The following is a 112273-nucleotide window of genomic DNA, read 5'->3' as shown; positions in this document are numbered from 1 at the left end:
ATCCCATGGGTCTGTCTAGCAGAGAGGCAGTAAGATGAAGGCCCTGAGGGCTGAGGGCTGGCAGGCAGTTATGTAGCTCATCTCAACCTCATCTTGCCCTCCAGCTTCCTAACCCCAAAGTCCCAGTCCCAGTCTTCAATTCTGGACTTTAACCAGGTGACACACGCAGTACCTCAGCGTCAGTAGGTGTCAACCTGAAACTGGACCTGTGCCTGATTCATCCAGGAAGCTGAACCCAAGCAGCAGAACAAACACTCCTAAGGCAGCTCCTGCCAGGCCTGGAGTGAGAGGTTGTCTGGCGGAACAGACAGCGACTTTGTTTGTTTTCTACTCCTTGCTCCCATCCCCACTTGCCAGACTCCCTCATTCCTTTCTCTCTGCCCAGCTGTGGGTCAGGAGCTCTGTGGGTTTTTTCCAGATGATGCAAGAAAGTTTCTTAACTTATTTATTTTTGGATGAAGGTGATTTCTGAGAAAGAGACGGGAGTTGAAAGGGGTCCAGCAGGAGCTGATAAAGGGGTCCAGCAGGAGCTTCTGTGGGAACTGGTTTGGGTGGGGATTAGATAGAACAGAGGGGGTCAGAAATTTCTGGGACCGCCCCTTCCCCAAGGGGTGTCACCTGTCTACAATTTAGGCAAGTCCTGTTCTTCTCCTGGGACAACTCCAGCTCGACCTCACTATCCACATTCTTAGCTAGCTTTTTTCTTTTTTTAACATCTTTATTGGGGTATAATTGCTTTACAATGGTGTGTTAGTTTCTGCTTTATAACAAAGTGAATCAGTTATACATATACATATGTTCCCATATCTCTTCCCTCTTGCGCCTGCTAGTTTGTTTTTGACACTAACTGGTGGCCACACAAGACCATTAAATTTTGCTTCATTCCCCCTCCTACTCCCAACCCCAATACAAATGCAAAACAACGTGGGAATCCCCTTTCAGAGAAAGCAAAGGTGCAGCTTTAAGAGAAAGGGAAAGAGCTTTAAGAGAAAGAGAAAGAGGGCTGACTCAGAACCTCCTGCCATTGGCTGCTGGAGGGGATCCCACATCAGGGATTGGCTGTGGCAGAGTCCGCCCCCTCTTGTGATTGGCTCAGCCAGGGTGATATAAGGAGGCTGTGCCGGCCTCTTTTTCAGTTGGAGAGACACAGGGAATCGGGCTGGGTCGTGTGCTGAGACGCATCTGGCGCAACGTTATCCTCTCTGAATCCGAGTCCAGGTCCCGCGGAGGCTGCAGCCATGAAGGAGAGACGGGCCCCCCAGCCAATCGTGGCCAGATGTAAGCTCGTTCTGGTGGGGGATGTGCAGTGTGGGAAGACAGCTATGTTACAGGTGTTGGCGAAAGACTGCTATCCCGAGGTGAGCTGCTCGCCCGACGGCTGGCCAGCTTTCCTCCTTGCCCGCATGCCTGCTGGGGGTAGATTCCCACCCGCCCAGGGGAGCTGTCTCATCCCGCCCCACCCCTCCCCATCCTCAGCCGCTTTCTGGCTGGAGGACCGCCCTGCCTTAGCTTCCCCTGAGACCTGTTCCACTTCTGCCGCCCCGAAGGCTCCTCCTCACCTCTTCACCCATAGGTCCCCCCATCATATCCCCTCCTACCTCCCTTCATCCTGGAGTCTGCTCTTGGGAGAGGGAACTGGAAGCATTTGAGAGTCTGGGGTTTTTTCTTGACGTAATACCTGTCCGTCCCTTCACCCATCCTCAAAGGTTCTATGTGCTTGTCCCCAGGCAGGCTTCTGCTGCTCCTTTCTGCTGCCCTGCTGGTCCAAGGGGCTTGTAGGGAAAAGATAAAGCGCTAGAATTGGCTTGTGGCTGTGACATTGGAAGACAGACAAATCTGGGGACAAGAGGAATCTTTGTGTGTGTCTCCCTGACCATCTAGGATATGGGGGGCTTGTCCCTGGCAGGCAGTCATTCACATTTCTTACTCTGATGGAGCAAACTGTCTGTGCCTCTACACTCCCCTCCCTCTGTCCCATGTGGTCCCTCCTGCCCCAGGTATCCCCTCTTCTCCTTATCTCCTGACACTTTCGTGTCTCACTAAGATGAGCGGCTTCTTGTGTAGCCAGCACTAACTGGAGGGTTACAAGTGTAGAGACGCCCAGGGTGTGAATAGTTCCTCTCTTTTCACAGACGTATGTGCCCACTGTGTTTGAGAATTACACAGCCTGCTTGGAGACAGAGGAACAGAGAGTGGAGCTCAGTCTCTGGGACACCTCAGGTAAGACTGCTGGCCCCAAGTCCCTGCCTTCCCACCCCTACTGGTCTGCTGCAGCTGCTGTCTTTTAGAAATTGTTGCCCTCTTTGACGGGGAGAAGGAGTTTGGTGCTTGCTGGAAACTGAAAGAAGGGGACCTGAAGATTCTTTGGTTGGGGTTGTGGGGAGAGTTTGGCCAACTCAGTTGGCTGGTCCAGGGGTTCAGAGTGGATAAACCCCAGAAGCTACTCACTTCTCTGGGTCTGGCTCTATCCTTCAGAGGGCTGAGATGGTGAGGTGGATGGACCCCGGAAGACTACTGGAGGAGGCAGTTAGGGCTTCTCCATTTCCACTCCCTGCCACCCAGCACACGCACACACAGGCTTTACTGCCCCAGAGCAAAGCCAAAGAAGAGGCAGGAGGCAGTGCTGCTGGAGGCCGTTGTGGGTGAGGCAAGGAGACAAGCCTGCTTTGGGGGAAATATTGCTCCTGACTCAGTTTTCTCTCCTGCATTCCATCTCAGGCCACTGCTGCCTGCTTGCCTGCCGCAGCTCAGCCCCACTGTCATACCTCTGCGGCTGAGGGATGAAGCGATGCATCGTCAGTGTTTTGGAGGGTGGGGGCTTAATATGGGGCATGGGCACGTTGTACATAGTTGGGGGGGCTGTTGGCTCTGACTGGGCTGAGGTAGAAGATGCTCTGTCTTTCTGGATTGTAGAAAGCAATATGTTTCAAGCCTCTCATCCCTAAACCTTCAGTGCTAGTCTATCCTTTGCTTTGATTCTGACCCCTTCATTATCTCTTTAGCCCAGCCCTTTTTTTAATAGACTGAGCTCAGAGTCACAATTAAGGACTAAAAGCCAGGAATAGGAGAAAGAAAATAAAATCCACTTCTCTCCAAAAAATGCATATTCAGGCTGAGTTTAAGAGGAACTATAAATCACCAGGGGTTTCCTGTTACATATAAATATGCCATCCTACTCCTCCAAAGAGCTGTTATTCCCAGCATCCAATTTTGAGGTCTCGAAAGATTGGAGGTAGGGGATGGGTAAACGGAAAATGAGACTTCCTTTTGCTCCCCACTCCCCGAAACAAAACAGATTCCTCAACCTCAACGGAGGCATGCTTTCCTCCGTTGCAGTTCCAGGGGCTGGGAGGCAGGATTCTGGTTATCCTGGACTGTGCTGTGCTGGCTGGACTGGACTGGAATGCAGCGTGGCTGCATGATGTATGGTTTTTCGTCTGCTGTACTCTGCCCACCTGTCAATCTTCCCAGAATCTTACTGCAGCTCATCTCTTTTCACTACCACCACCCCAAAGAGCCCCTCCTTCTCCTCCCACAGTCAGAATGCAGCCCTTGAATCCCAGTCCAGATAACGGAAAGTCAGCAAGGTGGTCTCTGTTCCCCGTGTCGCATCCCCCCAGCCCGTCCCCCACCCCCCGAGTTCTGAAAGGATGCAGGCTATCGGTCATCCTCAAACTCCCTCTTGCAAATGAAGTGCCCACAAGGGAGAAGGAGAAGCAGGGGTGTGTGGGATGGGGCTTCCCAGCCCTGGGGCCAGGGTTGAACCTGTTCCCATTATTCACTTGCTGGTCTTAGGGGAGGGGGATCGCTTGGAGCCAGAATGGAGGCCTCCTCCCCTCCCCCTTCCCCAGTGCTGCAGTGCTCCCTTTGCTCAGTGATGCTGTGATAAGACCCCACCTCAGAGAGGGATGGGGACCAATTGCTGAAGGAGCAAGCAGCTATCCCAGCTCCCCTTTACTCCTTTTTTTTTTTAACAACTAACCCCCCCCACCGCCTCAGCTTGGATTCCCCCCAGTTTCCATGGCAATTGCGGTTCAGGGAGAGGGGCTGCTTGCTATTCTGAGCACGGATTGTCTGGGTTCCAAATCTGCTACTCTTCCTTCCCCAGGGTGGAGGGGGGCAGGTTCAACCCCTAGCATTCTCCCGTATTGGACCACCTGAGTCTGCATTGCCTACTCCCCTCCCAGTGAAGGACCCTTATTCGAGCCTCTAAATCCCAGCTATTGGTGCTGCTGTCTCTGAGAATGCCTCCCTGAGATCTTGGGATAGGGGCTACAGCTTTCCTTGTGCCCTTTACAGCCTAAGCTGATTTGGGTGGGAGGAGTGGGACACTGAATTCTTGATGCTCTCCCTCCCCTGCCAGCCTCCTAGAGTTCTGACCCCACGGCAAAGAAGCGGGGCAGCCACTTATGTAACAGGCAGATTTGTTCCTTCACTGGGGAGACCCTAGAGCAGAGGTTGGGCAGCAGGCAGACTCTAGAAAAGACACCTTAAACGAGGCCTGGTCTCTCTGTAGGGGTAGGAGCAGCTGCCCCTGGGACTCAGAAAACTGGCGGACCTGCAACTAAGCCCACTGTAGGAGATCCAGACAGGGCCAAATTATACTCCACCTCCCTTTTATTTTGCCCCCTTTCCCTTTTTCAGGACTAAGGAAGATGATATTCTTGTACCGCAGAAGGCGGTCAGGTCCCAAGCTCCGCACTGGAGCACATTCCCCTGGGGCATGGGTGGGGCCATCTCACCTAAGGGACCAAGCATGGTATTCCCAGGGCTCTTTTGGTTTAGGCCTGTAGGGAGGGAGAATGCCATGGCTCACCATCAGCTCTCTCTCGTCTCTACCAGGATCTCCCTACTATGACAATGTCCGTCCACTCTGCTATAGCGACTCAGATGCAGTATTACTATGCTTTGATATCAGCCGTCCAGAGACAGTGGACAGTGCGCTCAAGAAGGTAAGGCTGGATAAACTCTGCTATCTCTAGCTCAGCCTGAGAACAAAAAGGAATCTTGGGGACCTTGTCATCTAATCCCCTCTTGTGTAACAGGAAGAAACTGAGGCCAGGGAAGGCAGAGATTTGCCTGAGGCCACATTAGCTACAGCTCCAGGACTAGAACCCAGATCTCCAGTCCCCTCTGCATCCTGCCTCTGCCCCTCTCCTGCACTGCTCTGTCAGAGGCCCAGCAAGGGAGGGAAGTGTTGAGACTCAGGAAGTGAGGGATTGAGAGGAGAGAACCGTCTGGTGATATGGTTTGAGGGTCGGGGAAGGGGCCTTTTGGTGGCAGCTTTCATTGACCTTGATCCCAGGCCTTCTGGACTGGGCAAGCCAGGCAGGCCTGAGCTGAACTGCTGGTGGGAAATGCCTTGGTCCGAGTAGCAAGGTCTGCCCATACTGAGGAGTCCCAGGAAAGCTTGTGGAACTAGCCTAGTTTCCCAGAAGACTCTGGGGTTATTTCCTTCCCTTGGAAAGAGACCGGTTGGCTTCTCCTTGGCTTTCTGGACTTGTGAAGCCCTCTGGGTTGAGGGGGCAGACCCATGCCCCGTATGCTTGGCAGAGACTGGGAGATTTGCCTCTGTGCTCTCTCTGGTGACTGGGCTGTTGAATTTGGGGACAGACTCTTGGAACAGCATTCCTGTGGCCCCAAAGCCCTCATGGGCAGGAAGATGATGTAATTAGTGCAGTGGTGGTGCTGTGACTCAGAGGGAGGGCTGAGCTGGTGGTGTACTGGATGGTGTGTGTGATGTTGCCAACTGGGTTTCTCCGGGTGTCCGTCAGCCACTGACTCTCCTTCCTTCCTCCTTCCCATCTTCTTGCACGGCTCTTCAGTGGAGGACGGAAATCCTCGATTATTGTCCCAGCACCCGCGTCTTGCTTATTGGCTGTAAGACAGACCTGCGAACAGACCTGAGCACTCTGATGGAGCTGTCCCACCAGAAGCAGGCACCCATCTCTTACGAGCAGGTGTGTGTGTGTGGTGTGTGTGTGGGCCCTCGTGTGTGTTGGGGGCTGAGCTGGGGAAGGCTACAGGAGAGGGCTTGAAATATGGCCCCTGCTCACACTCACTCACTACGGCAAGAGAGAATTGGTGTTCTGTGGGGCCATCTGTAATCAGGAAACTAGTTACCTGGATAGAGGTGCTGGGTACCAGTTTACCCAGATTCATGCTATAGTTTGGCAGGTGAGCCGTTCCTGTGTGTGCCACCTGCATTAGAATCACTAGAGGTGCTTTTTAGAATTCCTGACTCCTTATCTATAGAGTCACTCTGGGAGAAAAGTATGGGGATTGCATTTTTAATTAAGTCCCTGGATAACTTCTTATGCACATGGGAGTGTAAGGATCGTTTCTTTTAAACCAGTGTTTCACATTACAATCATCTGGGGAGCTCTTGAAAATCCTAACGCCTCGGCATACCCCCAGAAATTTTGATTTACTTGTTCTGGCATCAGTATGGTTTAAAAAGTGTGCCAGGTGACTTGAGGTGCAGTCAGGCTTCACCTTCAGAAGATAATCAGCAGAGGGTGGTGGTGGGAGACTGGCAGCTGGGTCCATCGGAGCAGCCCTGGGGAGGACCACTGACCTTAGAAGGCAGTGTTTCAGAGCCATTTTGGGGCACTGCACTGATGACCTCACTCCTCCCGCAGGGCTGTGCAATAGCCAAGCAGCTGGGTGCAGAAATCTACCTGGAAGGCTCGGCTTTCACCTCAGAAAAGAGTATCCACAGCATCTTCCGGACGGCGTCCACGGTGTGTCTGAACAAGCCCAGCCCAGTGCCCCCGAAGAGCCCTGTCCGAAGCCTCTCCAAGCGACTGCTCCACCTCCCCAGTCGTTCCGAACTCATCTCTTCCACCTTCAAGAAGGAAAAGGCCAAGAGCTGTTCCATTATGTGAAGCTGGGGTTGGAGAAGGGAGACAACCTCCCACTTCCCCCCTTGGGTTGCAGAGGCATGGGGAGAGGGAGGAGGAGACAATTTAGGACACTGGACGTGAGGTTTTCAGACAGCCACGGTGAGGGCTCGGAAGGAGACAGGAATGGGACAAGGAAAGAGCCAGGCCCAGCTTGAGGACCTGACACTGCGAAAGAACCATCACACCCCAAGCCAGGCACTAGGTGGTGGAGGGGCCAGCTGCCCCAGTGCCCTCCGCTCCAGGAAAGGTGTGGGGCTTTGGGGGGGCATGCTGGCCTCATGGCTTTGGTTGGGGGCCTACAGGAGCCTCACCTTCAGCATCATGCCTCTTCCACACAGCGTTTCCATGCAGGCCAGGGGATGGGAGGGGTCCCTGAGCCCTTCCCTTCCCCTCCGAGGAGGCCACAGAGGAATGGAGAGTGGGGAAGCCAAGAGGCAGCTCCTCTGGGAGCTGAGCCCAGGTGCTTCGTAACTGGTAACTGAAATCAGAAGAGCAGGAGCTGGTCAGAGCCAATGAGAAGGAAACCTCATCTTTGCATAGCCCATGCCTCATGGAGAGGTGACATCATACATTCACATGCTTCTCACCTAAGTCCCCAGGGTCCAAGGGAGAAGCCCCAGACCCCCTTCTCTTGCAGCATGGGGGTGGTGGTGCTGCAGGACGCAGGGCTGGGTGGGGGTCACCAGACTTTTTCTGCCCTTAGGGCAGTATAGCTGGCATTTGTTTTATAGACTCTTGTCTTTGGAACCGGGGGGAGGGGGGAGTGTTTCAGTCTGTTATATGTTCTGTGTTTAAAGAAGAAAACCTATTTATTACTGAACAATATAGTACATATAAAGAAGTTGGCTCCGTATTCTTAGTTCCTGTCTCTGTTCCCTTTGGTCTTCGATAATGAGGAAAAGCTGTCTTGAGGTCCTTTCTGTGGGTTGCAGAGTGGCTGCCTCCACTGTTCCCTGGCACTTGCAACAAGGATCTCCTCCCTCTGCCACACCCCCTGCCTCATCCCCTTCCCCACCCAAGTCCTGCTAAGCCAATGAAGATCTCCTTAGCCCTAGAGCAGGGTTTCTTAACCTCAGAACAAATGACATTTTGGACTAGATAATGCTTTGTTGTGGAGGCTGTCTTGTGCACTGGAGGATGTTTAACAGCATCCCCGGCCTCTACCAGCTAGGTGTCAGTAACACCCCTAAGTTGTCACAACCAAAAATGTCTCCAGATATTGCTAAATGTCCCTCAGTGCAAAATCACTCGTGGTTGAGAACCATTGCCCTATGGAGAGTCTAGAGGAGAGAGACAAGGTTCAGCGGAATCATCAGAAGGAGATCCAAGCTGCTGAGATCCCAACCCCTGCAGAAGATAGACAGACTGAAGCCAAGGCTGGGAGGTTCCAAGGGTTCTGGTCTCCTCTGAGTTCAAGGCGAGGTGATGCCTTCTGCTTTCTGCAACTTCCAAGTCCATGGCCTGTTGATGGCAGCTCAGGGGCCTTAACATCCCTTCTCTTCAGCTGCTTACAGCTCTTTTTTCCAACTTTCGCAGTGTACTGGAAATAGTTACTGTGTATTGAGTACTTACTATGTGCTCACTATTGTGCTGAGTGCTTTACCTACAATTTCACATTTTTTTCAATTTAGTATTTTTAAAAAATTTTATTGAAATATAGTTGATTTACGATGTGTTAATTTCTACTGTACAGCAAAGTAATTTCGTTATACCTATACATATATATATATATATATATTCTTTTTCATATTCTCGTCCTAAACTGCCAATCCCAAACTCCCGATCCTCTCTACATTATCACATTTAACCTCATAAATGAAAATAGCTAACATTTGTTAAATGTTTACTATGGGTCAGGGCTGCTTATAAGTTCTTTATATGTTACTTATTCCTCTGATAACGCTCTGGGGTACTACTGACGTCATTCTACAGACAGGGAAACTGAGGTTCAGAGAGATTCATGTGCCTCAGGTCACACAGCTAGAAAGTGATAGAACGTGGATACAAATCCAGGCAACCTGGCTCCAGAACATGTGCTTTTTTTTTTAAGTTTAACCATTTAATTTTTTTTTTCACTTTTTAAAAATTGAATGAGTCTTCAAATTCTATAGTGCTTTACAATTTTCAAAAGTTTCACACACATGATTTCATATAATCCCATAATAACTCTCTTTTCCCCCTACCCCTATATTGCCCCTTCCCTCTCCCCTCTGGTAACCACTAGTTTGTTCTCTACAGAACATGCACTTTTTACTGCTCTGCTATCCTAGCCTGGGTGGCAAATGGTATTATTATCCCTCTTTTATAAAAGAAGAAATAGAAAAGCCAGAGATTCCACATAACTTGTACAAGATCATACTCTGGTTAAGTAGTAGAGTCAGGATTCAAACCCAGTCTCAATGTTAACTGTAATTCCATGGGCCCCTTACTGCTAGCCATGCGGTACCTAACTAGGAGACTCTCTCCCTATGGTCCTTACTAGAATGTAGTCCCTCTGTCTCCATCTCCAAAGATGCATATTTGTGAAAGAACTAGCAGGGTAGGAAAAACCATGCAAGTATCCTTTAAGCTCAATGTCTTACATGTGCCGTGAGAGAGGTGTGCACCAGTACTGGGGGAACTCTGCCACTCTGAACTTGGACAAGCTTCATCAACTTTCTGGGTCTCAATTTACTGATCTTTAAAGATGATTGAGAATGGTAGCCTGGAAATGGGGAAAGAGTATCTACTCTGAAATTAAATGAACTTGGAGTTGAATACTGGCTCCATTCTTTTGACTATGTGGACTTAGAATATTTCTGGGCCACAATCTCCTTATCAGTAAAATGGAGATAATGCCCATCTTATACTATTAGAAGAACAAGTAAAGTTAGGGCTTCCCAGGTGAGGCAGTGGTTGAGAATCCGCCTGCCAATGCAGGGGCAGAGGTTCAAGCCCTGGGCCAGGAAGATTCCACATGCCGTGGAGCAAATAAGCCCATGCGCCACAACTACTGAAGCCCATGCGCCTAGAGCCCGTGAGCCACAACTACTGAAGCCCGTGTGCCTAGAGCCCGGGCTCTACAACAAGAGAAGCCACCGCAGTAAGAAGCCCGCGCACCGCAATGAAGAGTAACCCCCACTCGCCACAACTAGGGAGAAGCCCGCGTGCAGCAAGGAAGACCCAACGCAGCCAAAAATAGAAATAAATAAATTTATTTTTTTTAAAAAAAGTAATGTAAGTTAAGTGTCCAGCACAGAGTTGGGTACTAGGAGGTATCAATACTTAGTAAATAGCAACCGCAGCTCTACACCTTTGGTCTGATTGTTAGCTCCATTCTGTGAGTGGATAGCCCTCCGGTGTTCACTGGGTGAATTACACCCAACAGACCTGAGACAACTTTTCCATTCTCTCTGTGAGGTCCAAGTGGGCAGCTCAAAGACTGCAGAGTTCTAAGAGCAGAAATGTGCCTATCCCACAGTTAATTTGGGCCTTTATGCTTGAGGCTCAGAGCTTTAGGATTATTTGGGCCTATCCTAGGCTCTGCTTCAGTAGAACTGAACACATTCAGAGAGAAAAACCAGAACTAAAGCTATGTGGGATTGAAACCAAAAAGCTGGTGATGGGAAAAAGGGAAGGAAAGAGGCATTAGTTACTTCCTGGTATCTATCTAAACCGTCCTAGAAGTTGCCAGAGTTTTTGTTTTTGTTTGGGAGGAAGGGGGTTAGAATTATGAACCATATGACCAAAGAGAAACAAAGTGAAAGTACAATTTTGGGGGAAAAAAATCTCATTGGAGGACTGAAAAGAGGGAACTAGGAGAAAGAAAGAACAAAACAGTATTAAGATAACCCAAACAACTGGCCAGATTCCAAACAGCAAAAGAGTGAAGAAGGCAAGTCCTATCTGGAATGTTGAGAAAACCAGGTGCCACAGCCCAGGAGATACCATCCTTCCAGGAGGCCTTTGGAATCCATTGTGTGGGCTCATTTTGAGTTGTCACACTAACCAGGGTGTTGCCGCCTGGCCAGGGTTGCTAAAATGTCCTCCTAAACCTGGGATAGTCTCACACCGTGAATTGTCCCACCCTCATTGGGAAATACTAGGCTACTCCTGTAACTTAACTTTTAGTTTGTCCACCCGTAAAATAGGGCTAATAATCTATCTCAAAGATTTTTTGTAAAAACGCTTTTCCATAAACGGTATTTATAGTTGTCACTGTAGTTGCCAATTATAATTACGTGCTATCTAAGGAAGGCCTTAAATTTCTCCGTTGTAAGCCACAGGCCATGATGTCATTAACTACAGTTTCTAGGAAAACCAGCATATTCCAGGAGGACTGCGCCCGCGGAAAGAAAAACCTTTTGAGAAAAGCCGGCCCACGAAAAACTCTTCCTCCCGCAGACTCAAATGTTTGGCGAACCACATTGCCCAGCGGCCCCCGCGGCCAGGGGCCGACGCTCTCACCGTGTATTCTGGGATTGGTAGTTTTCAGCCCCTCGCTCTCGGCCTGCGCTGCTCAGCACCAGGAACTCGCCTTCCCAGCTTGCCGCGCGGCCTGGGGAGCAGCCCGGCGACCAGGAAATGGGGAAGATGGCGACTGCTCGGCGACGTTGAGGCCGCGTTGGGCGGTTCGGACTTAAGAGTGGTGAGTCTCGGGCGATGGAAGCGTTTTCCAGGAGCTTGCAGAGAAGGCGAGAGTGAGGGCACAGCGGTGGCTCCTGTCTCCGGGATAAGACGGGAAGAACGCCTCAGGGAAGGGGCACGAGCTTGGAAAGCTCTGGCGGGCAGGAGCGAAAGGGCGCGGGCCCCAGCGGGAGTGTTGGCTCCTGGGGGCACAGGGCAGGTCCCTGGACGATGTTCCAGGTCAGACCTTTTCCCACGCGCACAGCACCTGTGATACCCTCAGTCCGACTTTATTCCTTCATGTTTCGAGTAGCCCTTGCTCCAGCCGAACTGAAACTCTGGTTGTTCTCCTAGAACCAGTCATGCTTTCCCGCCTCTGCGCCTCCTGTATTATTTCTTTTTCCGGGAATGACTTCTTCCTGGCACCTTCAGTTATACATCTTCAGATTCTACCTATATTTCAGTGCTCAAGAGCTACTTTCTCTACAGTCTTTCCAAATTCCCTTTTACAAGTGAAAGTAAACTTCTTCTTTGAACTCCTGCAATAATTCATTTGAGCCTGCATCTTGCTATGTGTCTCATAACCCTCTATTGTTTTGTAAGCTTCCTGTGGACAGGATCTTCCTGATTTCCTTTTGTAACTCACACAGCGTCTAGCATGGTGCCTTGCATATAGTGGATGCTTGATTAGTACATAGTTCATTGAATGAAAAAAAGACTCTGCCCCTGCCCTACAAGAACTGAGGAACTCAAAGATGTGGAGGTTTGTGATAAGTGGAACCTATAATAAAAGTTTCCTACGTTTACTTTCTTCTTATTTGCACTTCTCATTCTCTTCTAAGCTCACTCCACTCAGCCTTCTACTCCCTCCATGCCACTGAAACAGCTCTTGTCAAAGGTCGCCAAGCCATCTCTTTTTCCAAATGCAAGGGTCACTCCTTTATCTTCTAGTCTTTCTCCACTTGACACAGGTAACCCCTCCCTCCTTGAAACACATTTTTGACTTCTGTGATGCCGTACTTTACTATTTTTTCTTATTTCTCACTGGCTGTTGTTTCTTTCCAGTTTTTCCCTCTGGCTCCTCCTGTGCCTGACTTCTAAATGTTACAGTGTTCCGGAGGTCAATCCTGGGTCCTCCTCTAATTTCTTCTTTAACTAGAATGCCTACTTAGGTAATATCACTTAGCGTCCCATGGCTTTAAAAGCAATCTGTATATTGATAACTCAAGTTACTGTCTCCAGACTCTCTCTTGAGTTGCAGAATTACATTTTCAACTGCCTTTCTGGAATCTCCACTTGGTTTTCTTATTGACATCTTACACTCAACATGGTCAAAATGAAACGTTTGATTTCTTCTAAGTCTTTTCCTTCCCCAGTCTCCTCTGGTCACTAATGGCACCGTGAACCATTTAACCAGTTGGTCAGACCGTAAATTTAGGAGTTACATTTGTCTCTCCTCTTTGTTTCCTCCCTTCATCAGTAAGTCCTGTCAGCTCTGCCTTCAAAATGTACCCTGAAGCCCTCTACTTCTTTTCATCTCCATTGCCACTTTCCTAGAACAAGCCACTGTCATCTCTTGTGTAGACTACTGTAATAGCATTCTCAGTGGTTCTGTGTCCACTGTTGCCTCCCTACTGTATGTTTTCTTGCAAGTCACCAAAGTAATTCTTTGAAAATGTAAAATAAGACCACATCACTTCCTGTTTATCACCTTTCTAAGGTTCCCACTGCAGTTAGATTAAAATCCAAGTTCCTTTACCCTGGCCTGAAACACATTTCCATGATCTAACCCCTGCCTACCTCCCTGAACTCATCGCGAATCAGTCTTCCCCCTTGGTCACTGCCACTGAGCCACATGAGTCTATTTGTTTGGGCCCTGCCGTGCAGCCTGCGGGATCTTAGTTCCCTGACCAGGGATCAGACCATGCCCCAGCGGTGAAAGCGTTGAATCCTAACCGCTGGACCGCCAAGGAATTCCTCACACGAGTCTATTTTATTTTTTTTACTTATTTTTTATTTTTATTTTTGGCTGCGGTGGGTCTTCGTTGCGGCATGCAGGATCTTCGTTGCGGCACGTGGGCTTCTCTCTAGTTGTGGTGCACGGGCTCCAGAGCGCGTGGGCTCTGTAGTTTGCGGCACACGCGCTCTCTAGTTGAGGCGTGCGGGCTCAGTAGTTGTGGCGCATGGGCTTAGTTGCCCCGCAGCACGTGGGATCTTACTTCCCCGATCAGGGATCGAACCCTCGTCCCCTGTATTGCAGGGCAGATTCTTTACCACTGGACCACCAGGGAAGTCCCACACAAGTCTATTTTTAATTGGCAAACATGCTAAGCTAGTTCTTGCCCCAGTGCCTTACTGTCCCTTCTGCCCAATAAATTCTTCCTCTGATTTTTGCAGACTCTATTTCCCATCATTCAAGTCTCAGCTTACATGTCATCTAAAAAATTCTTTCCAGAGCCTTCTATCTCTTGTTCATACTGCTCCCCATCACGTCACCCTGTTTTACTCTCTTCATTAGCACTCATTACTGTTGGAAATTCTCTTATCTTTCTGCCTAACTGTTGTCTGCTTCACTGGAATTTAAGCATTATGAGATCAGAGACTTCGTTTTGTTTACTGCTGTATCTCCAGTACGCAGAATAGTTTCTGGCACCTACCAGGTACTCAGTGAATATTTGTCGAAAGAATGCTGATGTCCAGGATGCTTTATAGAGAAGATGGCCTTTCCTCTGGATTGTTTTCTTTTTTTCTTTAATAGAAGAGGGCTATTTTATTTTATTTACTTATTTTTATTTTTGGCTGCGTTGGGTCTTCGTTGTGGTGCGCGGGCTTCTCGTTGAGGTGAAGCATGGGCTAGAGCACGGGCTCTAGGCTCATGGACTTCAGTAGCTGTGGCTTGCGGTCTCTAGAGCACAGGCTCAGTAGTTGTGGCCCATGGGCTTAGTTGCTCTGCGGCACGTGGGATCTTCCCAGACCAGGGATTGAACCCGTATCCCCTGCGTTGGCAGGCGGATTCTTAACCGCTGTGCCACCAGGGAAGTCCCTGGATTGTTTTCTTAGGGCTATAAGTGGACGAGACATAAGTATAATTTCCATGTGATATGCATGACGTACTGGCAATTTTGAGGTAAAATGGGTTGTCTCCGCCTTTTGAAAGTGCTACTTGTTCATTTTTTTCTCTCCTTTATATACTCTCCCTTCTTAAAAATATGGCAGGAATTACATGGGAAAGGGGGATCATAAGCTAAAGCTTAGGGAACTGTTATTTCCTTGGAACCATTTGGGGTTAAAGTAAGTTCTGAAAAATATATCCTGAGGCTTAGGGATGGTGGTGGTGATGGTGGAATAGAGGCAGATTCAGACTTGCTGTCTGAAGTTAGCACCTGGCTGAAGTAAATTTTGTAGTCTGAAGGACAGTTGACAGTGTGGCATGGTGTTCAATGTCCCCTAGGCAGTATGGGGACAGAACAAATTCCTGCTCAAACTTTTCATGGGACTGGATCATAATCAAGGCTGTGAAAATCTGAGTAGGGAACATGAGTCAGAACGTCTGTGATCTCTAGTTTCTGGTACACTTCTTCCTCCCTCTTCCCCTCCTTCCCTCTCTCCATTCCTCCCTCCCTTATTTTAAATTCTAAAATAATTGTAGGAAGGAAGGAAGTCGTAAAACCAAAGTGTATGGAGTCCTATGTACCCTTCACAAAGTGTTTGCCATTGTATAACTAGAAATACATTTCTTTTAATCTGAGTAAAAGTGAGTTTCTCTATTTGAATTTAGGTTTCCTTGAGGTGCTGATCATAATCCCAAATCTCTAAGTTAAACTCCTTTTTTCTCTTTTGAGCTTTCTTTGTGAGCTCAAGAGAACTTATCTCCCTTAGATGTATATACGTTGACTGATCCTGGTGGGCTGGCAGACAGAATAGACTCCTAACATAAGCAAAACAAGATGTTTCTAGAGATAGCTAGTATACTATTCATTAACTAACATTTCTTTTAATATTCTTGCAGTCTAATTATAAAAATAAGGTATATTCATTGTATACTTTTGGAAATGAATATATACAAAAAGGAATCCCAGAGAAATAACATAGCATTAATGAATAAGAATGGGCCTCTGGAGCCAGACTGCCTAAAACTCTGACACTTAACACCCGTGTGTCCTTAGGCAAGTTACTTTATACATCTGAGCTTCAGCTTCTTCATCCATAAAGCATGCATACCAATATATCTACCTCAGAGGGTTGTTTTGAGATTAAGTAAATTATTTGTAAAAAGTTTAAAGCAGTACCTAGTACATAATAAATACGCCTCTTACCCATGACAGATGGCAGGAGAGCTGGCTGATAAGAAGGACCGTGAGGCATCACCTTCCAAGGAGGAAAGGAAGCGATCTCGGACTCCTGACAGAGAACGGGATAGAGACCGAGACCGGAAGTCTTCCCCATCTAAAGATAGGAAACGGCATCGTTCAAGGGAAAGGCGTCGAGGAGGCAGCCGTTCTCGTTCCCGTTCCCGTTCCAAGTCCACAGAAAGGTAAAGTAATTTTCTGTTTGTTACGTGAAAAGGGAGTGTACATTTCAAACTCCTTTATTCTTGGTTCCTCTGATGCCTCCATATTAGGGCATTAGTCTTTCATACATTTCTCTTAGTTCTTAAAGGTTAATAGGGAACTTGTAAGATGAAGGTCCAGATGATCAAGGAAGATAGTTCATCTGTTCACATAATCCATGGCCTATCATTGCCACTGATACTTAGCAGTACAGCTCTGAGCTCTTAGACCTTCTTAGAATTCCCTCATAACTTCTTGGGAAACACATTTTCCAATTTGTAAAATATTACTTTGGGGAGAAAAGAGCATGGGAACCTTCTTAGGGCTGCAGTGAAGCAGGATACTCAGGACTCAGGAAGTGTCATGTAATTTCCTAAATGTGCTGTCTTCAGAGAACGCCGGCACAAAGAACGAGAGCGAGATAAGGAGCGTGATCGGAATAAGAAGGACCGAGATCGGGATAAGGATGGGCACAGACGGGACCGCAAGCGATCCAGGTACCTGAGGGAGTGGGAGTGGGCTTTAGGGCAACACTCTGGTCGCTTCCTCTCTGCATCTTAGCTGGCTCAGCTTCGGGGGAAAGTAAATTTTCCATAGCGAATCCTATTGGCAGTTATAGTAGAACTGTCTTTTTTAGAAGGCACACACCTTCTTTAGAAAGGATAACCAGTAAGTGAAGTCACCACTTCTTGAGGGTCAGCTTGTTCTTAGAATTTAGTTTGAAAAGGTTACCAGCCAACAAAACAGCTCCATCGGACCATTCAGTTTTCTAACCAGAATGTACAACGTATATTTGTTGGGATAGCTTAATGCACCAGTATCTTGATCTCTTTGTTCTGGAAACTATTTTTTTTTTTTAATTTGTTTCTTATTTATATTTTGGCTGCGTTGGGTCTTCGTTGCTGTGCGTGGGCTTTCTCTAGTTGCGGCGAGTAGGGGCTACTCTTTGTTGTGGTGCGCCGGCTTCTCATTGCGGTGGCGTCTCTTGTTGCAGAGCACGGGCTCTAGATGTGTGGGCTTCAGTAGTTGTGGCACGCGGGCTCAGTAGCTGTGGCTCACAGGCTCTAGAGCGCAGGCTCAGTAGTTGTGGCGCATGAGCTTAGTTGCTCCATGGCATGTGAGATCTTCCCAGACCAGGGCTCGAACCCATGTCCCCTGCATTGACAAGGAGATTTTTTTTTTTTTTTTTGGTGGTACGTGGGCCTCTCACTGTTGTGGCCTCTCCCGTTGCGGAGCACAGGCTCCGGACGTTCAGGCTCCGGATGCTCAGGCTCAGTGGCCATGGCTCACAGGCCCAGCCGCTCTGCGGCATGTGGGATCTTCCCGGACCGGGGCATGAACCCATGTCCCCTGCATCGGCAGGCAGACTCTCAACCACTGCGCCACCAGGGAAGCCCCTGGCAGGCGGATTTTTAACCACTGCACCACCAGGGAAGCCCTGGAAACTTTCTATACAAAGTTTTTATTAGGCCCTGAATCTGTAGATTAGAATTCAGGGCAAAGAATAGAATTCTTGCAACAAACGCAGTGGGGTTGAGATCTCTTGCATATTAAGCTTATAGCAGGTGTGGGGAAAGATTGCTGGGGCTGGTAGGAAGGAGAGATGAGGAAAGGACATATATAGCAGTATCTGGGAAGGGTGTATGTGGGTGGCCATGTCGGCTAAATTTATTGTGTATTCTCAAGTAATGCAGGATTTTTTTTTTTTCTACTGACATGCATATGCTGTTTGGAGGAAATATTTTTTTAATCAAAATATAGTTGATTTACAATATGGGGTTAGTTTCAGGTGTATAGCAAAGTGATCCAGTTTCGCGCATATATATACACACACACACACACACACACACACACACACACACACACACACACGTGTATATTTTCTGGTTTTTTTCTATTATAGGATATTACAAGATATTGAATATAGTTCTCAGTGCTATACAGTAAATTCTTTTTTTTAAGAAATTTTTTAATTGTATGTTTTTTATTTTTAAAAAAGTTGATTTATTTTTGGCTGCGTTGGGTCTTCGTTGCTGTGCACGGGCTTTCTCTAATTGCGGCGAGCGGGGTCTACTCTTTTTTGTGGTACGTAGGCTTCTCATTGCCGTGGCTTCTCGTTGTGGAGCACGGGCTCTAGACACACGGGCTTCAGTAATTGTGGCACGCAGGCTCAGTAGTTGTGGTTCGCGGGTTCTAGAGCACAGGCTCAGTAGTTGTGGCTCGTGGGCTCTAGAGCACAGGCTCAGTAGTTGTAGTGCACGGGCTTAGTTGCTCCGCGGCATGTGACATCTTCCCGGATCAGAGCTCGAACCCATGTCCCCTGCATTGGCAGGCAGATTCTTTTTTTTTTTTTTTTTTTTTTGGCAGGCAGATTCTTAACCACTGTGCCACCAGGGAATTCCCTACAGTAAATTCTTGTTGTTTATTTTATATATAGTCATGTGTATTTGTTAATTCCATACTCCTAATTTAGCCTTCCACGCCCCCCTTCCCCTTTGGTAACCATAAGTTTGTTTTCTGTGTCTGTGAGTTTGTTTCTGTTTTGTAAATAATTCATTTGTATTATTTTTTAGATTCCACGTATAAGTGATACCATATATTTGTCTTTCTCTGTCTGGCTTCACTCAGTGTGATAATCTCTAGGTCCATCCATGTTGCTGCAAATGGTAATATTTCCTTCTTTTTTATGGCTGAGTAATATTTGGAGGAAATAATTTTTGATATCAGTAGTGAAGATCCACTTCCCAGAAGAGAATAGTCTCAGAAAAGGAGATTCAGGTAGAATGGGGCCAAGATAGGGCCATTGTTAGGTTTCAGAGCAGGCAGAGTGACCAGGTCTGCAAAAGGAGCTTCACGACATGTTGGATGACCGTGGGCCAGCCTTGCTGAGTCATGGGAAAACTTCCATCCTCTTTTGGCGAGCTCAGTCTGAGCCTCATCCAGGGGCTAGGCTAAGAGTGATATGGACTTTTCCTGTTCCTTTGCCTTTAAGTTTATCTCCTGGCCGAGGAAAAGATTTTAAATCTCGGAAAGACAGAGACTCTAGGAAGGATGAAGAGGATGAACATGGTGATAAGAAGCCTAAGGTAAAAAGGGAAGGATTTTTTTCCTCATCTTCCTCTTCAGTTCAAGCCCAACTTTGTTCTTCACAGGGAGAGAGCCTCTATGGACTGAAGTCCTGTGTTTTATCTTCAGGCCCAGCCATTATCCCTGGAGGAACTTCTGGCCAAGAAAAAGGCTGAGGAAGAAGCTGAGGCTAAGGTAAGAGCTTGAAGGTCTGTATTAGTTGGCTTGGCTGCCATGACAGAACACACGGACTGAGTGACTTAAACAACAAATTTATTTTCTCACAGTTCTGGAGGTTAGAAGTCTGAGATCAGATGGGGTTGTTTCTTCTGAGGCTTCTCTCCTTGGCTTGTAGATGGATGTCTTTTCCACATTCACATGCTCTTCCCTCTGTGTGTGTATGCTCCTGGTATCTCTGTGTGTCCAAATTTTCTCTTTTTATAAGGACACAGCCAGATTGGTTTAGGGCCCAACCTTGGAGCCTCAGGTTACCTTAATCACCTCTTTAAAGGCTCTGTCTCCAAATACAGTCACATTCTGAGGTACTGGAAGGTAGGGCTTCAACATGTGAATTTTGAGGGAGACACAGTTTAGCCCGTAACAGGGTCCTGGGCCTATTTATGTTTTCCTTAACATGTTTAATGCCTGAGCAAATATTTTTGGGCTCCCTGCCATCTTGCCATCAGTGGTGTGATTATACCCTGTTCCTAGATCATTGTTTACAGTTGTAATCTGTTTTGTAGCCCAAGTTCCTCTCCAAAGCAGAACGAGAGGCTGAAGCCCTAAAGCGACGGCAGCAGGAGGTGGAGGAGCGGCAGAGGATGCTTGAGGAAGAGAGGAAGAAAAGGAAACAGTTCCAAGACTTGGGCAGGAAAATGTTGGGTTCGTTTTCTTACCCTGTAGCCCCTAGACAGGGTAGGGAAGGGTGGGAATGGGATTGTGGTGTAACTTAAGAGAGCTAGAAAGCTATTTGCTCTGAGTTTGGAAGAAGGAAGGATGGGGCAAGTTTCTGAGAAAAATATCTTTCTGTTAGGTCTCCATTTCCCTTGTATCATAAATCTCCCCCCTCATTTTTTTACTCATTTGGTGTCTGTTGTCTGGATCTCCTCCATGCCCTCTTTTTTCTTCCACTGAGTTCTTCTGCAGCTTTGCTTTCTTTGGTCTACAGAAGACCCTCAGGAACGGGAACGTCGGGAACGCAGGGAGAGGATGGAGCGGGAGACCAATGGAAATGAGGATGAGGAAGGGCGGCAGAAAATCCGGGAGGAGAAGGATAAGAGCAAGGAACTGCATGCCATTAAGGTGCAGGCCTCAGCTCTGTCTTCGTGGCCCCACGCTCCTCACACACTAAGGAGGCTTGCTTGTTGGGCCAGTCTGATCTCTGTATATGAGATTTGGGCCTCCCGTTTGATGGGCTTTGTGTTCTGTGCCCGGGCAGGAGCGTTACCTGGGTGGCATCAAGAAGCGGCGCCGGACGAGGCATCTCAATGACCGCAAGTTTGTCTTTGAGTGGGATGCATCTGAGGACACTTCCATTGACTACAACCCCCTGTGAGTGTCTTCAGGCCTCAGTGCTAGGTCTTTTAAACTAGGCAGTTGCTAGAGAGAACCAGTGACTACAGAGATAGAAGTAAGATAGGCTGGGATGAGGAGATGGGTAAAATAGTAGTTAGCCAGCCCTCTGGGCGATGAAGGACCCTGGCTGGAAGGGGAACTGGTAATGTTGGTAGTCTGCACCTCCATCCTTGTGCTTAGCAGCTCCTTCTCTTTTCCTCTTCCTCTGTCTCAATCCCAGGTACAAAGAACGGCACCAGGTGCAGTTGTTGGGGCGAGGCTTCATTGCAGGCATTGACCTAAAGCAGCAGAAACGAGAGCAGTCACGTTTCTATGGAGACCTAATGGAGAAGAGGCGGACGCTGGAAGAAAAGGAGCAGGAGGAGTGAGTGGGCAGGGCTGCAGGTGGTTGGGCAGAGCCGAGTCTACAGGAAGGAGATGGAGGATACGAACCCCTTCATTCCCCATGTCCTGCTCCAGGGCAAGACTCCGCAAACTTCGTAAGAAGGAAGCCAAGCAACGCTGGGATGATAGGCATTGGTCCCAGAAGAAGTTGGATGAGATGACAGACAGGGACTGGCGGATCTTCCGTGAGGACTACAGCATCACCACCAAAGGTGGCAAGATCCCCAATCCCATCCGATCCTGGAAAGACTCTTCTCTGCCTCCACACATCTTGGAGGTCATCGATAAGTGTGGCTACAAGGTATGAAGGAGCAGATTGGCCCAGAGGGCCTTACGTGTTCCCAGATTCTAGGGGGTACGGATTTAATTTGAGACAAGAGAACTTTGTTCCTAGACTGTTCGGTGCCTTCTCTGCCAGTGGGCACCAAGGTGACGTCTCTCAGTTTCTGGTGGAAGTATTGTTTGTTGATTGTGTTTCTTCTCGGGTCCCATTCCTGTTCACTGTGCTTGGTGTCCTCCCATTGTGCTAGCATATGTGCCCACTCTGTCAGCAGCAGCCCAGGTAGTATAATTTTGCCTGTACACGTTACTGTCTCTGGGTCACTACAGGAGCCAACACCTATCCAGCGTCAGGCAATTCCCATTGGGCTACAGAATCGTGACATCATTGGAGTGGCTGAGACTGGCAGCGGCAAGACAGCAGCCTTCCTCATCCCGTTGCTGGTCTGGATTACCACTCTCCCCAAAATTGACAGGTGACATCAGCTGACACCAGTTGGTGAAAATGGCAAATGAGCATTTGGTTTTCTTTTTAAGTCTATAATCAGAAGCCTTTAGTCTGGGTCAGATATTAGGGAATAATTGGATCATGATATCAAAGAAGTGTATGATTTTATTGCTGGCAAGGACCACTCCCTGGAGAGCTTGGCTATCCCGGAGTCTGATTTTTAAGAGCAATTGTTACATTCTTTTCCCACCACCCTCCTCATTCCCTTTAGTTGCTCTTAAGAGTGACTTTGTCTTGCTCCTGTTTGTGGTTGGATGAGAACCAAAGCTCATGAAACTGTGGAATGCCCCATTTACCACAGGATCGAAGAGTCAGACCAGGGCCCTTATGCCATCATCCTGGCCCCCACTCGTGAGCTGGCTCAGCAGATTGAGGAAGAGACCATCAAGTTTGGGAAGCCGCTAGGCATCCGCACTGTGGCTGTCATTGGCGGCATCTCCAGAGAAGACCAGGGCTTCAGGCTGCGCATGGGTTGTGAGGTTTGTTCACCTGGCCAGCAGCCAGCCCGCCATTTGGGAGGGCTCTCTGTCTGGGGGCTCTGTTTCTAGTTTCTGCCATAGATGTACAGTAAATGAAGAAAGGGGCTGGTATGTATATATGTGCTGTTATTTATGGGGGACTTATGCACCAGGGATTTTACTCTGTATATCATTAATTCTCACAACCACCTTAAAGAGAATAGGTAACGGTATTTCCATTTTACAGGTGAAGCTGAGAATCAGGTTAATAACTTGCCCAAAGTCACAGCTGGTGATGGGCAGAGCTGAGATTCATATGTGAAGGCTGTGCTCTTAATCGCTCTGAAAGACCATGTCGTTGATTTTGTGTTGCCTTCTTCTTAGGGTAGGGGAGGAGAGCTTTTTACGAGAAGTCTGCTGTAGGAATCAAGTCTTCTGCAGGCTTCTTAGTGTAATCCCTTTATCCAACCCCCTCCATAGTATTGCTTAGTCTCTCTTCCGTCGAAGAAAGTTCTGTTGATGTTGCCTCTTCTGTCTAATCCCTGGACCTTACTCAGAGACCCCATTCATTCCTGAAAAAAATCCAAGGTAGCAACAAGTGATTTCATGCCACTTGTCAGGAACTTTCACTACCAAACATAACTGGAGGTTGGGGTCAAAGTTCCTTAGCATTGGGGATCTATTGGGTGGATAGTTCACAGAAGAGAGAAGAAAGGGGTACCTGCTGGGGCCACACATGATTCCACTGTACCCCCCAGATAGTGATTGCTACTCCAGGACGTCTGATTGATGTGCTGGAGAACCGCTACCTGGTGCTGAGCCGCTGTACCTATGTGGTTCTGGATGAGGCAGACAGGATGATTGATATGGGCTTCGAGCCAGACGTCCAGAAGATCCTGGAGCACATGCCTGTCAGCAACCAGAAGCCGGACACGGATGAGGCCGAGGACCCTGAGAAGATGTTGGCCAACTTCGAGTCAGGAAAACATAAGTACCGCCAAGTAAGGCTGCTTCACTAGGCTGGGAAAAGTTGGGCAAGTTGCCAGACCTGCTCCAGGGCCCTTCTTGCCCTAGGCAAGTGCATGTTTCCAGAATGGTGAGGCATGGCTCCCCATGTACAGTCCTCTCACAGTCCTAGCAGTGTAGCCTCTTAGCCCTGGAAAAATGATTCCAAACAGTCATGCTACTGCCCGCCACAGGTGCTGGCAAATGCTCTCAGCCCTTCCTGTTAGCATAAGATGTAAAGTACTCTGCTGAACAGGCGCTGAGGAAAAGAAGTGGGAAGGCAAAGGACAGTTCTCTCTCTGTCAGGCACTACTTCTGGCAAAACTCACACCATGGCTCATTTTCTGTTCTGCAGCTTGGGCTGCGCTGCCTGTGCTGATGGTGGGATGTGGGATGTGTCTGCCTGGGCCCAGGGCTGAACCTCTTGTTTTCATAGACAGTCATGTTCACGGCCACCATGCCCCCAGCAGTGGAGCGTCTGGCCCGGAGCTATCTTCGGCGACCTGCTGTGGTGTACATTGGCTCTGCCGGCAAGCCCCACGAACGTGTGGAACAGAAGGTCTTCCTCATGTCAGAGTCTGAAAAGAGGTATGGGGGCAGCTGAGCCAGGGGAAACAGAATGGAGAAGAGGCTTTTTTTAGTGCGAGTGGTGGCTGGAGGGCGACTGTTCTGCCGTGTTGAAGAGCTGGGCATTGGCGATCCTGGAATTGGTGTTTGTAGATCAGTGTTGGGCATTTCACTTGGAGTGGAGGGTAGTATGCATCTCATTTTTCTCTTCCTCTTCTCTCCAGGAAAAAGCTGCTGGCAATCTTGGAGCAAGGCTTTGATCCCCCCATTATCATTTTTGTCAACCAGAAGAAGGGCTGTGATGTTTTGGCCAAATCCCTGGAGAAGATGGGGGTGTGTCTGGGAGGGGAGAGCAATGCCTGGTCTCTTCGGTGCTGCTTTCTGAAACTAGACGGGCCCCCTAGGCTTCTGCTTTCAGTGCTTACCTACTCTTGAACCTCTCCAACATTTAACAAGCCAGGGTCAGAGGGAAAAGGGTGGTTGATGGGGATAAAGAGGACTTGGTCGATTGCTGTGACTCCCTGTCCATTCCAGCAGTGCCAGCCACAGCTGCCTTGGGTCTTCCTCCAAGTGTGCTGGGGCCAGGGAGAGGTTATGAGACACATCCTGGCAGGATCTGAGGATAAGGAGTAGAGTGGGTCAAAGTGTTTCGTGTTTATTTATGTTTGGGAGAGAGGATGGTGTTGTCAGGAGGGAGATGTTAGTGATGAGTGTCCTTTACTCCTGATACTGGTGTTGGAGGGGAAGGGTGTGTCCTTTCCACTCAGGCTTAAACTTCCTTAAATTTCTTGGTCCCTGCTTTCCACCCTCATCTCTTATCCTCATTCTCTCTTTCACTACTTCTCATCTGTCTGGCTCCACATCTCACCCCTGATTGCTTTACCTTTGACCTTGCCCTGTCTGTGTCTCCCCTCACCACCACCCCCAATCTCTCCTATCCCTTTCTTCAGCTCATTTGTTCTCTCCTTACTTCAGTTGCCCTTGTTCTCTTCTGCCTCCTTCCCCTTTCCATCTCCCCTGCTGCTCTCTGCAACCCTCCCTCCTCCCGGTCCACTCCCTCCTAACTTCTGTCTTTCCATGATCCCATTGCTCTTTCTTCACCTCACCATTCTTCCAACAGTACAACGCTTGTACGCTGCATGGTGGAAAAGGCCAGGAGCAGCGAGAGTTTGCACTATCCAACCTCAAGGCTGGGGCCAAGGATATTTTGGTGGCTACAGATGTGGCGGGTCGTGGTATCGACATCCAAGATGTGTCTATGGTTGTCAACTATGATATGGCCAAAAACATTGAAGGTAAGTGCAGTGGAAAGCAGCTTCAATCCAGGTAAAGGGAGATTCCTTGCCCGTTTCTCCTCGAATAGCTCCACTGAGGAGGCTACTGCTGTCAAGTCTCACAGCTCTGAGCCTAGGGCTGCTTGTCCCAGTGAGAAGAGCTCCTGCCCTGTATCTCTCTTGGGTGTGTTGTCCCAGCTCCTGGGATTGCACTCTGTCTTCTGGGTATGGAGAAGAACGGAGCTGGGCCACTCCGTCTTAATGTGGTAGGATGGCCACCATCAGCAGTGCTAGCGGGCAGAGCACAGTGGGCACTGTAGATTCAGGCAGTGCGAGCTGTGTTTACTGCCCTCAGAGGTGTGGTGGCAAGGATGAAGCCTTTAGAAGTGGAGGCTTCACGCACTGCTCACGAGGGCATCTGGCCTGGCGCCCTGAGTGACGTTCCTCCCCCTCCCCAGATTATATCCACCGCATTGGCCGCACGGGACGAGCAGGCAAGAGTGGTGTGGCCATCACCTTCCTCACCAAAGAGGACTCTGCTGTGTTCTATGAGCTGAAGCAAGCCATCCTGGAGAGCCCGGTGTCCTCCTGCCCCCCAGAGCTGGCCAACCACCCCGATGCCCAGCACAAGCCGGGCACCATCCTCACCAAGAAGCGCCGGGAAGAGACCATCTTTGCCTGACACAGCACTCTCCCTGCGGTTCAAGGCTGCGCCCTGGAGCCTGTTCTTCAGGACCCTCACGTCTCTTCCCAGGTCCGCACTCTTATGGGGGCTTAGGAAACAATCAGACTCCCTGGCCCAGACCCTCAGTTCTGAAGGCCTGAGTGTGGGGCTGTGAGAGGAGAGGAAGCTAGGGGGCAAGGAGAACAAATTACCCTAGGTTTTGGCCCAGCCCTGCCCCTCCGGCGGGCTTTGGGATTGCATTGGGCCATCAGCTCTTGCCAGGTATGGGGGCAGCCAATTGGCACTGCCTCCTAGACTGAACAGACCTGGCTGCCGGGCTGGGACTTCTTCGGCACAGACGTGACTGCGTAAGCTGCAGCACCATCGTTGCCCTAGGTGACCCAGGGGATCTGGCACTGAGGAGTATGGATCTTGGACTCTTATTGTCATTTTGACAGCTGTTTGCCCTTTCGGATTATAGAACACGTGGAGAGCCTTGCTTAGAGTTGTGCATGGCCCCTGTGCCGAGGGGTACTGTGCACTCTAGGCATCCCTCACCACCCGGGGAATTTTTTAGCAGGTGTGGGGATGGGGAGCTGGCTGAGTCCTTGAAGTCAGAGTGAACTTTCTGTTTTCTATTCTCTGAGAAGAGTTTGTATGTTCTGAGAATAAATACACGAATATTAAGGCTGTGTCTTAGTTCTAGCTAAACTCATCTCCCAGGTCCTCCCTGGTACCACAGAAGACCAGGAGGATAGCATTGGACACAGTGGATTCACTTGGGAGATGAAAGAAAATCAACATTCAAAGAAGAGCCTAGGGTCTGAGCTGATAGTTTAAGTCTATAGGAGGTGCCTGAGGGGAGATGGAAAAGGCACCGACAGCAGGACCGCGATGCATCTTCCCTCCCCTGCTCTGGCTTCACAGAACTTGAAGCTCTGGCCTGGACACCCTCCAGGGAGCTTTGCACAAGGGTGAGAAAGGAAAGCAGTTGTGAAACTTTGGCAGGTGAAGCAGTCAGAACCACTCTCCCGCCCTGGTGCAGTGTGCTTGACACCAAGTCTTCAGGACCTTTGCTTGTGGCTCCCTAACTGCCGAGCCCACTGCTCATGGGAGGTTGTGGAGACAGGCACCAGAGGCACCACGGAAAGGTGAGCTGGGCCCGGCTGAGTTCAGGTTGTGGGGAGAGGGCTAGAGGGCTGCACGGCCTGGGTCCTCCCCCAATACTCTTATCACATGCTCTTCCTTACCCATCAAAGAGCTGGGCATGTACCTGGAGTTCAAGTTGCAACTACTTCAGGACCTTTTTGGCCTGAGGTAGGGACCGTGTAAGGTGACTAAGCCTCTTCTCCACCTCCCCAAACAAGTCCCTTCTGTGCTGCTGAAAGTTTCCCTCCAGGCCCTGGGCATGGAGGGGTACCTGGGAGTATAGTGCCTCCCCCAGCTCTGTCCTTTTCCCTTCCCATTTAATGGGTTCTTTGTGAGAGAGAGGCGGCCAGGATACTTCTTTACCTCCTCCAGACTTGGCCCTGCAGTGAGGAACTTGGCTACTTGAGCCAGCAGACACACACCAGGAGCCCGAGGGATGGTGCGTGGTGTTTATTAGTGATGACGGTGAGGTGGGGCAGGGCCTGTGGAGCATGCTCTGTAGGTCACACACAGGGCCTCTGGGGGCTGTCCACTGGGTCCTATCTCTCCCGCTCTAACCCTAACTTAAGCAGCTGCTATGAATCAGGGAATAAAGTCTGAGGCCCGTATCCCCCAGGAGGCATGAAGGCCAAGAACAGAGATGACAAGATGCAAGAGCAAAAGAATGAGTGGGGCAAGGAGGCCCCTGACGCTGTCCATATGTTCTCCGCTACACACGCCCTCCCTTCCCAAAGCCCCAATCCAGGTTGGCTCCCGTCTGCCATTTGGCCTGACCATGTCCTGGTCCTTCAGATGTTAGGAAGCTTCCTGGCAGGTGAGGAGAGCCCTTCCCTTCAAGGGCTTCAACTGTGAGGCCTTTGGCCCTAGCCCAGCCTGCCTGTGCTCCAGCCTCGTGTGTGGATGCCCCGCCCCAGCTGATGGATGGGAGTGCCACCCTGTTGGGCTTTGATTGTCTCATTTCTAATGTGTGGCAGTGAGGCGAGTGGAGGCTCTCAGACCCCGAAGCACAACCCCTGAGTCCCTTGGGTTAGGATAGTAGCTGCTCAGGGACCTTGTTTCTTCCTCATGTCATGCTGCCCACACCCCACCTTCTTGTCACTTTGAGGGGGCATCCCTTCCCTGAGTCTGGTGGGAAGGCCCCTGCTAAGGGGATCCTGGCCTGAGGGCACTGCCCAGTGGGGCAGCTTCTTGTGCAGGAGGAGAGGAAGGTGCCAGGGGTGCAGCACACACAGCTAGTACCTGGAATGGGAGCCTAGGGGGGTCACTGTGCCCAGGAGGTGAGGGGGCCCCGTGCTTCTCCCAGAACCTTGGGACTGCAGGCAGCCCTGGAGCTGGGGCTGGGCAGGGGGTTTTGGGGGCTGAGCCTAGTGCCAGCCTAATGCCAGTCTAACTCCAACCTGCCTGGAGCGGGTGCCCCAGATAGTTGTGCCTGTGCCTGCCAGGGTCGGGCAGCAGGAGGCTGTCAGTAGCTATCCTTGGGCCAGGGCCGGTTGCGCTGCCAGTTCCGGTCATTGTGGTTGTGCTCCGAGTCCTGCGCCAGGAGCCGGTCTTGGGGGTCATGCCCGTTAGCACTAGGCAGCCCCGAGGTGTGTTGGCGGTGAGGCTGGTACAGGTCCTGATAGGCATCTGCATAGTCCTCCTCCAGGTGGCGGGAGCTGCGCTGTGAAGATCCTGTCCAGGCTTGGCGGGAGCTCTCGCTGGCCTCATCGGAGGGCATCAAGCTGTCCCGCTCGAGGGGTGAGTGCTCCTCGCCACGCTCCCCTAGCAGCTGCTGGTTCTGGGGCAAGACAGAAGCTCTAAGTGAGGCCATGCGGACCTCGCCTTGGCCTCCCTGCCACCTCTAGCAGGGTGGGGATTTCTTCCCCCTCAACTCTCAGGCCCTGCGGACACGAAATAGTGCAAGGAAGGAGAAGCATACTGGAGCATTCTCCCACTTCAGACACGGAAAACGAGCTTCTGACTCCCACAAAATTCAGGCTCTGCCTTCAAGACAGACTAAGGAGAAGGGTTTGGAAAGTGTGTTTCTTTGGAGTCCTAAAGAAATAGCCTTTGATCACGCATCTCATTGCTTTATTCCCTCTCATCAGGAAGTGCCTTCGCCCATATGCCCTAGCTCTGCTCTCTGACCCTTTGGCCTTCAAACTGGAGGCCAAGGGGGATCCTCCGGGCAGGGAGGGGGCATTGTTTTGGCTGGCTTAGCCTGAGCATCTCTGCCCTTGGAAATGGCTACCTGAAGTCCAGGTATGGTACTGGGAGGGCCGAGAAGTCCAGGGCCGGGGGCTGGGTGGTGGGTGGCCCTCCAGTAGACCTCCAGATACTCAGCCAGGTGCTCACAGGCATCCTCCAGCTGGTTCTCATCCAGAATCACATCGAATGACTCCTGGAGGGAAGGAAAAGGGGGAATATTGGCTTCTTCTCAGCAGGAGCCCTCCACCCATCTCCATCACTCCACCAGCCCTGGAAAAGCAAGAGCGGGCACAGGAGTACCACTCACTGGTGGGCACTGAACCAGCTTATCATATGCCATCATCTGTACAGTCAGGTGCTTCATCTGTGACTTCCCCCGGGAGCGGATGAGACGCTGGAGTACCTGAGGGAAAAGGGCAGAGCTGGGCCTACAAAGAACTGGGCATGTCCCCGACCTGCGATACTGCATGAGGAGCAGGCGAGGATGACTTAGAATTGTGTTAAGGGGCAGCAGGAAAAGGGGATTCAGGAGCCCTTGGGCAGGGACCAAGCAGAGTTGTACCACATTCTAGGAGGGCAGCCCTGTGGGCCTTCTCCATCACCACCACTGACTTACCTTCGGTGAGGATACTTTGACAAAGACGATGATGGGGGCCAGTGAGGTCTTGGCCAGCTGTGCTGGGTGGTTGATGGTGTCAGCATCCAACACTACTAGCTGCAGGGACTTGGCCAGCTCGAATATGCGCTCGATCTCACTCTGCACTTCAGCTATGGAGGGTGGGAGGGAGGGAGCGAGCCGCAATGCTCACCAGTGGCTCCACCCCATCTGACTCCAACAGGGCTTTGGGGGCTCCCAAATTGCGGATGGGAAGGGACTGGAGGGAGAGGTTGTTCATCAAAGCCTGGGCAGGCAGAGGAACAGAGAATTGAGACTGGGTTCGGTTCTTGCCAATCCTGGGGCAGGTGGAGAAGAGGTTGGGCAGGAATGCAGTTGTCGGGGAAGAGAAAGGTAGGAGAAAGGTTCTCACTAACGCTTGAGTGGGCAGAGAAGCAGGAATGGGGACTTCTCACCAATGCTGGAGCGGGCAGAGGAACGCTCAATGATGGTCCTTTTGCCAGGATTGTTGAGCACAGATCGCTTTGCCAGTGAGAGGTCCGCTGTGACTCGGGTGATGGAGATCCTGGGGTGGGCAAGGAGAAGCACAACCCACCTTTAAATTTCAAGCCTAGGCCCCTCCCTACCCAGGTCCTACCAATTTTCACTTTAGAGAAGCCCTTGCTACAGGCATCTGGAAGGAGACAATGATTTCTCCCTGGTTCTCATGCCTCCGCAGGCCAGGGCAGCTTACCTGCCATCAAACCTATGTTTGAGGAAGTCGAAGAGAGCCTTCTGCATCATGTCTGTGACCTGGGTGGGAGGGGTAAGGGGAAAGGCATGCAACTGACTGGGGGCCGTCTTGGAGGGGGGCAGCATCCTCAGGTGCGGCCATGGAGCCCAGCCCCTCCACACCCAGACCTTGGGGGATGGGGAGGGGGGAAACATCCCCTCCCACTGTCCCTGGGCCCTTCCTGTGGCAGGTTTGGTAGAGGCAACTCTGGGGTCAGGGACCTCTTCTCACCTCATAACCTTTCAGAGAGGGTCCCACCAGCACCACAGGCCGCATGGAGGGCACCACATCATAGGGGGGAATATGTTCCGCCTGCAGAATTGACCTGAGTTCAGGCAAAGTCATGGCTGTGTGGCCTGCCCTTCACCTGACTGGGGTGGGGCAGATTCAGAAGTTCTGGGCTCCCTCCCCTCTGTGTTTTCTTGCCCCTCCAACAATGACTGCCCAGAAACCTGTCCCCACAGCCAGAAGCCATGAGCCCCCCAAGCCCCAGTCCCTTCCTTGACTCACCTGCTTTTGCTTCTGCTTGGCTTTTTGGAAAAGGAAATAAAAGATTAAAGTTGGTGAAGCGGGGAAAGGCCCTGGGGGCACGGTATTCCCGTCCCCAGGGGAGACCCTGGGCTTCTCCCAGCTCCAACCCCTTCCCACACTGTTCACCTGGGAGACTCTCCCTTCCCCCTGTGTCTGAGTTACCCACCTACCCAAGACAGGTGGGTTGAGGGGAGGCTACCTAGAGATGGAGGAGGGGAGCGTCGGTTGCCAATGTCACTCAGGCTGGATGGGTTCCCAGATCTCCTAAGAGCAGAAAGGGAGGTCAATAAGCGTCTTTGTGTGTCTGTTCTAGACAGTATTTAATAGTTGTATACGTCTCCTCACATTTTAGCTAGTGAGGGAAGTGCATGTGACGGGAGCATTTGTGTGTGTGAGCTTTGATGTGTGTGCATTTGTGAATGCATACGCTAGGTGTGAGTGTGCATATTTGTGGGGGGGGGATGTGTGTGCATGTGTGGTGATGTGGACTGTGGGTAAAGTGCACACGTCCGGGGTGTATGTTTATTGAGTCACAGCCCTGCTCTCACCTGGCCTTCTGCTCCTGCTTGAGCCGGATGCTCTCGAGGCGCTGGGGGCTGGGGATGAAGGCGATGTCCCCACCCTCTTTCACTAGCCGCCCGATCCACCAGTCATTGCTGTACTTCTAGGGGTGGGGTGGAGCGGAAGGGGCAGTGAGAGGAGGGGACCCAGGCCTCAGTCCTGGCACTTCAACGTGAAGGAGCCAGGGAGGCATTGGGAGAGCGGGTCTGAGGAAGGCAGCGCGAGGGGAGGGGGGCAGGAGAAGGTACCAGAGGGAAGGGCAGCCAGGTTTGAGACCCCCAAGACTTCAGCGTGAGGCATCACAGCGGCCACAGGGAACCTAAGATGCAACTAATCTAATGGCTTACTTTTACAGATATGGAGACTGAGGCCCAAGCCAGGCCTTAGGAGGATGGAGACCCTGAAGATTAGGTCTTGGATATGAGGGTTTTATGGGGGTGTGTTAAGCATAAGAGTTGAGGAGCTTGGGGAACTTGTTTATAAATGAGGACCGAAGCAAGAGGAATGGGAACTGGGGCAAAAGCAGAGAGATTAAGTGGCTTCTATTTGGAGGGGGGTGGTCACCTCTTTAATGTGCAGGAAATCTTTGGCCTCAAAGTTGACTCCAGAGCCCTGGACGGGGCATTCCTCATCCAGCACACCACAGTAGCTGACATTGGTCCTCACAGCAAACGCCACAGGTTTGTGCTGGAGAATTTGACCATTGGTGCAAATGAGGGGAGCCTCAGAGCACCCCTTCCAGTTTCAGTGCCCCATCAGCAGAGGGCGGAGGCCCCATCAGTCTGCCCATCCACACACACACCCTTTCACACTCACACACATCCTGCCCATTGACCCCTCGAGACTTAGGACCTAGCACAAGTTTCCACCCAGTCTGGCCTGTCCTGCCCTCGGCCGGCAAGATGATACCTTGGCCCTTTCAAGCTGCTGCTGAGCCTGGCTCTCCACTTCACGCCGGGCACTCTCCCGGTCCTCCTCCAGGGATACGTCTGAGTCCAGAGATGGGCGACTGGTATAGGAGCCAGCTGAACCCTGGCATGGGGGAGAGGCTGTGACCCATGGGCTCAGGTGTGAAGGGCACTAGAGAGGCACCTCCGAACCCTACAGTGGTGCCTCCGCTAACCTCAGCCTCTCCAGCTCCACGGGGGTGGCTGGGCCTGCCAGTCCCCCCTGTCTCCCCAAGAAGGGCCCCAGTGCCTCTGGGGCTGCAGAAAAGCCGGCCCAACCCATATGTGCTATGATCTGGGCCCCTCCCCCCAAGCCTATTAATACTGCAGCCTCGAATAGAGCTTTCCCTTCCCTCCTTCCTCCCTTTTCTCCCCTTGACCATGTCCTGTTAGGCAGAGGGAAGTGAGATGTACTGAAGATGATATATTGGAGATGATTTGGAATCTTCGGAATCCAAAGACCCAGCCCTCTTGTTCACATCAGCCTGCAAAGCAGCTTGGAAATTATTTCCTTAAAATGCCTGGGAGGAGTACAGCCAGCCAGGAACAGTCAGGAGACACTGGCTGGCAAGGCACTGGTCCTGAGTGTCAGGATATAGCCGCCCACCCCCTTAGATCCCATCTCCTCCAGTCCCTACTCTTCCAGGGTGAAGAGGAGGCCACAGGGCTCCCAACTCCAGAAAGTTACTCCCTCTCTACTCTCCCCACCCCCACTTTCTTTCCTCTCATACCTGCTGGGACAACTGGCCAGGTGTGGGCAGCAAACAAGACAGACTGACCAAGTGACACAAAGCTATCTCCCTAAGCCTGGGTGAGGCGGGCCACACCTACCACCTGGCCTACATCTCCCCAGCCCTTGCCCAAGGGGATATCACCCCTGGAGGAAGGCTGAGGTGGTGCCAGGCAACCCAGCCAGGAGCAACCCTGGGGATGCAGGGAAAGGGTCTTTGGTAACCTGAGCCAGGAGAGTGTCAGAGTCCTGCCCATTGGAAGGGCCTTTGGGCAATGAAGGTGCATTTGGAGGGTTGCGGAGCTCACCTTCAAGGCCATGAGGGAGATGCACAACTGAACAAAGGAAGCTGGACCTTAGGGCAGGAGGACAGAAGTCAGGCTGGCTGGGTTTCCCCCTCAGTCTAGGGAAAAGGGAGTCTTTTGTTTCCTGCTTCAGTTTCCCCTCTTTATGGGCAGAAGTCTGAAAGTGACACTTCCATCAATTCTGAGGGGCAGGTGGCAGAGATAAGGCAGAAGCCTAAAGGGTCCGTGTGGGAATGTGTATGTGTATGTGTGTTTAGTAGAATGTTCTTAGGCTGAGGAACATTCCTTCAAGCCTACTGTGCATAAAGGCAGCGGAGGCCAGATTCTTGGTGGGGAAGACGAACTCACACACCTGCCCCAGCCCCGCCATGGGCAAGAGGACTGGTCAGACTGATGTCAGCCCAGGTCCTAGAGCGTAAGCGAAAGACAATGTCTGTGGTAGACCCAAGGCATGAAGATAGCACAAGGAGGGAAAGTCCTGCATATTACAATGTTCCCCATCTCTCCTGAGAACCAAATAAGGCTGGCTTGGCAGCAGGATAAAGAGCAGCTGAGCCCCAGGAAGAACCTTTGCACTGTCAGTCGAGTGGGGGTCCTCCTTCCAGGGGCCTGGGGCACAGGAGACACCTCTGTGGGAAATGGCTATCTGAAGTAAATAGGGGCCAGCAGGCTAGGAGGCAGGAGGCAAGGCAGGATGACCACTCGCTTTGATAAGTGTACATCAGATGCCTCCTAGTTGCCCAGACCTGTGCTGGGAGAGGAGTCTGAACTTTACCCTCTGTTCTCCAGGATCTCAGCCTAATTTAGTCATCTTTGTGTCCCTGCCTGGGGCACCTGGGTTACCTGGCCTCTCACCCTAAGACGGGAATGACAGGATCTCTCCCTAAATGTTTAGTGAGTCGTGCTCAGACTGAAATCCCCTCTCCGTTATTCCCAAGTCCTCAGAGCTCACCCATCACTCCGGGAACAGGGCTGCCCGGCCACGCATACTCTGGGGTCTTGCCTCCCCCAGCCCTGTTATGCCCAAACAGCCAGAGCCTCAGTACTTGGGAGCTGCCAGGAGTTGGCACAGTGCCCTGGTGGTGCCCCCCTTGCCTGGTGAGTGTGTGGGCAGGCTGCAGCTCCACTCTTGCCTGGCACGGGGGAAGGAGAGGAGGGGGATGAGCCGTTGGATTTATTTAGAGCCTGATTTCCCTCCTACTGCTTCAGAGGGGGCCCTGGGGAGAGCAAGGAGCCAGGCAAGAGAAAGGGGCGTGGGGGAGGGGAATCCAGGAACCAGAGAAGGGTGAGGAGCGAGCGATGGGTTAGCAGGCTGCCCCGAACACCATCCACACGTCAGGCGCCACCTTGCAACAGTCCTAGCCTTCTCAACCAGGGACAGGAAGAACCTTCTACGGCCCTCCAGCCCCACAGAGAGGTTCATTCTCAAGCTCACCTTGGCACCCTGGGCCGTGCCAGCTGTCCCTTCAACTGTCAGAAAGAGGTGTTACCACAGCCTTGAAAATCATCTGCTCTAGCCGCAATGTAATTAGCCCCAGAGGCCCAATCAACGGGGAACTGGGCCCCAGCAGGAGCCCAGTCCCAGGAAAGGACTGACAGCTGCCTATTCTGAGCCCTAGGACTCATCTATCTTGGACTTCGCAGCAAGAGATGGGAGAAGACTCCAACACTCCCCTTTCGACTCTGGAGTGCTCTACCCTCCATACCTGTCAGGGACTCCTTCTAAGCCATCTAGTTGCTCTCCTAAGGAGGTCTTCTTGTAGGATATTTGAGAGAAGGGACTGAGCTGCTGCTGCCCATCCTTGGCCCCATCTTTCCAGGCACTCTCCCTGCGCTCTGAGCTCCGGGAATCACTGCCTAATGAGCTGATTTGTCTCAGTGGGTCAGGAGATAAAAGCAAAGAGGAGAATTAAATATTTATCAGCTGCCTGGTTCTCTGAGCGAAGAGCTTCCTCTCCATCCCCAGGCCCTCCATGCTGAGCAGGAGCTCAGGATGCCCGCTGCTCTGAGGATGCCTCAGCAGGAGGAGTGGAATGGATGGGGCTCAGTCAGCTGGCTCATCCATGTGCTGGGTGCCCAGTTTTCAGCCTGGGAGAGAAGCTGGGCTGGAGGCAGGGTGAGGAGATAAGGCAATGCTCAGGGATGGACAGCAGAAGGGGATAATGGAGGTCCTCAAGTTTTATGATCCGTCTGTCTGAAGAGGCTGGTATCGGATTCTCTGCTGTTCTCCAGGCTCCCTAATTTGTCCTTTACTTGAGGCACAGGAGGTCTGGATTGTCCCCCTCTGCAAGGGCCCCGGCTTCTCCTGTAGCTGTTGTGTTCAGACCCCATAAATCCTCCCTTGGGAACTCCAGACGTTGCATGAGGCCTCTCTAAAGCCTCTGTGCCCTCAGCCTCCAGCCCCTCCTCCCTCCACCCTTCTGTCCTGGGCTGTGGAGCCACCTGCTCTGAGCCTTTCCCCCATGCTGGCCCCTCTTGGCACACACCCGATACCCCTTGCTCTAGGATGGGGGCACTGGGGAGCCTCTGGCATGAAAACCCATCTCCCCACTTTCCTGGAGCGCCCTCCTACACGCCCTGCCCCGCCGCAGAGGCGTTTTTCAAAGTCCTGAACTGGGGTAAGGGTCCAAGGGAGATGAGGTGTCACCCCAACTTCCCCACCCCCACCCTCCCCGTGGGCACTCACCGCCTCCGAGTCCTCAAACCCGGGCACGTAGGAGTCGTCATACATGGGGGAGTCCGGGTGGGGGGAAGCGAGCGGCGCCAGGGGCGGGGGCGGCCCCGAGGCAGGGGCGAGGACAGCGGGCCGCGCCCGGGAGATGCCACCGAGCCCCGCAGCCCTGCGGGCGGCGGCGGAGAGCGAGAGCGCGAAGGAGGGAGCGAGTCGCGAAGACCAGCTGCTCCGAGCTCAAATCACCGCTCCCCCCACCTTACCCCCCCCAACCCTGCCGGTCCCACCCCGAGCGCGGCTGAGGAATCTGGCGCCGGCTCCGACAACAATAGTGCCCGCCCACCTGCCCCCCCTCCCCGGGGGCGGGCGCGGGGGGCGGCGGGGGGCGCCGGCCACCCGCGGAGCCCGAGACCCGGCCGGGAGAGGTGGCCGACGGGAGCCGGGTAGAAGGTGGGTCCCCAAGCACCTATGGGGCAGAGGGGCGGCGGAGAGGAAGGGGAGGAGAGACTGCGGGCAGGGCGGATCCTGGCTTGGAGGAGGCGGGGCGAGGAGAGATGCAGAGACAGAGACGTACGGCAACCCAGGAAATACTCCGCCGGGAAACAAAGGGCTGGAGCGGGGGAGGGGACGCGGAGACTGCTTGGGAGATGAGACCCCACCGAGAAAGAAGAGGGCGCAGGTTAAGGAGAGACAGGAGAGAGAGAGAGAGAGAGAGAGAAAGGAGGTACAGAGGCAGAGGGAGGAAGACGGGAGGCAGGGAAGTGGGAGACTGGGGGAGACAGAAGAGGCGGGGCGGGGGGGCAGACGGGGGAGGGGCGGCAGGTGAGAGGGCGGGGTGTCTGGGCCCTGGCGGCACGCGAGACTCCAAACGCAAACCCCGCAATGGTACTGGGGAGGAATGGATTTAGCAACCCCAGGCCAATGCCGAGAAAGTAGCCCCTGCCCTCCCTCCGTCCCCCGCCCCCAGGCGCTTGGTCCCCTCAGTGCTGGGACTCTTGCAGCAAAGGACCTTGTTGCGCAACCCGTGCGAAGGGGGAGGATTGGGGCCCGGACACCCTACACCTGTTGCGCGGGCAGATTTCATCCTAGTCTGGCCAGGATGGGGGTTCCCTTCCTCACTTCCTTGCCAAGGACTGTGCCAGGCATTGCCAAGGCATCGTGGGAACTGGCGTAGGGAGGGGCTGTTTTAGGCGAGCCTAAAGGGAAGAGGAAAGAAACCAGAGAGCCGAGGTCGGGGGATGGTCGTGGCTTGGACAGAAGGTGAGAGAGCCTGGCCACGCGGGGGTTGGGAGGGGGAAGGGCAAGTGCCCCCAGAGTCACTAGTGTAAGGCCAGATCCCCTCCTTAGCAAAAGGATGAGGCTGGGCTGGGGTGCCTAGTATCTGGGTTGGAGCCACATGTACTGCTCTACCAGTCAGTCTCCTTCAAAAGGGGCACCCAGATTTGACGTTGGAGACTGAACAGCAGCCCTTATCTTGAGGAAACTTCCTCAAAGATCCACCCATTTGAGCTCCAGAGCAAAATTATTCCTTTGAATTTTGATGGCCTACCTACCCCTTCATCCCCTCCTTCCCCGTCCCCTGGGGGTGGGGGTGGATGTGAGGTAGACAGAGGGTTACACTTGGAGAGCTTCACAGCTCAGTCCTTCTCCACTCCCAGTGTCTCACACCCACGAGGGTGAATCCGCAATTTGCTCATCCCTTTTCTTCCTGGGCTACAGGGGAATTAGTAAACCAAAACTCTGACAGGGTTGGGTGAGATCTATGGTAGGAAGCACTGTACGTGGGAGAGAGAGGAAGACCACCCGAACCAATTGGCTTCCCACTTATGTCACTGGTTCATGCTCCCTTAGCAAGAAAAAGAGAAGGGGCCTCATCTTAAGACTATCTTTAGTTTGTCACCATCCTGTGAGTGGTGCATTCCAGCCCTGCCCAGCATCTTCCTCCTGCTGAATTTGGTGAACAACTTTGTTGGAGCCCCTATGGCTCACTATTGGGGGAAGCAGTCTGCTTTCACGGTTCCCTCTCCTGAGGCCAGCACCATTTGGGGTTTGGTTATATGTTGGATTCTTCTGTATTGGAAGTTCCCAGACACTCTTCTCACTTTGTGCCCTCTCCCAGTTCCTCAGTATTCCTTATATCCTCTTTTATTCTCTGTCTCTTCAATTCCTTCTGTCCTTCCAGAGGGGCAGAAAGGAGGCATGAAATGTGAAACGATAAGACCCTCAAGGTGCTCTCTCCTGGGAGATGATTCTAATGAAGAATACAGCTACTGGGGCTTCTGATTCTCCCCATCCCTGTATTTACTCTCCTGGCCTCTCCTTTAGGGACTCTCCCCACCACCAGGGTGTCCATGGGATTGTAGGTAACAGTGGATCTGCCATCAACCTCACTCCTTCCTTACACACCTTGTTGTCTTCATCCCCATCTGGGACAGTGGTGTCTAAGTCTGCTCACAAAGCATGAATTACCATGCTAACCACCCCCACCCCCGGAGATGTGTTCAGGTTCCTCATACCTGGCCCATCCCCTGGGTCCTGCAGGAGCTTCGGAGCCTCTCCCTGGTTCCCTTCTCTCTGAGTTGCTACTCACTGCCGCCTTCCATTTCTCACCTTACCCACACCTGCCTGCTCTAGTTCTCATGTAACAAGACATGTGCCTGTCAGTATCCATGTGGTCCCTAACCCCTTTTCTTTTCCCTGGCTGAGCATAAGAAGAGAAAGCTGAGGGGCGGGGAGGGGAGAAAGGATTCAAGGAGAGGATTCCTCCTGCCTTCCTCTTTCTTAGGAGAGAGTCATTAGAGTGGTAGCTGGCAGGTACTCAAGGCATGCAAGCAGGACATGGGGGTCTTGGTGGTGGTGGGGAGCCTGAATAACCGGGTTTGGGAGTTGGAATTCTTGGGAGCCTCCAGAATGCATTCTGGCTTCTCCTGTAAGTGCACCAGGAAGCGGGACAGATCCCAATCCCTGAATGTTGAATGGGGAAGCTGAGGCAGGAGCTAGGACCTCTAGGAAGTCCTTCTCCCCCGCAGTATTTAAGATCTGGACAAAGCCAAAGCCCCTAGCATTTAGCTGCTGGGCTGCCCCCAGGGAACCCAGGGAGGGCGCGCGGGGGGGGGGGTGCTTGGCAGAGTCCTCCTTAGTCCTCACACCTAGCCCCTTTCCTGGCTCCCCAGACAGTCCTCCCTCCCCCCGCCCCCACCCCATCCCAGTCCCAGTGCTTAGAAGCTGCCAGCACTGGCCGCTCCCTCCTTTTCTACCTGCCACCTCTACCCTTAGCCTCACCTACTCGGCCTCCCTCCCTCCCCATCGCTGCAGTGTCCCCCAAATGCGGGCCCTCTTCCTAGCTCGCAGTGGGGCTCTCCTCCCACCCACTGGGGAGGGGACCCTCGCGTTTACCTCATTCAGCAGGAAGGTTGCACTGGAGTCAGAAAAAGACATAGACCGGGCTGGCGGCCTCTCCCCCTCCCCCGGGCCAGGGGCTCCGAGGCAGGAGCAGGACCGGGCCGCTGCTCTGCACACTGGCTCCCGCCTGCACGCCTGGCCTCGCCCCACGACCGCCAGGCTCCGACGGCTGCTCCCTTCCCTCTCTCCGGGTTCCCTCCCCCTTTCCTCCTCCCTCCTTCCCTCCCTCCCTTCTCTCTTCCTTTCTCTCCGCCTCTGTCACTCTCTCCCTCCCCTGTCGCCTTTCAGTCCTGCTCTCTCCATTTCCGTCTCTTCCTCCTCTCTACGGTCCATGTTCTCTTCATCTGGGTGCCTGCTACTGTCCTCCCATCCCTATATCTCGCCTCCCTTCTCCGACCCCCCCTCCCCCATCTTCTTCCTTAAACCCCTCCCTAGAAAACATAGGGTCTCCGGAGTTCCCACCGCCACAGGCAGAAGGGCGGCAGTAGCTGGGGGGCTGCCTGGACTCCGGGGCTTTAGGCCCCTGCTCTGTGCGCCCGGCGCCCATCCTCCAGCGCCCGAGAAAGAAAGGCGCCGCGGTCCCAGCGACGGCTTCGACCTGTCCTCAGCAGAGGAAAGGATCGAAAAGGAAGAATGCTTGTGTACGGCTCGCTAGCTCCAGCGTCAAGCGCCCCCTCTGGGTTCCGGGGAAGCTGTCCTGTCACTGCTCTCTCCCGGGTTCCGGGGCCGCGGGACTCAGCCCGCAAAGGCGAAGAGCGAGGCGAAGCGGCTCCTCTCCGACCGGCTGCAGCGGCCCCTGGGCTCGTTCACCCGAGGTCCCACACGCCCTCCAGGTGGTGGCACCCTTCCGGGGTCCCGTCTGTCGGCCGGCAGGGGTCCGGCCCTGCCAGCAGGGGGCGCTGCCCTGGGCAGAGCAGAGGCGGCGCAACTCGGAGCCAGACCCCCTGCGAAGCCTGGGACGATCCCCTCACCCGTTCTTCTTTCCAGGAACTGCGGTCCCACCTCCAGACCCCTAGTATGGGACTCCAGGCTGCACCCTATCCCCACCCCCGTGGGGCTCCTTTGAGATCTTTGGATCTTCTGGGGCCCTGGCTGCTCCTACCTCCATCCTGGTCTCCAGGGGCGCCTCCTCTAAGCCCGGCAGCGTCCGGGCCGGGCCTGGGTAGCAGGGAGTACGGAGTCGCGGGACCGGTACCCCCTCCCGCCCCGTTCGGCGGGCACATCAAATAGGACAAGCCCAAGTTCTGCCGGGGGAAAGGGGGAGCAGGGGTGTAGCCCCAGCCAGCTCTCTCCCTGCACCCTTGTGAGCGGATCAGCTTCTCATTGGTCCCTCCAAACCCCCAATACCCCCAGGCTGGACACTCCTCCATAACCAAAAACGGCGGCTGGAGGGAGGCGGCGGCCGACTCCGCTGCGGAGACAGATTCATCCTGAAGCGGAGTGACCCGGGGTCCTCAACGTCTCTCTCGGCATCAATTAGAGCTCTTCCCTTTCAGATCGAGGGCGTTCCACTCTCCTCCTTGGCTCTTCTTTTAAGTCCTTTCCCCTGGGGGTTTCCGACCCTCCCCCCCCCATCCTTCCACCCTCTGGGGATCTTTGGAAGACTTTCCTCCCTCTCTGTTCAGCTGACCCTGCCCTTGCCCCTATTCCAGAGGGAGGTACATTGGGGGAGAATCAATTCTCCTCTTTCCACCCCCAGCTCCTCCTCAGGGTTAACCTGAAAAGTTCTTTGGGAGGGCATCTCCTCCTCTCCCTCTCTGGTCTAGTCCATGGATCCCCTACCGCCCACCTACCCCCAAGTTACTCAGCTTCATCTATTCAGAGGAGATAAAGAGGTTGTGTGTGTGTTTTTAAAATGTGCGTGGAGGGTTTTTGTTTTGTTTTGTTTTGGCTCTAATAGAGGGAGCAGAAGCTTTGCCTGTCATTTGGCAATAAGACCCCGAGGGAGAGAGGCCCCTCCCTACACCCCCGCTGACCACAGCTAATGGACTAACTCCTCTGGGCCTTGGGGCAGCTTAAGTTTCCATAGGAGAAGTGGGGGAGGGAGGTGCTGGCCAAGGCAAGCAATTGTCCCTGGCTTCCCCCTCCCTCCCTCCTCTGCAAGAACTTACAGCCTAGAACACCATCGCCCTCCACCGCTTACTTTAAAATAGAAATATCAGTGACTTCTCTCTGATCCTATCAGAGGGAATCTAAGTGCATAGGGGCAGCTCTGCACCCTTCACTTTTTCTCATTTCCGTTTCAGCTGCTGGAGCACACAGCCCTCTCTCTTCTGCCACTGAGAGAAGGTAGGAACCTCAGAGCTAGAGCCGGGAGCCCAGCCCCCGTGTCCCCAGAACAGTCCTCTCCCAGCCCCTTCCATGTGAGATGACTGGCAGGAGTATCCCTCTCTGGGCCCTGTCCAGGACCCACACAGTCTTCCTCCCCACTTTACCTCCCTCAGTACCCCCATTTCTGGCCCTGACCTCACAGTACCTGGCACTCTGTTCAGAGGGGCCTCTAGCCTGGAGGCACTCCTGTGAGCCATACCTTAGCTTGGCCCCTTCAGCTGCAGGCCCCCAGGGCTTCCCAGGCAGCCTTCATCCCTTCTCCATAGGGTCAGCTCCCCCTCTTCTCTAACCTCCTAAGTTGTCAGGACCTCAGGATATTTGACAGGGCCTCTGCTAGCCCTTTTGACTAGGCTTTGTGCAGATGCAACTCTGCATAGGTGGTTGCCCTACTGATCTGCAGTTGGATTTCAATCCCCACTTGCCTTGTCAGCAAGGCATAACTCGCACAGCTGTACTCAGTGGCCCCAGCATTTGAAAACCTGTGTACCACAAAGGACAGAGAACAAAGATCACCATGTCCATCCCTTTGTACCTACTCTACCGTGAGCTTCTGAGGAAGCTCTGTGGAAGTAGTTTCCACATGGAATCCCCATTGCCAACTCCAGATATTACTCTGGGGAAGTTCCTCTAACATCAAACCTCAATCCCTCCTGCTGCAATCTCTGTCTTCTTTTCTGGGCTCTGCCTCTGGGCCCATGGTGATATTTGATGCTTCTAGGCACTTTCAGTCTCCATCCCCTGATGCAGCATTTGCTATAAATAAGTCTGAAGAGTTTATTGCTGACAGTGCCCAGCAAGACTGCAGCTTCCTTCCCACACCAGGCCTCTCTAGAGGGACTGGGCTCTCGGCTGTGGCTCCAAGGCCCAAGTCCTGCCTGCTCCGGGGCAAGTGGTGTGACTGCTCTGTGGATTTGGGGGTTCCTTTTCATACCTGGGAAGGAGGGAAGGCGAGAGGGCTGAGATGCTTAGTTCTCATTCTCTTTCTGCCCAGAGTCCGGTTCAGCCTGGCACATAGTAGGTGCTTGACATATGTTTATTTTAGTCTTAGATCTCAGTTTCCATTGCATGTGATTGGTGATTCCAATTCCACAAAATGCACTGGACAGAGGAACCAGGCTGGGACAGGAGCAGTACTCTAGGGCTGCCCCAGGTGGAGGAAGGGGTATGAGAGGCAGGATCCCCAGGGTGGCCTTGGGAAGGGGGGCTGGCCTCGACTTTGCCTCCTTCTCTCCTTTGCTCTTGCCAAACTCTTAACACTTTAGGACCCTGAATCACAGCACGGCCCAAGGGGCCAGTTCAAGTCCTTCCTCCACTCCCACATATTTACAGGCTTTGTAAACATCAGAGGCAGGGAAGTTGGGGTTGAAAAGAGATGGGATGGGGGTGGGGAATCCCTGGGAGGGGTGCTGAGAGTTGGATTACTGAGGCCTAAGTGGGGGCAGAGTTCCCCAAGTGGGAGCAGTGGAAGCATCCCAGGGCTTCCAAAAGCTGGGACAGAGGAGACTTGTGCCTCCTTTAGGAAGGTGGCGCTGCTGACAAGAGGCTGAGTGTGGCTTCAAGAAGGCTCAGAGCAATGGGGATAAGGCTGACCCTGATGTATAGCTGGAGTGAGTGGGATGAGGCCCTGAGTTTGTGTCCTTCCTCTCTGCCCCTCTGGCTCGCTGCAGTTTCTAGGCTCCTTTATCTATCACGGGATCCCTGACCTCTGTTTGGATCTGGCCCCTCCCTAACAAGAAGTAGGGGGAGAGGTGCCTGTGGTGGGGCTGGAGACTGGGTACCCTTCTACTTGCTTGCCCTGGCCTTCCAGCCCTCCTGATTCCCACCACTGTCATTTTAAGGATCTGAGCTGTGGTAGCCATCTCCAGCTCAGAATGAGGGCATGGTGCCCGCAGCCTCCCCGGGAATGAATTATTGAAGGGAACGTTGTGCTAGCTGCTTGGGGCAGCTGCCCCTTGGGCTCACCATTGCCTCTTATTCTGCTTCTCACTGCTCCTTCACCAGCTGTGCGGGGGATGAGGTCTGGGCACCTGGGAAGGGAGAGGCCTTAGGAACTGGAGGTATTAAGCAGAGGCTGGAACTGGATAGGGATGGGGAAGCGCTGACTCAGGCCTTGGGGACAAGCCTCCTAGGGAAGAGGGAAGAGGACTGGTGAAGAGTTGTGGCCCCTCATCATGGATCAGGAGGGCAGAGGGGGCTGGCGGCCACCCTGGAGCCAGGCTGGGAAATGAGCCTGGAAGACCCTTGACTGGAGGAGCTGCCCAGCGTTGCAGGTGTGAACTCCTACATGCCTCTGGAGTAACACAGAGCCGGAAGGAGTCTGGGTCCTTCTTTGAGTCAGCACTAGGTCATTCAGGGGAGCTCTGTGTAGAGCCCTCTGTCCCTCCCTGGGAAATAAGGCCCTGCCAAGAATGCACGAGAACCACAGAGCTGCTGGAAGCGGGTGTCAGCAGATGGGAAGGGTGAGGGGTGGTTATAGTTAAGTGTCAGGGTCCTAGGTAAGCCATTGGTGGAAAGAATGCAGGATTCGGAGTCCAAAAACCGTCAGGCAAGTCCTAATTCTATCACTCACTAGTTCAGGCAAGTCACTTAAAAACAGTTTTCTTACCTTTAAAAAGGGGAAAGGGGCTTCCCTGGTGGTGCAGGGGTTGAGAGTCCGCCTGCCGATGCAGGGAACGCGAGTTCGTGCCCCGGTACGGGAGGATCCTACATGCCGCGGAGCGGCTGGGCCCGTGAGCCATGGCCGCTGAGCCTGCGCGTCCGGAGCCTGTGCTCCGCAACGGGAGACGCCACGGCAGTGAGAGGCCCGCGTACTGCAAAAAAAAAAAAAAAAGGGGGGGAAAGAACAGTGCTTGCTCAAGAGGTTCTGTGAGAATTCAACAGGAATATTTGTGTTTCATAAAACGTAAATTCCTCTGTAAAAGTTAGTTGTTATTATAAACAGGGAAGCAGCACACAGTGGAGAGAACCTGTCGGGAGTCTGTGCCCTGTGGCTAACCCATAGTCCTTCCACTTCTGCAGTTAAATGACTTTTCAAAGGCCACAATCAGTGGCTGCATCTGGTTTCAGACCCAGATCTTCAGATTCTCTCTCCTGGGTTCTTTCCATTCTACCGTGTGGGCCGGATACTCTGGTCCACCCTGACCTTTCACCCCATGCTCAGCACAGGGGACTTCCCCTGAAAAGTCCTCCACACCCGGATGCCACAGCGATTAGTACTTCATTCCTCTGTCTTATGCTTGGCCACACCCCTGTCTCCTTCAGGAATAACACAGCAAGTACATTTCTTGACTTTCCCCTGAAGCAGCATAAATGATATTGAGTATTTGGAATGTAGTTTAAAAATAACTTTTTATTATTACAGAAGCAGTGGTCATGTATTGGAGAAAATTAGAAAATATAGACAAGCAACAAGACAAAACAAATCAAAACATATTAGTATTCTCACCACCCAGACATTACTGCCATTACCGCTTTTGGTGTAATTCTTCTGGATATCTTTTTTCTTAAAAAAATTTTTTAAAAAATTGAGATATAACTCCATTGTATAAAGTGCACATATGTTAAATGTACAGTTCCGTAATTTGGGGGCACATATACCTATATGTCGATATCTGTGTAATCACTTCCAAATTAAGGTCTATGACAACCCTCACTCAGAAGTTTTCCTTATGCCCCTTCACGGTCAGTGTCCAGCCTCTTGTAGTGATGGCTGTTGAGGCTCTTATCACCGTAGATTACATTTGCCTGTTTTTGAACCTCATATAAAAAGGATCGTACAGTGTGTACTCTCTTGTATCTGGCAGCTTTCCCACAATATTACATTTTTAAGATTCATCTTTGTGGCATTTATCAGCATTTTGCTCTTTTATTTAAAAAAAAATTGCTGTGTGGTATTCCATTGTTAGAGTATACCATAATTTATTTATCCATTCTCCTGTTGATGAACACTTAGGATGTTTCCAATTTTGTCTATAATGAATAAAATTACTATGAACATTCTTGAACATGTGTCTTTTGGTAGACATATGAACACATTTCTCTTGGATATATATACCAAGAGATGGAATTGCTGAGTTATTGGGTAGTCTGTATCATTTTTTTTAATGCACACCCACACATACACACAAATGAATGCTCCTTTTTTTTTTTTTTTTTGCGGTACGTGGGCCTCTCACTGTTGTGGCCTCTCCCGTTGCGGAGCACAGGCTCCGGACGCGCAGGCTCAGCGGCCATGGCTCACGGGCCCAGCAGCTCCGCGGCATGTGGGATCCTCCAGGACTGGGGCACGAACCCACGTCCCCTGCATTGGCAGGCAGACTCTCAACCACTGCGCCACCAGGGAAGCCCAATGCTCTTTTTAAAAAATATTAATTAATTTTTGGCTGCATTGGGTCTTCGTTGCTGCACGTGGGCTTTCTCTAGTTGCGGTGAGGGGGGGCTGCTCTTCGTTGCAGTGCGCGGGCTTCTCATTGCGGTGGCTTCTCTTGTTGTGGAGCACGGGCTCTAGGCGCGCGGGCTTCAGTAGTTGTGGCTCGTGGGCTCTAGAGCACAGGCTCAGTAGTTGTGGCGCATGGGCTTAGTTGCTCTGCGGCATGTGGGATCTTCCCAGACCAGGAGCTACGAACCCGTGTCCCCTGCATTGGCAGGCGGATTCTTAACCATGCTCCACCAGGGACGCCCCCTCATCAATTTTCTTTTTTTCTCATCCCAGTCAATGTTCAAATCTCCCCAGCTGGACCCAAAATGTCTTCTACAGCTGATGTGCTCTAATCAGTATCCAATCAAGGATCACACATTGCATCTGGTATTGCATCCTGTAAGACCTCACCTTAGGTTCTTGCTGGCTGGTGGCTGGATACATCAGTTCGTTGTCACGTGGACCTCTACATAGGGCTACACACAACATGGCAGCGTCTGAGAGAGAGAGAGAGAGAGAGAGAGAGAGAGAGAGAGAGAGAGAGAGAGAGAGAGAATAGAAGCCGCATTTTCTTTTGTAACCTAATTTTGGGAGTGACTTTTCATCATTCTTGCTGCATTTTATTCCTTAAAAGCAAGTCACTAGATCCAGCTCACACTCAGAGGGTGGGGATTACACAAGGACTTGAATACCAGAAAGTAGGGATCATTGGGAGCCGTTTCAGTGCTGCCTACCAATATGTTATAGATGGGAAGATATATAGTAATTTAAAGGACACTTTCACATATATATACGAAGGCAAATACTTCTGCCTCCATTTTGTGGATGAGAAAACAGCCTCAGAGAGAGCTTCCTTTTTCATCCTATCTAAAGTACGTCCCTCCAGTTACCTTTGATTACATGTTAATTTCCTACAACACACTTAAAAAAACAGACTATTTTTAGAGCAGTTTTAAGTTCACAGCAAAACTGAGTGGAAGTTAGATTTCCCATATACATGCTGGCTCTACGCATGCACAGCCTCCCCCAGTAACATCCCCCACCAGAGTAGTACATTTGTTACAATCAATAGAGTCTGATTTTGACACATCATAGTTCCTGGAAGTCCATAGCTTACATTAGGGTTCACTCTGAGTGTTGTACATTCTATGTATAACAGTTGAACTCATTCTATGTACAACAATTCTATGGGTTTTGACAAATGTATAATGGCATATGCCCACCATTACAGCATCCTGCTAGAATAGTTTCACTGCCCTTAAAACCCTCTGTGCTCTGCCTATTCATTCTTCTCTCCCCTGCAGCCCTTGGCAACCACTGATCTTTTTACTGTCTCCATAGTTTTTTTTCCCAGAATGTCTTATGGTATATTCATACAATATGTAGCTAGATTCTGCAGTATACTTTTCATGATATATAATTTTCTTATTCATTTGCCTGTTTGTTTATTATCTGTCTCCCTGGACTCGAATGCAAGTTGCATGAGGGCAGGAACCTTGTCTGTCTTTTTTACTTACCATTGTATCCCAGTACCTAGAATTGTGCCTGCTACCTAGTAGGCATTAATGAATACTTGCTGAATATATTTTGAGGTTTGTCCATGTCACATTCTGATTGGAATCCAGGCCCCCCTGACTTCACAGCTGGATCTGTTCATTACACCGTACTGGGAAGGAAAAAAGATGATGGGACAGGGAAGGGGAAGGGCAGGAGGAGTGAAGGCAAGAAAGGAAGAGGGTAGGGGGCAAATAGCTTTTCTTCAAACACACTTAGTTAAGGGGGCAGCTCTGGAAGGCTATCCTTTCCCCTGAGAGCCCTGCCCCAGCAAAAATCCTTGTTCCGGTTCTTCTCGACATTGGTTGACAGAGGCTCACGTTTGTTTTTTGTTTTTTGCTTGGATGTTTGTATTTTACTTTTATTTACATTTCTAGAACTGTTTAAAATACAGAAAAACACAAAGGATAAAACAATAAATACCTATATCCCTATCATCCAGAATTAAAACTTTTTTTTGAATTTTATTTTATTTATTTTTTATACAGCAGGTTATTAGTTATCTATTTTATACATATTAGTGTATACATGTCAATGCCAATCACCCAGTTCATCCCACCACCACCCCTCCCCCCCCACCACTTTCTCCCCTTGGTGTCCATATGTTTGTTCTCTACATCGGTGTCTCTATTTCTGCCCAGCAAACCTGTTCATCTATACCATTTTTCTAGGTTCCACATATATGCATTAATATACTATATTTGTTTTTCTCTTTCTGACTTACTTCACTCTGTATGACAGTCTCTAGATCCATCCACGTCTCTACAAATGACCCAATTTTGTTCCTTTTTATGGCTGAGTAATAGTCCATTGTATAAATGTACCACATCTTCCTTATCCATTCATCTGTCGATGGGCATTTAAGTTGCTTCCATGACCTGGCTATTGTAAATAGTGCTGCAGTGAACATTGGGGTGCATGTGTCTTTTTGAATTATGGTTTTCTCTGGGTATATGCCCAGTAAGTGGGATTGCTGGGTCATATGGTAATTCCAGTTTTAGTTTTTTAAGGAACCTCCATACTGTTCTCCATAGTGGCTGTATCAATGTACATTCCCACCAACAGTGCAAGAGGGTTCCCTTTTCTCCACACCCTCTCCAGCACTTGTTGTTTGTAGATTTCCTGATGATGCCCATTCTAACTGGTGTGAGGTGATACCTCATTGTAGTTTTGATTTGCATTTCTCTAATAATTAGTGATGTCGAACAGCTTTTCATGTGTCACATTTGTTTTAAGCAAACAAAAAACTTTACCTAATATTAGGGAAGAACAAAAAGAAAACAAACATTGAAAATGCACGAACTGTGAAACACTCCAGGAGAGACTGAAGTAGAAAGTTCCCATTCTCACTACTGCTGGCTTGTTCTTTGGACTCTCAGGCTTGGACCCTTTGTGGATCTTGCTCCCCAGATAACTGCTACCCAATTTCAGAGGGTTTGTTTTTTTTTTTTTAATGATTTTGCAATCCCCTCTTATGCCTTCCGGGTTTTCCTGCCTCCCAGCGCCCAGCCTGTTTGCATTGGTGGGAGTGAGGACACAGTAGGATGCCCTAAGCATGAAAAAGATTATGATGATCCCTGTGCAGTGAAAAACAATTCAATCCAGAAACAATTCGACTGCAAAAAAATTTAAGAAGTTTAACAAAACTCTGAACATTTCCATGACAAATTTGATGTTTAGGGGAAAAATGTCAAATGTCAAATAAATAAATATTTTTCAGCGCCCTGTTTTGCTGGCACTCAGCATGCCTGTTGAGTAAACAGTCACTGTTAACCCCCGGGGGGAAATGTGAAACTTAGGGGAATCATGGTATATTGCCACTTTCCTCATTTGGAGTATTTTCCTGAATTGGCATTTCCCTAAATGTTTATCTTGAACAATTTTAAACCTTTTTGTAGGTTTAAAATAGCAAGAATAGAGCTTCCCTGGTGGTACAGTGGTTGAGGGTCTGCCTGCCAATGCAGGGGACACGGGTTCAAGCCCTGGTCTGGGAAGATCCCACATGCCATGGAGCAACTAGGCCCGTGAGCCACAACTGCTGAGCCTGCGCGTCTGGAGCCTGTGCTCCACAACAAGAGAGGCCGCGACAGTGAGAGGCCTGCGCACCGCGATGAAGAGTGGCCCCCGCTCACCGCAACTAGAGAAAGCCCACGCACAGAAACGAAGACCCAACACAGCCAAAAATAAATAAATAAATTAAAACAAAAACAGTTAAAAAAATTGCAAGAATAATACGACTGTATATACCTTTCACCTAGATTCAGTGGTTGTTACAGTTTCCCCACATTTGTTATGTAGCATGTGTTTTTGCTGAACCATTTGAGTTAGTTGCAGACAGCAACTTCATTCCTAAATAATTCATCACGTATTTACCAAGAACAGAGACATTTCTACATAACCGCAAAACGTTGTCACACTCAGGAAATTTAACATTGTTACAATATTATCTAATATATAGTCTGTTGAAAATTTCCCTAATTGTCCCAACAATGTCCTCATGACTAAAACAAACAAACAAACAGACTTCCCTGGTGGCGCAGTGGTTAAGAATCCGCCTGCCACTGCAGGGAACACAGGTTTGATCCCTGATCCAGGAAGATCCCACATGCTGCGGAGCAACTAAGCCCGTGCGCCACGACTACTGAGCCTGTGCTCTAGAGCCGGCGAGCCACAACTACTGAGCCCACGTGCCACAACTACTGAAGCCAGCATGCCTAGAGCCTCTACTCCGCAACAAGAGAAGCCACCGCGATGGGAAGCCTGTGCACCGCAACGAACAGTGGCCCCCTCTCGATGCAACTAGAGAAAGCCCGCTTGCAGCAACAAAGACCCAACACAACCAAAAATAAAATAAAGAAAGAAAAATTTAAAAACAAACAAGCAAACAAAAAAACCCCAAACCCCTGGGATCCAATCAAGCATCATGCATTACATTTAGTTATGTCTCTCTAGTTTCCTTAAAACTGTAACATTTTCTCAGCTGCACTTTTTATTTCCTGGCATAACATTGATATTTTTGAACAGTACAGGCCAATTGTTTTAGAAATATACCTCAATTTGTCTCCTTGGGATCAGATTCAGTTTAAACATTTTTGGTAGGAATACGACAGGTGACATAGTGTCCTTAGTGCATCCCGTGGGGGACGAGTGATGTCAGTTTGTCCCATTTTTGGTGGTCACCTGGTTAAGGTGGCGTTCATGGCATTTTTCTTAATCAAGGAGGATGTTACCTTAGAGAGGAGAGGAATGAGGAGAGCTGGAGGGAAGAGTGAGGAGACCAAAGAGAAGAGGCCCAGAAAGGAAGGGCCATGATTGGTCATCATTTTTCCTGGGGCCAAGACTGGGCAGAGACTCGGTGCTTCCTGCTCTCTGCTGCGGAGCCTTGGAGCCAGCCGGAGCCAAGCCAGCAGTGACTGAAGTGACTTTCTCCCGTCCCTTCCCTTAAGCCCAAGTCCGGAACTAAGGGCTGAGATTCACCTGGGTCAAAACCAAGTTAAAAGAGAATCCCTGTCTTGAGTATCTGCCCCCCACGTGTGTATGACGGTGCTGGCAATGAGCAGAGCAATAACTGATTCCTGGGAGTTGGTTCTCCGTCCTGGGCTTTCTCTGGGATCGTTTTTTTTGAGCTTGATCTGATCTGAAGGATCAAGCACAATACAGAAGGGGAAATGCCGTATGATAAACACCACCTTTTTTTTAATTTATTGATGACAATATCTGTAAGTCAATGACAACCACCTCTACCCCACATCCTTCTGCTCAGGGTTGATAGAAGAATTTGAATGAATTTGTATATATCTATGTACATATATTTACAGCCCGAAAATGGGAGCCCCCGGAGGCTTATGAGATGAGGAAGTTTGATATTTATTAAGCATTGTTCCTTTTAGTCCGTCTTACCTCTTATACACATGTATTGGCCAAAAAGTTCATTCGGAGTTTTCCATATGATGTTACGGAAAAACCCGAATGAGATTTTTGACCAACCTAATATAAAGCTGACTTCCTGGACCGTTTCTGGCAAGAGCAAAGGCAACTTTTTCCACAGTAACTACTTAGCCAGGGATTTTGGGGAAAAATGGGAGAATGGCCTATGACTCTCTCCTTACTACTCTAGATTATTTTAAAGAAAAGTGTGGGCATAATGATATTCTACCACTAAAAATTTCAGTAGTATTTGTCACAAAGAACATTTTCTTATTTTATAACACCAAAATAACATTATCATCCCAAACAACATCCCAAATAAAACTATTCCATGTAATACGCAGTATGTCAAGCTTCCTCATTTGTAAGAAAGGTTGATTTTGAAGAGCTCGGGTTGAGGAGGGACTTGAAAAGCCCTCAAGAAGGAAGTGGGATTCTGGGACTTCCCTGGCGGTCCAGTGGTTAGGACTCTGCACTTTCACTGCCGTGGGCCTGGGTTCAATACCTGGTCGGGGAACTAAGATCCCACAAGTCGTGTAGTGCGACCCACTGCCCCCCCACCCCCCGAAAAAATAATAAGGAAGTGGGATTCTGAAAAAGGACTGGAATTATACCTAACAGCTATCTCATTATGGCAGGCCAACTCCAAGCTGACCCCAAATGATCTCCGTCTTCTGGTATTCATGCCCTTGGGTAATCCACTCCTCCGGCATATGGGCTGACCTAATGACTTGCTTCTAGTTCATAGAACACAGTAAAAGTAATGAGATGGCCCTTCTGTGATTAGGCTACTGGAGCCTGTGACTTGCATCTTGCTAGCAGACTCTCTTCCTCAGGCTTTGATGAAGTAAGCTGCCATGTTGGAGAGATCCATGTGGTAAGGAGCTGAGACCTTCAGTCCAACAACCTGCAGGAACTGAGTTCTGTCAATAACCACCTGAACTTGGAATTAGAGTCTTCTTCATTCAAGCCTCAGATGAGACACAGCTAAGCCACGCCCAGAGTTCTGATCTACAGAAACTATGAAATAGTAAACATGTGCTGTTTAAGATGTTAAATGTGTAGTAGTTTGTTTTGCAGCAATAGATAACTAAATAAACTTATTTAGTAAAACAGCCTTGCTTATGAAATTCATTATCATCCCTTTTTACCAAGGAGGAAACTAAGTCTGAGAGAGGCTTGATCAATTGTCCAGTGTACCTGTCATCTTCTTGGTTGCAAAAGCAGAAACAGACTCCAACTACTGTGGACAGAAGAGACATTTATTGGGAGGGTAGGGAATTACTTGCTCATAGAATTGATGGAAAGGCCAGAGTACCAGGCTTAAAAAACAGGCAGGAACAAAGGGAAATTAGGCAGTAGGAGCCATGGAAGAGTCTGGTTCGGGGGGTCCTGCCACTGTCACTGGCTGCACTGCCACTGACAGAAGAATGAATTCTCGAGTGCTCTCGCTTCTTCACATCACCAGCTCCAGACTCACAGCCCTTGGTGGGAGTGCCTGATCATCTGAGCTTCGGTCAGCTCTGCACATCTTGGTGGCTGGATAAGCACACAGTAGATGTTCAAAACTAGTGTGTTCAACTCATAAACAAAAGATGAATCTGGCAATAGATGGAGGGCTCCTCATGTCTCTGAGTCTCAGAAACTGACGTGGCCCTTTGCCTTAATGCAATGACATTCCCAGCCCTTCCCAGAGTTTTTAAATTTCCCATACTGGCCCCTGCCCCGCCCCCAGCTTGGGTTGTAGATTGTAAAGTGACAAGCTGGGGAGATTAACTATGGGCTGCAGTATCAGGAACATGACACCAGAGGGCACAAGAGACTCAGAAATCTAAGGGAGACTGAGGGTATTGGGGCAGCAGAACCGGGTGGTAGGAAGACTGAGAAGTCTGGCTTGATGGGGGCTCTGCTAGGTTGGGCTCTGGGAACTCTGAGAATGATGAGCAGTGGTGTGGGCACCAACAGGTTTCTCTTGTCTTCATGGCCCTGGCTGCATCCTGTCCCCACTGTTGGAGCTTTGGGCTCTCCTAGTCTTTGCTCTGAGATCTTGGGAGGACTTTGGACTCTTTTTTTATGGCATCAATTGTCCAACTGTAAACACTTCCCCCCCCCCCCCCATCAACTCCAGCTTAGCATTGGAGTAGAGTGCAGGGGTGGGGTGAGGGATGTGCCTATGGCCCTGAAAATGGGGCAGGGTTAGGGATGGGCAGTAGCTTCCCTAACCCAGAGCTGGCTATGGCAGTAGGACAGGAGAAGGTGGGTTTGTCTTCTCTGGATGGTAACTTCCAGGCACAGTGCCTGGCATGTAGTAGCTGCTCAATACATATTTGTCAGTTTGGGATTATTATTTGTTACAGATAAACCATGGAGAAGGAACCAAGGCAGGTCATTAGGGTACTCCAACTCCAAAACATTTTCTGAGTCCTTCCACTTCTCAGTAGCCCACTATCACCATCCTTGTCTAAGGCACGGATCTTTTCCACCTGAACCACTATAATAGCGTCCTAAGTGGTTTCCCTTGCATCTCTTGATCCCTTGATTTATTCTCCATCCAGCAGCCAACGTGATCTCTTAAAAGCATAAATCAGATCATGCCGCTTCCAAGCATTACATCTTCCAAAGGTGCTCATTACACTTTGAATGAAATCCAAACTCCTCACCCTGGCTTACGAGCTTCTGCACCAGCTAGGGCATAGCTCCCTCCCTGACGTCATCTTTAGGCTCTTCCTCCAACACACTGGGCTTCAGCCTCCCTGACTTGCTTGCTGTTTCTTGAACACAGTGAGCTTGCTTTTGCCTTAGGACTTTTGCATTAGTTGTCCCCTCTGCCTGGATGCTCTTTACTCATATATTTTGCATGGCTGATTCCTTGTCATTCAGGTCTCTATGTAAACATCACTTCCTCAGAGAGGAAGTTGCTTCCTATCTGTCCCCTTTTCTAATTGTCATCATCGCACCTATCACCATCAACTATCTTCTCATGTATTCATTTGTTTTTTGTCTCCTCCCACTAGAAGGAAAGCTCCATGAGAATAGGGATCCAGTCTGCTGCGACTGTATCCCCAGCGCCTACGAAGAGAACAGTACCTGGCCTTAGTAGGCACTTGCTAAATATTTGTGGAAAGAAAGAATGAATGAATGAATGATGGGGAGCTAAGGGGCTTCCCTGGTGGCGCAGTAGTTAAGAATCCACCTCCCAGTGCAGGGGACACGGGTTCGAGCCCTGGTCCGGGAAGATCCCACATGCTGCGGAGCAACTAAACCCCTGTGCCACAACTACTGAGCCTGCTCTCTAGAGCCCTTGAGCCACAACTACTGAGCCCACATGCCACAACTACTGAATCCTGCGCGCCTAGAGCCCGTGCACTGCAACGAAGAGTAGCCCCCGCTCGCTGAAACTAGAGAAAGCCTGTGTGCAGCAACGAAGACCCAGTGCAACCAAAAATAAAATAAAATAAAATAAATTTAAAAAAATAAAATGGTTAATTAAAAAGAAAAAGATGGGGAGCTAAGGAATGAGGAAGTTTGTATCCATCTGGAGTTTAGAGTCAATCATTTCATTCCCATGGGTGGTAGTGGTTCTGGGACTCGTGGTGGCCAAGGCCTCCTCCAATCTGGGACCTAGAGGATGCCAAGAGTCTCTGGGGTAGTGGCGGTGTCAGCAGCCATGTTAGGAGTGGTGAAGTGGACAGGGGATATACAAATGTGGGTTGTCTTTACACATTTTTCTTACTTTCCAAAAATGAAATGCACAGAAATCTGATCTTTAAGACAGAAAAGTCAGGGAATGATTATTTGCACTGTAAAAGGAATCTTTACTTTGTAAAAGGGAGTAAGCAAAGGGTTGCTTAACTGTTTCCCGAACGACCCAGGGAAGGCTCAGGGGACTCAAGCCCATCCATTAGTTATGTTCCAGGATGTTTCAAGCATTGTCCAGATACACTTATGGGTATATAGAAGTTGCACTTACATATAATGCATTCTTCTCCTAGGAATTTCCTCTTTCTGAAAAATGAGAGGTTGATAATACCTGTGACCGTGACTGTGGTCTGTATGAGAAAAACCACAGTCATTGAGATCAAGCTAGACTTGGAGCAATAGAAACAGCTCATGCCAGCTGCCTCCCTCTCTCTCTTTTTTTCTTCTCTTTGTCAGGGTTAAAACCTTCCAGCTGATCCCTGACTTGCTGTTTATGGTCCAGCCCGGGATAGGAGGTCCTTTCTGAATACTTCACTTATTGTAGTGGTTCTCAAACCAGGTTCAGCAGGGCTGGTGTTCCCCCAGCTGGATCAAGATGTTCTGCCATGAAAATTGAGTAAAGCCATCTTATTGTGGTTCAAAGAAAAATAAAATAAAATAAAATTTTCTCAATTTTAAAGTTTTCCCAATTTTTTTTTCTAAAACGTTGGTGCCTGTGATTCTAGAGTCTGTTAGATCTGGTATAGTACAACACTATGGGGTTTTTTTTTTTTTTTGTGGTACGCGGGTCTCTCACTGCTGTGGCCTCTCCCCTTGTGGAGCACAGGCTCCCGACGCGCAGGCTCAGCGGCCATGGCTCACGGGCCCAGCCGCTCCGCGGCATGTGGGATCTTCCCGGACCGGGGCACGAACCCGCGTCCCCTGCATCGGCAGGCGGACTCAACCACTGCGCCACCAGGGAAGCCCCCAACACTATGTATTTTAATATATTAATATTTCACCATTAATATATTAATATTTCACCACGTTCTGCTAAGAGTACCATTTCTTCTAGGGGCTCAGGGTAAGTGTGAGAACCACCGTCTCCGAGATTCCATGTTTCCTACCAAGCTGCTCACCCACAAGCTCTTTTAAACAACCTTGGTGCATTTCAGAGGGACGTGATCTGACTGAAAAATGTACCGCACGTGCAATCTTCTCTCACGAAGGTGCTGGTGGAAGGCCCATACTCTAACGCATGGTCTAACCTGGAGTCCCTGGCCCTCTACAGTTGGTCACTAGAGGCAGGTCTCACTCTTTTGGGGTCAGAAGCTACAGATCAAGGGCCCACTGTCCCCATCCTTTAATGCATTCCCCACAGCCAAAAGGGAGAAGAATGTTGCCACCCGTCAGCAGAAGAATGTCTGCTTCTGAGGGAACATCAGGGAAGGACAGGCACAACTCACATCTGTGATACATACAGACAGAACCATAGTGAAGCTGAGTGGAAAGAGAAACAAATTGGGTTTCTGATCCACCTTCCATCACCAATCTGCCGCGTGATCGTGGCCAAGTCAATTCCCATCTCAGGGGCTTGGTTTTCCATAGTCAGTAGAGCACAGTGGTGACACACACAGACTCTGAAGCCAGAGAGCATGTGTTCAGAATCTGGACCTACCACTTTCTGACGTTGGAATGATTGACCCTCTCTGTGTCTCATTTTTCATGGGAAAAGTGAGGTACATCTTCACTCCAAGGTGAGGACGATAATAATAGCACCATGAAGTTATGAGGATTAAATGAATTATTTTATGTCAAGGGCTTAGATGACTACTCAGCACCGAGTAAATGATATATAAGTGCTTGCTTTTTAAAAATTAATTAATTAATTTCTGGCTGCGTTGTCTTTGTTGCTGTGCATGGGCTTTCTCTAGTTGCGGCGAGTGAGGGCTACTCTTCGTTGAGGTGTGCGGGCTTCTCATTGCGGTGGCTTCTCTTTTTGCAGAGCACGAGCTCTAGGTGCGTGGGCTTCAGTAATTGTGGCCCTCGGGCTCAGTAGTTGTGGAACACGGGCTCTAGAGCGCAGGCTCAGTTGTTGTGGCATACTGCGCGGCATGTGGGATCTTCCCGGACCAGGGCTCGAACCCGTGTGCCCTGCATTGGCAGGCAGATTCTTAACCACTGCGCCACCAGGGAAGTCCCAGTGCTTGCTATTTTGATTACTAAAAGTATAGCAGCTGAATTAGATAATCTTTATGACTTCTTCATACTCTAACATCCTATAGATTAAAATTTTAATAATTGAATATTCCCCATGTGCCTAGCAGTAGGTCATGTTTCCTATCTGTAAAATAAAGGGCTGGAATCATTTTTAAGGCCCCAATAGTGCTAGAAACAGACCCTCAGTGTAAGGTGCTGATGGTGGGGATCAAAGAAAGGTGATGATGGCAGCCCTGCCCTCCAGGAACCAGAAATGGAATTCAGGAGGCCAGACTAACACACCAGCCATACACTAGGGTAGAGGCCAGTGTGACTTAAAGCACCCAGAGATGGATCCCTAGCGTATTTCTTCGGCTTACTTGGTTGGTGTCCAAATTTTTTTTTTTATTCCAAAATAAAATGAAGGACAAAGCCTTCCATTCCAGAATATAAAATTTCATAACACACCCATTTCTTTTCCTCAATTATCTTTTGTATTTTCCCCTTACAGCCCATAAACATATTATTCTAAGAGATAAATGGTACATAATGGTTTCAGACTGGAAAGGAAATTTTGCCTGGCTACCTGAAGGGAGAAGTCAGGCAAAAAGGCCCCAAAGTTCAAATTACAGGCCACGCCTGCACAACTGAGACTCATACATGGCAGAATAAACTATCCATTTTTCATTTTCATTTCCCATTTTCAAACATTTTAACCAACATTTTTCTAGCTCATCCTGAAAATCCTGTAAGAAAGACAAGACAGATAGTTTTATCCCTATTTTATAGATGAGGCTCCAAGAGAGTGAGGGATGATTTAGCCAAGGTGGATAGTTTGCAATCATATATGCCTGATAAGGGACTGAAATGGATTTTCTTAATTCTTCCCCTCACTTCCCTGCCTCAAGCTCTGGCCTGGGCTTAGGAATCCCAGTAGGGGCTTGGCGTGGACCAGGGCTGGGCCTTGAAGGACTAGAATACCGGCAAGGCTGGGTTTGAGGAAGCAGCCTCAGCTATCTAGGCTGTGGGACCTTGGGTGGGGAAGGGGCTGCCAAAGGAAGGAGGAGCTACAGGTCTGGATGAGGCAACAGGGAGCGCGCCTCCAAGGGAAGCCAGATAAGCTGCCCTCTTCCCAGCTCTGAAGGACTGGCATCCCCTCTAAAGTCAGAATCACTTGCATCCTGGGTGAGTTTATTAACCTTCTTCTCCTTTCTGGCTACACCATCTTTCTAACCCTCAAAGGGTTAAAGCAGCTTCCACGAGATTTTCCCATCACCCAGGTAACTGGGGCCGCAGCTCCGTGCTTGAAAACGTGGGAAGTAAAAGCCCCAAACAATTTCTCAGTACCCTAGCAATGCCCCCTCTCTCCACCCTCCACACTCCGCAGGGAAGCACAACCCTTTGGGTAAAAGGTGCGGGGGGGGGGGGGGCGGGGGGGAGGAGACAGGGAGGGACTCTACACGTGGGCAGGTGCTGGAGAAGCTCCCCAGAGAGAGAGGGGCCGGTGGGCAGCGTGGAGAGTGCCCCTTCCCTCAGGCCCCCTTCTGGGCTCAGGGTGTAGGAGGTTTGCTTGGGGCCAGCGCCCCGGAGGGTTGGGGGAGGAGGGAAAAAGCGGTGTGTGGGGAAGCAGGCCGCACACACCTGGCGCCTTGTGGAATGAAATCTTAATTAATTATTAAACTGAGTTCCCTCGTGGGTGGGGGGGAGGAGCAGGGCCGTGGCAGGCGGGGCGGGAATGGCAGGGTGGGGGCTGGGGGAGGGAGGAGGGGAGATGGGGGTGAGGAGTGGGTGCTGGGCACCGGTTCAGCTTAGGGGACCCCGCCAGGAAGGAAGCCGACCCTCGGTGTGCTGGGCGGGAGGGGGGTGGTAATCGCTGCTAGAGGGTGGGTTTGCCCGGCGCCTTTGGGGACCCCTGGGGTGAGGGTGGGAAGAGAATGCTGGAGAACGCAGCCCGGGGGTGGAGAGAAGGGGGAGCGGGCTGGACGGCCCGCTCCTTCCCGGGGTCTTGATCCCAGAACAGTAGCCGCTTGTTTTCCCAAGACTGGGGGAGGGAGCGGCCGGAGGAGAGGAGGGGGCGCGCGGAGGGAGGGGTTCCATTCTTCGGTCTCCCCCACCCCTACCCCGTTCCTTCGAAGGGGAGCCGGCCACCCTGCCCGGCGTCCGGGGAGGGGGAGGGGGTGTCCAGACAAAAGGAGCTTGTGCCTTTAAGGCGGGGAGTCCGGGAGCCGGCGGGGAGGGGACTTCTGGATCCGGGGTAGAGGGCGGCTGCGCTGGACAACAAGGGAGGGGGCGAGGGCCGGGCGGACTGCGGACGGCGGGAGGGGCGGCCGGGACGCGCGGGCACGGAGCAGGACCGCGGGACGGCCGGCCGGCCGGCCGGAGCCCGCGGCTGCGGCGGGGCGGAGGCCCCGGGGAGGCGCCGACCCCAGCCGGCAGGTGAGACAGCGCGGAGGAGCGTCTGGGGAGGCGGCGGCGCCCGGCGCTCGGCGCTCGGGTCTCCGTGCGGCTGGCAGACTCCCGCGCGGCTCCCGAGAGTTTTGTGGTCCTGGCGGGGAAGCCGGCGCGGGGGGAGCCCGAGGCCGTCGAGGCTGGCGGGGGGAAGTCCGGGAGGAGATGGGGGATCGAGGAGTCCTGGGTCCGGGGCTCAAGGATCCCACCCTCACTCCCTGCCCTGTGCTTCCCTTCCTCCACCCGGGGCGAGTTCCCGGCTTGCTGGGAAGAGGGGGAGAGGCATGTACTGGGGGAGGGGCTGTCCTGAGGTTTTTGCAGCGGGGCTGTGGGTGAGCCTCCGAGTTTGAGGTACAGTGTGATAGTGTTTCGGGGAAGGGGAGGCAGCCTGGGCGGAGGGAGGGATGCCCTCTGTCTGCAGGAGTCCCCCTCCCCTCACCCCAGACCTTGGGAATGAAAGGGCTGGTGTCCAGGCCCGCTGCAGGGTGGGCAGGGTGGGCAGACTTTATTCAGAACAGGCTCTGGGGCCTGACTGAAAAGCTAGAGGTGGAATCAGGCTGTGGACTCTTTTCCTATACCCTCTGCTTACCGGAGTACCCCTGTGACTGGAGGGCCCTGGTGGGGTTTGTATGGTTGGGGTGGAGGTGGGACCTCAGTGCAGTCTTTAGGGAGACCAAGGGCTGGGGAAGGGAGGAGAAGGGTTGATGGACCTCCAGATACAGGCCCTGGGGAGGTTTCTCTACATCTGGACAGGCCTGGAATTGAGGCCCACGTCCCAGCCTGGTGGGCGGTGCTGGCACTGAAGTGCCCTGCCTGGGCAGTGCCTTCTTCCATGAACTTTCTGAAGTCCTTTTAAATCCCCTGGAGCCTCCTTTTGCCACCTTTTGGGAACAGGAGGTGACTAGGAAGAGGGTTTGGGCAAAGCAGCGCGCAGAGCCATCCTTGCGGCTGGGCCCTGGCCTGCTTCAGACTCTGGGTCTCAGGCTGGAGGATCCAGGTTCAGGCGGGACCTGGGGTCTGAGAGACACTGGGCCTCGGTCTGCCAGGCTGAATGGACATGGCTCCATCCTTGGGAGCCGGTGGTGCCTGGAGTAGCAGATCTGTGAGAGAGAGCAAAGAAACCAGGACCCAGGGAAGGAGGGGCTCGGAGGCACAAGCTCAGGAGCCTATCTCTGGGGAGGAAGGAGGTGGTCTGTGGTTCATAGTGATGGGTTCCTGGACAGGGAGGGTTGGGGCCCCATATAGGGAAGTTTTGTGGCTTTGAACAGTGCCCTGCCCTGTTCCCTGCTGTACCAGCCTGGCGTGGGGTGCCAGGAGTAAGTTCTCCAAGATGGGCAGTGCCTGGAATGGAGCCCAGGGTGGGATGGTTGCAGTTGGTTGGACAATTACAGATCTCTGAAGCTATCCACTTGTGGGGTCAGAGTGTTCTTGGGAGGGTCATGCATTCCCCTGGACAGTGTACGCGCCTTCCTCTGCGGGTACGAGCCACGTGCTAGGCTGTGCTTCCAGGGGGCTGGGAGCATGGCCAGAAACAGGTCCTTTGGGAACAGAGGTCTGGCCAGTGGGGTGGGGGCGTGGTGAGGACAGGTCAGGGGACTGGCGAGGGGGAGGAGGCTGAAGCAAAATGTCATGGGGGGCCGTGAAGAAACCTGCTTACTCTGGGCTCTGTCTCACGCAGCTCTCGGGACTGACAGCCGAGGACACAGGGACTGATAGGGCCAGGCGTCTGACTGGCTGGGGAGGTGTGGGTTTTTGCTCACAATTTTCCTGTCTTTCCATCTCTTGGACGCTGGCAGGGTTTTGGGTTCAAAGTGGTGTAGAGTGAGGAGAAGAGCTAGTGTTTATTGAGTGCGTACTACACGCCTGACGGGGGCTGTTACCTTCTTTCCTCGCAACTCTTATTGTTCCCATTTTACAGGTGAAGAAAGTGACATAGAGAGGTGAAGTAACTTGTCCAAGGCTGCGAGGCTAGCAAAGAATCACAGTAAGGTTTGAAACGTGGTCTCGCTCCAAAGATCTTGTTTCTAATGAAGTGTTTTGAAGAGCCAGACTTTCTCTGGTGACTTTTGCCAAATGTCAGCCTGACCAAAAGTCTTGGATTTTTGATCTGGCCCTCCAGATGGTGCCGTTGGTGATGTTAAGGGGTTGAAGGGCCTGCTGCTCCGTGGGATATAGGAGAAGGGATGCCAAGAGAACTTAGTGGAGGGTGTACCAGAGATGGGGGTTTCCCATGTGCAGAGAGGTCCCCAGTCCGCCTTCTGCTTGGTGGGCCCCTGGGTGTCTGCTTGGAGCACTGCCTCTGTGGCTTGAGCGTCTGGTCCTGTGGCCACCCGGGGCAAGCTCTGGATACTCTCCCCCTTGTCCCCTAGTGAGTACAAATGTCAGTGCTGCTAGCTCTGCAGGTTTAAGTACGAGGAGCCCCTCAGGGTGCCCCGTGGGCATGGAGGAGGGCGGCCCTGGTGGGGATGCAGGCATCCATGGGTGGCAGTGCTCTCACCCTCACCTCCTCCTGAGCTGGGCTCAGCTGGGAGACACATTGAGGGTGTTGTCATGGAGTCCTCCCCTTCCCCCAGGTCAAGACACTTCCCTCCTGGAGACGTGAGATTACGGGGCTGACTTGATTACTTGTGTTCTCTAGAACTTGGGCCAGCTGTATAAGATTACTGTGGACCTCAGTTCTTCTTCTTTTTTTTTTTTTTTTTGCTGTCAAATCTGTCCTGTGCCCCAGATGGCCACAGGACGAGCCTCACAGGGTTCTGGTGAAGATCAGATGGACTTAGGTGTGTGAAAGGACCTGGAAAAGTTTCAAGCAGCGGGAAAGTGCATGGGAGTGTTATCCATCCATCCACCCACCTACCTGCCTATCTACTCAACGAACATTTATTTAGGCCCCACCAGTTGTTGCAGAGGTAGCAGTGAGCAAAGCGGGCCAAAACCCTTGCCCTCCTGAAGCTGACATTCCAGTTGGGAGAGACAGACAATGAACAAATAAGAAAACTATATAGAATGGCAGCTGCTGATAAGCGCTGTGGAGAAAAATGAAGCATAAAGCTCGGAAGAGAGATAGGGAGCTCCAGGAAAGGGGGTTGCTATTTTAATAGAGTGGTCAGGGAAAGCGCACTGATAAGGGGACATAAGAGCTGTGACCTGGAGGAGCTCTTATTCTAGGCGGAGGGAACAGCAAGCCCCGAGGTCCCAGGCTGTCCCGTGCACGGTGTGTTGGGGAACAGCAAAGAGGTTAAGAGGACTGGAGTGCAGTGAGAAAGATGAAGAGTCATATCATTATTATTATTTCACGTTAACTTCTTTATACCAGTGCTCTTGAGCTTGGTTTCTTTCTCTCTTTTCAACTCATAAATTGGTTGAGTTCCTACTGTGAGCCAGGCTCAGTATAGGGGGTACCTGGGGTGGGGATAAAGGGCTGAGCAAAATAGATACCATCCCTTCCCTCCTAACATTTATAGTCAGAGGGGCAGAGTCACACATTAAACAAGGGATGATTTAATGGTAATGGTGGTCAGTCCATGGAGGAAATGTATGGAGAGTGAACAGGGGACCAAACTTAGTCTGGGTGGGGGAGCTGGGACACCTTCCTGAGGAAGTTTTGTTGAAGCTGTAACCGGAGGGAGGAGTTGAATATAACTCTGTGAAGCGTGCACAGTGTGTGAGTGTGATGGGGACGGATGTGGAAAGAGATTCCCTGTGGTACAGAGGTCACCGATTGGCAGCTCACAGGCTGAATTCATTCCGTAGATGTGATTTATTTGGCCCGCAGTGTTGAAAAATGTGAATTACTTGCCAACGTTTAAAAGTCAGGAGATGTCATGTTAAAGCCTCCATTTTTTAGAATTCAGCTTCTGTTGAAAACTCAGAGGATCAGGTTCCACTGGGACACCAGTGGCAACAGTCTGCTGGTGCGGGGTGGTGCTCGCCCCTGCCTGGGCTGTGCTCTCTCTCTCCTGAGCTGGGAGGCTTTTCTCATTGACAGGCACTCGAGTGGGTCTGTAACCACCAGGAAATCAGTGCCTGTTAGGGAAGAGGTGAATGTTTAACTGAATCGCTTTGGAGTCAGACCCATCTGGGTTAGAATTTTGGTTCTCACACTTGTATGGCTGCTTGATCTCGGGCAAGTGACTTCACCTCCCTCTGCCTCAGTTTCCTCGCCTGGTGGCTGGGGATACCCTGGTCTTTCTCAGAGTCATTTCAGGAGGAGGATGTGTCTGAGGTGCTCAGCTTGGTAGCGGGAAGCGCTCGGTTAATGAAAGCTGCTGGTGGCGGCAGTAACGGTGGTATTGACACCACCCCATTCCTTTCCTCCCAGCAGGATGTCATGGTTTAGTGGCCTCCTGGTCCCCAAAGTGGATGAACGGAAAACAGCCTGGGGCGAGCGCAATGGGCAGAAGCGTCCACGCCACGGGACTCACTCCAGCGGCTTCTGCACACCCCGTTATATGAGCTGCTTTCAGGGTGCACAGCCACCCAGCCCGACCCCCGCAGCCGCGCCTCGGTGCCCCTGGCAGGATGAGGCCTTCATCCGGAGGGGTGGCCCAGGCAAGGGCCTGGAGCTGGGGCTGCGGGCCGTGGCCCTGGGCTTCGAGGACCCTGAGGCGACCGTGGCAGTCGGGGCCGCCGAGGGGGCCCCCGATGCAGCCGCCAGGAGCAGGCGAGCGTGCTGGCGCCGGCTGGTGCAGGTGTTCCAGTCGAAGCAGTTCCGCTCGGCCAAGCTGGAGCGCTTGTACCAGAGGTACTTTTTCCAGATGAACCAGAGCAGCCTGACGCTGCTGATGGCGGTGCTCGTGCTGCTCACGGCCGTGCTGCTGGCCTTCCACGCCGCGCCTGCCCACCCTCAGCCTGCCTACGTGGCCCTGCTGGCCTGCGCCGCCGTCCTCTTTGTGGCGCTCATGGTGGTGTGCAATCGACACAGCTTCCGCCAGGACTCCATGTGGCTGGTGAGCTACGTGGTGCTGGGCATCCTGGCAGCCGTGCAGGTCGGCGGCGCCCTGACAGCCAGCCCCCGCAGCCCTTCCGTAGGCCTCTGGTGCCCCGTGTTCTTCGTCTACATCACCTACACGCTTCTCCCCATCCGCATGCGGGCCGCTGTCTTCAGTGGCCTGGGCCTCTCCACCCTGCACTTGATCTTGGCCTGGCAACTCAACCGTGGTGACGCCTTCCTCTGGAAGCAGGTGGGTGGTCGGGGAGGTAGGCGTGGGGGCACCAGTGCGGGAATGAGAAGGGGTCTGCTGATCGAGGGTGGGAGAGTCACGGGTGGACACGGGAGAGGGACGTCTGGCTGTATCTGGGAGGAGGGGTGGGTCTCCATTTGGGATCTGAGGCAGAAGGCACTGCTAAGGGAAGGGAAGGCGCCAGAACCTAAAGCCTGTGCTCTGTCCCCGTGGGCCACAGTCTACAGCTCTTTAGCCTGAGGCCCTTGAAATAGCATAATCTGTAGAGACCCAGTGTGAGGCTGGAGGTGGGCAGGTGACGTTCAGCCCCAGGGTTGGGGCAGGGCTGAGGGCGCTGGGTAGGCTACATCCAGACTTGGGCATCGCCTTCCCTGCAGGGCAGCTCTAGGTGGCGATCTGGAGGGACCGAGTAGGTTTTGGATGCAGTTAGCAAGGGAGGAGTTGCCTCTCTCCTGGACTGAGGCCAGCTCCGGGAGGACAGGGAAGGTGATGAGTGGGTCAGTTCTGTCCTGGGCCGGGAGTAGTTTGGGGCTGGACTGTTGACGAGAGGGGCTTTAGGCTCCGACCGCATCCCACCCTCTTCCCACTGGGCACCAGGGCTCTGGCAGCCTGCCTTGAGGCTCTCTGCCCCTGTGGGCTTCCACCTCTGGCTTCAGAGTGGTGTGTGAGGTGAGGCTGTCGCAGAGGCTTGGCTGCAGGCAGCCCTGGTTGTCCAGTGGGCTGCATTCTTCTCTGTGAGATCCTAGACAGCTAACCGTGCCTCTCCCAGCCTTCGTTTTCCAGTCTGTAAAACTGGGATAAAAATAGTAGCTACCTCATGATGTTGCTCTCAGGGCCCCACCCTCTCTGAGTGGAGTAAAACCCGACAGGGTACCGCTCTCACCTGGAGGCAGGGAGCTGCGGGGATGCTGTGGGGATGGTTCTCAGTGAAGGGACTTCCGGATGTCCCTTGCAGAGAGATGTGAGCTGGTGGTGTTGGCTGTCTTGTGTCATCCCCCTGACCAGGGACAGGGGCTCTTGCCCAGCTGATCCTTTAGGGGCGGCTGTAGGCACAGCCCCCCGGCCAGCACACCTCGAGATCCCTCCATTGGCACCCTGGTTGAGATGGTGCTGTCCTCTGTCTCGCTCAAGGTTTGAGGGAGCCAGCCTCTGCCTTGCCCAGGGCTTATGGCCTGTAGCCCACCCCAGCCCCACCTACAAAGAGGAAGTTGCCTGGGGCTCCCAGGGTTCGAAGCTGGGTGCTCTGGCATGATGCCCTTCCCTGCCCAGCCTGTGGAACAGAATGTACCTTTTTAAGAGTAACCTTATAGCCAGTTTGTTTGTGGAGCACATACCCGCAGGGCACTGTCAGATCTCTTAAAGGGCCAGGGTCCTTCTGCCACTGCTAGCCCCCAATTTCTCTCCAGGGTAGCTGTCACACTGGGCTTTGGAGCTGGACTGCCCTCTTGGGGAAGGAGGAGCTTGGAGGTGGTACCTCCCTTCCCCTGTCCTCTCTGGCTGGCTGGGGTAGGTGGGTGTCTCTTCCCTGCTCTCAGCTGGCATGGTGCCCAGAGCCAAGCCCAGGGCCTGACTGGGGACGCGCAGTCCCATGGAGGCCAGGACGATACCAGTCTCCCGCCTCTGCGGGGCACCCTGCTGCAGCCTCGCTCAGTGGGCGAGTGGAGAACGCTGCCCCTGCCCTGTGCCAGTCCTTGGGGCCGGGGCGGCCCCTACCACTTCTCTGAGCTGAGAACATGCCTAGATTCTACATCCAGTTGGCGTACAGGCTCTCTGCACCCAGCTGGCTTACAGGTTTCTGGGTAGGGTGGGGCTGTGGCCTCCTTTCTAGGCTCCTTGGTCAGCCCCTTCCCGGATCCAGCCCCTTCATCCTCCTATGACCTGCTCACTCAGACACACTGAGCCGTTTCACCCAGTGCCCCAGCCCAGCCTGGAGTCTCCTACAGTGCCCTGACATCCATTTTTTCTCACAGTCGGATAGGGGTCTGTGTACAGATCTATTTCGGTCTCTTGTCCCCCTTCCCCTTCCCTCCACCATGACTCACATTTTCCTCTTGGGCTCCTGGGGCCAGGAAGGGAAGTTGCCTGGTTTGCCCCCCTTTCCTTCTCCCCCACTGGGGGCTATTCTTAGAAACCCCCGGGGGAGATAGTGTGCCCCCCTCTTCACCCCTGCTGCTGGGAGGGGGGCCCCTTGTGAGCTGGACTGAGAAGGGAAGCTGGGAGGCCAATCCTAGAGGACGGGAGCTGGAGTTGGCTGGGGGTTCGCCGGACCCCTCCATCTTTCCACCCAAGGAAAATGAAACCAAGGTCCCAGAGATTGAGTGACATGCCCAAGTTTGCAGGACTAGTTCTGGTTCCGGGAAGAGCCCAGAACTCCTGGCTTCCAGTTGGTGCTCTTGCCCTCCCTTCTCCCCAAACCAGAGCCCTGCCCCAGCCAACTCTGGGGTGGAGCCACAAGTTCCAGGTTAACCCCTGAATTTCCAGAAACACTGAGGTTGGCTTCCCTTAGACTTGCTCTCCAGCCAGTGCTGCTGCTGACGACTGAGGGCGGAACATCCTAGGATCGGGGTCCTAGGGCTTGGGGCCTGGCTGGGCTGAGTGTCGGGGCTGGCCAGGCACGGTGGCACCCCATCCCAGTTCCGAAGGGTTCTTTGTGTCAGTAGAATTGATGATTCCCGAGCCTGGGTTCTGAGGCTGGGCCTCAAGAGCTTAGGTGAGTGGAGTGAGTAGGAATCCTGGGAACCTGGAATGTAGTTTACAGTAGGGTTAGGACACAGCTTTGGAGTCCGACTCTCCTGGACTCAAGCCCCACACTGGCTACTACCAGCTGTGTGATCTTGGGCAAGTTACATAGCTTCTCTGTGCCTGAGTCCCTCACCTTTCAAATGAGATAATGCTACTGATTTCATAGAGCTGTAAGAAGTACATTCGTTAACATACGGAGGACACCTATAGCATCTAGGCACGTCTGTAGGCAGCCAACAAATTAGCTCCAGTAATGATAATATTAAAATTATTATTATATTAATCTATGTGAGGGCAGGGAGGGACCTTGGAGATCTTATTCTCCCTCTCCAGGTTCTAGATGAGCAAACAGGCCCCTAGAGACGAGGTGACGTGTCCTGGGCACTCACAGGAAGATGTAGAGCTCAGATCTCCTGGGTGTCGTCCTGTAAGGAGAACCACGTATGCAGAAGGAGCATCATTTGTCTTTTTTTTTTTTCCTCATCATTTGTCTTTTGTTTGGGGTGTTTGTGGGGCAGGGAATCCTAGTGTGCTGGGCCCAGGCCCTGTGACCTACCTGGCCCTGGTGGGTGCTTCTGCTCCCAGGAGCTGTGAGAAGATCACATTTCTAGCCATGGAGTGATCCAGGCAGGGAGCTGGAGTCCTGTGGGGATGGGGAGGTATTGCAGGGGTGGGGACAGCTTGGGAAAGACAGGGCACAGGATCCTGGCTTCCTCCCCAAAGCAGTGCATCTGCAGAGAGCCTAGCTAGTTGCACCTGTGTGTGTTGGGGGTGGTCACCGTTTGCCTCTGCCACCCCTCTGCAGCTCGGTGCCAACATGCTGCTGTTCCTCTGCACCAATGTCATTGGCATCTGCACACACTACCCGGCTGAGGTGTCTCAGCGCCAGGCCTTTCAGGAGACCCGTGGTTACATCCAGGCCCGGCTGCACCTGCAGCATGAGAATCGGCAGCAGGTGGGGCTTCCCCCCCTGATCACGGCCTTCCCCCATCTCACCTGCGCATAGCTTGCAGATTGGGTCTACCCCCTCATGCAACTCCATGGAATAGTGTGAATGGTTCCCCCTGATTGTGTATCACAGAGGCCCTTTGACACTGGGGTTCCTGTCCTGTCTGAGGGTGGGAGGGAGTAGATGGAGTGCATCTGAGGGGTTGAGTGGGGTGTAGTCAGAGAAGGCTGAGGACTCTAATGGGGGAGAGTCAGGCCACGGTCCAGAAGGGAAGCTCAGGTCTCCAGAGAGGTCTGGGAGGGTTTGGGGGATGTGGAGGGACCAGGAAGGATTAAAATGTGAGGCCAAGAAGATAGGGGTCCTCTGTTGAAACCACTGGTCTAGGAGCGGCTGCTGCTGTCCGTGTTGCCCCAGCATGTTGCCATGGAGATGAAAGAAGACATCAACGCAAAGAAAGAAGACATGATGTTTCACAGGATCTACATCCAGAAGCATGACAATGTCAGGTAGGGTGGGGGTGGGGAGGATGCCGGGAGAGGTGTGGGATCTGGGAGTCTTTGAGGGCCACATCGCCCTTCCATCTTCTGCCATCGTCCTCAGCATCCTGTTTGCGGACATTGAAGGCTTCACCAGCCTGGCATCCCAGTGCACGGCGCAGGAGCTGGTCATGACCCTGAATGAGCTCTTTGCCCGGTTTGACAAGCTGGCTGCGGTGAGGGTGCTAGGGCTTGGGGGTGGGGCCGACGGGGTGAGGGCAAGCTTCATTGGCAGCGGCCTTGGGGGATGGGGGCCGATGGAATCTGCAGTGAGGGTAGTGGGCCAGGCAGGCTGGGCCGGAGTAAAGGTGGCTCTCCCCCCCACTCTTTCTCCTTTAGGAAAATCACTGCCTGAGGATCAAGATCTTAGGGGACTGTTACTATTGTGTGTCAGGGCTGCCGGAGGCCCGGGCAGACCATGCCCACTGCTGCGTGGAGATGGGGGTGGACATGATCGAGGCCATCTCGTGAGCACCGTCCCCTCCCAGGCTTCCTGGAACTGAGGGTGCCCCAACCTGCTCCTGCCCTTTGATGTGTCCTCGGGACTTTTTCTCAGTCTTGGCTGTCTCCCTGTCTTGGAGATCCACCACTGGGGAGGGGAAAGGGTCTTTCTTCAGCCTGTGTGAAGACCCATGTGCACCTTAGACTCCAGCCAGCTGGGATGGGGTAGGGGGAGCCAGGATGAGGGGGATTTGGGCTGGAGAAGATGCCAGCCGAGTAGGCCCAAAGGGAGGGTAGTGATTCCTCCTCTCCTAGCTCAGTCCCATAACATGCTGCTGGGCCCCTGCTGGTGAACAGGGCTCCCAGACATTCGTCCTTGGGCCCCATGCAGCCTCTTGCCCGTGTCCTGCTGAGGGGGTGCCGTGTGCCCTGCGACTGGGTCTGTCCTTGCCCACTTGGCTCCAAGGCGAGCACAGGGCCTGGGCTCTGGGCTGGGAGCGGGGAGGACTGTGCCGGGAGCTAAGCCAGGCCGCCTCCTCCCAGGCTGGTGCGCGAGGTGACAGGTGTGAACGTGAACATGCGCGTGGGCATCCACAGCGGGCGCGTGCACTGCGGCGTCCTTGGCCTGCGGAAATGGCAGTTCGACGTGTGGTCCAATGACGTGACTCTGGCCAATCACATGGAGGCCGGGGGCCGGGCCGGGTGAGCGTGCGTCCAGGGGGCGAGGGACGGGAGCCCGCCCGGCAGAGCAGGGGTCTCACGCTCCTGTCCCGCGCAGCCGCATCCACATCACTCGGGCCACGCTGCAGTACCTGAACGGGGACTATGAGGTGGAGCCGGGCCGTGGCGGGGAGCGCAACGCCTACCTCAAGGAGCAGCACATTGAGACCTTCCTCATCCTGGGAGCCAGCCAGAAGCGGGTCAGGGCCGGGGCGGGGCGGGGTGGGCAGACGGGGAGAGGGGCAGATGGGGGAGCTGGCAGAGGCCTTCTCCGGGCCACTCTTCCCAGCCTGTGCCCATGCTGCCCACACAGAAAGAGGAGAAGGCCATGCTGGCCAAGCTGCAGCGGGCGCGGGCCAACTCCGTGGAGGGGCTGATGCCACGCTGGGTGCCCGACCGCACCTTCTCCCGGACCAAGGACTCCAAGGCTTTCCGGCAGATGGTGAGGGGCCCACGGCGCTGGGACCTGGGGCCTCGCTTTCCTGTCTCCCTCAGCACTCTGTGTCCTCCTTGCCTCTTCTGCCTCCCTCGTCGTGGCTGCCGTCTCCGTAGTTTCTGGAATTGGGGATAGAGGGATGATTTCACCCCAGGGGTCCCAATCCCCCCAGAGTCTGTGGGGAGAGCCGTCAGCGCAGTGCTGGGTGGGGAAGGGATTGTAGAGGTGAAGGTCGCCTGCCCTTCACCTCACTCGCACACTCTGTCCCTTTCTCCAGGGCATTGATGATTCCAGCAAAGACAAGTAAGTCAGGTTGTTGAGTAGGGAAGAAGGGCTGGGCGAAGGCATATGCACCCTGGGGCGGGTTGCGGGGAGCCAAGATCCCCCTCTTCCCTGGACCTTAGATGTGTCTTACGGGAGCGGGTGCCACCCACCCCGCTCACGCTCCTTCTTTGAGTGCTTCCTGTGCCCCTCCCTTCTCATCGCCTGTCACATGGCAGTGCTCAGGCACCTGGTGAAGCCATGTCCCCTGCCCTCAGCCGGGGTGCCCAGGACGCCCTGAACCCTGAGGATGAGGTAGACGAGTTCCTGGGCCGTGCCATCGATGCCCGCAGCATCGATCAGCTGCGCAAGGACCACGTGCGCCGGTTCCTGCTCACCTTCCAGAGAGAGGATCTTGAAAAGAAGGTTTGGGGGATGCAAGGGCAGAAGGAGGAGGGCTGGGGGAGGAGGGGAGGCCCTGGCAGGGAAGTCTGAGCACAGGTGAGGTTTCTGGGGAGTGGGGAGGTGACCACAGGGCACAGCGGGGATTCATATCAACTGGGCCAACTGGTAGTGCCCTGCCTTCCCCAGGGCGGAGCCAGCGCCCAGCTCAGTCTCCTCTCCCCCAGTACTCGCGAAAGGTGGACCCCCGCTTCGGAGCCTACGTGGCCTGTGCCCTGTTGGTCTTCTGCTTCATCTGCTTCATCCAGCTCCTCGTCTTCCCACCGTGAGAGCCCTGTCCCTCCTTGCTTGGCTTCTCTTCCCGCTACCACTTCCCACAACCTTCCTAAACGTCCTCGCAAGCACACAGTCCCTGGGGCCCACGTCCTGCCTGCCCAGGGGATGGGACGAGGATGTCCAGATCTCCCGGAGTAACATTTTCCCTGGCCCTCTTCCGCCCCAGCTCAGCCCTGATGCTTGGGATCTATGCCAGTATCTTCCTGCTGTTGCTGGTCACCGTGCTGACCTGCGCCGTGTACTCCTGTGGCTCTGTACGTGGGGGGCCTTCCAGGGCTGGTGGGGGAGGCCAGGCCAAGGGCGGGGAGGGAGGAGAAGGCCGAACCTCTGCCATTGGGCCCCATCCCTGGGGGACCTTACCCGTTGGCTGACGTGGCCTCCGTCTCTCTGTCTCCCGCCTCCCGGCAGCTGTTCCCTCAGGCCCTGCGACGTCTGTCTCGCAGCATCGTCCGCTCGCGGGCACATAGCACTGCGGTTGGCATCTTTTCCGTCCTGCTTGTGTTCGTCTCTGCCATCGCCAACATGGTAAAGTTCCAGTGGGAATTCTTCTGCCCCTCCTCTGTTCCAAGCACTCTGGGTGCTGGGGGTACAGAGAGGAATGAGACGCATTTCCTGCCCAAAGCAAGGGTGAGGTTAACCCCTGTCCTCTCTCCTTGCCCCCCGCTACCTCTTGTCATCCCTCAGTGAGAAGTTGGGCCCCTGGGGTATAGGGCCCCTGGGTTATAAGGCATGGCCCTTGTAACCCCTCCGCTCCCCGGTTACCCTGATATACCTCCCCCGACTTTTGCAGTTCACCTGTAACCACACCCCCATACGGACTTGCGCAGCCCGGATGCTGAATTTAACGCCTGCTGACATCACCGCCTGCCACCTGCAGCAGCTCAACTACTCACTGGGCCTGGATGCTCCCCTGTGTGAGGGCACCGCACCCACTTGCAGCTTCCCTGAGGTGTCCAAGTGGTGCTCGGAAGGGGTGGGGGGGGTCCTGATCAGTTCCGGTTATCGACTCTTCTGTGCCAGGCCTGGTGATGGGCACTGGGGACCCAGGATCTCACCAGAGTCTCCAACTCCAGGAGCAGCCCGGGGCCCTGGTGTGCTTTAGGGGTGTGTGGAGGGTGAAGGAGGTTTGGGTTTGAGGTTGTGGAGGTGAGCTTGGGTCAGGCGGGGGCATGCAGTGTTCTGCCTGCACGGGAGCGCCACGGCCTCTGCCTTCACCCAACACTGCCTCTGCCGTTGCTCCCCAGTACTTCGTCGGGAGCGTGTTGCTGAGTCTCTTGGCCAGCTCTGTCTTCCTGCACATCAGCAGCATCGGGAAGTTGGCCATGATCTTTGTCCTGGGGCTCATCTATTTGGTGCTGCTTCTGCTGGGTCCCCCGGCCACCATCTTTGACAACTATGACCTACTGCTTGGCGTCCATGGCTTGTGAGTTTATCCGCAGCCCCTTTAGTCCCCCAGGAGCCTCTTGACCCTGCTGGGTCACCGTGAGCCCCCTGTGCCCTTGGAATGCTACCACTCACCCATCACATGTGGGGGGAAAGGAGGCAGCACATGACCCCCAACAGTCACCTCAGGGAAACCCCAGTCCTGGGAAGTCCCTTGGTCTTTAGGCTAGACATTAAAAAAAAATTCCCTCTTGCATTTGCATGTTGCTTTCATATCCACTCTTAACTACCTGTAGGTCACACAGCTGCTTGGTGGTAGAGCCCTGGCTAGGAAAGGAACCAAAACTCTGACTCTCGCTTGAGGGCTTTGCCTGGGACAACACACTGGCTTTTCCTCTGCAAAACCTCACCCCTCGGGGTATGTGGTAGAAATATATGGTGCGGTAGAAAAAGCCTCTGGAGTCTGCCGTTTGAATTCCTACTCTGCCACTTATTAGCTGTGTGTCTTTGGATCGTTGAATTAACTTCTCTGAGCCTCAGTTTCCTCATCTGTAAAACGGCAGCGCTATCTATATCACAAGGTAGTTGTAAAGATTATCATAAGTAACGTTTATCGAAGGCTTGCTGATGCCAAGCGCTCTGCTAAGCCTTTTGCATGCATTATTTAGATCTGGTCACTCATCAATTGATGAGGAAGCCGAGGCTTAGAGAGTTAAGCAACTTGTTCCAGGTCACATAGCTGGTGAGTAGAGGAGCCAGGAGTGGAACCTCTGCTCTTAATGAGTTAGTAGAAGCAAAAGCCTTGGCCTAATGCCTGATTTATGGTGCTCAGTAAATGCAGTTTCTGTCTCCCCTTCCATGCCCCGACCCGGCAACCCAGGAAGAACCGATGACTCTGTCTCTTGTGTCTTCCTGCCAGGGCTTCTTCCAACGAGACCCTCAGCGCGCTGGACTGGTGAGTGAGGGCTCTAGGGCAGCAAAGGGTGGGGCTGCCAGATGCCTCCTTCAGACACTGAGCTTGCCTCTGCTTCCCTCAGCTCAGCCGCAGGGAGGGTGGCACTCAAATATATGACCCCTGTGATTCTGCTGGTGTTCGCACTGGCGCTCTATCTGCATGCCCAGCAGGTGGAATCGACTGCCCGCCTGGACTTCCTCTGGAAACTGCAGGTGACTGGGTGGGCCTCGGGGGTGGGGGAAGATCCTAGGGGCAGAGCCTGGGCCACGCCAGGCATCTCTTAGGCTGGCCAGGGCTCAGGCTGCCCCGAGCCCACCCTGGCTCCATGCCTTCTCTGCGCCCGTCCCCTATCCCCCGCCTCATCCTGTCCCTGCCCCCTCTACTTCTTTGCCTGTTCTTTAGGCCTGTCCATGCCTTTCTTCTTCCACGTGGTTCCCTCTGATGCCCATCTCCAGGTGTTGGCCGCTGCACCCACGCCTTGTGAATGTTGGGCAGTGGGTGATGGGTGTGGTGTCCACAGGCAACAGGGGAGAAGGAGGAGATGGAGGAGCTCCAGGCATACAACCGGCGGCTGCTACATAACATTCTGCCCAAGGACGTGGCCGCCCACTTCCTTGCCCGGGAGCGCCGGAATGATGAGCTCTACTATCAGTCCTGTGAGTGCGTGGCCGTCATGTTTGCCTCCATCGCCAACTTCTCTGAGTTCTACGTGGAGCTGGAGGCCAACAACGAGGGTGTCGAGTGCCTGCGGCTGCTCAACGAGATCATCGCCGACTTCGATGAGGTACTGGTCCAGCCAGCTGGTTGGTGCTGGCAGAGGGTGGGGAGACTTGGGGACCAGAGGAGTGGGGAGAACTATGGATAAGAAGGCCAGGCTTGGAGGGGATGGTTGGTACTGGGAGGAGGAAGGCAGATCTGATGGGACCCAGAGATGTCAGGGGTAGGAGTAAAGGTAGGTACAGTGGCGTCAGGGACAGGTGCTCACGAAGGTGTCACAGGCAGCAGGCTGAGCCCCAGTGGGGCAGGGTCATCATTGTTGGGGAGCAGAGGAGGACGTGAGGATCTGTGGAGGGGCCAGGATAGGTAGCAGGTGGGGGTCATTGAAGAAGCCGGTAATCTGTAGACTGTGGCCCCATGAGGCCAAGTAAGCAAGATGATCCCCTGAGTAGAGAAAATGGAAGCAAAATATGAAGAAGTGACCTGAACATCCAGGTCAGGAATGGGTTGTTCCCTATTCTGGAGGGAAGGCACTTGGGACTCAGTTTCCCCAAAGGTGAGGGTTGGAATCACTGATGCCTGATAGCCCTCCTGTGGTTCTGGGTTCTGCAGCAAGCTGTCGAAGTTGACCTGGAGCTGTGCGCTCCAGTCCTGGCTTGGGTTTTGACGGCTGCCCGGTGAGGGAGGCCGTTTTCCCGGCTCCTTAGTCCTGCACTGAGAGCAGCGGCTGGAAGCGGGGCTCACTTACCCAAAGGAGGGGAGTGTTGAGCCAGGGAAGTGGAGAAGGGGGCCAGGGCATGGCAAGGATTGAGGCTTGAGGCAGGGCTGGGTTTGGCCTGTCTGCCTTGACAGCCAGGTCCCCCTGTGCTGTCCAGATCATCAGCGAGGAGCGGTTCCGGCAGCTGGAGAAGATCAAGACGATTGGTAGCACCTACATGGCTGCCTCTGGGCTGAATGCCAGCACCTATGATCAGGTGGGCCGCTCCCACATCACTGCCCTTGCCGACTACGCCATGCGGCTCATGGAGCAGATGAAGCACATCAATGAGCACTCCTTCAACAATTTCCAGATGAAGATCGGTGAGAGGGCCCGGGTGATGGCAGGTTCTCCCAGGGCCGTTTCTGGGTGAAGCTGAGGCAGCAGGCTGGGGATGGCGTCTCCTGTTCCCCGTCGGGAGTCCTGTGGGGCTTTCCTTTTCTCCCACCTCCTATATTGTCCGGTAGTAAGAACAGAGATCATTTATTGAAGGCTTGCTCTGTGCTAAGCACTGTCTCAGGCTTTTTTTTTTTTAAACACATATAAATCCTCACGTTATTATCCCCTTTTACAGATAAAGAGATGGACCCTCAGAGAGAGTAAATAACTCAGCCAAGGTCACACAACTAGTAAATGGCTGAACTGGGATTCAAGACCAGGTTTAGCTCCACTCCAGTACCCGTGTCCTTTTCTGTGGCCAGTCTGATAAGAGGCACTTCCTCTCAGATGAACTGGTGGATGGGAATGGTTAATAGCATGGGTTCTGTCTGCTTTGAATTCTGGCTGTTCCACTTAACTGGCTTATTTAGCAAGTTGTCTAACTTCTCTAAACTTCAGGTATCTTTTCTGTAAAGTGGGAATGATGGTACCTACCTTTTGGGGCCGTGGAGAGGATGAGATAGTGTAAAACGCTTACAGAGTGGTTGGCACAGAGCGCGCACTGGTAGATTAGCTGCTGTGCTAGCATAGCCGTCTTGACTCAGGGGAGCTCCTCAGCTGATATGCCCGCATCTTCCATTCTTTGTGACTAGGAGGCTTGTCCCTTTTCCAGTTTCTTCCCTGGGTCCTTCTGAAGGTGCCAGGAGGGGGGTGCCTCCCTGGGCCGACTGCGGAGTAGCCACTGCTCTCGGTTTCTTACTGCTGTCCCCACCTACCCCAGGGCTGAACATGGGCCCAGTTGTGGCAGGCGTCATTGGGGCTCGGAAGCCGCAGTATGACATCTGGGGGAACACAGTGAATGTCTCTAGCCGCATGGACAGCACGGGGGTCCCCGACCGAATCCAGGTGAGGGGGATGTGAGCAGAGGCTGGGAGGGGTATGGTCCAGAGGGCTTCCGCAGGGCCCTCTCTGCAGTCAGCTAGGACAGGGGAAGGGTGGCGCTGTTCTCTGCTTGGTGGAGTCGGGGTTGGGGGAGGGGAGCTGGCATGAGCAGAGAACCCCTGGACTCCTGCAAATGCAGCAGGAAGGATCCTGGGCTAAGCAGGTTCCCCTCCCCCCCCCCACCCCCCCAGGTGACCACGGACCTGTACCAGGTTCTAGCGGCCAAGGGCTACCAGCTGGAGTGTCGAGGGGTGGTCAAGGTGAAGGGCAAGGGGGAGATGACCACCTACTTCCTCAATGGGGGCCCCAGCAGTTAGCAGGGCCCAGCTACAAATTCGGCTGAAAGGACCAAGGTGGGCATTTGAGTGGACTCTGTGCTCGCTGGGGGAGGCTGAGCCTCCAGACCCTGCTGGCCGCAAGAGGGAACACCCCAGCAGGCTGTACTTGGACCGTGCTCGTCTGCCCTCAGGCTGGTGAATGAGGGGATACCAAGAGGATTGTGCAAGTGGCTTTCTTTCTTAACTGGGGTAGGGCTGTTTTCTCTCCTTTTCCCAGCTTTTGGGAGCAGGGGAGGGGGCAGCAGCAGAGGCAGGGGGACGTCTCCTGCCTCAGAGATTGAAATGGAAGCTTGCCACGCCCGCCCTTTCCCTGTCTGTCTGGGCACTTGGCTCAGGGCTGGGCCCTCCCTTTCCCTCTTTTTCCTGGGAACATCTTTATAAAGACTGGGGCAGGCTTGAAGAGTGCCTATTCCATCCTTGCCTTCCTTTGCTATGCCTGCATCCCCAGCATGGGTCCTGGGCACTCCCTACCCCAGCCAGGTCTCCCTCACAGACACAGGGCACGGGAGGGAGATGTTCTGGGGACCCAGCTCTGTCCATATTTCAGGGGAATGTTTCCATTTGCCAAATCCTAGTCCCATGATCTGTCCCCAAAGGGGAACAAAGGGACTTCTGCCAGCTCAGATTAGCCCCGTTTCCTGCACAGCTCCAGGGAAAGGGGCATCTGGTCTCACTGGTACTGTGAAAATGCCCAGCCGGACAGCAAGCGTGTGCGTGGGGATGTGAGAAGATCAGGAGCTGGATGTTCGCCTGCAGGTGCCAGAGAGCGCAGGCCGGCCAGGGACGGGGGTGGTGCCAGACCGATCCGAAGGTCAGGACCAGGCCACTCTGCCCCAGTGCTCTCTTGCTGTCTGCTGCAAGGGGGCACGGAGCATCTCTACCCCTTCTGTTGCCAAATAGAAAAGGGCCAGGGCATGGAGGAAGATGGCCCTGATCCCAAACCTGTCCTCCCACGCCTCTGGCACTGGGGAGGGCCTGCGTGTGTGTGTAACCGTGCGTGCGCGGTGGTCTGCACGTGTGTGTAACCGTGCGTGCGCGGTGGTCTGCACGTGTGTGTAACCGTGCGTGCGCGGTGGTCTGCACGTGTGTGTAACCGTGCGTGCGCGGTGGCCTGCGTGTGTGTGTAACCGTGCGTGCGCGGTGGCCTGCGTGTGTGTGTAACCGTGCGTGCGCGGTGGCCTGCGTGTGTGTAACCGTGCGTGCGCGGTGGCCTGCGTGTGTGTGTAACCGTGCGTGCGCGGTGGCCTGCGTGTGTGTGTAACCGTGCGTGCGCGGTGGCCTGCGTGTGTGTGTAACCGTGCGTGCGCGGTGGCCTGCGTGTGTGTGTAACCGTGCGTGCGCGGTGGCCTGCGTGTGTGTGTAACCGTGCGTGCGCGGTGGTCTGCGTGTGTGTGTAACCGTGGGTGCGTGGTGGTCTGCGTGTCTGTGTAAGCGTGCGTGCGTGGTGGTCTGTGTGTGTCTGTTTTCCCGGTCTGTGTGTCTCTGTGATCCTGCTCCTTGGCTCTCCACCCTGGGTTGCCTCTTTCCTGTGGGCCTCTGTCTTCTGGGAATAAGGCAGGATTTCTGATTTCAAGGGATGGAGAGAGATGCCCCTGTTGCACAGGAGTGGGATGGGGTGTGGTAGCAAGAGGGTGGCCCTGGGGAGAGGAGTCCTTTTTGTGCCAAATCCCTAAGTGCCGTTTGGGGGCCACGTGTGCAGCACGACTGTCTCCCTGCCTGGGGCAGGGACCCAAGCGCCTGCTTGAGGCCCACAGTGCTCCTTGCACTTGAACTGTCTGGGCTTTGGTGGGCAGAGGCTCAGGAGTTTCCTGGGCTCCCCAGCTGGTGTCCTGGGATGTGGTATGCTTTGGGGCTGGGGTAGCATGGGATCCCTCTGAGGACCCAGATTCTGGTACTAAGGGCTAAGGGAGGGGAACCTGGACCTCAGCCTTCCCCAGCCTTCAGCTTGAGCCTAGCGTGCTCCGGGCTCCCCAGTCCACACGAAGCCTGCAAGAGCTGGCAGGAGGGTTAGGAGGGCTGGACCCTAGATTCCCTTCCTGTCCCTGCCTGCCTTTTACCCTCTTCCCTGCAACCTCCTTGCCTCTGGACTGAATTAGTTGGTGCCTTGGTTTCTCTGTCTGTACCTATTTAAGCCAGAGGCATTAGCCAGGATTTTGCTTGAAGATCGCTTTGTCTTTGAGGCATTAGAGAGGCAGAGGAGAGAGGGTCCCAGAGTTGCTGGGTTTGGGGTTGGAAGGGGCAGGTGGTAGTCTTGCCCTTTCTCGTGTCCTTTCTGACTCTAGCTCCTCGCAGAAGCCTGGTTTCTGGCTCGTACTGCCTGCTTTGGGGGATCTTCATGTATCAACCAAATGGGCCATTGGCCACTTCATTAGCCAAGGCAGGAGAAGGGGAAAAGACTAGCTGGTCCAGACAGAAAGTCAACTCCCCTTCCCTCGGCCACATCCCTGGACAGGAAGGTTCTGCGTGGGCTCCTGGGGTGGGGATGAGGCTGTAAGGAGACCAGAGTGGGAAGACTGCAGTCTTGGGTGACTTGTCTCTGCTTCTTGCCAGGTGGGAGGGACCTGTCCACACCCTGGCTCCCTGTACCGCAGTGCCAGCCGTGTGCTTCCCCCGGGCTGACGTTGCCCCCTTCCTCGCCAGTTGGGGTGGGGGAGTCAGTGGATGGGAGGCCCATGGACTTTGGTTTTATAATGTAACCAGTGTGTGTTTGTAGGGGGGGAGGGTGTGTATACCATGTATTTCAGTGAAATATTTAATATATTTAAATATCAATAAAAGTCAAACTCTTTGTAAAATTCCCTGGTCTCTGCAGCTGTTCTGGGCTGTGGGTTGGGTCAGAAGTGGCAGAGCCTGGGGTAGGAGACAGGCCCCAGTCTGGGACCTCTGTGGACCTCTCTCGTCTGTGGTCAGAGGGCTTCCTCTGGTTTTCTTCTTGCCAAGGTGAAACGGCAGCGTCTTCACAGAGCATGACTACTCCAAGACCTGTCAGCATCATGAGGGGCAGGGTGTCTTCCGAGATTTGTCACTCCGACCCCTGCCATGCATGAGCTCAGGAACCCCTGTGGTGGTCTTTCCAGTGCCCTGGCCCCTCCCAAGCCAAACACCAAGTTCTGGCTCCTTCAGGAATCTCTCACAATCCTGATCTCCCAGGAATTTGGGTATTGGAATAATTTCCCTCCCCCTCACTTGCAGTGCACACGAGTGACTTCTAGTCCAATCTGTTTATTCTGTGTTCTCAATCCCCTCCTCCCATTAGGCAGCCATTGGAACCAGGACACCTCCCTCTTTCCCTCTTTGCCCTCCATCCAGAGTTTATCTTGTCCTTCTGCAAACACATCCTGCTCAATACAGACTGAAGTTTCTGTCGTTGAGAATAGAGTGATCTATAAACCTGGAAAAGAGAGGTAGGGTCTCAGATTCAGCCAGGTTAGGCTGGATGGGGGCGGGGGTGCTTAAACCTAGAATGGGCAGAGGTAGTGATGAAGAAGTGGGGCTCCTGCCAATGGATGGTGGTTAGAGGGGTGCGAGGTGGCAATGAAGGGAGCTGAAACACCCCGGGCCTCCCACAGGAGTGCTGTAGATCCTTGTGTCTATTCAGAAGTCATATCCGTAAGGCAAAACGCAAAGACACAGACCAATCTTTAGTTCCTTTGAATGCCAGCACTGCCCAGATTCTGGGGCCAGTTGTCCCTGGTAAGACCAAAACTTCCTATTCCATTTCCCAACTCTGACTAGAAATGAAAGAGTCTCCCAAGGATTTCAGTGAGGGGAAGGAGTAATACTTCCCTTGATCTCCCCACCCTCACCCTTCCAGCCTAACCTGGTCATTGGGCTTCTGATGAGGCAGTGGCGGGGGCTCCGGATCCATGGCATGGTGTCCTCTGGATGCACTCCTGGACTGTGGGACCGCCAGAAGCTGAAGTTCTGAGCATCAGTCAGGGGGACTCTGAAGACCTGATTGGGGACTGAATGGTTGGGGGAAGGGCAGGTTATCCAATTTCTTAGAGTTGTCTGCTCCCTTTTGCGCCTCAGGGCATCACAAGCCCAGCCTAGCAACTGGGCCTGACCAGGTGCTGAGAAGTCCTGGAAATGTGGTCACCACACTGAGTTCCACTTCTGGATTCCAGCATCTCTCCAGCATCTCGCACCCTTCCTTCATGGTCAGTGGAATCAGTCTTGGTTCTTCCTGCTTCTGCTATAAGCCCATCTCCAAGAGAGCTTTCCCCAAGTGCTAAGGTGGTGGAAAAACAAGTGGTCAACCCACGTGGTTTGTTTCCTTTCTTTCTTTGACCGTGCTACACGGCTTGTGGGATCTTAGTTCCCCAACCAGGGATTGAACCCGGGCCCTCGGCAGTGAGAGCACAGAGTTCTAACCACCCAACACACTTGGAAAATGTGCAAGGTGAGTCTACTGGTTCTTTTTTTTTTCGCTCTTTGCTCATTTCAGGTAATTCTCTGAAATTTAGCAGTGATACTACCTCATGTTTGGATATTACTAATAGATATCATTTATCAAGTACCTGTTATGTTCTAAATGTTGTATTAGGTATTAAGTGTTTTTAAAATTTTGAAATAATACCAGTCTTACCTAGATTTTCTTTTTTTTTGGATTTTCACTTTTTATTTATTTGAATAAATCTATACCAGTGTATAAAAATTATATATATATATATATATATTTTTTTTTTTTTCTTTTTTGCTGTACGTGGGCCTCTCTCACTGTTGTGGCCTCTCCCGTTGTGGAGCACAGCCTCCGGACGCGCAGGCTCAGTGGCCATGGCTCACGGGCCCAGCCGCTCCGCGGCATGTGGAATCTTCCCGGACCGGGGCACGAACCTGTGTCCCCTGCATCGGCAGGCGGACTCTCAACCACTGCACCACCAGGGAAGCCCATAAAATTTGTATATTTTTAAAACAAAAAATTATAGCCTAATATTCTAGCTGTATGGTCTTTATAATCATTATTATTTTTTAAATCCCTAATATGCTATTGAGTAGATGTTATATTTTTCACTTAGTTGTTTTCCTATTAATCGATAAAAAGCTTTTAAAAAGTTTTGCTCGTAGAAATAACAGATATTCCTCTTCATGCGTATCTTTTTTAGTTTCTGAAAGTATTTGTTTTTTTAAATTAAACTTTAATTTTGAGATAATGATAGATTCACATACAGTTGTAAGAAGTGAAAGACAGAGATCTTGTGTACCCTTTAGCCATGTCCTCCCAGCCCCCACCGAGGTAACATCTTGTAAAATTATAGCACTTTATTACAACCAGGGTATTAACATATTGATACAGAACGGTTCTACCACCACAGAATCCTGGAGTTGCCCTTTTATAACCACATCCTCCTCCCTCCACCCCTTGGTAATCGATAATGTGCTCTTCAGTTCTATAATTTTGTCATTTTAAGAATGTTATGTAAATGGCATCATACAGTATGGGATCTTTTTTGGGATTGGCTTTCTTTACATAGTAGAATTCCCTGGAGATTCCTCAGTATTTGCATGTTTCAGTAGGTTGTCCTAGGTGCTTTTTTAAATGTACATTTTCTCTAACTTTCACAAAAAATGCGGCAGTATAATTCCAATTTTCAGATGATCCAGAGAGATTAAGTGGTTGAAGGAATTTCCCCAAGGTCACACGGCTTGTTTGGAGTTTAAACTCAGTTCAAATTCCAAAGCTTTGATCCTCACAACAATTCTGTAAGATTGGTAGAGTAGGCATTTTGTGTTTTTTTGTTTTGTTTTTTTAAATAAACGAGGAAGCAGGTTACAAAAGGATAAGTGATTGCCCAAGGTGAGACACTCAAAAGAGACAGAAATAGTACTCACAGCTGGATCTTCTGCTTCCAAGTCTGATTCAGTTTTTATTTTATCTTTCTTACCCCACCATTCAAGTCTACTTTCTCCTTCTTCTCAGTCTCTTCTTGGCTCTTTTTGCCCCCATCCCCTGCTCTATAACAATGCCCCACCACATCCCAGCCATTCTTTAGGAACTCAGACACATCTTTTCTGCCCCTAGCAGGTGACAAATCCAAGATACTTACATGTCTTTAACAACACCTTCCGTACAGCTTCCTGGTACCTTGTGTGGCTATTCTGGTGCACGGAATGATTCCCATCTTCTGAGATAATAGGGGGAAGCCTAGTGGGCTCTGGTTCTTTCTGGTCTGAAACGAGAGCAGACTTGCTCTGAGTACTTAGCAAATGGGGTTATTTGACTTTCTGAGTCTCTGGTCTCCATGCCAACCAGGCACAGGGCAGGGATCTCTCCAAGCCACTCACATCCGATTCTCAGGATCTCAGGAGTCAAATCAAAATGCCTGTGACAGAGGGGAGGGAGGGAGAACAGTGATCAGACCTTCCTCACTACTCTCTTGCTCCTCCCTGACTCCTGGTTTTGAGTGGCCTCCTGCTAGAATCAGGATATTGACAAATACTTAGGGTTAGTGGAGGTGAAAAAGGCCCCTTGTCTGGACGGATATTCCTTTCCTGAGATTGGCATATTTGCAGAGCTTCAGTTGGTCTAACGGGAAATTATGTTTAAGCTAAGTGTTGGAGGATAAGAAGGGATTCATGGGACATAGTAGTATCAGGAAGAGCATTTCGGGCAGCAAGATATCAAGTGCGTTAGAAGCGCTAGAGAGGTCTCAGCTTGCTGTTGACTTAGAGCTGGACTAGTGCTGGGTAAAGTGGAGAGGGACAGGGCCGGCAGCTGGAAAGGCAGTGTAGAGTAGGGTAGTGTAGACTTAGCATTCTTATGGGAGTTTAGGAATCTCCTCTGAGGCAAAATCTGTATCTTACAGTGACTGAAAAAACCAGACCTTCCTTACTCAGTGCTATGGTCTGAATGTTCCCATCCCCCCCAAATTCACTTGATGAAAACTTAATGCCCAAGGTAATGGTATTTGGAGGTGGGGCCTTTGGGATGTGATTCCTGAAGGCAGAGCCCTCATGAATGGAATTAGTGCCCTTGTAAAAGAGACCTGAGAGAGCTTCCTTGCCCCTTCTGCCATGTGAGGAAACAATAAGAAGTGTGCAACCTGGAAGAGGGCCCTCACGTGGCATCCTGATCCTGGACTTCCAGCCTCCAGAAATGTGAGAAATAAATTTCTGTTGTTCATAAGCCACCCAGTCTATGGTATTTTGTTATAGCAGCCTGAATGGACCAAGATACCCAGCCTCTTGTGTAGCGAGGCCACGGGCGAAGAGTTCTGGTAGGCCAATCAACACATCTTCTCCAGATTTTGAATCAAAGATTGGGGTTGCAAAGAAGCTGGGACCATGTAAAGTCTTTTTCTGTTGATGGAAGTTGGGGCAGTGAAGCTGCATCTTGTTTCGAGCAGCAGGATCCGGGGCCCAGTGTCCTTGGTGTCAGCAGCGCCCACCACAGCATCGAATGCAGTGGTGTCTGTGCCCAGCCAGGTCTGCAGCATGATTCTGAACATTGTTTCTGGTTACCCTCTGCCAAGCTTTGTTCTCTGTTCCTTCTACAACTTTTATAGGTTTCCCAATATTCCTTTTTTAATAAACTACTTCATTGTATAACAGAGAAAGTTGTATATATTTAATATATACAGCTTAATGAGTTGGGAGATAAGTATACACCTGTGAAACCATCGCCACAATCTATGCCACAGACACGTACATCACCTCCAAAAATCTCCTCCCACCTTCTTTGTTTATTGTTGTTATTATTTTTTTGACAAGAACATCTAACATAAGCTCTAGCCTCTTAGCGAAGTTTTAAGTATATAACACAGTATTAACTATAGGCTCTGTGCTGTATAGTAGATCTCTAGGACTTATTCATCTTGCATAGCTGAAATTTTATACCCTTTGATTACTACCTCCCTGTTTCTTCCTCCCCCCAGCCTCTGGCAACCACCATTTTATTCTCTGCTTCTATGAGTTTGATTATTTTAGATTCCTCGTACAAGTGGTATCATGTAGTATTTGTCCTGTGTCTGGCTTATTTCACTTAGCATAATGTCTTCCAGATTCATCCATGTTGTTGCAAATGGCAGGATTTCCTTTTTTTTTTTTAAGGCTGAATAATATTCCATTGTATGCATATACCACATTTTAAAAATTCAGAGACTTCCCTGATGGTCCAGTGGTTAAGACTCCGCCCTCCCAATGCAGGGGGCCGGGGTTCAATTACCTGGTCAGGGAACTAGATCCCTCACGCCACAACTAAGAGCCTGCATGCCACAACTAAAAAAGATCCCGCATGCCGCAACGAAGATCTCGCGTATAGCAACGAAGACCCCGCGTGCTGCAACTAAGACCTGGCGCAGCCAAATAAACAAATAAATCAACATTTTAAAAAGTAATAAAATTAAACAAAATAAAAAACCCATTCATGCGTTGATGGACATTTATGTTGCTTCCATATCTTGGCTGTTGTGAATAATGCTGCAACGAATATGAGAGTGCAGATGTCTCTTTGAGGTCATGATATCAGTTCCTTTCAGGATATCTCTTAGGAGTGAGATTGCTGGATTATATGGTAGTTCTATTAATTTCTTGAGAAATCACCTTACTGTTTTCTATACTGGCTGCACCCATTTGCTTTCCCACCACAGTGCACGTGGGTTCCCTTTTTTCCTCACCGATGCTGGTTATCTTTTGTGGGTTTTTTTGATTATAGCCACTTTAACAGGTGTGGGGTGACATTGCGGTTTTAATTTGCATTTCCCTCATGATTAGATGTTGAGCATCTTTTCATATACCTGTTGGCTATTTGTGTGTCTTGTTTGGAGAAATGTCTTTTCAGATCCTCTGCCCATTTTTTGTTGGATTTTCTTTTTTTTTTTTTTTTGCTGTTGAGTTATAGGAATTCCGTATATATTTTGGATATTAACCCTTTATCAAATACATGGTTTGCAAGTATTTTCCCCCGTACTATAGGCTGCCTTTTCATTTTGCTGATTGTTTCCTTTGCTGTGCAGAAGCTTTTTAGTTTGATGTAATCCCACCAATATTCTTTTAATAAATTCATGTTCTGCTTAAATAGGCTAGGTTTGGCTTGCATCTCAGAATCCTGGGCTTGTCAGGAACTGGGTCAAAATTTGCCATTCTCTCTTGAAATTGTTAAGATAGCTGACTCATCTCTGGTGGATGCTGGGGATGCCCCCTCTGTTTTAATTAATTAATTCATTAATTAATTTTTGGCTGTGTTGGGTCTTCGTTGCAGTGCGCGGGCGTCTCATTGCGGTGGCTTCTCGTTGCGGAGCAGAGGCTGTAGGCGCCCGGGCTTCAGTAGTTGTGGCTCACGGGCTCAGTAGTTGTGGCTCGTGGGCTCTAGAGCGCAGGCTCAGTAGGTGTGGTGCACGGGCTTAGTTGCCCCGTGGCATGCGGGATGTTCCTGGACCAGGGCTCGAACCCGTGTCCCCTGCATTGGCAGGCAGATTCTTAACCGCTGTGCCACCAGGGAAGCCCCCCCACCTCTGTTTTATAGTCCTTCCCCAGCTCCTGCTTTCCCCCTTCATCCTGCTTGGCCCCACGCATTCGTCATCATCTGTCCCTCCACACTCCCTTTTGCACTCCAGTGGAAATCTCCTTTAACATTCTCTGAGACAATGACATTACCAGAGTGGGACACTGTTTGAATCCCCTCCCTTGACAGTTGAGGGCTTGGGCAGGTGGAAGCCTGGACTGAACCAGGGGCTGAATTTACTTCATCACAGTTTATAGCAATGAGGGGCCATTTCCTAGAAGCAGTGTCATTTGAGTTTGGTCGTTTGACTTTGGGCTAAGTGAGGGTGTCACAACGTCTACGGCCAAGTAAGTGTAGACTGAGGAGAGAGACCAAGAGCATATTCCTAGTAGGCAGTGGGACCTGGACTACAAGTAATTATTGGTCTGGGTGCAGGTGACAGTGGGAGCTCTTTATCGGGTCCCGAGGCCTCAGACTGTTCTTTAGGGTACACCCAGATGATGCTCTCTATCATCTCAGTTTCCAAGTAGTAGTCTTCCAGCTTCCTGTGTGGGTTACTGTGTGCTTGGAGGTGTATCGGACAGTATCACCCACTTGGATGCCTTCCTCTTGACTCAAGCACCAGTTGGCATATTCCTCGGATCAGTATTTGGCGAGCTGGAAGATATTTTTGGTAACCCGTAGCTTCTGCAAGCTGCCAAGTTTTGGAAGCCACCTGAGGTGAAGGGTGGTGAGGGGTAGGTGAGAATCATGCCACAGTTACTTGTGAAAGGGCATGTTCTGGGTAGAGGGATGCAATGAACTCTTTATAACTCCACCATGGCAAGGTAGATGAATCCATCATTTTGTTGGTAGATGGTATAACACAGGTTCTTCGCTCACCCAGTTAATACTATACTCCATATGTTTTTTTGTGATAAATAGATACGAAGGAAGGGCCCTGACAATTTCTTCTAGAGCCAGGCCATAAATTAGGAGTTGCCATAAGACCAGATTTAATGCTTTGAATGGACCATGAAGGACATACGGGGTAGTGCAAAAGTACTTGGGTGGACCTTCTACTTTTCCAAATTTATGTTGCAGATTTCTCAATAGTAGAAGCTTCCCAGAGCCACTGGGATGGTCACAAAATCTTAGTTTTCCACTGCTTTGCCCATTGCCTCTGTTAGCTGGAACTGGGGCTGATTGGCCGCAATGTTTTCAGGCTGAAGAATTTTTAGAATGGGTCTACCTCAGTGGCTCCCAGGATTCTGACTTTCAGGTTAGGGTGTTTGCCTGTCTGTTGCAGATTCTGAGTACATGGTGGTGATATCTAACAGACATTACTTGCAGTTGTCTTGAAGTTGGTGTCATTGCAAGCAGAGTAATACCACCCTGACTAGAAATGTATACAAGATCAGTTTGAGAGAAAATGTTGTGGTACTGTACATAAAATATGACTCCTGTCTAAGAGGTCGTATCAGCTATGGGGCATTAATCCCTCAAAGTTGAGTGGCGTGTTAACATGGATTGAAATTGGCTAAAGTATGTTTTGAAGGCTATCTTGCACTTATTGTCTTTCCTGAGATAAGGAAATAGTCAGTTCTTTGGGAGGAAGTGGACAAGAGCATAAACCCAGGGAGGCAGACCAATTCCCAGGGCACATTTTACACATGGGGACAGTTCCTTTGTCTCCAGAAATATCTTCCTCAAAGTGGTGCACTTGTTACACAGGGGAGGTGGAGGGGGCACGAGATAACAGAGAGGCTTAGTGCTGGTTGCAGACTGCTGATGTAAAATGGACTACACGGATATTCTAGAGATAACAACAATAAAAAGGGCTAATAATTAGTGACTGTGCTCAGCACAACTATAAAAGGTAGGTACTGTTACTATCTTATTTTGTAAATGGAGAAGCAGAGGCCCAGAGAAGTTCAGTGATTTGCCCGAGGTCACATAACCAGCATATGGCAGAGACATGAGTTTAACCCAAGCAGTTTGGCTCCAGAGCCCATGCTCTTAACCACCGCATTAAACTGGCTCTTGAAATCATCTCATCAGGCCTTCCAGGAAAGACCAAGGACTAAGGAAAAACATGAACTGATAGAACTAGCCTCTTAATGGGCTCCCCTGTGTACAGCTCAGTGGGGGCCCTGTCAAGGGTGTCTGCTTAACTTGGAGAAGCCTTGAGTTGGGAGAGAGACATGATGATATCACCTTGTTCTAGAGGCAGATCCCTGCCTCCCTGAGATTCACTGAATTGTGGAATATCGTTTCCTATGGCCAGCATCGAGGGAGCAGAGAGGACTGGAACCTGGTGGGCCAGTCTTCAGTGGATTAGATCAGTCCCGGTGAGGACAACCAGTGGGGAAATGCCAAGCCCCTGTGGAAAATGTGGTTTATCTGCTGCAATACAGACACAGTCATCCACCTTGGAGGTGCCCACTCCCTAGGCTTTGGCAGATTGTAGCTGTGAGTAGCTTGAGTACCTTCTCCCTTCTGGTTTCAGGTGGATGGGGATGATGGTCTATAGCAGCTATGAGACATATGAGTGTTTCCAAAATACCTTTCTGTAACTTCAGTATGTTTATCCATTTAGAAAGGCAGAGGGGCTCCGAGGTTTTGGCCAGTTCACTCTTGGCTGAATTGTGCCGTTCATGCTCCTGTTTGAAAAGCCAGAACTACAGTGCCCTCTGCTGGAGTCTAAGTGGCATCTCCAGCTGTCTCCTAATAGCGGGTCACCAAACAGGCAGCCAGGAGAGGTCAGGAGAACTAGGAGACTGAGCAGAGGACATTCCAATGAGGGTGGGGAAAACCACCTATGGGACCCCTTTGACACGATCCAGAAAATGAGAATACAAGTGATATATGCTCGGCTTTTACCAAAAATGTGAGATTTACTTTTTCTTTGAAGAGATTCATTTGGAGCTAAGAGCAACTTGGAGGACTCATTAGTGAATTCCTCTGGGAGAAGGAATGATAAAGCCAGCAGTGGAGGAAGATGGAGTGGGGCCCTTTGGATGTGCGGGGCTTGGAGGTCATCGTGTCTGCGGCTGGAGGGCAGCCACTAGAGAGTCTGCGGGGAGAGGTCATTTGTTTCAAGCCAAGAATAAGCATAAGCGCTCTTAGCCACCCCCCCCATCCATTTGCCTCTGAGACACCTGTCAGTGGGCAACGCCCTGAGTGTAGATTTGTGTTAGGATGATGCCTAGCTTGACCACGGGTTTTCATATAACGAGGCAAGGGAGTTAGTTGTCTCAGCAAAGGGCCAGAAAAAAGGGATTTTTTCTGAAATTCTGACACTCCTGGACCAAGAGGGGTGTCCAGGTATATGACGCTAAGAGTAGGTGGGAGAACAGGGTTCAAAGCAGGTGGTGAGATAGATTCAGCAAAGAAAAAGACAGATATATGGCCATGCTCCCCTGGGCAGGACAGAGAAGGGAAAGCTTAGGCACTCAAGGTGAATGAACACAGGAAGCTGGGCTGAACCTGCAGAGGCAACTAGTAGTATTATCAGGAAGGGTGAGTCTGGGAGGGGCAGGAATCTACTGATTAGTAGACAAGAGAGTTCTGGTCACTGGTCAGGGATGCTCTTCTGTGGGTGGCTGCAATTGACCAGGCTCTTTCAGGGCCTGGATGAGCTATCCTTTGAAGCCAGCTAGCATTTGTTGCTTCTCAAGGAATCTTATGGTTAAAAATATTGCTTTCCATGGGAATTCCCTGGCGATCCAGTGGTTAGGATCATCACTTTCACTGCCAAGGGCCCAGGTTCAATTCCAGGTTGGGGAACTAAGATCCCACAAGCTGTGCGACCAAAAAAAAAAAATGTACGTATATATGTGTGTGTGTATATGTGTGTGTGTGTGTGTATTGCTTTTCAGGTACCCTGTCCTGGCAAGTATGTTTTGAGTAGCAGGACAAAGATATTCCAGTCAGAGGGAAGGTATATATTCCATATGTAAATAATAACTTACTTATTATGATTTATAACTTTTCTTCCAATCATCTGTTGTACAGTTTTATGTGCTAGGTCTTAGCTGTATTACATACATTATATAATTTAATCTCCACAACAAATCTATAAGGAAGGCATTATTATCTCCATTTACAAGTGAGGAAACAGGCACTCTGAATTTGCTTAGCGAGTTAGCTCCATGAATCTGAATAACTTTGAGTACCTGATAAAAATGAGTTTCTGAAGTCAAGGATAGACCAAGGTATGCTCTCCACACTCAGTTTTCCTCCTTGGTTTTTCTATTTTGGTTCTTTATCAGGAGGAAAAGAAAGGAAGGAGGCAGAGACTGGCAGAATAGTTACCTGTGTTGACTCATGTCTATGAGTTTTCATTATGACTATAATAAGGAAAGCTTGAGTGGACCCTCACATCTACTAGAAGGGAAAAAAAACTTTCTTCAAAGAAAAATTGTGAATGACTTAAAAATATTATAGTATGTGTTAAGAATGAGAAGTGTTCATAAGTTCATTTTAATGGTTGCTGTTAAAGCCCTCATTGAAGGGCCGATTAAGAGTGTGGTTGATTTGAGCATGGAGAACAGGTTGAAGTGCTAGTACAGGGGGGACAGAAAAAGGTCAAGCCACTTGAGTGAATGTATTAACAAGGTGAAATCAGCCAGAAAGAGAGCAGGGCCAGAGAATCATTCTGAAGACAAGTGTGAATGACAAATTAGAGTCCTGCAAGATCACATGGAACTAAGGGTGAGCACAGTCAGGAACTGTGTGTTCCTTGAATTAATGAATGTAGAAATAGGGATTAGAAAGACTTGGGTAAGCAAGGTGGATGGATGTCGTTTTCTAAGAGCCAAACAGAATGCTGTATTTTCTCCATACATACTTTCCCAAACCAGTTCTGAAGTAATAGGAAGGTATGAGCCAAGTTCCCTGTTACGGTGGTCCACATTCCCAAATCTCTGCCAGCTGACATATTTCAAGCAACCTCAGCAGCACCAGGATTCAGAACCAGGTGAGCTCTGTTGCACTTTCCTGTTGATATGTTAAATAAGGTGAGAGCTAAGAGCTTACTGTTTAATTTAGCAACATCACCATGGATGTGAGCATTGGTGACCAGACACATAAGAAGTTTCAGTGGAGTGGTAGGGGCAAGAGCCTGATTGGCATGGGTTCAAGAGAGACTGGCAGGGCTTCCCTGGTGGCGCAGTGGTTGAGAGTCCGCCTGCCGATGCAGGGGACACGGGTTCGTGCCCCGGTCTGGGAAGATCCCACAAGCCGCGGAGCGGCTGGGCCCGTGAGCCATGGCCGCTGAGCCTGCGCGTCTGGAGCCTGTGCTCCGCAACGGGAGAGGCCACAACAGTGAGAGGCCCGCGTACCGCAAAACAAAAAACAAAAAACAAAAAAAACAAAAGCAGAGACTGGCAGGATATTTAGAGACAGAAAGACCAGACAACTCTTTTGAAGAATTTTTCTGTATGGGGGGTGGGCAGGGAAATAGGATGTAGGGCTTTAAGATGGAAGAAATTATAGCATGAATGTAGGTAGATAGGAATGGCCAGAGATAGAAAAACTGATGCAATAGAGTGTGAAGAATATTGGAGTAGTGTCCTTGAATAGTCAACAATATGAGATCTGATGCACAAGTGGAGGGGTTGGTCTTAACAAGTGTGTAGACCATTCACTTATTATAATAAGACATATACAGGCACAGATGCAGGTAGATGGATAGACATGATTTTGTGAGAGGTTATAGAAATTATCTTCCAGTTGCTTCTGTTTTCACTGTGAAATAGAAGGAAAGTCATTATGTGAGAGTGAGGATAGGAGATGAGGTGTTAGAGGTTTGAGGAAAGAGAAGGTATGAAGTGGCCTTCAGGAGAGTGAGAGAATGCGTAGAACAAGGAAATGTAGTCTGACTTCTGGGCAGCCATAGAGGCCCACTTGAGTTTAGTGATCAGGAATTTAAGGTGAGGCCAATCAGCATGGTTGTTTTTCTCTTGTCTATGAGTATAAACTACTTTTCCCAGGAGTTTTGGTATAATCAGGAGTGGGAAAGGGGAGAAGGTGGCGGAGAAAGAAATGGGGACAATAGCTTGAGGGGACCATTTGGTCAAGAGAGGATTCTTTTTTTTTCCCCAGATGGAATGATTACAGCACATTTGTATACTTATGGAAATGATCTGGGAAGAGGGAAAAAACTGAGGGAGAGGGGGATAATTACAGGAGCAAAATCTTTGAGGAAAGTGTGGATGAGATCCAGTATGCAAATGGAGTCAGTTCATTCATTGTACCAGAGGGAAGGTATAAATGCAGTGGAAGGTTAGATGTGATGATGGAAAGTCTCTTTTGATTGCTTCTATTTTTAGTTAAATAAGGAGCAAGGAAGTTAGCTCAGAGTGAGGATCGAGAGGGGATTTTAGAGATTTGAGGAGAGAGGAGGAGTTGCCTTGAGGAGTGGGAGAGTGGCTAGGGAAATATAATAGGATTTTCAGGAAGTCCCAAGTGCTCACTTGAGATTTGTGGTTATGGTACTAATCATTCTAGGAAGACTAGATGTCCTAGGAGGAGGGCCAAATACATATACCTTTGTCTTCATAGGTTTCCCTGGGGCTCCACACTCCAACTCCCTGGAGTTTCATAGCCTTATCCTGAGCTTCTAGAGTCAGCCTATGTGCCCCGGAGCTTGGCCATGTGGTCCCAGACTTCAGCTCCTGGGCAGCTCAAGGCTTCAAGGAAATACTATGAACAGAACATAATTACTATTGAGTGGAATTTTCAGGTGGAAGTCTGAATAACGTGGTTGAAGCCAAAGTTGGCAGAGGGTGGCCAAGTTCCCTGAATGTCTTTGTGCACAGATATTTCAGGATGTGCACAATTAAAATGACTTGTCAAGAACCTACAATATGCTGCCACTTGAGGGCAAAAGACACACATAGATTGAAAGTGATGGGATGGAAAAAGATATTTCATGCAAATGGAAATGACAAGAAAGCAGCTGTAGCAATACTCACACCAGACAAAATAGACTTTAAAACAAAGTCCATAGAGAAAGACAAAGAAGAATACTATATAATGATAAAGGAATCATTATATTATGAGAAGAGGATATTACACTTGTTAACATATATGCACCCAATATAGGAGCACCTAAATACATAAAACAAATATTAACAGACAATAAAGGGAGAAATTGACAGGAATACAATAGTAGGAGACTTTAATACCTCACTGACATCAATGGACAGATCTTCTAGACAGAAAATCAATAATGCAACAGAGATCCTAAATGACACAATAAAACAGTTGGACTTAATTTATATCTACAAGACACTACATCCAAAACAAAACAAAAACAAACAAAACAAACCCAGAATACACATTCTTTTCAAGTCACATGGAACATTCTCTAGGATAGACTATATAAAGGACACAAAACAAGACTCAACAAATTTAAGAGGATAGAAACTATTTCAAGCATCTCTTCTGACCATAACAGTATGAAACTAGAAATCAACCACAGAAGGAAAAATGAGAAAAAATGGCTTGTCAGAAATGGGAGATGAGTTACAGGGTTCTGGCCGGGATGCAGTGAAAGCAGTCTGTGATCAAAGTGGGAGTTGGAAGTGCTTTGTTATGGTTTTAGCCTTGAATTCCTTCTAGATTTTGAAATTTGCTCTTATAAGGATGAAGCTCTTGCCTCAGCTCTACACGTGGCTGGCTCATTCTCATTCTTCACGGTGTGGCTCAAACATTACCTCCTTGATTACTGTCTAAAGTGGGCCTCTCAGGCTTCCCTGGTGGCACAGTGGTTAAGGATCTGCCTGCCAATGCAGGGGACATGGTTTGAGTCCTGGTCCGGGAAGATCCCACATGCCCCGGAGCAACTAAGCCCATGCACCACAACTGCTGAGCCTGCACTCTAGAGCCTGCGAGCCGCAACTACTGAGCCTGCGTGCCACAACTACCGAAGCCTGTGTGCCTAAGAGCCCATGCTCTGCAACAACAGAAGCCACCACAGTGAGAAGCCTGTGCACTGCAATGAAGAGTAGCCCCTGCTCGCCTCAACTAGAGAAAGTCCGCGCACAGCAGTGAAGACCCAACGCAGCCAAAAAATAATAATAAATAAATAAATAAATAAAGTGGGCCTCTCCAAGTTACTCTCCATCATGGGATCTGCAAACTCAGTTGCCTATAAGAGTCAGGCAGATAATGTTTATGAGTAAAACAACTAAGAAACCTGTCCCATCTAAAGGGGCAGCTGCTACTTTGCTCTGGTCAGTTGTGGTCATGTGGGAATTTAGGGCCAGTGTGGCCAGTTCTAATTTTTAAGAGAAGTCAGAAATGTGGATTTTACATAAAACCTCCTGATTTTTAGATGTGGGTCCAAATTTTTTAAGAAATCACTCTGCAGGCTGAGTCCGGCCCTCTGGCCAGCAGTTTATAACTTCTGATCCATTGCATCAACTCTCCCACCCTATATCCTTCCCAGTACTTGTTATAGTCTGTGAATATCTTGTTTGTTTATTTACCTGTTTATTGTCTGTGTTAGTCACTGTTGTATTCCTAGTGCCTAACACAGTGCCTGGCACAATCAGTTCCCAATAAATAATTATCTGATGTTGGATGAGAAGGGGAGTCTGGATTGGTGCCTTACTTGGGAGGTTTCTATGTATTCTGAAACTATATATATAAATTATAAGTATGAATATATGTATATATGTGTGTGTTTATATAGAGGTGTGTGTATATATGTATATACGTAAATATATGTGTATACACACACACACACACACACACCTGTATATGGCAAATCTTTTCTCTTAGTCTCTCTTTTATTTATTTATTTATTTTGGCAGTGCCGCACAGCTTGTGGGATCTTAGTTCCTAGACCAGGGATCAAACCCAGGTCCTTGGCAATGATAGCACAGAGTCCTAACCCTTGGACTGCCAGAGAATTCCCCTCTTAAGTCTCTTTCTTGTCTTTTAACTTTATGATGTCTTTCGATACAGAATTATAACTTTTATTTAGGAAAAATTGTCAATCTTTTCTCTTAGGCTTCTGGGGCTATGTCCTATGAGGAAAGTTTTCCAAATTAATTTACAAAGTGGTTTTTTTTAAATTTTTAATTTTATTTTTGGTTGCATTGGGTCTTCATTGCTGTGTGTGGGCTTTCTCTAGTTGTGGCGAGTGGGTGCTATTGTTTGTTGAGGTGCGTGGGCTTCTCATTGTGTTGGCTTCGCTTGTTGTGGAGCACGGGTTCTAGGATGCACGGGCTTCAGCAGTAGTGGCACACGGGCTCAGCAGTTGTGGCGTATGGGCTTAGTTGCTCCGCAGCATGTGGGATCTTCCCGGACCAGGAATTGAACCCGTGTCCCCTGCATTGGCAGGAGGATTCTTAACACCTGTGCCACAAGGGAAGTCCCTATACTTATTTATTTTAAATCTGCCTTGTAATCCAAACATTTACCAAAAAATCCTCTTTTCACTTACTTGATAGTGAACTTTTTTTTTTTTTTTTTTTTTTTTTTGCGGTATGCGGTCTTCTCACTGTTGTGGCCTCTCCCGTTGCGGAGCACAGGCTCCGGACGCGCAGGCTCAGCGGCCATGGCTCACGGGCCCAGCCGCTCCGCGGCATGTGGGATCTTCCCGGACCGGGGCACGAACCCGTGTCCCCTGCATCGGCAGGCGGACTCTCAACCACTGCGCCACCAGGGAAGCCTGATAGTGAACTTTGAAGCACAAAAGTTTTAAATTTTGATGGAATCCAATTTATCTGTCTTTCCTTCTGTCACTTACGCTTTTGTTGTCTTTTCTTAGAAACCACTGCCTAATCCCAAGGTCATGAAGATTTTTCTCCTAAGAGTTTTAAAGTTTTAGCTCTTACATTTATGTCTATGGTCCATTTTGAGTAAATTTTTGTATATTGTGTGAGGTGGGGTCCAATTTCATTCTTTTGCATGTGATTATCCAGTTTTTGCCGCACAGTTTGTTGAAACGACTATTCTCTCCCATTGAATTGTCTTGGCATTCTTGTTGAAAATCAATTGACCATAAATTAAGGGTTTATTTCTGGACTCTCAGTTCTGTTTCACTGATCTATATGGCAATTCTTATGCCAATATAACACGGTCTTGATTATAGCAGCTTTGTAGAAGATATGAAATTGGGAAGTATGTCCTCCAACATTGTTATTCTTCAAGATTGCTTTGGTTATTCTGGGTCCCATATATTTCCATATGAATTTTAGGATATCTTGTCAATTTCTACCAGATATCATTATCTTTGGGAGGTATTTCTTTTTTTAAAAAAATTGATATACAGTTTACATAAAATATTATGTTAGTTTCATTTGGGTGATATTTCACTACAAGGAATTCTAAGCATCTAAAATGTGTCTGGAAAGGGATCTCACATTTATTCCCCCCCTGCATCCTAACTCACATACTGAATTTGGCAAATATTCAGGAATCTCCAACTTGGTCCAGGACACTTATCTATGTTTTTATCAGTAATCCTTTAAGGTACCCTAGTTTCTTTTTGTTTTTTTGGCCGTACTGTGCAGCATGCGGGATCCTAGTTCCCCCACCAGGGATCGAACCCGTGCCCCCTGCGTTGGGAACGCGGAGTCTTAACCACTGGACCACCAGGGAAGTGCAAGGTGCCCTAGTTTCTTGATGTATTTTAGACTATTAAGTGTGAATAGCTCAATATTATATATATAGTAGAAGCTCTTCTAAAGAAGCTCCATTGAGGGTACTTCCCTGGTGGTCCAGTGGGTAAGACTCTGGGCTCCCAATGCAGGGGGCCCAGGTTCAATCCCTGGTTGGGGAACTAGATCCCACATGCATGCTGCAACTAAGAGCTCGCATGCCGCAATGAAGATCCCTCATGCCACAGTGAAGATCCTGCATGTTGCAACTAAAGATCCCGCATGCCGCAAATAACATCCAGCGCAGCCTAAATAAGTAATAAATAGATAAATAATAAATATTAAATAAAAGAAACTCCATTGAATAGACTTGCTAGATTAATTAGTGTTCTCCATTTCCTCTGAAAACATATTAAAAAATGCCTGCAACACTCCAGTTGCAGCCAAGAGCTACTCTACAGTATACCTGCACACTTATGCTCCCACTGGAGTTGTGTGCACACCAAGAGTCAGCTGTGGTTCTTCTCCCCATACAATTTATGCCAGGTTTATTCTGTAATTGCAAGATTGCAATTTAATGATATATTATTTCAACTAATAGAATATGTATTTTTAAAAAAAGAGCAGTGAGTGCCTCCATGAGATTTACCAGGGGCACCCAACGCAAACAGTCCCAACCTTTCTACACAAAATGTAACAAGCAAGCATGAAATAAATTTATGAGATATTAAAAAAAAGAGCAGTGGTTTGTATAAAAATGAAATTGGATGCTTTGGAAAAACTCAAACTTCAAAAAATTACACTTTGAATTCAAATGGATGTGATTTAGAAAAGTACCATTTTGCAACTATCATAGAAATAATTGAACCATCACTATATACTAAAACTAGTAAGCGAAAGTTTGATGAAGAATAGGGTATTTACATTTTTTCAAAGTATCTTCCTGGTAATTATTACTAATTACAAAACAAAGATAGTAACTTGACAGTGGAGAAAACTGGAAAACACCACCTTAATCAAATGGTCAAAGTTAACATCACCAATAATGGGACAAAATGACATCACAAGCCTCCTGATGTGATGTATTGAAGACATGATATTGCTTAGTCCTGCCAAAAATATTTAAACCTAATCTAATCTTGAGAAACATCAGACAAACCCAAATTAAGAAAAATTCTATAAAATATCTTGCCTGTACTGTTAAAATTGTCAATGTCATGAAACAAAGCATCAGCGGAATTGTTCCAGATTAAAGGAGACTAAAGAGACCTGCCAACTAAATGCAATCCTTATTGGATTGATTGATTTATCAATAATTAATTAATCGATTTAATTGGCTAATTAACCAATCAAATAATTATTTAAACAATTATTTCTATTTCTATGATCAGTCTTATCCTTAATTTTATCCTAGAAGGAAAAATTTTGTTCTAAAGGACATTAATGGGACAATTGGCAAAATTGGAATATAGACTATAGATAATTAAATAGTATTGTATTGGTGTTAAAATTGCTGAGTTTGATACCTATACTGTGGGTTGTTATCTAAGAAAATGTTCTTATTCTTAGGAAATACAAACTGAAATATTTGAGAGTAAAGGATATAATATGAGCAGCTTATTCTCAACTAGCTGAGAAAAAAATAGATGTTTATATATAGATATGTAAATATATAAATTATATATATATGGAGAGAGAGAGAGCAAGCAAATGTGGCCAAATATTAACAATTGACTAATTTGGGTTAAGGGTATAGGGAATTTCTTTTGTACCAGTCTTACAACTTTTCTATAATTAAAAAAATTTTATTTATTTAGTTTTGGCTGCATTGGGTCTTTCTCTAGTTGCCGTGGCTTCTCTTGTTGCAAAGCATGGGCTATAGGTGCATGGGCTTCAGTAGTTGTGGCGGGCAAGCTCTAGAGCGCAGGCTCAGTAGTTGTGGTGCACAGGCTTTGTTGCTCCGTGGCATGTGGGATCTTCCCAGACCAGGGCTCGAACCTGTGTCCCCTGCATTGGCAGGTGGATTCTCAACCACTGCACCACCAGGGAAGCCCTCTATAATTTTGAAATTATATCATGGAAATACATTATGTATTTATTTATTTATTTATTTTTGGCTGCATTGGCTCTTCGTTGCTGCACGCGGGTTTTGTCTAGTTGCATTGAGCAGGGGCTACTCTTCATTGGGGTGTGCAGGCTTCTCATTGCAGTGGCTTCTCTTGTTGCGGATCACGGGCTTCAGGCGCATGGGCTTCAGTAGTTGTGGCTCGTGGGCTCTAGAGTGCAGACTCAGCAGTTGTGGTACACAGGCTTAGTTGCTCCGCAGCATGTGAGATCTTCCTGGACCAGGGCCCAAACCCCTGTCCCCCGCATTGAAAGGCGGATTCTCAACCACTGCGCCATCAGGGAAGCACTCTATAATTTTGAAATTATGTCATGAAAATACATTTTAAAGATGGTTAATTAACCATTAAGTTTATTTCCTTTCCCTCCTAAATTTGCTAAAATCACATCAAAATAACAACAACAACAATAATGGCATTAACCTTCAAGGTCAAAGAGAGAGCAAGGATACAATAGCAAGATGATATATTTCAGTGGAAATATCTTTTGAAAAATGGAAAGTAGAGAGAGGGGTAGTAACAAATTTATCAGAATAGGAAAAGTTTTAACTTAAGTTTCTGCAGTGAAGGATACATGTAGAATTGAGCTAATTCATTTGGGAGGCTCAAACCTTAGAACGTAGCAGGTACCACAGAAGGTAGAGGTAAAGACTAGGTCCGAGAACAGGAAGGTGGTCACTGAAACTCTGTCTACAGAGCATGTGGCACAACCAGGCAAACCACCATGCCCCAACAAGGAGATAAAAGATTTCTCTGTCCAGCAATCCCACTTCTGGCTATATATCCAAAGGAAGTGAAAACAGAGTCTTGAAGAGGTATCTTCACTCTCATGTTCATTGCAGCATTATTCACAATAGCCAAGATATGGAAACCTAAGTGTCTGTCAATGGATGAATGGATAAAGAAGATGTGATGTATATATATATATATATATATATATATATATATATATATATATATATGCCATGAAATATTATTCAGTCATGAGAAAGAAGGAAACCCTGTCATTTGCAACAACATGGATGAAACTTGAGGGCATTATGCTAAGTAAGATATGTCAGACAGAAGAAGACAAATACTGTATGATCTCACTTAGACGTGCAATCTAAAAAGCGGAACTCAGAAACAGAGTAGAATGGTGGTTGGGGGGTGAGGGGATGAGATGTTGGCCAAAGGGTATAAACTTCCAGTTATAAGATGAATAAGTTCTGGGGATCTAATGTACAGCATGGTGATTATAGGTAATTATACTGCATTATATACTTGAAAGGTACTGAGAGAGTAGATCTTGAATGTTCTTACCACAAAAAAGAAATGGCAATTACGTGACGTGATGGAGGTATTAGAGCTAGTACTTTGGTAGTTATCATCTTGCAATATATTTTAAGCGTATCAAATCAACATATTGTACACCTTAAACTTACACAATGTTATACGTCAATTATATCTCAATAAAACTGGGGAAAAAGAGAAAGATTTCTCTGGAGGAACTGAATCTTGGAGGCACTGCACTCCTGCACAAGATTTACTGTGAGGGACGGCATATGGTGCAAGACTAAAAATACGATGATTAAGTGAAAATCGAGATCCTCAAAGGTGAGACTCAGTGCCCCCTTCACCTGTCTTGATCCCAGTATGCTAGCAGACAAACATGTAACCAATCCCCAGAGAAGGAATTATAGTGTTCTTCCCTGGAGAAAATGTAGAGATCCAGAGGAAAGCTCCCACTGAAGCACACAGTGGATAACTACCCCTGCCCTCCAGGCTTCTAGTCAGCTTTTTAGTTCCTCACTCTTAACTTATAATGGAGAGCCAAGGATCACCAGTTATTTGACAATAGTTATCAATGAGGAAAATAGAGATCAAAATAAACTCATAGGAAAAAGGGCGCAGAGGAAACAGAGCTAATGCAGAGAACAGAAGAAAATTTCAAATAAAGTATAATATCCCTAAAGAAAAAAGAAGATATGGAAAAGGAAAACCAGAGGACCAAAAACAGCCCTTGGAAATTAAAAATATAGTAACCAAAATAAAATGTTATGATACAAAGGTATGGTGATTTTCCTGTAGGTCCACAACTTCTTTATTACCCCTCCCCTTGAGAGTAGGCTAGATTTAGTAATTCTCTTCTAACAAACAGAATAAGGTGGAAGTCACAGTCACTTCTGGGACTGTCATAAAAAGGCATTGCGGTTTCCTTCCTCCTCCCACTCTCTCTCACTCTCTGATCACCTGCTCTGAGGAAAGTTAGCTGCCAAGTGAGAACAGTCAGGCAGCTTATTGGAAGGCCCACATGGTGAGAAACTGAGGTGTCTTGTCAATAGCCAGAGAGGAACTGAGGCCTCCAGCTATGAGATGACTGCAGCCCCTGCTGACATCCTGTCTGCAACCACAAGAGCAACCCTGAGCCAGAACCAACCAGCTAAACTGCTCCTGGATGCCTGATTCACAGAAACTATAAGGTAATAAATGTTCCTTGTTTTAAGCCTCTGTGTTTTAGGGTAATTTGTTACACAGAAATAGGTAATTAACACAGAAGGTTGGAAGATAAAAGTGAGGAACCTCCCAAAGAGTAAATGTTTTAAAACCCAAGGGAAGCATAGAGAAAGTTTAATTAAGTTACAGGACCAGCTCAGAAGGTTTTAGAGCTGACAAATGGAAGTTCCAAAAAGAGAGGAGAGAAAATAGAGGATAAATTAATAAAGAAATAATAAAGGAAAATTTGTCAGAAATAGAGTGCACAAATTTCCAGATTGAAAAAGCTCAGGGAATGTCTATCACAGTGAAGGAAAAAAGATCTACAGCAAATTCCAACATTATGAAATTTCAGAACACTAGGGAACAAAAAGAAAATCAAAAGCTTCTGGAGAGAAATACATCATACACAAAAGAATCCAGCTGGAAGTTAGAGGACAATAAAGGTATAACTTCAAAATTCTCAGAAAATGATTTTCGACCTAGAATTTCATATCTGGAAAAACTGACAATCAAGTGTGAGGGTAGGGCTTCCCTGGTGGCACGGTGCTTAAGAATCCTCCTGCCAATGCAGGGGACACGGGTTTGAGCCCTGGTCCAGGAAGATCCCACATGCCGCGGAGCAACTAAGCCCGTGGCCACAACTACTGAGCCTGCGCTCTAGAGCCCGCATGCCACAACTACTGAAGCCTGTGCGCCTGAAGCCCGTGATCCACAACAAGAGAAGCCACTGCAATAAGAAGCCCGCACACCGCAACTAGGGAAAGCCCACGCACAGCAACGGAGACCTAACGCAGCCAAAAATAAATAAATAAATAAATTCATTAAAAAAAATGTGTGAGGGTAGAATAAAATCATTCTTCACTCAAAAATATACCTCTTACACATTCTTAGAAAACTATTCAAAGATATATTCCAGGAAGGGGAGAGAGTAAACCAAGAAAGAAAACATGGGATCCAGGAAATAGGGAATACAACTTTGGAGCGAGGCGAAAGCAAGTTTCAGGACAGGAGCTATGCGCCAGGAGTAGGAGAAGGCAGAGTACAGGGGTAGGAGAGACAAAGCTTGGGAAAAAAGGAATTGGTAGATTATTTGTTGTGTTTTGGTAGATTGTTTGTTGTGTTTTGAGTGATTGGAAAAATATCATTGGGCATTTAATAGAGCTGTTGAAGTAATTTGTGGAAAAGAGTAACAGTAGTTACCTGGAGAGCTAAGCAAGTGAAAAAATGGTGGCAATTCTTAACTCTAGGGATGAACAAAAAATTGAACAAAAAAGTTATTATAGTGACATTATTTGGCTTAGCAGTGAACAATTTTTACATATTTGTAAGACTACAAGACTATAGATTTAAACTTGTATGTTCTATTGTTACATCCCAAATCATCCAATTTAGTGGCTTAAAACAACATCCACAGGCTTCCCTGGTGGCGCAGTGGTTAAGAATCTGCCTGCCAATGCAGGGGAGGTGGGTTCGAGCCCTGGTCCAGGAAGATCCCATATGCCATGAAGCAGCTAAGCCTGTGTGCCACAACTACTGAGCCACAACTACTGAGCCCACAAGCCACAACTACTGAAGCCCGCATGCCTAGAGTCCGTGCTCTGCAACAAGAGAAGCCACTGCAATGAGAAGCCTGCGCACCGCAACAAAGAGTAGCCCCCGCTCGCCACAACTAGAGAAAGGCCGCGCGCAGCAACGAAGACCCAACGCAGCCAAAAATAGTAAAAAAAAAAAAAAACCCCAAAAACAAAAAAACAACATCCACTTACTATCTCACAGTTCTGTAAGTCTGGTAGTCTCTGCTTAGTCTCACAAGGCTGAAATCAAGGTGTTGGCTGGGCTGGGGTCTTATGTGGAGACTCTAGGGAAGAATCCATTTTCAGGTTCATTCAGGTTATTGGCAGAATTCAGGTTTTTCTGGTTATAGGACTGATGCCTTGCTGACTGTCAGCTGGGACACTCTCAGCTCCTAACTGCCACCCACATTGGCATGGAGGCCCCCTGCATCTTCAAAACTGCACATGCTTCCAATCTCTGAATTCCTCTTTTGCTGTTAACTGGAAAAAACCACTCTGCTTTTAAAAGGCTTGTGTGATTAGATTAGGCCCACTCACATAATCTCCTTTTTTCCATGTAAAGTAACAATCACCAGAGTGTTATCCATCATATTCTGAGGTTCTGCCCACATTCAAAGGGGAGGGGATTATATAAGGGCAAAGTTCATTGAGGGTCATTCTTAGAATTTTGCTTACCACAAACCTAAAACTGTGACATAACTATACTGGAAAAACTAGGATGAGAGAGGGGAAGCACACAGTATAGTATAAGAAAGCTAAATTTTCAACTCTCGTAACAGGAGGAAAGTATGTAATAACCCAAAATGGAAGAAGGGAAATTTGTGGGTTAGGCCAAGTGTGTTTCTCTGAGAGAGGGTGAAGAACTCCTAATTTGGAGACAATAGCATCCCCGTGGCATAATGCCAGGACCCAGCTGGGTGGGGGCACGCAGGGGAGGGCTGGTGTAGGCCTGTTAAGGGATTCCTAGTGTCCATTAGTGGGAATGTGTGAAACAGAGCTGAATACGTGAAACAGAGCTTCTCTGATGGAATTAGAAAGAGAACAGAGTGTGCCCAATGGAGGCCTGTACAAGATCAGTCCTTCTCAATCTTAACGTTGTACTTTATTTTTTCCCAGTTATCCCCTCCCTTTACCCCAACGCAACTTTTGCTTTAGTACCTGCCCACGCTTAGTTTCCTTCACATGGGTTCTCCATTCTGCCTAGAATACCCTTTCTCCTTCATTTCTGTGCTTTCAAGCAATTCATCTTTTAAGACCTTAATCTTGTCACATTTCCTGTAAACCCTCCCTTTAGAATTAGTTTAGTCACTCAGTATCACTTATTCATTCACTCACCCTACAAATATATTTGTCAAACCTCTATTATGTGAGGTACTGCTAGGTATTGTGGATATAATACAGGTCTGATATATACTCCCTGCCTACTAAAACTCCTTCAGTTGTTCCCTATAAAGTTAAAAGGTTTAGCATGGCTAACAGCATACTCAGTTATCTGGCCCCTGCCTAGCTTTCAAGGCCTGCTTCTCACCTCCTGTCTATGCTTTATCTGTACCCAAGGACTTGGAGTTCACTTAATAAGGTTCTCTCAATTCTCTGTTCCTTTGTCTGTGCTGTATTCCCTTGTCATCTACTTGGTTAACTCCAATCATCCTTTAATACTCAGTCCTGGAAGCATTTCCTGTGTGAGGTCTTCTCTAAAGGATCCCCCATTCTCATTTCAAATCCAGTAGCATCAGGTACTTCCTCTTTTGTGGTTCCATAGCATTCCATATTTAATTGAATCATACACCATATTGCAAATTTTTTTGTTTGCATGCTTATCTTCATCTGATGGTCAGCTACTTTATGGCAGAGAGAGGTCTAATCCTATCCATCTTTGTAACGCTAGTCACCAACATAAAGCCTGACACATAGTTGGTGCTTAATAAATGTTGACTAAATGAGCAAATGAATAAGAATACACTTACTCGGTTGAACAAATTGGGTGTCTTAATAAGGATATTAAATGACAGGAGAGGGAATGGATATCTTCCGTATTCCATAATTTTAACTAGTATAATTGTTAATCTTGGGGGATAAAACTCTAACCCAAAGTAGGAAAAGAAATGGCTAAGAAGTGGCCCTTCTAACCCTCTATTCTATGTTCCCCTTACATGTTTCTTCAGTTGTGTCCCTTTTCTTGTTCCGAAAGGCATTTTGATATCCTAATAGATATAAGTTGAAGAAGGCCATCTTGGGTCCTCCCTGTCCTCTTCTGGAATGTTCAGGCGGGAGCACTGGAGTCTGTTTGGTAACCATGGTAATGTCCCGAAGAATCACTATGACTGACACTCCCTTTGTCTAAGGAGGCACAGGATTTATGAGTTCACAGTGGGGCTGGAGTGGGCTGGAGTGGCACAGGAAACAAGGGCCAGTTACCCTTTTGCTTGCCCTAGTCTTTTTTTATTTTTTTTATTTTTAAAAAATGTATCTATTTATTTATTTATGGCTATGTTGGGTCTTCGTTTCTGTGCAAGGGCTTTCTCTAGTTGTGGCAAGCGGGGGCCGCTCTTCATCGCGGTGCACGGGCCTCTAACTATTGCGGCCTCTCCTGTTGCGGAGCACAGGCTTCAGACGCGCAGGCTCGGCAGTTGTGGCTCACGGGCCCAGTTGCTCCGCGGCATGTGGGATCCTCCCAGACCAGGGCTCGAACCCATGTCCCCTACATTGGCAGGCAGATTCTCAACCACTGCGCCACCAGGGAAGCCCTGCCCTAGTCTTATTTGCAGAAAGCAGTGAGTAGAAAGAGCAATGACCTGGGCTTAAATCTTAGTTTTGCCATACTCTAGGTGTCTGACTTTGAATTGATTAAGCTTCAGTTTCTTAATTAAAAAAAAAGGGCGGATATCTAGTTCATAGAGTTATGAGAATTAAATGAGATAATGTGTGCAAATTTCCTCAGCATAGTGTTCTGCATATAATGGAACCTTATATATGTATATAATGCATATAATAAATCTGAATATGGTACTTTCAAAGTTATTTCAAGCAGCAGTGTGCTGAGCCAGTTCATACTGACTTTTGAGAGCTACTTGCTAAATTTTCAGGCATTTTGCAAGCTGGTTGTTAAGCCATTATTATTATTATTACAGATAATTTGTCTAAACTTACAATTGAATAAAATATATTTATTAAAAATAAAGGTAGTGAATACTAAAAACTCATCTTTTCCTAATTATTTTATTACATTTTACTATTAGCTATGTTCACGAGGTTATTTACATCTTTGTATCTAGATATTCTGTTCTGCTGTTTTCATTATTTTTCCTCTTTGCTTTTCAGTTTGGGAAGTTTCTATTGACATATCTTCAACCTCACTTATTCTTTCCTTCATCATGTCCAGGGTACTGATAAGCCCCTCAGAGGCATTTTTCATTTCTGTTACAGTGTTTTTGATTTCTAGCATTTCCTTTTGCTTCTTATCGAGTTTTCATCTCTCTGCTTCCATCACTCATTTATTCTTGCATGTTATCCACTTTTTCCATTTGAGTCCTTAGCATATTAATCATAGTTTAATTCCTAGTTTTATAATCCCAAAGTGTTTGCCATATATGAGTCTGGTTCTAATGCTTGCTTTGTCTCTTTAGACTGTGTTTTTTGCCTTTTAGCATGCCTTGTAATTTTTTTATAGAAAGTGAGACATGATATATTGGGTAAAAGGAACTGAGGTTCTATGTTTATCTGGCTGGGAGTTAGGCTGTGTTTCCTGTTTGTTATAGCTGTAGGTGTCAGAGGCTAAAATTTCCTCTGATGTCCTTGTCTTTGTCTTCCCTGTTGTCTTTGGGTTTCCCAAGAAACTCCTTCTTTAAAAAAAAAAAAAATTAATTAATTATATTTTTGGCTGCATTGGGTCTTAGTCACTGCACGTGGGCTCTCTCTAGTTGCATCATGTGGAGGCCACTCCCACGTTGGTTAGGCTCTGTTAAATAGTTTCCCTTGAGGGAAGGTCTTTGTTAAGGAGAATGGAATGCTGTGGTATATTTCAAAATGGCTACTTTTCCCCTCTCCCTGCTGGAAGGATGAAGGGATTTTTCTCCAATCTTCATAGTAAGACCTGTGGGGCTCCTAGAGGTAAAACTCATGAAAATGTGGGCAACCCCTTAGGCTGGGCCTCCAGGGGTTTTTAAAAAAATCTTTCAATCTAGTTCAGTCTCCAACAATTAGTCAATTGCCCTTTAAGTATTCCTGTCAGTTGCTGGTTCCAGTAGTAGTTTTTGCTCCTAGTAAGCCATGATTCTGTGTTCTGCCTGTTCTGATCTTGCCTGTCTCTCTAGTTTTTGTGGTGGAGATTTGCCCTGTCACTTCAATTCTCTGATGGATCTAAGAAGGGTTATTGATTTTCAGTTTGTTCAGTTTTTTTGTTGTTGTGAGAACAGGAGTGATAATTTCCAAGCTCTTTACATGTCAGATGGGAAACCAGAAGTCCCTGTCTATTGCACCTGTATGGAGGAAATACTATGTGATGGTATGTTCATCTCTTCCCAATTTCATGATCACTGATGTCACATTGGTAGTTTGAAATTGACCATGGTGGGAGAGTTTACACTATAGAAATTGGCAAATACTACAAACAAGGTCTTAATTTGTTTTGTTGATTGTCAAGAAAGTGATCAAGAAAATGTTAATGTAGATTAAGTTTAAAAGTGTATTATATCTGTAGCCATTACATTGTCAAAAGCACAAAAAATTGAAATATTTTTGCAGTATTCAAAAACTATTATCCAATTCAGCAAAGATGTTGCTCAAGTCACTAACAAATAAGTGAAGTTCCAACATAAGTCTCATTGTTTCACTTTCATCTTATTAATGCAAATGAAAATGTCAACCAGAAATCAAAGCTATACAGGCATCCCTCATTTTACTGCACTTTGCCTTACTGCACTTTGCAGATACTATGTTTTTTACAAATTGAAGGTTTGTGACAACACTGCATTGAGCAAGTCTACTGGCTCAGACTTTTTTTCCAACAGCATCTGCTCACTTTGTGTTTCTGTGTCACATTTTGGTAATTCTCGCAATATTTCTTTTTCATTATTATTATATTTGTTATAGTGATCTGTGGTCAGTGATGCTACTATTGCAAAAAGATTACAACTCACTGAAGGCTCAGATGGTGGTTAGCATTTTTTAGCAACAATATATATATATATTTTAATGAAATCCTTTAGTTTATTTATTTATTTTTGCTGTGTTGGGTCTCCGTTTCTGTGCGAGGGCTTTCTCTAGCTGCGGCAAGCGCCACTCTTCATCGCGGTGCACGGGCCTCTCACTATCGCGGCCTCTCTCGTTGCGGAGCACAGGCTCCAGACCCGCAGGCTCAGTAGCTGTGGCTCACGGGCCCAGTTGCTCCGCGGCATGTGGGATCCTCCCAGACCAGGGCTTGAACCCGTGTCCCCTGCACTAGCAGGCAGACCCTCAACCACTGCACCACCAGGGAAGCCCCCAAAATATTTTTTAATTAAGATGGTAGTTTGCATTTTTTTAGCAACAAACTATTTTTTAATTAAGGTATGTATATTGTTTTCTAGACATAATGCTATTGCACACTTAATAGACTACAGTACACATAACTTCTTATGACTGGGAAACCAAAATATTCGTGTGACTCACTTTATTGCAATATTCGCTTTATTGTGGTGGTCTGGAACTGAACCCACAATATCTTCAAGGTATGCCTGTATTCATTTGTCAAATGGCATCATAGGTTGGTTCTTGATTCAAGAGTTTGGCAAAAGTCAATGAAAGCATTCTGTGAGAATCAGTTGGCTATGAGAAATTTACGATGAAGAATACTGTATATTTTAATTTTTGTAAATTGCATGCTATACATCCTTTCTATCAGTAAATTGTACAATAAACTTATGTAAATATACACATCACTGAACATGGAGTCGGGGATGGTTATGAATAGCACACCATCCTTTCATATTTTAGGTTGGAGACTATATGAATGTTGGGGAGAAACTGTTTTAAAAGTAGTAAATGGTAATGTGTGACATGACTGAGATATGACATTCACAAGCACAAAACAAAAAGATCAGACCATGGAATATCATCCTGTACCCAGAAAAGGTAGCCTTACGAGTGTGAGTTACAGGGAATGGAGTCCTATTTAAAATTTTAAAAAAGGACAGGAAAGTTCCTCTGGTCTAAGATTTTGTCAATTGTTCTTTAAGGGCAATGTATCTGAAAGCTAACATCTTTTACAATAAGCATGTATTGAACACCCACCATATGTCAGATGCTGTTCTGTTCGGGATGACCCTTATGATCACACAGCTAGTTAATACAGTAACTGGGAAATTTTAGGACATTATACTAAGTGAAATAATCCAGCCACAGAAAGACAAATACTGTATGATTCCACTTATACGAAATATCTAAAGTAGTCAAACTCAAAGAAACAGAAAGCAGAATGGGAGTTGTCAGGGCTGGGGGTAGGCGGAAATGGGGAGCTGTTCAATGGGTATAGAGTTTCAGTTTTGCAAAAAGAAAAAGTTGTAGATACCTGTTGCCTAACAATGTGAATATAGTTGACACTACTGAACCGTACACTTAAAAGTGGTTGAGATAGTTTAAAAAAAAAAAAAAGAATAGCTGGGCTTTGAAACCAGGCCTGAATCAAAAACTCATGTTTAGCAATTATGTAATCACAGCTGCCTACTTTCAAATAATTTCATCTTCAGTCAAAGAATATTTCCTTTCTCTGATTTACACAGGTCCCCCTCTTCTGTATGGCAGGGTAGCAAGCCATTGGCTAGCAGCTGCATTGCCTGAAGCCTGTCAGATACCAGAACGTTTTCTCGGAAGATTGGTACACAGCCACCATCGCAAATTCAAAACGGGGTCATCAATCCAAGAGATTTAGTGGAGAAACAAACACAGGTCAGAGAAGTAGGCAAGAGGAGTCTGGGAGAAATAATTTTGGCTGTTTAAAAGACAAAATTCATGATGACATAACTGAGAACGTGCTTTTCTATTAAAAGAAAAAAGTCTGTCATGGAAGAGGGTTGAAATCATAATATTTTTAATGCTATAACTTGAAGTATTTTTTCCTGAATTCTTACAGAGAAAAACAGAGCTAAAGCTAATTATAGGCAGTATATGGCAGAGGAGGGCCTGGAGTGGAAGAAAATGCTTCTGAGAATGAATTAGAATCAAACTGAGTGGGAACAGCCATGTCTAGAAATGACAAAGCTCAAAATATTTATTATAAAAGACAAAAGATTCTAATATTACCCAAATTTAATCAAGGTGAATTGACTGTTCCAGAAAAGCAAGAGTACAGCTTGCTAGAATGGAAAGAACAATGGAATCAGACTTGATTTTAAAATCTACACTGATAAGCGGTGTAGTGTAGGACAAACTACTTAATCTTCCCAAGGCTGTTTCTCTACTGTAGGTTGTTGTGAGCAGTTGTTTGACAAACACTTATTGACTACTAGGGCCAGGACTGACTGCGTAGGTGCTAGGGATACAAAAATGAAGATAGTATTGTACTTGCCGTCAACTTCAATATAATGTAATAAATATTATGAGAAAATCTACTGAATGTTTTCTACGTGCCCAGTACTAATATAAATGCTTTAAACTCATTAAATCTTCATTTAAACCTTTTCAGAAACTAAACCACATGTACTACACCATTTACAAGAGGCACAGAGAAGTTAAGTATCTTGCCTAGGATCAAACAGCCCTCAAAACAGCTGGGATTCATCTTGACAGGTGGCAGGAATTTACGAATCTGTGCATGCGCAGGGTGGGAGTGGAAGCTTTCCACCCGGAAGGAATTCACCCGTTCGCAAAATAGGGATTAAAATATCACTACCTCTTGGGGTTGTATCAATTAAATGAGATAGTATATTTAAGAGTCAGCATTGTGGTAAGCACTAAATTATTTCCATTAATTCCATTTTATTCCTTTAAGTTGGCCGCCGTGGCGAAGGAACGTTTTCAAGGCTTTAGCTACATATTGCAACGCGGCTTTTCAAATGGGTAATTTATACTGCTACCAACAGTGCGAGAGCTTTCCAGTTGCTTTATGTTCTAATATACGGTAGGGCTACTCTCTTTGATTACTTTTTTCAGTTTTTGACAGTCTCACCCCTTTTCTCTGTTAAGTTCGCCATCTGCCCAGTTTTATACCGTCACCTACGTCACAAGCGAAGTTCTCCGAGGAACCGCCCAGTGGCGCGTGAGCGGACGCCGCATTCAGCTTTGCTCAGCGCGCGAAGGCAGAACCCAGTTCTCGCGGGAAGAGACGTGGTTTATTTTTGAA

At 49.6% G+C, this 112273-nt stretch overlaps 5 protein-coding genes across 11 annotated transcripts; 3 read left to right on the top strand and 2 right to left on the bottom strand.

Annotated features, from left to right (window-relative positions):
- Positions 1–518: 518 nt before the first annotated feature.
- Positions 519–7615, top strand: RND1 (Rho family GTPase 1). Its single transcript, XM_082850668.1, has 5 exons — positions 519–1358; positions 2133–2220; positions 4843–4952; positions 5826–5960; positions 6642–7615. Exons 1-5 carry the CDS (start codon positions 1239–1241, stop codon positions 6885–6887), a joined length of 699 nt encoding a protein of 232 aa, XP_082706794.1. The 5' UTR covers positions 519–1238; the 3' UTR covers positions 6888–7615.
- Positions 7616–11465: 3850 nt separating this feature from the next.
- On the top strand, positions 11466–26521 carry DDX23 (DEAD-box helicase 23). 2 transcript variants are annotated; one of them, XM_082851159.1, is made up of 17 exons: positions 11466–11532; positions 15836–16044; positions 16453–16557; positions 19053–19146; positions 19256–19321; positions 19870–20008; positions 20295–20428; positions 20565–20677; positions 20922–21065; positions 21161–21386; positions 21695–21840; positions 22174–22351; positions 23089–23331; positions 23772–23923; positions 24127–24235; positions 25023–25197; positions 25635–26521. In XM_082851159.1, the coding sequence occupies exons 2-17, from the start codon at positions 15836–15838 to the stop codon at positions 25856–25858; spliced, it is 2457 nt and encodes an 818-aa protein (XP_082707285.1). In that variant the 5' UTR covers positions 11466–11532; the 3' UTR covers positions 25859–26521. The 2 variants fall into 2 exon arrangements, with proteins under 2 accessions (XP_082707285.1, XP_082707286.1); XM_082851160.1 differs by having other exon boundaries at positions 23776–23923; positions 25635–25852.
- A 1930-nt stretch (positions 26522–28451) lies between these two features.
- Positions 28452–39747, bottom strand: CACNB3 (calcium voltage-gated channel auxiliary subunit beta 3; the record flags this gene model as incomplete). 6 transcript variants are annotated; one of them, XM_082849256.1, is made up of 13 exons in its annotated part: positions 28452–28766; positions 29220–29369; positions 29484–29579; positions 29793–29944; positions 30248–30357; positions 30526–30584; positions 30796–30876; positions 31075–31094; positions 31295–31359; positions 31644–31759; positions 32221–32343; positions 32566–32688; positions 39706–39747. In XM_082849256.1, 13 exons carry the CDS (start codon positions 39745–39747, stop codon positions 28452–28454), a joined length of 1452 nt encoding a protein of 483 aa, XP_082705382.1. The 6 variants fall into 6 exon arrangements, with proteins under 6 accessions (XP_082705382.1, XP_082705383.1, XP_082705380.1 ...); XM_082849257.1 differs by having other exon boundaries at positions 31295–31356; XM_082849254.1 differs by lacking the exon at positions 39706–39747 and adding an exon at positions 36325–36482.
- A 20445-nt stretch (positions 39748–60192) lies between these two features.
- ADCY6 (adenylate cyclase 6) lies at positions 60193–78835 on the top strand. Its single transcript, XM_082850796.1, has 22 exons — positions 60193–60253; positions 64590–65448; positions 68996–69145; positions 69524–69645; positions 69740–69851; positions 70015–70142; positions 70660–70818; positions 70895–71036; positions 71150–71278; positions 71550–71575; positions 71812–71959; positions 72163–72260; positions 72438–72525; positions 72680–72796; positions 73062–73220; positions 73516–73694; positions 74574–74609; positions 74692–74821; positions 75130–75393; positions 76202–76406; positions 77243–77367; positions 77595–78835. The coding sequence occupies exons 2-22, from the start codon at positions 64591–64593 to the stop codon at positions 77718–77720; spliced, it is 3501 nt and encodes a 1166-aa protein (XP_082706922.1). The 5' UTR covers positions 60193–60253; position 64590; the 3' UTR covers positions 77721–78835.
- Positions 78836–81083: 2248 nt separating this feature from the next.
- On the bottom strand, positions 81084–106188 carry SPMIP11 (sperm microtubule inner protein 11; the record flags this gene model as incomplete). Its single annotated transcript, XM_082850807.1, has 4 exons — positions 81084–81132; positions 81562–81706; positions 83789–83911; positions 106110–106188. 4 exons carry the CDS (start codon positions 106186–106188, stop codon positions 81084–81086), a joined length of 396 nt encoding a protein of 131 aa, XP_082706933.1.
- Between the last annotated feature and the right edge of the window lie 6085 nt (positions 106189–112273).

The sequence above is a fragment of the Leucopleurus acutus genome (assembly GCF_964270905.1).
Source record: "Leucopleurus acutus genome assembly, chromosome: 11".
Lineage (NCBI taxonomy): Eukaryota > Metazoa > Chordata > Mammalia > Artiodactyla > Delphinidae > Leucopleurus > Leucopleurus acutus.
Note: the sequence above shows the minus strand (reverse complement) of the source record. Positions and strands in the feature narration are given on the sequence as shown.

What these genes read in the sequence shown, in the direction of transcription:
- RND1 (XM_082850668.1), top strand. Translation starts at nt 1,239, where the DNA reads ATGAAGGAGAGACGGGCCCCCCAGCCAATCGTGGCCAGATGTAAGCTC. An exon ending in CAGTCTCTGGGACACCTCAG is followed by an intron (nt 2,221 to 4,842) that starts GTAAGACTGCTG and finishes CGTCTCTACCAG; the next exon opens with GATCTCCCTACTATGACAAT. An exon ending in CACCCATCTCTTACGAGCAG is followed by an intron (nt 5,961 to 6,641) that starts GTGTGTGTGTGT and finishes CTCCTCCCGCAG; the next exon opens with GGCTGTGCAATAGCCAAGCA.
- DDX23 (XM_082851159.1), top strand. Translation starts at nt 15,836, where the DNA reads ATGGCAGGAGAGCTGGCTGATAAGAAGGACCGTGAGGCATCACCTTCC. An exon ending in CTTGGGCAGGAAAATGTTGG is followed by an intron (nt 20,009 to 20,294) that starts GTTCGTTTTCTT and finishes TTTGGTCTACAG; the next exon opens with AAGACCCTCAGGAACGGGAA. An exon ending in ACTCTCCCCAAAATTGACAG is followed by an intron (nt 21,841 to 22,173) that starts GTGACATCAGCT and finishes CATTTACCACAG; the next exon opens with GATCGAAGAGTCAGACCAGG.
- ADCY6 (XM_082850796.1), top strand. Translation starts at nt 64,591, where the DNA reads ATGTCATGGTTTAGTGGCCTCCTGGTCCCCAAAGTGGATGAACGGAAA. An exon ending in ACGCCTTCCTCTGGAAGCAG is followed by an intron (nt 65,449 to 68,995) that starts GTGGGTGGTCGG and finishes ACCCCTCTGCAG; the next exon opens with CTCGGTGCCAACATGCTGCT. An exon ending in ACTTCCTCTGGAAACTGCAG is followed by an intron (nt 74,822 to 75,129) that starts GTGACTGGGTGG and finishes TGGTGTCCACAG; the next exon opens with GCAACAGGGGAGAAGGAGGA.